This window comes from Mesoplodon mirus (assembly GCF_964341445.2).
Source record: "Mesoplodon mirus genome assembly, chromosome: 7".
In the NCBI taxonomy this organism is placed as follows: Eukaryota; Metazoa; Chordata; class Mammalia; order Artiodactyla; family Ziphiidae; genus Mesoplodon; species Mesoplodon mirus.
In genome coordinates this window covers 60,900,692-61,044,495 of record NC_138983.1, presented here as the reverse complement: position 1 = coordinate 61,044,495, position 143,804 = coordinate 60,900,692, and the positions used below count along the sequence as shown (strand labels likewise).

The 143,804-nt window shown below is 46.4% G+C and overlaps 2 protein-coding genes across 8 annotated transcripts; one reads left to right on the top strand and one right to left on the bottom strand.

Moving 5' to 3' along the window:
- The first annotated feature begins 33,594 nt into the window (after nt 1–33,594).
- On the top strand, nt 33,595–85,207 carry RIC3 (RIC3 acetylcholine receptor chaperone). Of its 6 annotated transcripts, XM_082629257.1 has the most exons (7): nt 33,600–33,994; nt 62,272–62,498; nt 64,186–64,261; nt 66,189–66,282; nt 75,603–75,751; nt 81,684–82,134; nt 82,415–83,914. In XM_082629257.1, coding segments are annotated over exons 1-7 (1,122 nt in total). In that variant the 5' UTR covers nt 33,600–33,870; the 3' UTR covers nt 82,416–83,914. The 6 variants fall into 6 exon arrangements, 5 of the variants coding, with proteins under 5 accessions (XP_082485382.1, XP_082485386.1, XP_082485385.1 ...); XM_082629256.1 differs by having other exon boundaries at nt 33,595–33,994; nt 81,684–84,170; XM_082629258.1 differs by having other exon boundaries at nt 33,603–33,994; nt 75,606–75,751; nt 81,684–83,914.
- Nucleotides 85,208–91,182: 5,975 nt separating this feature from the next.
- TUB (TUB bipartite transcription factor) lies at nt 91,183–111,554 on the bottom strand (the record flags this gene model as incomplete). Of its 2 annotated transcripts, XM_082629253.1 has the most annotated exons (12): nt 111,177–111,554; nt 102,043–102,094; nt 101,409–101,571; nt 98,256–98,399; nt 96,900–97,067; nt 95,808–95,935; nt 95,169–95,366; nt 94,786–94,898; nt 93,797–93,914; nt 92,193–92,291; nt 91,798–91,969; nt 91,183–91,316 (listed from the first exon to the last, which is right to left on the bottom strand). In XM_082629253.1, exons 1-12 carry the CDS (start codon nt 111,212–111,214, stop codon nt 91,183–91,185), a joined length of 1,527 nt encoding a protein of 508 aa, XP_082485379.1. In that variant the 5' UTR covers nt 111,215–111,554. The 2 variants fall into 2 exon arrangements, with proteins under 2 accessions (XP_082485379.1, XP_082485380.1); XM_082629254.1 differs by lacking the exon at nt 96,900–97,067 and having other exon boundaries at nt 111,177–111,550.
- Between the last annotated feature and the right edge of the window lie 32,250 nt (nt 111,555–143,804).

Here is a 143,804-nt window from a genome sequence, read left to right as displayed (position 1 = left end):
CACTGGTAGGTACAAGGTACTCTGGGAACACTAGGGCTGGCCAGCAAAGAGGCAGGGAAACAGGCTGCCATGGTCACGGCCCTCCAGGGGGCAGGGGTGGGGTTCTTGTCCAGTATGGAACAAGGCTGCATATGTCTAGTGTGGAACAAAGCTGCAACAGTGTAGGCTAGCTCTGGCTATGCAGGATTTGGGCTCCAGGAACCCACTTGGGAGCCATTAGGTATTCAGAATGCACTCTCTACAGAAATGATGTTCCACATGGGAGAATGGGCCCCCAGGCTAGTCCTCAGACACCATGAGACCCATAGCGAAGCTGTCTCAGCACATCTCCTTAATAGGAGGGACCGTGGGATGGGGAAAGGAAGAGAAGGAAGTAGAGAAAGAGAAGAAAAGGATGGAAAAGGAACTTGTCAATTCTCTTCCCAGGGTTCACAGCACAGAGTCAGGCCTCGGCTGCTCTCTGAGTGGGCAGTTGCCTCTGTGTCCTACATTCCCATCCTGCCCCATCTTCTCTCTTCACCCCATCCTCTATCACTGCACCCTTTCCAGCCTGCCTTCACATGTAGGGCTCAGAGTCCCAGCCTTCTGAGCCCTGCCTTCTCCCAGCCCAGACCCACGTGTCCAGAGTCACAATACTCAGGGGACAGCTTGCTCATGTCTCTATGTGTGAAAGAGTCTGAGTCACAGGGGTAGAAGGGCTTTAGGGGGACCTGGACTTGGAGCCCTCCTAGGATGAGGAGTTTGGGAGAGCCCCCCGCCCTGATCACACCCCATCTTCTCTCTGGGGCTGAGTGAGAATTAGTCAAGCAATAGGAACCAGGAGGCCACAGGGAGGGCCAGACACCAGGCATAACCCAGCTCTGGCTCAATGCCCTGATCCCACACAGTGCAGAAGCCATCTGCAGGGCTTCCCTGGTGGCGCAGTGGTTGAGAGTCCACCTGCCAATGCAGGGGACACAGGTTCGTGCCCCGGTCCGGAAGGATCCCACATGCCATGCCGCAGAGCGGCTGGGCCCGTGAGCCATGGCCACTGGGCCTGTGCATCCGGAGCCTGTGCTCTGCAACGGGAGAGGCCACAACAGTGAGAGGCCCGCATACCGGGGAAAAAAAAAAAAAAAAAAAGAAGTGATCTGCAGATCGCGGAGCTTGGTGATAAGTATTCACAACCAGGGCCAGGTGCAAGGAGGGCTGAGCATCAGCAGGCAACAGGGCGCCAGCCACAAGGGCCATGGGCAGGGCTGGTGGGGCGAAGCTGCTCTAAGCAATGAGCAGGTGACCTGGTGGGGCCTCGAGCCTCATAACAAGTTGGAGAGAAGGGATCAGCCCTGGGGCCTGAGGCAGGGACCAGGTGTGATGCGAAGTGAGGCCACAGGTGGGGTCGAATGGCTGATGAGAGAGGGAGGGAAGCAGCAGGCAGCCAATCCGAGCCGTTCCTTTGCCTTTAATGAGGCTCAGCAGCGAGGGCTCAACGTGCTGCTCCTCCCCGGTCGTTTCCAGCTTGAGAACCCGGGGCCTTCTGGGCCTTGACCTCTGTGTGGGAGGATCAACAGGCATTTCTAGAGCCACCCCAGGCCTTGGGGAGGCTCAGATGCGTTCTCCGTCTGTGTGGGAGTCACCGGCACGCAGCAAGGGAAGGAGCACAGCTGATACTCAAGTTTGCAACCAAACGATCCCTTCATCGGTGACTTCTCTGCAGCTCTTGGTGGCATCGAAAGGCTGTCGAAGACTATCAAAGGCAAGTACCCGTCATCCATCACTCTGATAGGTTAAATGACTGCCATTTTGATGTGTGAACAAACCCTAATAAGAAAAATAACTTTTTGTTAAGTAAGCAAACCACTAACTTGAGAACCCATGGATTAACCCAGGCCCTAACCTACCAAGTGAGCAGTTAGCTTCTGAAGCTGCCCCAAACACCAAAAACAGTCCCTTTCTTCTCTGAACATATGTGCACACACATGACTTTTGCCCTCACGGTGCCCCTTGATCCCTCACAGAGCAAGTCTGCTCTTTTGGGCAACTTAGGTTTGAGCCATGTCGTCAGATCTTGGGATTGGAGGCCAAAGGTGGTGTGGAGTCTTAGCCTCATCCCTTTTGGGGAGTGAACATGTGATCCCAGGTCGGGGGTGCTGCCCTGCACAAGCTGGTGCAAGAACAAGATACCCCAATCTTCCTTTCCCAGATCATATCTGCTCTGGTTGCAAGAGGTCACTGAATGCTGGCCCCCTTTGGAGAGCCCTCCATAGCCAGTTGTTGGTGGGAGAGAGAGAGTGAGAGACCCAGAGACAGACTTGGGAGGGGCAGAGAGGGCTGGTTGGTTTGTGTGAGAATTGGGGGGAGCGCTAATCATTGGTTAAGTTATCCGGACTCTCCTTTGGCTGCCACACAGACTTCCTATGTCTACGATGACAGTTGCCAGGATGTGAGTTATAGCAGGCTGGGACCATGCAGGTTTTTCTGACTCCAAATCCCTATTCTGATCTCGAATCTCTGGCTTCCTGCAAGCCCAAAGTGAGTTCTTCCTTGAGCAGGAAAAAGGCTGAGCTTACTCGCAATCCCCTTTGCCACTTTTCCTTGAAACACTAGGCTACTGGGAAACCTCAGATCAGCGTTCACCCCAAGTTACAGATGAAGAAACTGAGGCGACCCAAGTACACACTACACACATGAAGTCAGGTGCTGGGCTGGGATGGCACTCCCGGAACTCCCTTTCTCTTTCACCTTTACCCATGTACCTGCTGCCCACCCTCTCACACCCCTCACCAGTCTCCATGGCGGGGGAGTCCAGGCCCCACCTCCAGCGGAAAGAAAGTCCTGCTCACCTGAAAATGAGCCAGAGAAGCAGGAGCCCTGAGTGCCCCTACAGAGTTTGGAGCTCCCTCAACTTTGCAGACTAATTGCAGAGAGGCTTGGGCGGGCTCTTGGCAAGCGATTAGCTGTCCCACTGCATGAATAATTTGCATAGAAAATGCTTTATTTTGGCAATCTATTAAAGGGCCCACAGTGCTGTGGCTTATCTCGGTCTCACAGCAAGGAGAAGCCTTGGCTATCTCGTTAAGTTCTGTTGATGCATAACAATTTGAAATGGGCACATGCTAGTATGACATTTAAAGATGCCTTCACTTAATTATATTACACAAACATGGGGTTGTTTATCCTTGGGAATAAAGTCTTTTTGAAGTCAAAGTTGGCATGTGCATAAAGGAAGGCATTTTAACTGATTTTTCAAGAGGGGGCCTCCTCACTTCAAACTTGGGGGGTTGCGTTTCCCTAGGGCCTCGTAACACAGAGGGCTCTGTGGCTGAGATGCAGGCTTTGAGATTGGTTCTCTTGTTCTTCTTCTTCTCTGGGGGTGGCCTACAGTTTGGCACTTAATACAGAACTGTGGAAAGAAAAGCTTATTAGAGCAAGGGAAAGAGACTCACTGTGTGACCTTGGACGAGCCCCTCCCCTTCTCTGAGCCTCCATTGCCTCACGTGCAACATGTGGGGTGGGACTTTCCAGCTCGAAGGCAATGACTGGCAAACCGCAGTGTATTTTTGCTTTCTGTTTGCCACTCAGCTGTAAATAAAAATATAGCCTCTTTGGTAAAAGCCAAAGGGAATTCAGGGTCCCGGTCATACTCTAAGGACTGGAAACATGCTGGAGGAGGGAGGTGAGGAAAAATAGGAAGGGACCTGCAGCTGCAGCAAGTATCAGTATGTCTTTGCTCTTCCAAGCCGGAAAGCCCCAGGGGACTACAGAGCTCGCAGCCTTGCCTCGCTTCCGAGACAACTAGGAATTGGGCCCTGGTCGGAGGAAATGCAGGGAGAGCCCTAGGACGTCGAGGAAACCCAAGAAGCCCTGAGAAGGCTGCCTTGCAGACAAGGCGCTCTGCATCAGAGCGGAGACCAGCACTGCCGTGGGAGGAGGCCCGGGCACGAGGCTAGGCGGGCTGGTTTCTGGCACGGTAGGGTCTTTGATGTTTCCAGTGACACTGTTGCCTGAGTAGCTCACTCAAGACAAAAAGATGCAGAGAAAGGAGGGCTTTGTCCATGGCCATGGTGCTGGGCTCTGTGTTTCTCCTGGATTCAAGCTTTCTGGAAAGCTGACTCTCATTGCACCTCCCACTCCCCTTTTTGCCCCTCTAGGATTGAGACCTGCACTTTTCTCCGCCCAGAGTGAAGCTGCTCCTGCTTCTGCCTCTTCCTGGCTCTTGAAAAACTATACTTGTGATTAATGGACATGTTATCTGTGGTTAAGCATAGAGACAATTCCCATTCCATTATGATTTCCTAGAACGGCAACTCTGTTAAAATAATTGAGGGTATTAATTAGCATTAGCGGTTAACTTTATATTTAACTGATGTGTACCACTTTGAGTAAGACCTAAAGAAATGCCAACTTCTAGGCACAATTAGGCAGCTCCCTGGCTAGTTTTTAACTGTGGCAATCACTGCCTGCTCTAACATGATTGTCCCTAGTCTTAAGTAAAACTAACCCACTGAGCGTGTAAACCTTGAGTCAAACCCTTCCTGGTGGTGCTAGAAAGAGCTTCGTCTCCAAATATCAGCACTAGACAAATAGTCGAGGTAAGGGAACTCACCATTAGGCTTGTACTGTCTGGATGAGAAGAAGCAAAGGTACTACTTACTAAGCAGCTGCTCTGTACCAAGTCTTGTGCTAAGCACTTAGGTTAAAACCATATGACATTAGTGTTTTTGTAGTTCAGAAGCAGCCAGCTGGTGGCAATTTCATATTGTTCAACCTCAGATCTCATTTAACTCTTACCATGCCCTTACCATTGTTGTTACTCTTTCCATATTACACATTAGGAAAATGAGGCACAGAGAAATTAAATAATTTACCCAAATTACAGAGCAAGTAAGTGGGGCCAGGTGCCATCTTTGGAAGACCAAGAGCTCTGATTCCATAGGCATCCAACTCTGATACTGTGCCTTTTATCAAAATGTTCCCACAAGTAGTTCATGTTTCAATCAACAAAAATGGTCAAAATGGGGGGCTTGGGCTTCCCAGGTGGCACAGTGGTTGAGAGTCCGCCTGCCGATGCAGGGGACGTGGGTTCGTGCCCCGGTCCGGGAGGATCCCACGTGCCGCGGAGCGGCTGGGCCCGTGAGCCATGGCCGCTGAGCCTGCGCGTCCGGAGCCTGTGCTCCGCAGCGGGAGAGGCCACAACAGTGAGAGGCCTGCGTACAGAAAAAAAAAAAAAATGAGGGGCTTCCCTGGTGGCGCAGTGGTTGAGAGTCTGCCTGCTGATATAGGGGACACGGGTTTGTGCCCCGGTCCGGGAAGATCCCACATGCCGCGGAGCGGCTAGGCGCATGAGCCATGGCCGCTGAGCCTGCGCATCCGGAGCCTGTGCTCCACAACGGGAGAGGCCACAACAGTGAGAGGCCTGCAAAAAAAAAAAAAAAAAAGGTCAAAATGAACCTGGTACATATTGTGTGCTCAGGTAATCCTTATTAAATAAATGGATGAATACATCCAGAACTGATTGCAGGGGTGTCTGAGGCTCCAGTATCAGAAAGGTGTGCAGGAACAGGTTGGTTAGTTACTGCTAAGCCATTGAACACGTGGCCGAGGCTCCTCACATTCTCTTCTCCGAATCTGACCACCCACACCAGGTTCATTTCCAGAGTCAAATATGGGCCAGACATGGCTGGAGGGGTGGGATGGGGGGCAGATAGACCCAGAAGCTACATGCCTATCAAGGCAGAGCACTAGGGCTAGAGGGCATTTCGGAGGAGCAGAGAAAAGGAGAAGAGGGTGAGAAGAGCCATAATGCCATGAGACACGTGCTTCAGCTGGGAGAAGTAGAGCCTCCTGGATCTGGGTTCCCTCTCCGGACGATCTGCAAAAGGCTGTAAAGTGTCCATGAACACTAGAGAGTCCTTGTGCTGCATCCTTCAGTCTGTGGGGACTGGGAGTCCTTTCTCTCTGAGCCCCGTGTCTGTTCTCTGGGCTTGGGTTAAATCTGCCCTCTCACAGCCACCTACACCTCAGCTGCTTCTCTTAACATTGCCCTGTGACAGTGCCAGGGGACTGAGGCTGAGCATCCTCAGTGGTCAGCTGTGGAGGGAGGCAAAGCCATGTGGGCATTGATACAGCAGATCCAGAGGGTGCCCCATAGTCCCATGCATGGTATGAATCAGTGGGGTTGGACTGTGATTTATGTATTTATCAATTTTTGGTCAAACATAGCTAAGAAATTGCAAACTGTAAAATGACACATAATGATATGCAATTGAATAGCTTTGAATAACAAGAAATGCTGCTTTTGGCTCCGCATGAAGTAGTGTTTCAAAAGGGAGAGATTGATTAGCAGATGCTGGTGTTGCCCATCGCCTTCCCTTTGTGTTGCCAGGCACATTGCACACAGTGATGACAGGAGAAGTCCATGATGACAGGAGTCCAGAGGAGGCAGTTGGTGAAGAGGGAGGCTTCAGATTCTAGGCTGTTTCCTTGAGGCCCAGACGGATGAGTAGATGGGTGCCAAAGCAGGAACAGCTGATCCCTGGAGAATAACAGGGTGGAGAGCCTTGCCTTCTTTGGGTCTAAAACCTCTAGATCTAGGTCACTACTAGGGGTCTTCTGAAGAAAGAAATTCAGTTCCATTCAACGACTTACTCGGCATCCATGTACTGCTCTTACTGGGTCCTGGGAGATGCGAGAGGAGAACCACCCACATGCCCTGCCCTCAAAGAGCTTGTATATTTTGCCCGGCTAAGACCCTAACTTATCTTGGATGTCACACTCAGTATCATTACCATCACATTCCTGCCCCCATGCACCATGTTTTATGATCTGTAAAGCTCTTTAATTCATTAGCTTGTTTAATTTTGTAATGACCCTATAAAGGGAGAAATAATTATTCACAGGGGAAACTGAGGCCTCAAGAGTAGGTGACCTTTTCAAGCTTATTCAACAAGTCAGTGACAATGAAAGGACCACAACACCAGTGTGTAGTTCCGAGTCCAGAACTCCTCCCATAAAAGCACACGGCCTCCTGGGAAGGGGTGGTAGAGAGGAGGAGAACTCTGCTATGCCAGGATTGATCCAGTGTGGTATGAACAGGGTAGAAATCATCTGGCCTCTGGGACCCACACATAAAGCATGAGTCTTCATGAAACCAAGGTGCAAACGACCTTATATGGGTGGAAGAAAGCAACAAATGGACAAATCATCTTCCAGACGTTCTCACACATGTATGAGTGTCCTGAGTCATTTATCATTCATTTGACAAATATTAACTGAGAGCCTACTGTGTGCCACATGCTGTCCTGAAAGGCGTTTGGAGTATGGAAGACATCTGTCACAATCCCCAGACTCTGCCCTCTCCCTCCTTCCCACTTTCAGTCTGGCTGTCACAACCAGCAGACATTGGTACCATGACAGCTCAGTGAGAGGGATAGGCCAGGAAGGAAGGCAGAAGGCGCCACCCACCTCCTGTCTTTTCAGGAACATCCTCACTTCCTCTGGGAGAATCCAGGGAAAACCTGACCTCACCCTACATCTCCCGCACATTAAAGTCAATATATACCCCAACCCTTTGGCATATGGCACCCAAAGGCCAAGAAATATTATCTGGATGTTCCAAAGATTATCTGGATGTTCCAAGGCTGCTCAGACAAATCACCCAGATCTGTTCTTATTCCTTCCTCATCTGCTTTACTTTGTGACACGATTTTATGTGACTCTGAACTCTTGCTCCACAACCCAAACTCTGATCCTGCCACTATCCTTTTGGACTTCAAGTTTATTCTGGGTGTTTCTAGTGCATGAGCTTTGATTTTTCCTAAAATGGGATCTGATTTAGCTTTCCTCTGCCTTGCCTTGAATAGGAGCTCCCACATGGCACCCAGACCCACAGGTTAGCCATATTCTGTGTCCCCTCTAGACTAAACCTAAACAGACAGTCGGTGTGGGCATATCTTCAAAGTGGCTCACTAGGAGAGGAAGGAAAAGCTGGAGTTTAAAAATAGAGTGAAAGCCAATAGACAGGAGAAGTTTCAATTTGTTATTGATAGAGAAGGGCATGAAAGGAGTTTCCATATGAAGTTTTCTATTCTTTAGAGTTTTCTGATATGAGCGAAGGGAGGTTAAAGGAGAGGGAATAAATTCTGAAATAGTTTCTGCAGAAAGCCGGAGATAGACATACTGGGGACCAACAGAGGGATGGATGGGTAGTGTTGAGGGTCTGGCAGAAAAGAGCCTATAGTTTATAGGATTCTGGTCCTTGTGTTTGGTTGATTGTCCCCAGTAGCACTCAGCTCCTTGCATGCAGAGAAGGAATGATAAATGCTTGGATTGACCCAAGATTAGGACAGTGGGAAAACAGAGGTCAGTGGGGTTGAGTGTGTTGACAAGACAGTGGTTAAAGTGATGGATCGCTGGAAAGATCAAGAGGAACTAAAGCCAGGAGAAGGCTGAAAGACTTCTAGGAGAAGAAGGACTTGAAGAGCTGCCAGACACAATAAGGACCAAAAGAGGCGAAGCAGGGGCAAGCAAATGTGAATACCCCTAAAGTATCAGGTCGTGGTCACAGTGGAATACTAGAGAATAAGGCTTCAACAGATAAAGCAGTTTGGGTAAGGACAAGGTCAAGAGTGCGCCTATAGAGAAGGAGCATGGAGGTGAGGGATGGAGTGATGTGCAGATAAGAGAAGGAGGTGGAAACACTGAAAGGCCAGGGTATTGAGTGGGTCCCCATAGATATCAGAGCCTCTCACCCCACCCCCGTGATGGCTAAGAGTGTGTTCTAAGGGGCATAAGTTTCAGGGACCCATTGACAACTATGAGAATTTCATGTATAAGAATTGTGAGAGCCTACTAAACGTAAGGTAGATAGCTAGTGGGAAGCAGCCGCATAGCACAGGGAGATCAGATCGGTGCTTTGTGACCGCCTGGAGGGGTGGGATAGGGAGGGTGGGAGGGAGGGAGACGCAAGAGGGAAGGGATATGGGAACAGATGTATATGTATAACTGATTCACTTTGTTATAAAGCAGAAACTAACACACCATTGTAAAGCAATTATATTCCAATTAAAAAAAAAGAATTGTGAGAGCAAAGTTGAGGCACTTAGTGAAGAAAAACTCCATGGTTTCCTTCCCTGCCATCAACACCCAGTTAAGCCTACATCTAAAAACACTGGATCAATATACAAGACTTAGGAGGAGTCCCATTGTTATGTCTCTAATGCTCTGCCCATAAGAGCTCCCTTGAGCTATGCTTAGGTCCCATCTCTGGTCACCATTTCTCAGCCTGCAAAGGAACGTCATGGTCAGAGTTGGGGGTCTGTGGTAGGTTGCAAAAATGGCTGCAAATTATTCTTCCTCTATTTCCTCTATTTTGAAATGTGACTTGCAGCATCTCCCATCAAAAGTCTTTTTCCTAACCCTTGAATCTCAGACAGTTTTGTGACTTGTTGGCCAAAAGGATATGGCAGAAGAGACATTATACGAATTCTGAACCTAGAAAAAAAGAGGCCTTGCATGCTCTTTTCCAACTTGAGCATCCACGTGAACAAGTCCAGAGTACCTTGCTAGTTGATGAGAGACATACAGCCCAGTTTCCACTGTTCCCCCAACTGACAGTCAGCCAATGTCCAGAAGCAGAACTATCAGCCATATGAGTGATGCCATCCTGGGTCATCCAGCCCATAGCTAAGCCTCTAGCTGAAGGCAGACACATGAAGAAGCTTAGCCTATATCAGTGAAACCAGGTGCAAATCAGCAGAACCACCCAGCCAGTCCAGGGACTCATGAGCAATAATAAGTAGTTGCTATTTTAAGTCAATAATTTGGAGGAGTGTCTTAGTCAGCTTGAGCTGCTATAACAAAAGACCATAGACTGGGTGGCTCAAACAACAAACTCCTATTTCTCACAGTTCTGGAAGCTGGGAAGTCCAAAATCAAAGTGCTGGCTGATTTGCTTCCTGATGAGAAATCTCTTTCTGGTTTGTACATGGCTGCCTTCTTGTTGTAACCTCACATGTGGGAGAGATAGAGAGATCATCTCTTTTGTGACTCTTCTTATTAGGGCACTAATCTCTCATGAGGGCTCCACTCTCATGACCTCATTATCTCCCAAAGGTGTTACCTCCAAACGCCATTACATTGGGCACACTGGGCTTCAACATGTGAATTTGGAGGACACACAAACATTCAGTCCATTGCAGGGAGAGTTGGTTTGTTATGCAGCAAAGGCTAGCTGACACAGGGTGGCATGGAGAATAGATAAGAGATGCATTGTCCTAAGTAATAAATAGATTATGTGATAATCACAGTATCTGACTCATCACAGGGCTACTTCTCTTCAGCTAGAGGTACCCTCTTCTCCCTTCCTCCAGGTTGGTGCAGCCCCATACAAAGCTGTGTGGCTTGCTAAAGAGTGTGGATGGAACGTTAAACCCCACCTGCCCCCTCAGCCAGACACCCTTGTACAGGGCACCCCTTACCCAACTGTAAGCAGCCCCCTTGCACGCCATCCCAGTGTCTGATATCACCCCCTCTAGGCAGCAAGTGTTGTGCTGTGTAAATCCCCCAATACAGGCAACTGGACAAGACTTTGGTATCTTACCAGGAGCTGGCAAATCAGATTCTTGTGTTTGGAAATCTGGATTATAAAATATGGAGAAAATCACTTACTAGCAGGAGCAAGAAAGTAAAAAGATGCATCCAGAAAGGACTTTCAGTTGAGTGTGTGGTCAGGAGTCCTGAAGGGTCATTGAGGGTTAAGGCAAGTGGAAATTGACAAAGTATGAGTAAAAAGGAGCTGGAAACTCAACAGGCCTACAGAGGGTGTATGGGAGAAGAGGGGCAGACTCGCAGGGTTAGTGACGGAGCATGGCAGTGAGGAATATGAAGACCAGCCACAAAAGATCTGGAACCTTCCAGCCCAGGCTCATGACACCTTGCATTGTTAGGGTCCTGTCCTTGAGTTGCTGGAAAATGCAGATTCCCTGGTTTTTTGCCTCCCTTCCTTGGGATGCTCTGTTCCTTGCCCACCAAAGACCCCTGAGTAAGACGGAAGGTTATCCTCCACCACCTGAGGCCTCAGAGCCAAAGTCAAGTGGACCCCCCACCACCACTATTCATCTATTACCTTCTTTCTGGTCCTGGCTTGGGAGCCAGTGTGGGGTTCCAGGGGTGGGATGACAAGAGCCGGTTATCTGCTTCTCTGGGCCCCATCCTTCAGGGCACCATGGGGGACATATAGAGTTGTGCCTAGGGAAGGAGCCCCTGAGAACAGGCTCAGGGCCCACGACCCAATAGTGCTGCAGGGCTAGGAGATGGGATGGAATGGATGGACGGGGGAAAGCTGCCTAGAAGCAACTTTAACCTGAGAGCTGGGGCCGAGCTATGGCCTCAGAGCTAGCTACACAGGGGTGGGCTGCCCCCAAGTGGGGGTTTCCTGAGGGCCTGTGGTGAATCCTGACCCCACCCAGGCCCACAGTAGCCTAAGCGCCTGGCAGGGCAGGTAGGTCTGACCCCAGGAAAGAGAGAAGGGACATGCCATCATCGGGTCCAGCACCCCTGGACAAGCTTCCCCTTAGCAGCTCACCAGGGTGGTTGGTGACTCTTCAGCAAGAGAGAGGACCCCTTATCTGGTCATCCAGCTCTTTGACAAGAGGGACAGTGGTCCTCTTCCTGCTCTCTAGCCTGCAAAGTTGTCAGCTGGTGATCCTGGAAACTTGCTTTGGTTCCCATACTCACAGTGCCATCTGCTGGGAGGACGGAGGAGTGATCCGGGGGCTGCCCTGCATTTGGGCCCAAGCCAGAAGTCCCGTCCAAGGAAAGCCCCTCTCTCCTGCTAGTCCCAGCCAGAAGGTCCCAGTCTCCCTCTCTTCCTCTGACCTCCCAAACCCTCTCTCGTACCCGCTCTGGGTACCCATCCCTCTCTGTCTTGGGTTCCTCGCCTCCAACTCCCTACCTTATATAGTTGCTCCCTGAGGATGGATTCAGTCCCGAGCATGGAGGTACAGACACAGAGCAGGAGATTTGGGGCACGTGGCCCCTCCAGCAGAAGATGATGCCTGTCCCCTCTGTTATGCCAGATGAGGCCAGGCAAGGGAAGAGAGGGCCGCAGGGCTCAACCTGTCATAGGTCTGGAGGGGAGGCTACATGGATGTGCTGCTTCCAGTCAGCCCAAGAGCTGCCAGCCCACAGGTCCAGGCCCATTCCAGAGCTAGCTGCACCTGAAGCCGGGAGGGGAGGGGCAGGGTGGGGTGTGCCCCTGCTTGTGAACTCTGCAAGGAAGTCAGGGGAGTCAGAGCCACATAGAAGAGCAGCGAAGAGAGGGAAGAGACCTCTGAGACCTCCCACCACAACCCCACTTTATGGATGGGAAAACTGAGGCCCGGAAATAGGGTGCATCACACTGAGCTTTCAGATAAGAGGAACTATGAAAGCACATTCTTGAAGGCCTCAGAGGACATCTAGTCTAATCCTTTCGCTTATGGATGGGGAAAGCAAGGCCTGGAGGGTAGCAGGAGGGAGAGATGCTGACCCGCTCCAGGTCGTGATGCTACTTAGTATCTGTCCTGTGCTTTTTCTGTGTACCAGTCTGCCCCAGTTTGAAGAGGTCAGCTCCTAATGTAGGATCTGCTTGAAGGCAGGAGGGCTCTGGGAGAGGAGAAGGGCAGGGAGGCCGCCTAGCCTTCTGGTGAGGAAGAATGCTGAAGCAGCAGTCGCCGACTGCCCTGTCCTGCTGTGAGTTCTCACCATTTCCCTTGCTGCTCAGAGCAAGGCCAAGGTGGGAGGCTTATTTTTTCCTGCACTTTTATTTATTCATCTTTTATTCATTCCCATCCTGTCAGTGTATATTGTTTACATTGTAAATCATATGTATTCCCACACTCCCTCTTAACGAAAAGGCCCGAGAATACAGATTGTTGAAAAGCTGTAAAAAAGGTGGCCGCTGCAGCACATCTCCATCCCCCTTGGGGGCTCCCAGCGGGGCTGCAGAAAGTCCTCATTATACCAAGCTGAGGGCTGAGACCACCTAGACCTCCCCAAGCACCCACTCAGGGCAGCATGCTCCCAATAGAGAGAGCATGAGAAGGAGGAGGAAGGAGAGTGCATGGGGGTCTGCAGGGAAACCTGAGGATGGCATTTTCCCCACGCCTCCTTCCTGAGCTGACCAGGTAGGGCTGGACTGGGGTACTAGCTGCCTGAAGCCATCTGAAGGAGTGAGCCAAATCCAACATAGGCTACAGGAAAGCCTCAAGTCAACATAGAGATGGATTGGAAATGCCAAAACCAAAGGAGGAGAAGCAGATTTGTGAAGAAGAGATGGAGACAAGAATTGGTAACCTACCAGGGCATGGCATTTGAGCAGAAGCAAGTCAGGAACAGAAGCAGCAAGCCCAGGAGGGGCTTGGTGGGCAATCGCAGTTTGCATTTATAAACTGACTGAAGTGGAGTAGGAGGGCCTAGAGTTCTGACCAGACTGGGATTTGAAGAACTAGGCTGAGCAGATGTATCCTGCAGCTGTGAGACTGAGCTAGTGGAAACTGCTACATATATCTCTGAGCAGTAAAAAAAAAGAATCATTATTTTTTTTTCACATCTTTATTGGAGTATAATTGCTTTACAGTGTTGTGTTAGTCTCTGCTGTATAACAAAGTGAATCAGCTATATGCATACGTATATCCCCATCTCCCCTCCCTCTTGCGTCTCCCTCCCACCCTCTTTATCCTACCCCTCTAGGTGGTCACAAAGCACCGAGCTGATCTCCCTGTGCTATGCAGCTGCTTCCCACTAGCTATCTATTTTACATTTGGTAGTGTATATATGTCCATGCCACTCTCTCACTTCGTCCCAGCTTACCCTTCCCCCGCCCCGTGTCCTCAAGTCCATTCTCTATGTCTGTGTCTTTATTCTTGTCCTGCCCCTAGGTTCATCAGAACCTTTTTTTTTTATTCCATATATATGTGTTAGCATACGGCATTTGTTTTTCTCTTTCTGACTGACTTCACTCTGTATGACAGACTCTAGGTCTATCCACCTCATTACAAATAGCTCAGTTTTTTTCCTTTTATGGCTGAGTAATATTCCATTGTATATATGTGCCACATCTTCTTTATCCATTCATCTGTCGATGGACGCTTAGGTTGCTTCCATGTCCTGGCTATTGTAAATAGAGCTGCAGTGAACATTGTGGTACATGACTCTTTTTGAATTATGGTTTTCTCAGGGTATATGCCCAGTAGTGGGATTGCTGGGTCGTATGGTAGTTCTATTTGTAGTTTTTTAAGGAACCTCCATACTGTTCTCCATAGTGGCTGTACCAATTTACATTCCCACCAGCAGTGGAAGAGTGTTCTCTTTTCTCCACAGCCTCTCCAGCATTTACTGTTTGTAGATTTTTTGATGATGGCCACTCTGACTGGTGTGAGGTGATACCTCATTGTAGTTTTGATTTGCATTTCTCTAATGATTAGTGATGTTGAGCATCTTTTCATGTGTTTGTTGGCAATCTGCTTATCTTCTTTGGAGAAATGTCTATTTAAGTCTTCTGCCCGTTTTTGGATTGGGTTGTTTGTTTTTTGATATTGAGCTGTATGAGCTACTTGTATATTTTGGAGATTAATCCTTTGTCAGTTGCTTCATTTGCAAATATTTTCTCCCATTCTGAGGGTTGTCTTTTTGTCTTGTTTACAGTTTCCTTTGCTGTGCAAAAGCTTTTAAGTTTCATTAGGTCTCATTTGCTTATTTTTGTTTTTATTTCCATTTCTCTAGGAGGTGGGTCAAAAAGGATCTTGCTGTGATGTATGTCATAGTGTTCTGCCTATGTTTCCCTCTAAGAGTTTTATAGTGTCTGGCCTTACATTTAGGTCTTTAATCCATTTTGAGTTTATTTTTGTGTGTGGTGTTAGAGTGTGTTCTAATTTCATTCTTTTACATGTAGCGGTCCAGTTTTCCCAGCACCACTTATTGAAGAGGCTGTCTTTTCTCCATTGTATACTCTTGCCTCCTTTATCAAAGATGACCATATGTACCTGGGTTTATCTCTGGGCTTTCTATCCTGTTCCATTGATCTATCTTTCTGTTTTTGTGCCAGTGCAATACTGTCTTGATTAGTGTAGCTTTGTAGTATAGTCTGAAGTCAGGGAGCCTGATTCCTCCAGCTCTGTTTTTCTTTCTCAAGATTGCTTTGGCTATTCGGGGTCTTTTGTGTTTCCATACAAATTGTGAAATTTTTTGTTCTAGTGCTGTGAAAAATGCCATTGGTAGTTGATAGGGATTGCATTGAATCTGTAGATTGCTTTGGGTAGTAGAGTAATTTTCACAATGTTGATTCTTCCAATCCAAGAACATGGTATATCTCTCCATCTGTTTGTATCATCTTTAATTTCTTTCATCAGTGTCTTATAGTTTTCTGCATACAGGTCTTTTGTCTCCTTAGGTAGGTTTATTCCTAGGTATTTTATTCTTTTTATTGCAATGGTACATGGAAGTGTTCCTTAATATCTCTTTCAGATTTTTCATCATTAGTGTATAGGAATGCAAGAGATTTCTGTGCATTAATTTTGCATCCTGCTACTCTACCAAATTCATTGATTAGCTCTAGTAGTTTTCTGGTAGCATCTTTAGGATTCTCTATGTATAGTATCATGTCATCTGCAAACAGTGACAGTTCTGCTTTTTCTTTTCTGATTTGGATTCCTTTTATTTCTTTATCTTTTTTGATTGCTGTGGCTAAAACTTCCAAAACTATGTTGAATAATAGCACTGAGAGGGCGCAACCTTGTCTTGTTCCTGATCTTAGAGGAAATGCTTTCAGTTTTTCACCACTGAGAACGATGTTGGCTGTGGGTTTGTCATATATGGCCTTTATTATGTTGAGGTAGGTTCCCTCTTTGCCTACTTTCTAGAGAGTTTTTATCATAAATGGGTGTTGAATTTTGTCAAAAGCTTTTTCTGCATCTATTGAGATGGTCATATGGTTTTTATCCTTCAGTTTATTAATATGGTGTATCACATTGATTTATTTGCATATATTGAAGAATCCTTGCATTCCTGGAATAAAGCCCACTTGATCATGATGTATGATCCTTTTAATGTGCTGTTGGATTCTGTTTGCTAGTATTTTGTTGAGGATTTTTGCATCTATGTTCATCACAGATATTGGCCTGTAGTTTTCTTTTTTTGTGACATCTTTGTCTGGTTTTCGTATCAGGGTGATGGTGGCCTCGTAGAATGAGTTTGGGATTGTTCCTCCCTCTGCTATATTTTGGAAGAGTTTGAGAAGGATAGGTGTTAACTCTTCTCTAAATGTTTGATAGAATTCGCCTGTGAAGCCATCTGGTCCTGGGCTTTTGTTTGTTGGAAGATTTTAAATCACAGTCTCAATTTCAGTGCTTGTGATTGGTCTGTTTATATTTTCTATTTCTTCCTGGTTCAGTCTTAGAAGGTTGTGCTTTTCTAAGAATTTGTCCATTTCTTCCAGGTTGTCCATTTTATTGGCATAGAGTTGCTTGTAGTAATCTCTCATGATCCTTTGTATTTCTGCAGTGTCAGATGTTACTTCTCCTTTTTCATTTCTAGTTCTGTTGATTTGAGTCTTCTCCCTTTTTTTCTTGATGAGTCTGGCTAATGGTTTATCAATTTTGTTTATCTTCTCAGAGAAGCAGCTTTTAGTTTTATTGATCTTTGCTATTGTTTCCTTCATTTCTTTTTCATTTATTTCTGATCTGATCTTTATGATTTCTTTCCTTCTGCTAACTTTGATTTTTTTGTTGTTTTTCTTTCTCTAATTGCTTTAAGTGTAAGGTTAGGTTGTTTATTCGAGATGTTTCTTGTTTCTTGAGGTAGGGTTGTATTGCTATAAACTTCCCTCTTAGAACTGCTTTTGCTGCATCCCATAGGTTTTGGGTCGTTGGGTTTTCATTGTCATTTGTTTCTAGGTATTTTTTAATTTCCTCTTTGATCTCTTCAGTGATCTCTTGGTTATTTAGTAGCATATTGTTTAGCCTCCATGTGTTTGTACTTTTTACAGATTTTTTCCTGTAATTGATACCTAGTCTCATAGCATTGTGGTCAGAAAAGATACTTGATACAATTTCAATTTTCTTAAATTTACCAAGGCTTGATTGGTGACCCAAGATATGGTCTATCCTGGAGAATGTTCCATGAGCACTTGAGAAGTAAGTGTATTCTGTTGTCTTCGGTTGGAATGTCCTATAAATATCAATTAAGTCCATCTTGTTTAATGTGTCATTTAAAGCTTGTGTTTCCTTATTTATTTTCATTTTGGATGATCTGTCCATTGGTGAAAGTGGGGTGTTAAAATCCCCTACTCTGATTGTGTTACTGTCGACTTCCCGTTTTATGGCTGTTAGCATTTGCCTTATTATGTATTGAGGTGCTCCTATGTTGGGTGCCTAAATATTTACCATTGTTATGTCTTCTTCTTGGATTGATCCCTTGAGCATTATGTGGTGTCCATCTTTGTCTCTTGTATAGTCTTTATTTTAAAGTCTATTTTTTCTAATATGAGAATTGCTACTTCAGCTTTCTTCTGATTTCCATATGCATGGAATATCTTTTTCCATCCCCTCACTTTTAGTCTGTATGTGTCCCTAGGTCTGAAGTGGGTCTCTTGTTGACAGCATATGTACAGGTCTTGTTTTTGTATCCATTCAGCTAGTCTATGTCTTTTGGTTGGAGCATTTAATCCATTTACATTTATGGTAATTATCGATATGTATGTACCTATTACCATTTCTTAATTGTTTTGGGTCTGTTTTTGTAGATCTTTTCCTTATCTTGTGTCTTCTGCCTAGAGAAGTTCCTTTAGCATTTGTTGTAAAGCTGGTTTGCTGGTACTGAATTCTCTTTTGCTTATCTGTAAAAGTTTTAATTTCTCCATTGAATCTGAATGAGATCCTTGCTGGGTAGAGTAATCTTGGTTGTAGGTTTTTCCCTTTCATCACTTTAAATATGTCCTGCCACTCCCTTCTGGCTTGCAGAGTTTCTGCTGAAAGATCAGCTGTTAACCTTATGGGTTATGTATGTTATTTGTTGCTTTTCCCTTGCTGCTTTTAATATTTTTTCTTTGTATTTAATTCTTGATAGTTTGATTAATATGTGTCTCGGCCTGTTTCTCTTTGGGTTCATCCTGTATGGTACTCTCTGTGCTTCCTGGACTTGATTGACTATTTCCTTTCCCATGTTAGGGAAGTTTTCAACTATAACTCTTCAAATATTTTCTCAGACCCCTTCTTTTTCTATTCCTCTTCTGGGACCCCTATAATTCGAATGTTGGTGTGTTTAATGTTGTCCCTGAGGTCTCTGAGACTGTCCTCAGTTCTTTTCATTCTTTTTTCTTTATTCTGCTCCCTGGCAGTTACTTCCACCATTTTATCTTCCAGCTCACTTATCCATTCTTCTGCCTCAGTTATTCTGTTATTGATTCCTTCTAGAGTATTTTTAATTTCAGTAATTGTGTTGTCCATCACTGTTTGTTTACTCTTTAGTTCTTCTAGATCCTTGTTAAATGTTTCTTGTATTTTCTCTATCCTGTTTCCGAGATTTTGGATCATCTTTACTCTCATTGTTCTGAATTCTTTTTCAGGTAGGTTGCCTATTTCATCTTCATTTATTTGGTCTTGTAGGTTTCTACCTTACTCCTTCGTCTATAACATTGTTTTTGTCATTTTATTATCATTATTTTTTGATGGGTGGTGCTCTATTCCTGTCTTGCTGGCTGTTTGCCCTGAGACATCCAGCACTGGAATGTGCAGGCTGTTGGATAGATCTGGGTCTTGGTGCTGAGATGAGGACCTCCGGGAGGCCTCACTCCAATTGATATTCCCTGGGGTCTGAGGTTCTTTGTTAGTCCAGCGGTTTGGACTCAGAACTTCCACCACAGGAGCTCGGGCCCAACCTCCGGCCTGGGAACCAAGATCCTGCAAGCTTCGAGTTGTGGTGAAATTCATGCCAAAAATACAAGGATGATTTTAAATTAGGAAATATAATTTACCATATTAATACATCCAGATGTATGTTCTCAGACTAAAAGTTAGCATCATTTTTAATGTTGCTTACTGTCTCAACAATAGGATAATTTCTCTCACATTAAAAATAAGATCAGAATATACTCTAACACTACTATTTTTTTTCACATCAAATGATTTTATTCAACTGTGGAAAATAAAAAACAAACAAACAAAAATCCAAAATTAATGAACAAACCAAACCAAACCGAACTGAACCAAACGCACAGATACAGAGAACAAAGTAATGGTTACCAGAGAGAAAGAGGCAGGGAGAGAGCCAAATGGGTCAGGATGATCAACTGTATGAGAATGGATGGAAACTAAATTTTTGGTGGTGAGCATGCTGCAGTGTACAGAGAAGTAGAAACATAATGCTGTACACATGAAACATACAATGTTATAAACCAATGTTACCTCAATAAAAATATCTAAAAAAAGGAGTAAATAAATATTGATACAAGCTAAAAGGCACAAATCAGAATCACCTTTGGAACTTTCCTCTATTTTAAGATGGACCTACTCAGTCCTTCACATGTTCTATTATTTGAAGAAAATAGTAGGACAGATGTGAAAAAAATGTACATAGAATACAGTAGTGTCCATTATAGTATTATTTACAAGCTTGAAAGAGTTGATATAAAGCTTTTTTTAATTGAAGTGGAAAGGTATTTATGATGCATTATAAAAAAGAAAAAGAGTAGTGCTAAAATGGATATATAACAATTATATATACATATACACACACACACACACACACACACAAACAAACAAACTCATATAGAAAAGCTTAGGAGGATTTACTCTTAACAATATTTATCTCTGGGTAGTAGAATTTTAAAGTTTGTAACATTACTATTTTTTTAACACTGTTGTGCAGTTATTGACCAATATAAATAGATTACCTATCTCCATTTCACTTAGTTGTTCTTCTGGGGTTTTATCTTATTCCTTCGTCTGGAACATATTCCTCTTCCACCTCATTCTAAACTGCTATTTGTATTTTTATGTCTGTGGTAGGTTAGTTACGTTTCTCAACCTTGGAGAAGTGGCCCTCTGTAGGAGGCATCCTCTGCATCCCAGCAGCACACTCCCTTCTCATCACCCAAGCTATATGCTCTAGGGTTCCCCCTAAGAGGGCAGTGTGGGTCTTTCTGTTGTGGCAGGCTATGTGGGTGGTCTGGTGGGCTTGGTTGGCCCCTAGTCTGGTTGGTTGCCAGGCCCTGCCTTGTGCAGATGCCGCTGGCTGCTGTTTAGCAGGGACCTGGTCACAAGGTGGCTAGTCGCAGAACCCTAGGAGGCCCTGGGGCTAGTGCTTGCTGGCTCACTGGTGGGCAGAGTCAGGATCCCAAAGACTCTGGGGCTTTTGTTCACCCACTGGCAGGTGAAGACAGGTCCTGGGGTTAGCCCCGGTCTACTGGCAGGCAGAGCTGGTTCCTGGAGTCTGGCTGCAGGGCACAAGGATCCCAGGGTTCATTTCTGATTGTTGATGGGGGGTGGGGGGTGGTTCCTGACACTGTTGGGTATGGGGCCTGGGTTGTCCTAAAGGTTGCGTTGACCTGCTAGGGGGCAAAGGCCGGGGCCCAGCTGGTCCCAGGGTAGGGTCTGGCCTGCGTTGGGGAGCTGTAGTTTTCTTGCTTCTGGCGTCTGCCACCTGGTGGTTGAGGCTGGTTTAAAGGCTTGTGCAAGCTTCCTGGCAGGAGGGGCGTGTGCCTGTCCACTGGTGGGTGGAGCTGGGTCTTGGCCCTCTGGTGGGCAGGGCCGTGTCAAGGGGTGTGTCTAGAGATGGCTCAGGAAGTCTTTAGGCAGCCTGTCTGCTGATGGGTGGGCCTGTGTTCCCACCCTGTTGGTTGTTTGGCCTGAGGTGTCCCAGCACTGGAGCCTACAGGCTTTTGGGTGGGGCCAGGTCTTGGTGCTGATGACCCATGCCAGATGTCTGCCACCTTGAGAGTTCATGTAGCTGAACACTCCCAAAAATCTCCACCACCAGTGTCCACGCTCCCAGGGAGAGCCACAGCCACACTCCACCTCCCCAGGAGACCCTCCAAGACCAGCAGGTAGGTCCTGCTCAGGTGCCTATATATTCACTGAGTTTGCCCTGGGTCCCAGCATGTGAAAGACCCTGTGTGTGCCTTCCAAGAGTGGAGTCTCTGCTTCTCCCAGTCCCCTGGAGCTCCTGCAATCAAGCCCTGCTGACCTTCAAAGCCAAATGCCCTGGGGACTCCTCCCCACCCCCATGCCAGACCCCCCAGGCCAGGGAGCCTGACGTGGGGCTTAGAACTCTCACTCCTGTGAGAGAACTTCTGCAATATAATTATTCTCCAGCCTGTGGATTGCCCACCTGGGGGGTATGGGATTTCACCATACCTCAAGTGTCCCCGTGCTACCGTCCCACTGTAGTTTCTTCTTTATATCCTTGGATGCAGAACATCTTTTTTGGTAGGCTCCAGTCCTTTCCATCAATGGCTGTTCAGAAGTTAGTTGTGTCCCTGGTGTGCTTGTGAGAGGAGGTGATCCCAAGTTCCCTCTACTCCACCATATTTTGGGGCCAGAATCAACCAATACAGATAGCCAAGAGAAATAAATACAAGATGAAATTGGAAAGAAGAGGTAAAATTATGATTATTTTAAAATGATATGAAAAATCCAAACAATTCAATGAAAACAACAAATGGTAAATGAGAATTTAAAAATTGATATATAAAATCAGATTTTTCCTATATGAAAAATAACAAGTTAAAGAATAATATAAGAAAAAGATTCACACTCAAATAGCAACAAAAACAGAAATATATTTAAGAGAAATATATTCAGAAACTATAAACTTCACCTGAGGAATTAAAAGACTAGAATAAATGAAGGTACAACTGGTGTTTGGCTGGGAAAACTCAATTTTATAAAGATGGTAACATCAATAAATGGATTGATACATTAATTATGATACCAATCCTACCAATCAGTTTAGAAAATGATTCTAAAGTTAATCTGAAAAAATATATTTGTAAGAATAGCAGTAAAACTCTGGATAAGAAGAGAAATGATAATTAATCAGCTCTTCTAGATAATAAAATATATTATAAAGCTTTGGTGAATAAAACAGTATACTACTGGCATAATAGATAATCATTGGCACAGAATGGAGAGTCCAGACAGGAATCAAAACATATATAAATTTACTATAATGGTAGCATTTTGAATCAATGGTTAAAGTGTTGTGTTATTCAATAAATAGTGCTCATTCACAGCTAGTCTTTTTTGGGGGTTGGGGGGAGGAGGAGGAGGGGAGGAAGAAGCTGCATTCCTGCCTCACTCATTTAACAAAGTAAATTCCAGATGTATCTAATATAAATGTGGAGAACAGAACCATAGAAGTACCAAGAGAATATATGGATGGATGCTTTTCAAATTCTTAAAGTGAGGAAAGCTTTCTTAAGCATACAACCCCAAAGCCTTATAGGAAAGGCTAATAAATCAGGCTATAAACAAGGCAAAATTTCCTCTTTGACAAAATCTGGTTACTTCCAGGTAGCAGAGTGGATATTAACTTTCTTGTTTGTATCCTGTATTGTTTCTTATAATAGACATGTATTAGTTTTATAAAAACAAAATCACTATCTTTAAAAAAGGAAATCAAATAATTATAACAACCAATTATTTTGAAATGTCAAGAATTAAAAGCAACCATATAAAAAATTAACTCAAAATTGGTAATAGGGCTTCCCTGGTGGCGCAGTGGTTGAGAGTCCGCTTGCCGGTGCAGGGGACACAGGTTCATGCCCCGGTCCGGGAAGATCCCACATGCCACGGAGCGGCTGGGCCTGTGAGCCATGGCCGCTGAGCCTCCGCGTCCGGAGCCTGTGCTCCGCAACGGGAGAGGCCACAACAGTGAGAGGCCTGCGTACCGCAAAAAAAAAAAAAAAAATTGGTAATAGACCTAAATGTAAATATAAAACTCACAGAAGAAAATGTAGGAAAAACTCTTCTTGACCTTGGGTTAAGCAAAGTGTTCCTAGATATGACATCAAAAGCACAATCCAAAAGAAAATATTGATAAATTGGACCTTATCAAAATTAGAAACTTTTGCTCTTTGAAGGATACTGTTAAAAGAAGAAAAATATCAGCCACAGATTGGCAGAAAATATTTGCAAACCATATACCAGATAAATGGCTTGTACCCAGAATATGAAAAGAATTCTGAAACTCAGCAAAAAGAAAACAACCCAACTGTTTAAATGGCAAAAGTTTTAAATAGACACTTTACCAAATAAGCACATGAAAAATGCTCAACAACACTAGTCATTAGATAAATATAAATTAAAATATTGTGACATTCTGGTATACATAGATTAGAATGGATAAAATTAAAAAACAAAAACTGACAATATCAAGTGCTGATGAGGATGTGGAGCAACTGGAACTCTCATACAGTCCTGGTAGAAAAGCAAAATAATACAGCCTTCTGGAAAACATAGTGTGGCAGTTTCTTTAAAAGTGAAACACACAGTTACCTACGTCCCCGGAATCCCATTTCTTTGTATTTATCTTAGAGAAGTGAAAGCCATTTCTCTACGTACAAAACATTTGTGTACAAAAACCTGTACACAAATGTTTATAGCAACATTTCTTAATTGGTAAAAACTGAAAACAACTCAAATGTCCTTCAACAGATGAATAAACTCTGCTGTATCCACACAATAGAATACCACTCGGCAACAAAAAGCAATGAACTACTGATACACACACCAACTTGGATGAATCTCAAATGCATTTTGCTAAGTGAGAGAACTCGGTCTCAAAATATCACATACTATATTATTCCATTTATAAGACATTCTGAAAAAGGCAAAAACATAGAAACAGAAAACAGATAAGTAGTTGCCAGGAGAAGGTGTAAGGGGAGGATCTGAAGACAAAGATGCAGATGCAGCACATGGGAATTCTCTGGGATGTTGGAATTGTTCTGTATCCTGAGGTGGTGGTTATAAGAATCTACGTACCTATAAAACTCATAGGAAAAAAAGTAAATTTTACATTTGTCAGTTTTAAAACATAAAAAAAAAATCCCCAGTGATTCAACTTTCCACATTCAAAACGCTGATGTGAATGAACAGCTGTATCAACCCAGAAAGTGAGGGAGAGTGTAAAGATCTATAAGATGCCAAAACTTTATGAAAACATGTGACTGTATCCTTGTGGTGACACTATTTATTCACATAGCTGCATCAGTTTCGTAAGAAAAACAAAATTAAAAGAAGACCACCCAAATAATTACCATTTCAAAAAATATTGAAAACAAGGGCTATTGAGGAGAGTTTCTGCTACTTGCCAGTTTTGGCACCCAATTTATTTCTGCCTTTTGTTTTGATCACATAGTAGTGAGAATATTCTGATGCCAGAGGAATGTAGTGAAAACAGCAACATATTTTAAGTTTGCCTTTCAACCTCAGGATAATCTTCAATTAACCTGTTTCAGAAGCTTGAAAGTAAACAGTAGAAAACTTTTATTTTCCAATAGAGAATCACCAGAGTTATCTGTTTGCATTCCTTATTGAATAAAGTGTCACAAATGAAGAACTCCAAACTTATCACCTTTTATGAACACATTTATATGAAATCAAATATATTTATATAAATGGCAGAAGAATGAAGAATCTTTATCCTTAGGCTGTACTTTTTTTTAAATGAGTTAACCTGACAGTGCTCGTTAATACAACAGAAATTGTCAATATATTCAAATTTAATATATACTGCATTCGAGTACGTGTTCTATTCTCAAAATAGTTAAAAATATATTTGAAAATAAAATTAAGAACAAACATCAAAGAAGCCCTGCAGCACCTGAATTTCTACAGAACACCATTTAAAAACCACCCAGCCACAGCATGGTAAACACCATCTAAGCCAAACATAAGAATGTGGATGATCAATCATTCAATGTAAACCTGTTCCCACTTTATTTACCCAATTGTGGTTTTCAGCTGTTATATAATAGGCATGTAAACTGATTTCCAATCAGTTTAGTTTTTCCAAAGCACTTTGTCTGTAAAATCTAGACATTATCATCTTCATTCATTCATCCAAATATTATTGAAATTTACCATGTGCCAGACACTGCTCTAGGCACTGGGTATGCAAAAACAAGCAAACTCCTTGCCCTCATGCAGCTTATAGTCTAGAGGAGAGGGGCAGGAGAGAAATGAAAGTAATAAGCAGCAGAAGGCGATAAGTTGCTGCTGTAGACTTAATGTTTGTGTCCCCCTGAAACCTAACCCCCAATGTGATGGTACTTGGAGGTGGAGACTTTGGGAGGTGATTAAGTCATAATCTCATTAGTGAGATTAGTGCCTTTATAAAAGAGACCCCAAAGAGCTCTCTTGCCTCTTCTGCCCTGTGAGAACACAGAGAAGACGGTCATCCATGAACCAGGAAGCAGGCTCTCACTAGACACCAAATCTGCCAACACCCTGATCTCAGACTTATAGTCTCCAGAGCTCTGAGAAATAAAGATCTGCTGTTTCTAAGTCTGTGGAACTTTCTTACAGCAGCCCGAACAGACTAAGACAACTGCCATGGAAGAAAATAAAGCAGAACAGGAGGCTAAGGGGGTGTTCGTTGGCCAAGGAAGATCTCACTGAGAAAAGTGACATTTGAGCAAAGACTTGAAGGAGGTGAGGGGTCAAGTCATGCAGATGGTTGGGGTAAGACCATCCCAACAGAGAGCACAGTGCAAGGGCTCAGGGTGGCACTGCCCAGGCACGTGTGAGTGACAGCAAGGAGGCCAGTGTGGCTGGAGCTGGAAGAGACATCCCGGGAGATGTACTCAGAGAGGTGAGGATATTTATGAACCCTGGCTGCCTGGGACCCCCTAACTTCATAGCAGGATCCAGCCCCTCTCTCTGCCCCTTTCACTTGAAGGATCACTGGCTATTTGGGAGAAATAGCCTTTGCCTCAAGTGCATTCTTGACCGGATACACTGCAGCCTACTTCTCTGCATTCACCTGGCCGACCCACAGCCCTCCATTCACATTGTTTCAGGCCACCTTGGCTGTCGGGATTAGCATTCTCTACTGATTCAAAGCTGCTGCCTCCGCCCTGGCCTTACAAGATGACAGTTCCTTGCTCCAAGTGGAGAACAGTCCCCTCCCTTATTCCCTAGCACCAATGACACAGCACAAGTTGTGTCAGAAGTTTCTAAAGGTTTGAAGAAATCATAAGAGGAATCAGTGCAAGAGGAAAATCTGGATATCGCTGTATTAAATCCATAGGCCACCAGGCATTGCCCATCCCAGGGAGCTCTTTCCTGGCTGACTCTCTATTAGCCCAAGCTCCTCCACAAATCACCAGCCTTCAAACCCTGCCTTCTCTTCCCCAGACCCTAGGCTGTCAAATTCCTGTCTCTGGGTCACCAGAAGTAGTCCCAGATTTTGCAATATCACAATATCTCATTGAAGGAAAACATCACTTGAATTTATTGTGAGAAGCCCTTTTGTCTTGTCTCAACTCAGTCCAGATGACCCTCTGGACCTTGCCTTTGCCTAACCAGAAGATTCCTGGACACATTTTCCCTCTGCCAAGATCAAGTCTTTCATCATGCCTAGAATGCAAACACGCATGCTGGCAACTTTTCTAAAAATGGCAACATTTTACTTATATGATGCTTGATACAATTAAAAACTGTTATGTGTCATGGAAAACAGAAAGCAGCAGTCACATTACTAAAATGCTTTAATTTCTCTTAAAGTCAGAAGGAAAGAAGGATTTTTAGGTAGAAAGTGTCTTAATATATAATATAACATATATGTCTTTATAGCAGTGCAGTCATAAAATATAATTTTAAATACGTTTTTTGGAGGATGGGGCTCATAACATTCCTACTGTGACCCTGCAGCCAGTCAGAGCTGCCATGACTTGAACCTGACTGGGCATTCATGCTGAGCAGTTTATCTATGCAACTCAGATTTGGTAACAAAATTACAGCAAAACCAATGTGACCCTTAAACAAAATAGAATAATATTTAATTGCTTGTTGTTCGTGATCAATAAGAAGACAGTAAAGCTATAGTTACTGATTGCATAAATATGTCCCAGTGAGAGAGAAAGTGGGCATCAATCCAATCAAGTTATGAAAAAAGCCAAAAGGGAGGAAATTAGCTAGAATTAAACTGACTTCTTTTTTTTGCGGTACACGGGCCTCTCACTGTTGTGGCCTCTCCCGTTGCGGAGCACAGGCTCCGGACGCGCAGGCTCAGCGGCCATGGCTCACGGGCCCAGCCGCTCCGCGGCATGTGGGATCTTCCCGGACCAGGGCACGAACCCGTGTCCCCTGCATCGGCAGGCAGACTCTCAACCACTGCGCCACCAGGGAAGCCCCTAAACTGACTTCTTTATGACTCTTGTCTAGGCTCTAGGCCCTTGACCCATAGTCCTTTCTGGAAGCAGGTTAGACATTGAATAATAACTCTGTGCACCTAATAATAATAGTAGCAGTGGTGGTAGGAGCATTTAATCCGAGGCAAGCTCTATGCTAAGTGCTTTGTGTGCAAATTCATTTATTTGTCGCAAGAGTCATGATACTTTCAGTTGCAAGCGATAGAAGTCCAACTCAAGTAAGCTTAATGCACACCCCAAAAATGGGAGGAATGTATTGGCTCACGTAGCTGGGATAGATTCAGGGCAGCTCAAGGAATCAAGGGAGGGTCGGGAGCAAGGAGAGTCTTGGGGGTGGAACCAGGATTCAACACCACCAGGCTCGCTCTCCAACCGCCTCTTTTCTGCTCGTTTCTCCTGGCTTCGCTCTCCTCCTTCAGACAGGCCTCTTCCACATGGTGGAGAAAACAGTTATCTGGAATCCCCAACTGTGTATCTGTCTTAGTTTTGGGATCCCTGAAAGCAGACTCCAAGGCAAGAGTTTGGGGGCACTGCTCTATTTGGGAGATGATCCCAAGAAGCATGATGAGGGAGTGGGGAAGGGAGACAAGGGAGGAGAAGAAGCCCCCAGATGGGCGTGTGGATGAGCAGTCACAGCTGGAGCAGGCAGAGCCCAATTCCACTGGGATGCCTCAGAAGGAATGTGCAGAGAATCCCTCAGGTTGTCCACCTGGAGCAAGGAAGCTGAGGCATTTATCTACCAGCTCCCCTCTCTCATTGTTTGAGAGCTGCTCTGGGGATGGGAGCTCTCCAGCAGGCCTAGCTTGCTCCCCAAGCCAGAGAATGGCCTTATGCAGAGAGACACAGGACCCCAAATTCTGTGTAGGAACTGTCAGCAGGTGACCTCAAGGGTGGACCATTGGGATACACTGGAGCACCTATAACATCCACAACAACTCCTTCCAGCCCCATGGCCCCCAAAGCAGTGTGGAGCTGCTGCTTTTCCAGCTCCAGTTCCAGCAAGCCCTGTGAGGAACCCTGATCTAGCAGGCTTAGGTCACATGCCCAGTCATGAGTGGACCAATCATTAGTCCAGGGGAGCTGCTTCCTAGGAAGGGGAGTAGCTTCAACTGTTGGAATGGGAAAGATTCCCTTGGTCCTTTCCTCTACCCTCTTTAGTTACCAAAACCCATATTCACTACAGAAGGACTGAGTCATAAGGAGAAAGGCACTGACAGACACAAAACTGCCTGGTTCTCCAGTTTTCACCAACCTGATCTCCCTGCAGAAAGAAAACAGTCATTATCAAAAGGCCAATTGTCATTCAGCCTCTTTAGAAAAATTCCCATTAAAGATAAAGCAAATTTTAATTAGATTAAGTATCCAATTACTGTAATTACATTTTTTAAAAATTCACATCATGAAGATGACCCTTTTTAAAAGGGTTACAGGAATAATTAGTGTATTCATATTAACTAAAATGTATTGGATAATATTTATACCCAGAAGACAAAGTACATTACACACATTTCACCTTTGGGGAAAGCCTGCAAATGTTTTGGCAGTGGCATGAATATTTATAGGCGAGAGTGTGCTTTAGCAAGATTATGTGAGCAAGCATTTAAATGCTCACCAATTTTTACCCAGGGGTAAAGTATACAGAAAATGTAGTGCAGAGATTATGGATATGCAAAGTGTGACTTAAGCGGGGAATTTCTATCAGTTTGCTTAATTAATTGGAGCCAAAGACTATTTCTTCTCATTGAAGGCAGAAAGGCCCAAGGTATCCAACTGTGACTTCTCTCTGTTCTGTGTCACCAGGGGCCGGGGCCAGCGAGGAGTGTTGGTAGCAAAGCAGTAAGGGTATTCTCACCTCGACCACTCGCCACCAGGAAATCTGGGTCCTCATGCTGTTGACCTTTACCCACCAGTCCCAGTTGGGTAAAGCTTTAGGGTGAGGAATATGGGCCTTCTAGAGGCTTCCTCCCTATAGGTTTTCCTCTGAAACCATCTTCCCTTTTCTGATTCCAATTTCCTTTCATTGGACATGCTTTGAGCTGCAGCTCCTGCTGCTGTTTTGGTCTCACACACAATTGCCTTCCAAGCTCCATCACATTTGCTAGCTCACGGGAGGGAGGGAGGGGAAGGAGGTGGTATAGTCTCCATTTCACAGGTGAGAAAACTGGAGCTCTGGAGCTTGGAATAACCCCCAGAACTAGCTTGGGAAAACTCCACAGAACTAGCCTAGTAAGGGAGCTCTGCCGCCACTGACCCCAGACCTACGTGGCCTCTGCTCTACCTTTAGGAAGCTACTTGTGGCCGCCACCAACTGCGGGAGCTTCCACTTCTGCTACCACCTATGGCCGTCAAAAAAGGCAGCCCAGGCATTGATGTTTCCTCTCATAGATAACTTCCAAACCGAAATCAGGCATGGGTACATCTGACTGGGGAAACAGAGTTATGTATCTGCACCCGTGACCAGGGGAAATATAGTTTGTTGGATTCTACGTTGAGAAAGTGAGGTTCACAATGTGTATAACATCTGACAAAGAAAGGCTATTTAAAAGACTGTGGACAACCACAATTGGCAGATGTTTATCACATTCCCCTTATTCCCTGATAGAAATTCCATCCATCTCTCAAGGCCCTGGTCCAACATACCCTCTTGTGTGTATACTGTCCCATCTCCTGCTTGCCTCCTTTAGCTTTTTCATTCTGGGCTTTGAAGTTACAGGCCTTGCTCCCTTCTTCTCAGTGTTCTAGATATTTGGGTCTCACTTCCCTGCTCACCACCCTGATTCCTGCCTTTAATAAGGGTCCATGACTCTACAGTGGAGCTGCTATGGTTCCTTATAGGCTTTTAAAAATTGTTTTCAGAGGCCAAGGTACATCCCTGGAATCTCCTCTGGGATGGAGAAGCCTAAATAACAGGAGGAATTACATTTTCAGAAATAGCTAAAGTCACTCTATTAGAGTTCCCCAGAGAAACAGAAACAATCGGATACTGCTCAGTGCATATTTTACTCTGACTCCATCTCCTCCCCTTGACGTCCCAAACCTTCTGCTTACCGTGCTTTCTGGATTCAAGATCTGTCATCAGAAAAATATCAAGTTTGAAAATCACTAATACAAGTCATAGAAGTAAGTCAACGGCCTGTTTGACAGAGGGCTAAAGGTTAGACTATGATCAATGACTATGAATATGACAACTTTACACTGCGTGACTTTCCAATGTCTCTCATGGAGGAACAGTTCGGGGCCCCTAGGCAGTCTCAGTTGGAAGCAGCTGCAGTTAAGTTGCTCTAGCTGCAGTGCCTCGAGGGCCTCATATCAGGGAGCCCCGCTGGTCATCACAAGGCAGAATGGAAATAGATTCCAAGGAGAAGGAGGCAAACAGAGGTCCCCTCTCTTCGGGCCTAAGGCTGAGAGAGCCCCTCTCGACTGCTTACTGCACATCAGAGGAAGGTAGGTTCTCTTCCCTGGATCTTGTGGCCCATGAGCAGTTTGCTTCTGTGCTGAAACTGGGTGTTAAGAAAGCAGAAAGGAGCTAAATCAGGAGAATTGGGAAGGTGGTTATCACAGGGATAAGAATGCCAGCAACACAGGAGAAGCTGCTAGGGAGTAATTTACAAGTTCCATGACGGTGGGGCTGCAAGTGAAAGGAAAAGAGGTTTGTTCCGAGTGTAGAACCATACAAAATAGAATTAGACCAAATAGTTACTAGTAAGAGCTGGCATTTATTCAGGAAGTTTTGTATAATCATCAAAGGATTGATGTATGTAAAGCACTTAGAAGTACGCCTCCGAGTGACTGCTTCTGCCTTTGCTACAACTACTCTAAAAACAAACAAACTACAACTGTCAGAAGAGCCTGTCATCTGATTGCTTATTACACCCTCTGTTCCTGTCGCCTTTCATCCTTCCAGTAACTCCTCATTCATTCAAGGTTTTAGCACCTGGATCACTATCTTCTTTTCCACTGCATTTCTGTCCTCATACTTGGGAATTTCAACATAAGGGTGTAACCTAAGCTTCCACTGTGGCCTCTTATCATTTACATGAGCATTCTTGCTAATGTTATCTTCTCCCAGACTTCATTTACTATTGGTGGGCGATCACTTCCATATTTGTTTCCAGCCCAAACGTCTCTTCTGAGCTTCGGACCCATATACCCAACTGGACAGCTCTGCATGGACATTTCATGGAACCTCAAACTCAACTCGTCAAAATCTGAACTCATCTTTCTCACAGATCTGATTCTTCTGTTCTCAAAATCTTGTTATATGGAATCAATGTCTATCCAGTCACCCGAGTGAGAATTTGAGGGGTGATCTGGGATTCCTCTGCACCTCTTAGACTATTCCATCAGTCTTCACCTTCCTAAGCTGCACCTGCTGTCTGTGAATCCAGAGCATCTCTGGTTCCAGAAAGTAAAACTGGTGGTTAAGAGAGCAAGTCTTGGAGTAAGCATGCCTGGATTCAAACAATAACTTCCAACGTATACTGTGTAGTTGTTGTCAAGTTACTTAGGCTTTCTGTTCCTTAGTTTTCTCATTTGTAAAGTGGGGACATAATAATATTTCTTACTTCATAAAGTTGTTAGGAGAATCAATTGTTATGATATGGAAAATACCTGGAACATAGGAAGTGCTCAATAACTTTCAGTGCTATTGATGATATCAATGATGATGATGCCTGAGTGATGCCAGCAGGGGCAACCACCTGGCTGGTTGAGGAGCCAGATTTGGAGGATATCAACTGCTTCTTGACAGACTTTCAACCAATCCTTCTTTATTCAGTCCCACTCCACATTTCTGCCTTTAAAGGAACTCAGTGCTTCCAATTCCTAATACTTTATAGGTTCTGAAGGCCAAATTTGTTTGCTTCGTACAGTCTTTCTCTCTGTAGGCACTTCACTTTTTATGCTCTAAACCTGCACTGTCCGATATGGTAGCCACTAGGCACATGGTTATTAAGCCATTGAAATGTGACTGACTAGTGCTACACATGTGGAAATGATAATATTTGGGGTATTTGGGGTTAAATAAATATATTATTAACTTCACCTGTTTATTTTCACTTTTTAAATGAGGCTACTAGAAAATTTTAAATTCATATGTGACTGGCCTTGTATTTCTATTGGATAATGTTGCATCTTATAAAATTTTGACATTTGTTGTCTGCTGTCATGTTTTCTCCCATACTCTTTAGTCTTTTAGTTGATACACTCTATCTTTTTATTTTCATTATTGTGAGGTGTCTGGGGAAAGCAAAGATAAGTGGGTGTGCTCCGTCTGCCATGTTTAACTGGTAATTATATCCAAGTTTCTCATAACCTAGTTCCTGCTTATATTGCCTTATCACTTTATGTCCTGTCACCAATCCCATGGCCCAGCCAAAACGAATTACTAACAGTTTTCAGAACAGGTAAGGAAGCTTCAAGTTTGCGTCTTTGCTTTCTTTGCATCCTTTCCCTGGTATACCCTTCTAACTCCTCCCACCTGTCTGCCTAGTAACTTACTCATTCAAATACTCACTCAGATTTCACCTACTCTCAGGAGTTTTCTCCTCGTTCCTCCTCCTTCCGTTGAGCTGAGTGCTCCAGAGTCCATAATTTTTCCTGCATTTTCTTGTTTCTGTAACTATCTACCCCATACGGAAGCCATCTTATTCATCAGATTCTGTAGTGCCATTTCAGGGTCTGATACATCGTAAGAACCAAAAGAATGTGTGTTAAATAAACCCATAAAGACAGTAACGAAGAACTGTGGGGATACAGAGGAAGGAGAGGCTGACTAAAAAAGTTTCATGAGGGTAGTACTTTTCAGCTGTTCTTCAGAGAAGTTTTTAACAGGTGGAGATGCGTTAGTAATTTTCCAGGCAGAGGTAACACGATAAGCAAAGATTCCCTGAAGGCAAGAAATATGCTGGGGAAATAGCAAATGATCTAGTTTGGACGGAGCGTTGGTAAGACCGGACCACGCAGGGCCTTGAGGTCATAGAAAGCAGTTTGACCTTTCTATGAGGATAAAGAGGAGTTTTTGAAAGATTTGAAGCTATGGAGAGCTTAAAACGCATTACAGCTGCATTGTGGTATCATCACCTTGGTCCGGAGATGGACATGGGAGGTGCGGGGCCTGGGTGGGGCCTTAACGAGGAAATTAATGGGCGGTCTGGGGCGGGGAGAGAGCAGTGTGGTGAGCGGGATGGAGAGGAGGGACGACCATCAGCTGTTTCGGCGGTAGAACGCCCACGTGGGCGTGGGGCGTGGAAGGCGTGTCTAGTCGGTACAAATGAGAGGGCGCGGGTACCACTCATCGCACCAGGTGACCACGCGGGAGGAGCGGGTCAGCTCCCCGCCGCGGAGCCGGAGGCGCCTGGTCACTTGTCCCTCGCGCTGCGCCGTCCGCGCAGCCCTCGGTGGGGTCGAAGGAGGCCGCGGGCTTTGCGGGTCCAGTTCCGGTTCCGGTTGGAGCTCACCTGCGGCGAGGGCGGGTGGCCATGGCGTACTCCACCGTGCAGAGGGTGGCCCTGGCCTCGGGGCTCGTCCTGGCTGTGTCGCTGCTTTTGCCCAAGGCCTTTTTGTCCCGCGGAAAGCGGCAGGAGCCACCGCCGCTCACCGAAGGTAAGCGATGCTCCAGGGAGGGCGGCTCCGGGAATCTCCGTCCCCTCTAGAGCAGGCGGACCCGGCGGCGTGTGGCAGGTGCCAAGCCCCTGGGTTCTTTTGACACCAGCGGGCAGCTGCCCGAGCGGGTCCCTCCTGACCTTCCGCCGCAGGCAGGACCAGGAGCGCACGCAGACAAGCCTGGGCACACTCCCCGGTTGCTGGCAGCCCCTTCCCCTCACTGGCCTAACGCAGCTAGTCACCGTCTGCTCAGGTGCTCTGAGTCAGGAGGGCTCCCTCTTGGATTCCCCTCTTCAGGGCTTCCGTATGCTTTCTGTCGTGCATTTGAATGAAATAGTTGGGATTGGTACTGTTAACCTTAATGCATTGTGTACTTTGAGTTTGGTGTTGGGTGCTCACTGCTTCATGCTCTTTTTGTGCCTTTGTAAATATAACTTGAAGATTTTAATAATACGAATTTCAATTGCTGAGATGAACAAAGCTCTGCGTTCCCCTTGCCTGAACAAGTATTTGTTAATCTTTTGTTATTGGCATGATGAGTGTGGTGGTTAAAAATCCACTCTTTGGTTTGCATTCTGGGGCTTTATGGGTGAGTGTAACAAGACAGGGATGCCAAGGCTGGGAGAAGGAACTGGAACAGTTCTTTGTAGGTCCTGAAGTTACGGTAACTTGAGTCATGGTTTTACAGTCTCCACACTTTCACTAATATTCAACCTGTTGATTGTTGGACAGCTGCTTTTGAACTGAAACTCATTTCCCTCTAATTTGTATACACTGGCTGTAACTCCACCCTCTTCTACCTCACAGATAATAAATACTACAAATGCAAAGCACCAAGCTCTAGGGATGGAGAGCAGACCGAACCCAGAATTGTTTATAGAGTTTGATTGATAATCTTTGATAGAGTTTGCTTGATAATCTACCTGGGAGAGACTTCTTTAAAAAAAAAAAAGTACATGGTTTTTTTTCTTCTTTCTATTTTATTACAAAACCCCAAAGGTTTTACTCACTTTGTCTAATGATATTGTCTGCATTGAAGAAGAGTAAATTTGCGATGACCCTAAGCAGTAAAGATTTGTCTAGAATAGTCTCCTATCACAGTGAATTTTCGTTATGCTGAATTATCTTGAATAAGTTCTATTCATTGTGAGTGGGAGACACTCTTCTGAATGTATAGAGAGGCATTTAGACATGGCTTTTTCTCTTAAGAACGCAGGTGGTAATAATCAATGTTCTCATCTTAGAATCTTTGCACTTTCTGTTCTCTTCATTCTTGAAGTGTTCTTTCCTCAGCTTCCTTCTCATTGCTCACATTTCAGCTCAAATGTGATCTCCTCAGAGAGGCTTTCCTTGATGACCCTAGCTAAAATAACTCTTTACACTCCCCTCATTCCCTATTTCATCATGTTTTATTTTCTCTGTTGAAGGCATTACTATATGGTACGACATTTTCTTATTTATTTACTCTTTTTTTTGTCTCCACCTTCTAGAATGTAAGCTCCTGAGGGCAGGCACTTTGTCTTGTTTACTATTATTTCTTTAGCAGTTGGCATATAATGGACAGTCAATAAATACTTTTAAATGAATAAGATTATGAAGATACTAATATTGTGAGTTCTCTTTTTGCATTAATTACCAAAGTAGTATAATCTAGGCAAAAACCTACCTTGAATGATGTATTCCAGTAACTGAAATTTGCTAACTAAAATCCCTGCCCTGGTACACTGACATTTTAAAAACAGTGAATCCTAACCATTATTGGGTTATATACCCCTTTGAGAATCTGATGAAAGTTATGGATTTTTTTCCCAGGAAGAATGCACATGCTTTTTATACATACATTCAGAATTTGAGAACTCAAGAGAATCCACAGAACCCAGAAACCCCTGTTTTGAATAAAGGGACAGCCCTGATTATTTGAAAATGCCTAAAATTCATGCCATTTTATCAACAGCTTCCATTTCTGCCCATTGGCATATATGTGAAACAAGCACGGTCCCTTTTCCTCATAACAACTGTTAGGATAGTCTTTTAGCAAATATTTGTGATGTACACTTTTACATAGTTTACACACAACGTATAAATATTGTTAATTCCATGAAAAAATGAGCCAAATCCCTGCCTTGAGGAATCCACAGTTTAGTAGAGGGAAACAGACATTAAATAAGTGCAAAAAAGTGTTAATTACAGGTACTCAGATCCTTGCAGGGAAGTGGGGAGACACATGTTAGAATGGTCAGTTTCATTGGTGGCTCAAGAAAGGTGTCATGGAGAAGGAGAGCCGGTTTTTTTGTTTGTTTGTTTTGGTAATAGCTTTCCTGAGATATAAATCACATACTATGCAATTCATCCATTTAAAGTGTGTGGTTGAATGGTTTTTAGCATGGTCACAGAGTTGCGTAACCATTAGCACAATCAATTTTTAGAACATTTCATCATTTTCACCCCCCCAAAACCCATACTGTTTAGCCATCACCCTTCAACACTCCCCAACCCCTTCAGCCCTAGGCAACCATTAATCTACTGTCTATCTTTATAGATTTGCCTGTTATGAGCATTTCATATAAACGGAATCATACAGTATGTGATCTTTTGTGACTGGTTTCTTTCACATAGCATGTTTTCAGGGTTCATCCATGTTGTAGCATTTATCAGTACTTCATTACTTTTTATGGCTGAATAATTTTACATTGTGTGGAATATTCCATCCACATTTTATTCATTCATCAGTTGAGGGGCATCTTGGGTTTTGACTATTAAGAATAACACTGCTGTTAACATCTGTGTACACATTTCTGTATGGATACATGCTTTGGTTTCTCTTGGGTATATGCATTTGGGAAATGTAAGCATTTTAGTGTGGATGGAACTAAGAGTGAAATTTCTGGCTCATATGATTACTCTATGAGCAGTTTTGAGGAACTGCTAGATTGTTTTCCACAGCGGCTGCATCATTTTACATTCCCACCATTAGTGTGAGGGTTCCACTTTCTCCATATCCTCACCGATATTTGTTACTGCTTGCCTTTTTGATTATAGCCATCCTAATGGGTGTGAAGTGGTATCTTATTGTGATTTTTTTTTTTTGTATTTCCATGATGACTAACAACATTGACATCTTTTATAGGCTATTTGTGTATCTTCTTTGGAGAAATGTCTATTCAGACTTTTGCGCATCTTTAAATTGGGTTTCTTATTGTTGTCAGAGTTCTTTATGTATTTTAGGTACAAGTTCATTATCAGATATATGATTTGCAAATATTTTCTTCCACTTAGTAAGTTGTCTTCACTTTCTCGATGGTGTCCTTTTTTTTTTTTTTGCGGTACGCGGGCCTCTCACTGTTGTGGCCTCTCCCGTTACGGAGCACAGGCTCCGGACGTGCAGGCTCAGTGGCCGTGGCTCATGGGCCTAGCTGCTCCGCGGCATGTGGGATCCTTCCGGACCGGGGCACGAACCCGTGTCCCCTGCATCGGCAGGCGGACTCCCAACCACTGCGCCACCAGGGAAGCCCGAGTAAATTTTTATATATGGTGTGAGGTAGAAGTCCAACTTCATGTGGATATACATTTATCCCAGCATTAGTTTTGAAAACACTATTCTGTTTACATTGAATTGTTTTGACACCCTTGTTGAAATTCAGTTGACTGTAAGTGTGAGAGTTTATTTCTGGACTCTCAATTCTGGTCCATTGATATAAATATCATATGTACCCGTCCTTATGCCAGTACCACACTGTCTTGATTACTGAAGCTTTGTAGTTAAGTTTTGAGGTCATGAAGCTTTAAGTCTTCCAACTGTGTTCTTTTTTCAAGATTAATTTCTGAGTCCTGTGGCCCAGCATTTCCATGCACATTTTAGGATCAGCTTATCAATTTCTGCAGAAGCCAGCTGGGATTTTGATTGTGTGGAATCTGTAGACCAATTTGGAGAGTATTGCCATCTTAACAATATTAAGTCTTTCAATCTATGAACACAGGATTTCTTTTTATTTATTTAGGTCTTTAATTGATTTCAAAGAACTTTGTAGTTTTCAGTATACAAGTCTTATTTTGTTAAATATATTCCTAAGTATTTTATTCTTTTTGATGTTATTGTAAATTGAATTATTTTATTAATTTTATTTTCAAATTATTCACTACTATTTTTAGAAACACAGTTTTTGTGTATTAATATTGTATTCTGCAAACTTCCTGAATTGTTTATTAGCTCCAATACATGATCTTGTTCTCTGCGAACAGAGATTGTTTTACTTCTTTCTTTCCAATCTACATGCCTTTTCTTTTTCGTTCTTTTTTTTTTTTTTTTCCTAACTGCCTGGGCTAGAACCTCTAGTACAATGTTGAATAGAAGCAGTGAAGAGGGAACATCCTTGATTGTTCCTAATCTTAAGAAAGCTTTCATACCATTAAGGGTAATGCTAGCCGTGGATTTTTTTTAAAGATTCCTTTTGAGGGAATTCCCTTCTATTCCTAGTTTGTTGAGTATTTTTGTTATGAAGGGGTGTTGAATTTTGTCAAATGCTTTTTCTGTGTCTAGTGAAGCGATCATGGGGTTTTTGTCTTACATTCTGTGGATATGATGCATTACATAATTGATTTTGGGGTGGTAAACCAACCTTGCATTCCTTGGCTAAATTGAGGAGGTAATTCTAAAGTGTTTTTTTTTTTGTTGTTGGTTTGTTTTTTTTTTTAGTTTCTGCTTTATAACAAAGTGAATCAGTCATACATATACATCTGTTCCCACATCCCTTCCCTCTTGCGTCTCCCTCCCTCCCACCCTCCCTATCCCACCCCTCCAGGCGGTCACAAAGTACCGAGCTGATCTCCCTGTGCTATGCGGCTGCTTCCCACTATCTATCTACCTTACGTTTGGTACTGTATATATGTCCATGCCTCTCTTTCGCTTTGTCACAGCTTACCCTTCCCCCTCCCCATATCCTCAAGTCCATTCTCAAGTAGGTCTGTGTCTTTATTCCTGTTTTACCCCTAGGTTCTTCATGAGATTTTTTTTTCTTAAATTCCATATATATGTGTTAGCATACGGTATTTGTCTTTCTCTTTCTGACTTACTTCACTCTGTATGACAGACTCTGGGTCTATCCACCTCATTACAAATAGCTCAGTTTCGTTTCTTTTTATGGCTGCATAATATTCCATTGTATATATGTGCCACATCTTCTTTATCCATTCATCCGATGATGGACGCTTAGGTTTTTCCATCTCTGGGCTATTGTGAATAGAGCTTCAATGAACATTTTGGTACATGTTTCTTTTTAAATTATGGTTTTCTCAGGGTATATGCCTAGTAGTGGGATTGCTGGGTCATATGGTAATTCTATTTGTAGTTTTGTAAGGAACCTCCATACTGTTCTCCATAGTGGCTGTATCAATTCACATTCCCACCAGCAGTGCAAGAGTGTTCCCTTTTCTCCACACCCTCTCCAGCATTTATTAGCCAGATTAAGAAGAACACTCCAGGCAGAGGGAACACAGAGCAAAAACAACACCCAGAGCCTTGAAATAGCTTTAGAGTTGTAAGAGATGAGACTTGGGACCAAATTGTAAAGATTTTTTTTTCCTGCCCTACTTAAGGAGCTTGGATATTATTCTAAAGGTAGAGGAGGGCATTGTAAGTTTATGAGTAGAAGAGAAACATACGGTCTGAAAGGACACCTTGGCAACAGTATAAAGTCTGTATCATGAGGATTTTTTCAGGGAGAATATTGTTGCAGTAGTCCAGTTGAGACATGAGCATCATTAAGCCAGTGTCTTTGGGCTCACCAGTTAGGATTCTCATGATAAGTCACAGGAAATTCAGCTGAACTGTCTTAAGTCAAAAAGAGAATGTATTGACTAGTGCAAATGAAAAGACCCTGTGTTAGAATTGGCCTCCTGTGTGGTCTGATCTAGAGATTCACAATCTGATTTTCTGTGTCCCTTTCACTTCTGGGTTCCTTCTCAAGTTGACTCTGTCTGTTGACTTCTCTCTCAGGGTAGCAACAATAGTTGCAGCAGGTCCAGATATCACCTCCTCACACTTCATTGTCCAGAGAAAGATGTTTCTGTTCTTTTGAACTCTTCCTTCACTCCCACCTTACTCTTATCCCCTCCCCCTCCTCCCACACCTATTCTTTCCCAGCAGTTCCAGCTAACACATCCTCCCATCTTAATAGCTTGAGTTAAGCTATTTGCAGTGCTGTGGGTAGAAAGAATATGCTGATTGACCACTGTGGAGTTGAGAGTGATTCCCAGAGGGAAATAGGGGTACAGGAAGAAGGAGTAAATGGAGCAGGGGAGGCATCAACGTTGGATAGGAGGGAAGAGAACAGTTTTAAGAGACATTTTTAAATTAGACGTGGACTGTGAGAGAGAGGGAGGCATCTTGAATTATTCTCAGTTTATTGGCTTAGGTGAATACATAGATGGTAACACCCTTTACCAAAATAGTAATGAAGCAAAGTAGATTAAAGGGGAAAGATGATGAGTTCAGGAATTTGCAGACTAGTATCACGTCCCCTTCCTCCATCTTTTTTCCTAAGTTGACATCCCTAGCTGCCTCATCCATTCCTCATATGACATAGTTGCAAGTATCTAAACATAGCCCTCTTAGATGGCAAACAATAGCAAGTGTAAGCCAGTTAGCTCATGGAAGAGCAACCCTCCCACCCCCCTTTTAAAAATTCTTCTATTAATGCATCTTGGGGATTGCTTTAGATTTTTGGCATTTTACTTGCTGACCTTGCTGTATATTAGAATCTTAAACTTTTTTTTTTTTTTTAAATAGGAGCTACTCATCTAGGTTTTGTCCATTTTGTACATTCACTTGATGTTTTGGAACCAAATATAGCAGTTTCTAGCCTTCCCTGTTGCATTTTATCTATTGGTCCAGAATTCTAGCCTCTTGACATTTTTTCAGAATATTTATTGTTCCATTCAGTGTATTTGTTTTACCATCTCTCTCAGCTATATGCCATTCTTGATTTTTTTAAAAAACTTTTTTGTTAGACATTTTCAAACATAAGCAAAATTAGAGAGAGTAGTAAGATGAATCCACATCACCCTGCTTCAACAACCATCATCTTGTATCAGGTATATCCCCACTTACTTTTCCCCCCATACACTCAATTATTTTGAAGCAAATCCCAGACATTGGGTCAGTTTCATCCGTAAATAATTTTGTATACATCTCTAAAAAATAAGAATTCTGGGCCTCCCTGGTGGCGCAGTGGTTGAGAGTCCGCCTGCCGATGCAGGGGATACGGGTTCGTGCCCCGGTCTGGGAGGATCCCATATGCCGCGGAGCGGCTGGGCCCGTGAGCCATGGCCGCTGAGCCTGTGCGTCCAGAGCCTGTGCTCCGCAACGGGAGAGGCCACAACAGTGAGAGGCCCGCGTACAGCAAAAAAAAAAAAAAAAAAAAAAAAATAAGAATTCTTCTTAAAACATAGCCGCAATATCATCACACCTAAAAAATCAATAATTCCTTAATGTCATTAAATATCCAATCGGCATTCAGATGTCTCTGCCTCATAATTTTTTTTCACAATTTCACCCTTGCTTTTGATTAGCATGTCTTCTTAATAGATCATTCAAATTATTTTTTAAAATCTATCAGTCATTTGAAACTGCTCTTCGGGTCACCCCAGTCTATTCATTGAAACCTTTTGTGTAGAGTCATTAAACCAGTTGGTCATTTGATTGCTTTACTCCATCTAATTCTGTCTGTCTTAGGCTGTGGTCCACCTTCTTCCTCCCTTCTCCCTTCAGTCTATTCTCAACATAGCATCCATACTGATCCTTTTAAAGCATAAGTTTCTCCCTCCATAAAACCCTCCAGTGGCTTCCTGACTCACTCAGATGAAAAGACAAAGTCTGTACATGACCTACAAGGCCCTACTTAATCCTCTTCCCCATTTCCTTCTCCTTTTCCCTCTTTCTCATTTTGCTTTGACCACGCTGGCCTTCTTACTGTTGCTTGAACATGCCAGGTGTGCTCCCATCTCAGGGCCTTTGCATTTGTTGTTTGCCCTGCCTAAAATGCTCTTCCTTGGATAGCCATGTGCCTTTCCTTTATCTTCTTTAGGTCTTCATCTCCTGAGCCTTCTCTGGATACTCCAGCTAAAATCTTTATTTCCCCCCAACACATCCTATCCTCTTTGCCTGCTTCATTTTTTCTCTTTAGTATTTATCATTATCTTTTGTGTTATCTCTTTTCCCATTTAGAAAGGAGGTTCCATGAGGGTAAGGATTTTTGTTTGTTTTGTTCACTGCTGTATCTCCAACTTTAGACCAGGCCTGCACATTGTAGAAAATCAGTATTCATGAATAAAGGAATTAGTGAATTGAGTGAATTAATGAATGTTGGCTCCCAGGGATCATGGTTTCCTCTATTAGCATTTATAAGCCATTGCTTTATTATTATTAGTTATTTATGGTTACATAAATTATTGTGCATCCATATGATAGACTATTATGAATCTAGTAAATTATATTCATGAGGGGTTGGAGTTTTTTTGTTTTTTGTCTGTTTTGGTGGCCAGTTTTCTTTTTCTTTGAAATCAAAGGGGAAAAAATACCAGTTTGTCTGGGATCACTGTGGATTTATAAACAGGGTAGACAATACAAATACAGAATTAATCATACCTGAACTTGAAATCTGATACTGTGTACCATACCTATTTTTTTTTTTTTTTTTTTTGCGGTATACAGGCCTCTCACTGTTGTGGCCTCTCCCATTGCGGAGCACAGGCTCCAGACGCACAGGCTCAGCGGCCATGGCTCACAGGCCCAGCCACTCCGTGGCATGTGGGATCTTCCCAGACTGGGGCACAAACCCGTGTCCCCTGCATCAGCAGGTGGACTCTCAACCACTGCGCCACCAGGGGAGCCCCATACCTATTTTTTTTGAGGGACTTCTTTTCTTTAATTGTAGTTGATTTACAATGCTGTGTTAATTTCTGCTGTATAGCAAAGTGATTCAGTTATACATACATATACGTTCTTTTTCATATTCTTTTCCGTTACGGTGTATCACAGAAGATTGAATATAGTTCCCTATGCTATACAGTAGGACCTTGTTTATCCATTCTATATATACTAGTTTGCATCTGCTAACCCCACACTCCCAGTCCATCCCTCCCGCAACACGCCCCCCCAACAACCACAAGTCTGTTCTCTATATCTGTGAGTCTATTTCTGTTTTGTAGATAAGTTCATTTGTGTCCTATTTTTTAGATTCCACATATAAGTGATATCATATGATATTTGTCTTTCTTTCTGACTTACTTCACTTAGTATGGTAATCTCTAGTTGCATCCATGTTGTTGCAAATGGCATTATTTCGTTCTTTTTTATGGCTGAGTAGTATTCCATTGCTTAAATGTAGCACATCTTCTTTATCCATCCATCTGTTGATGGACATTTAGGTTGTTTCCATGTCTTGGCTATTGTGAATAGTGCTGCTATGAACATAGGGGTGCATGTATCTTTTTTGGATTATAGTTTTATCTGGATATGTGCCCAGGAGTGGGATTTCTGGATCATATGGTAATTCTATTTTTAGTTTTCTGAGGAACCTCCATACTGTTTTCCATAGTGGCTACACCAACTTACATTCCCACCAGCAATGTAGGAGGGTTCCCTTTTCTCCACATCCTCTCCAGCATTTGTTATTTGTATACTTTTTAATGATGGCCATTCTGACCAGTGTGAGGTGGTACCTCATCATAGTTTTGATTTGCATTTCTCTAATAATTAGCGATGTTAAGCATCTTTTCATGTGCCTGTTGGCCATCTGTATGTCTTCTTTGGAGAAATGTCTAGGTCTTTGCCCATTTTTCAATTGGGTTGTTTGCTTTTTTGTTTAAGTTGTATGAGCTGTTTGTATATTTTGGAAATTAAACCCTTGTCAGTAGCATCATTTGCAGATATTTTCTCCCATTCTGTAGGTTGTCTTTTTGTTTTGTTTATGGTTTCCTTTGATGTGCAAAAGCTTGTAAATTTGATTAGGTCCCATTTGTTTATTTTTGTTTTTATTTATATTGCCTTAGGAGACTGACCTAAGAAAACAATGGTACTATTTATGTCAGAGAATGTTTTGCCTGTGATCTCTTTTAGGAGCTTTATGGTGTCATGTCTTATGTTTAAGTCTTTAGCCATTTGGAGTTTACTTTTGTGTATGGTGAAAGCTGTCCAACTTTCCCAACACCACTTGCTGAAGAGACTGTCTTTTCCCCATTGTATATTCTTGCCTCCTTTATCGAAGATTAATTGACCATAGGTGTGCGGGTTTATTTCTGGGTTCTCTGTTCTGTTCCATTGATCCATGTGTCTGTTTTTGTGCCTGTATCATGCTGTTTTGATTACTTTAGCTTTGTAGTATTGTCTGAAGTCTGGGAGGCGTATGCCTCCTTCTTTGTTCTTTTTCTTTGAGATTGCTTTGGCAATTCTGGATCCTTTATGGACCCAGGATTTAGGATTATTTATAAATAAATAAATTTTAGGATTATTTATTCTAGTTCTGTGAAAAATGTCATGGATAATTTGATAGGGATAACATTAAATCTGTAGATTGCTTTGGGTGGTATGCTCATTTTAACAATATTAATTCTTCCAATCCAAGAGCATGGGATATCTTTCTATTTCTTTGAGTCTTCTTCAATTTCTTTTATTAATGTTTTATAATTTTTAGCATATAACTCTCTCACCTCATTGGTTAGGTTTATTCTTAAGTATTTTATTTTGGGGCATGTGATTTTTGAAAGGTATTGTTTTTTTACATTCCCTTTCTGATATTTCATTATTAGTGTAAAGAAATGCAACCAATTTCTGTATGTTAATCTTATATCCTGCTATCTTGATGAATTCACTTATCAGTTCTAGTAGTTTTTGTGTGGAGTCCTTAAGGTTTTCTGTGTATATAGTACCATGTCATCTGCATATAATGACAATTTTACCTCTTCCCTTCATTTGGATACCTTTTATTTCTTTTTCTTGTCTGATTGCTGTGGGTAGAACTTCCAATATCATGTTGAATAGAAGTGGTAAGAGTGGGCATCCTTGTCTTGTTCCAGAATTTAGTGGGAAGGCTTTCAGCTTTTCACCATTGAATATTACGTTGGCTGTGGGTTTGTCATAAATAGCTTTTATTATGTTGAGATATGTTCTCTCTATACCCACTTTGGTAAGAGTTTTTATCATGAATGGATGTTAAATTTTGTGAAATGCTTCTTTTGCATCTACTGAGATGACCGTGTGGTTTTTGTCTTTTTTTGTTTATGTAGTATATCACATTGATTGATTTGCATGTGTTGAACAATCCTTGTGAACTTGGGATGTATCCCACTTGGTTGTGGCATATGATTTTTTTATGTGTTGTTGAATTTGGTTTGCTAATATTTTGTTGAGAATTTTTGCATCTATATTTATCAAAGATATTGGCCTGTAATTTTCTTTTTTGGTGGTGTCTTTGTCTGGTTTGGGTATCAGGGTGATGGTGGCTTCATAGAATGTCTTTGGGAATGTTCCTTCCTCTTCAGTTTTTTGGAAGGGTTTGAGAAGGATCAGTATAAGTTCCTCTTTGTATGTTTGGTAAAATTAGCCTGTGAAGCCATCTGGTCCTATAATTTTGTTTGTAGGGGGTTTTAAGATTACAAATTCTATTTCACTTCTAGTGATTGGTCTGTTCAAATTAGCTATTTCTTCTTGATTCAATTTTGGTGGGCTATATGTTTCTAGAAATTTGTCCATTTCTTCTAGGTTATCAAATTTGTTGGCATATAATTGTTCATATTCCCTTATGGTTTCCTGTATTTCTGCAGGTATCGGTTGTTATGTCTCCTTTTTCAATTCTTATTTTGTTTATTTTGTTCTTGGTGAGCCTGGCCAGAGGTTTGTCAATCTTGTTTACCCTTTCAAAGAACCAGCTCTTGGTTTTATTGATTTTTCTTTCTATTTTTTTTTTTAATTTAGTTTATTTTTGGCTGCGTTGGGTCTTTGTGCTGCACGTGGGCTTTCTCTAGTTGCAGCGAATGGGGGCTCCTCTTTGTTGCAGTGCACGGGCTTCTCATTGTGGTGGCTTCTCTTGTTGCGGAGCATGGGCTCTAGGCACATGGACTTCAGTAGTTGTGGCTCATGAGCTCAGTAGTTGTGGCTTACGGGCTCTAGAGCGCAGGCTCAGTAGTTGTGGCACACAGGCTTAGTTGTTCTGCTGCATGGGGGATCTTCCCAGACCAGGGCTCGAACCCTGGTGTCCCCTGCATTGGCAGGCAGATTCTTAACCACCTTGCCACCAGGGAAGCCCTCTATTGTTTTTAAGTCTCTATTTTATTTATTTCCTCTCTGATCTTTATTGTTTTCTTTCTTCTGCTGACTCTATGCTTTGTTTGTTCTTTTTCTGATTCTCTTAAGTGGTAGGTTAGGTTGTTTATTTGAAGTTTTTCTTGCTTTTCAAGGAAGGCCTGTATCACTATGAACTTCCCTCTAAGAACTGCTTTTGCTGCATTGCATAAATTTTGTATGGTTGTGTTTTCATTGTCATTTGTCTCAAGGTATTTTTAAATTTCCTGTTTGATTTCATCATTGACCCATTGTTTGGTTTTTTAGTAGCGTATTTAGTCTCCATATAATTGCTTTTTTCTCATTTCTTTTTTCTGTGGTTGATTTCTAGTTTCATGCCATTGTGGTCAGAAAAGATGCTTTTGATAATTTCTATACTCTTAAATTTGTTGAGGCTGGTTTTGTGTCCTAGTATGTGGTCAGTCCTAAAGAATGTTCCATGTGCACTTGAAAAGAATGTGTATTCTGGTTCTTTGGATGTAATTTCCTGAAAATGTGAACTGTTCTATTGTATCATCTAGGATCTCTATTGCCTTACTGATTTTCTGTCTAGAAGATCTGTCCAGAGAAGATCTGTCCATTGATGTGAGTGGGACGTTAAAGTCTCATACTATTATTGTATTCCTGTCATTTTCTCCCTTTATGTCTGTTAGTATTTGTTTTATGTATTTGGATGCTCCTATATTAGGTGCATATATGTTGATGAGCGTAAAATCCTCTTCTTGTATTGATCCTTTTATCATTATATAGTGTCCTTTATCTTTCTTTATGGCCTTCGTTTTAAGTCTATTTTGTCTGATATGAGTATTGTGACCCCCACTTTCTTGTCATTTCCATTTACGTGAAATATCTTTTTCCATCCCCTCACTTTCAGTCTGTGTGTGTCCTTTGCCTAAAGTGGGTCTCTTGTAGGCAGCATCTTGTAGGCTTTTGTTTTTTAATCTAATCTGCCACTCCGTCTTTTTATTGGAGCATTTAGTCCATTGACGTTTAAGATAATTATTGATAGATATGTATTTATTGCCATTTTAAACATTATTTTCCTGTTGATTTTATACTTCTTCTTTGTCCCTTTTTCTTGTTGTTTTTCCTTTTGTGGTTTGATGATTTTCTTTTGTATTTTTCCTTTTGTGGTTTGATGATTTTCTTTTGTATTATGTTCTCTTCTTTTTGGTTTTTGTGAATCTATCTTATGTTTTTGATTTGTGGTAACCCTGTTTTTCAAGTATGTTAACCCCATTGTATATCTACTTGCCTTAGACTGGTAGTCATATAGGCTCAAACACATTCAAGGAAATTTTAAAAATCGACATTTTCTTACTCTCCTCTGTCACATTTTATGATTTTGATGTCCTCTTTTACATCTTCACATTCATTGTTTTGCTGTTCATTGTGGTTATCATCACTTTCACAGAAATTTTCTGATTTTTTTTTAATCTGTGTACTGGTTTATTTAGGTGATTTGCTTTCCAATTGTGATTTTCTCTTTTCTATACTTCTATTTAGAGAAGATCTTTCAATATTTCCTGTTAGGGGATAGTTTTAGTATTGCTGTATTCTTTTAGTTTTTGCTTGTCTGAAAAATTCTTTGTCTCTCCGTCTATTCTAAATGATAATCTTGCTTGGTAGAGTACCTTAGGTTGCAGATTTTTCCCTTTCAGGACTTTGACTATATCTTGCCACTCCCTTCTGGCCTGCAGCGTTTCTGTAGAGAAATCAGCTGATAGCCTTATGGGGGAACCTATGTAATTAACTCTTTGTTTTTCTCTTGCTGCCTTTAGAATCCTCTCTTTAACTTTTGCCATTTTTATTATGATATGTCTTGGTGTAGGTCTATTTGGGTTTACCTGTTTGGGACCCTCTGTGCTTTCTGTATCTAGATATCTGTTCCCTTCTTTAGGTTTGGGAATTTTTCAGCCATAATCTCTTTTAATACATTTTGGATCTCCTTTTCTCTTTCTTCTCCTCATGAAGAGTTCCAAATAATATGGGAAAATTGTATACTATAAATGAAAAGTAAAGATATATTCACTGTATGTATTCGCTAGGAAGAAGTAGGTCAACATCTTAACAGTGGTTATTTCTGGGTCATGGAAACATGGGTGGTTGTTATTTATACTTTTCTCTAGTTTCTCAATTTTCTATAGGTATGTGTTTTTTTTTTTCTTATATAACCAGAAAAAAAGTTTCTTCCCTTCCATGTCCACTCCATCAAAAAAAAAAGAAAAAAAAAAAAGGAAGAATCCTTTTTAGAATTGAGTCCAAGAAGTGTTCACATCTCTATAGTTGAAAAGTCCACTATCCCCCTTTTGCTTTTTTCATACTGGAACAATAATTATCTGTCTCCATTCGTTCAAGATTTCTCTTTTTATCAATATAATTTCTTAAAATTTTCTTTAGTTCAGTGACCTTATATGCAAGTTTTACCAGTTTTCCTGGTAGAAATTATTTAGTGAACAGACTTGATCTTATCCTCCTCACCCATCTGGGACTTTTTTTCCCTCTAGGATTGTTAATTCTCTCCCATTTAACCCCAAATTGATAGCCTTTGATAGAGAATATGGAAGCAAAATAGAGGTTGAGAAATTCTGCTTTCTCAGCATTACATTTTATCATCAAGCAAATTGCCCTTTCACTCTAAAAATACCCTTCTTGCTTTTGCTAGCCTTTTTGTAAACCTTAATTTGTTTTGGACCTTGGCATCCTCATGTGGTTCTTCCAAGTCTTGCTACTCTTTCATGCTGATTGCTGATGTGCTCTTCTGTTCATTTTTTGTCTGTTCTTTTAGAATAGCTACCAGTACATCTACTGTTTTCCTCTGCCTTCCCCACCTGCTTAAGAATTTTCTAAATGCCCAAGCAAAAATGCATTTTAAGAGCTTTCTTCTTAGAGTCTCATGCAGTGGAACCACGTGTCTCTGTTCTCAGGACTTCTTAATTCTGCCTTCCTGGAGCCTGTGCCACACAACCCCTACCTTTTTGCCACAAATTCTAAGATGGCATGATCTCTTTCTCCTATGGTTCTCCTTTCATTTCACCAACAGGTTTCTTCTTTGGCCAGAGTAACCATTCCCTGACTCACCTTATGTACCTGTGGAACACGAAGATGTCAGCATACTAGGTCAGGAACTTGTCAGTTGTTCCTGGTTAGCTGACTGGGACTTTGAACAGGTTCCAGAGTAGCTGAAGCCCTCCAAGGTGACAGTGTGCTGCTTCTATGCTAGAATTGGCTTCAAGAGAGTCCTACCTTCCACCTCCGTTGGCTGGGACCTGGGGGGCTCCTACCGTAATGTTACGTTTGACATCTCTCCTGCTGACACTGCCCACCTGTGTTTTCCATTGAGCGTCTCACTTTGAATGCCTGTAAACAGGGTTCCTTACCAGCCCCTCCCCAGTGACCCTGTTCCTCTGGAATAGTTCAGACTCTTTTTGTCACCATGTTCTCCTCAAGTGAGTCCTGCTCACTGAGTCTAAAGCTCTCCAAGATGTGAAAATACATACACATACATATATGTATATGTGTGTATACATATTTATACATACATAGATAACACACACATATACATAATTCTTTGTTATCTTAAATTAGCTCTTTATGTGTTGGTATGTAGGTGCCTGAGACAAATGGATTATTTTGGTCCTTTACCTTTTCTCTTAATGAAACATCAGACATCTACTCTGAAAGTGTGCAAAGAGGAGCAGAGACAATTTGAGAGTCTGTGAATGAATGTAAATTAGACACATGTTCAATTTCAGAAACTCAGAGGTGGGTGGGTGTGGAGCACCTCGATCAGTCTGACTGCCATTTTCTATTCTCAAAACTGAAATTGAGGGGCTTCCCCGGTGGCGCAGTAGTTGAGAGTCCGCCTGCCGATGCAGGGGACACGGGTTCACGCCCCGGTCTGGGAAGATCCCACATGCCGCGGAGCGGCTAGGCCCGTGAGCCATGGCCGCTGAGCCTGCGCGTCTGGAGCCTGTGCTCCGCAACGGGAGAGGCCACAGCAGTGAGAGGCCCGCGTACCGCAAAAAAAAAAAAAAAAAAAAAAAAAAAAAAAAAAAACTGAAATTGAAAACACTCAGGATAATGAAGTAAAAAACTATTTTTAGCTCTGAGAGTGACTGGGCTGGGTCTTGAGATTACAGCAAGGCCAACAGGCCTAGTGTAAGTCATTCAGATCAGTTTAACAAAGTGTATAGCATGCAAGACCCAGAGCATGCCCTGTAAGCATAAAGAAAATACTAGACTTCTATTAAAGAAGTTCATAGTTTGTCCTTCAGCCACAGAGCACCAGGAATGCACCTGCAGTTGAATAAATTGGGTTTATTGCTTGTTGCGGCAAAGCAGGATGCACACCATGAGGAAGCACGCAGCATCTCAGTAAGAGTGTTAGAAAAGTCTTACTATAGGATTTAGGCTTGTGTTAGGTGATTTTGAGGAAGGTTTAAGGACATCAGGCTTTGCTGTGGATCGGGTGCTGTCAGAAAGTGGGGCACATTCTATGACTGGGTATCTTAGTAGAGTTTATGTCAAGAGAGAGCAGTCTAAAGAAAAGCTATAGCTATAATTGGCAAAGAAGCAGCAGTCATTCATCATCCAGGAATAGGGGCTATTTGATATTTTTTTGGTTTGGGCAGTGTTCATGTTTTGTGTGTGCTCAGACAGATTACACAGTGTTCTTATTTTTTTTGTCTTGATCCATCATGGTCACAGAATGGTCTTGTCTGATGTTCATGTCTGAAATTGCTTATGTGTAAGAGGAGAACACCAGGACCTAACTGTGAGTGCCAGGCTAGCTCATAGCAACACCAGACCAGCTCCTGGGTATCAGAGGCTGCTTTTCTTATTCTCAGGTATGATTTGTAGGTTTTAATCAGCAGTAGCTAAAATTGGGTAGAAATGGCACTTAGTGGAAGATGTTACCCATTTCTGTTCCAATCCATTCAAATAGAGGATGTAAGACACATAAATAGAACTCTTGAATAAGGCCAGGTGTGATAAGTGCAACTAAAGAGGTTCAGACAGTGTATTCTAAGCAACCGGGATGATAAGAGAAAATGCTTCAGGGACAAGGGCAGTATTTGGCCTGGGCTTAGGATAGGCTGGATTTAGATATGTGGTGTTGGAGGGAAAAGCAAAACCATTGGAGTAAGCAAAGGCTGAGAGGTAAGAAATCACAAGGCAGGCTCAAAGCATGGTGAGAAGTCTAGTTTGGCTGAATCAGGAGTATGTAAATGGGAAAGCGTGAAGAGATACTTTTGGGCTAGATTATGGAATTCAGTTGTTAAGGAGTTCACTTTCTAGGGAGGGAAAAATCAGAATTTGCTAAATACCTACTGTGTGTGCTGGGAGCTTTGTATATGTTATCTTATTTAATCTGTAACCCTTGTAACAACCCTGAGAAGTAGGTCTCATGATAGCCATTTTATAGATGATGAAAATGAGCTCTAGTAAGGTTAATTTAACCTCCACTTAAATAGTTGGACACACAGCAAGGATCTTAATACCTCTGACTGAAAAGGTGGTACTCACTTTATTGATACTTCCCTCTGCTGTCTCCTGTGTGATGCAGTCTCTTGTCATTATGGGAACCGTTGAAAGCTTTTGATCAAAGGAATGGCAAGACCAGTTAGAATTATGCTTTAGGAAGATTACTCTGGTAACAAACAGTAATAGTTAACATGTGTTGAATATATGGACTAGGCCCTGTGCTAAGCAACTTAGACACACAAATATCTCTTTTAATAATATGTAGGGGCTTCCCTGGTGGCACAGTGGTTGAGAGCCCGCCTGCCGATGCAGGGGACACGGGTTCGTGCCCCGGTCCGGGAGGATCCCACATGCCGCGGAGTGGCTGGACACGTGAGCCATGGCCTCTGAGCCTGTGCGTCCGGAGCCTGTGCTCCGCAACGGGAGAGGCCACAACAGTGAGAGGCCCACGTATATTGCAAAAAAAAAAAAAATAATAAATAATAATAATAATATGTAGGGTGAATTGGGAGTGGGGAGGTTGGTAAAAGATGAAGAAAAAATCTGATTAGACAAGCAGAAAACATTAAAGCAGTGGTCAGCAAAGTAGCATTAGGTAGGAGGGGAATGCAATAAGATGGGCCCTTGGAGGAGACGGGTGAGGAAGAAACAGTCAGCTGTTGTTGAGCCTCCACTTTAAGTAATGCTGAATTAAATATGACCTCAAGAACTTCCTCAATATTTAGGAAGAAGCTTTTGTGTCTTAAAGGACTGGCTACATTAAGACCTTTCTTGCTCTGTGGTAATCCAGTTCTTTACTGATTTATTTGCCCTAAGAATGAAACGCTGCAAATGGTTTAATGTTGCTTTCAGAAAGCTCTTTTGTTAACAGTGCTAGAGTTTCTGTTTTTGTTTTTAGCAATAGGGATGGTTATTAACACGGGAAAGTAGAACTGCACTCTGTAAAATCCATTAAGTTTTTAGTCGAGCTTAAATGATTTGCTAAGTGAAATTTTAATAATTAAATAAACCTAAATATGGGGAAAGCTTTCAGTAAACAATTGGGATTTAGTCAAGTCCATTTAATAGAATACCTAAGTACATATAGAGATAGGGAACACAGCTGTTTTCTATTTTGGAAGGTCTGCAGTTTTAATGTTCTAATATCTTTAATGTTCTGATCTCTTTAGTTGTTTGTTTTAAAGCAATTAAAAAACAAAATCACAAATCCCAACCTCCTAATTTATCCCACCCCTCCCCGCTTTCCCCTTTGGTAACCATAAATTTTTCTATGTCTGTGAGTTTCTGTTCTGTAAATAAGTTCATTTGTATCTTTTTTTAAAATTCTACATATAAATGATATCCTATGATATTTGTCTTTCTCTGTCTAGCTTACTTCACTTAGTATGATAATCTCTAGGGCTGTCCATGTTGCTGCAGATGGCATTATTTTATTCTTTTTATGGCTGAGTAATATTTCATTGTGTATATATTACCATATGTATGGGATTAACATATACACACTACTATATAGAAAACAGATTAACCAACGAGGACCTACTGTGTAGCACAGAGATCTATACTCAATATTTTGTAATAACCTCTAAGGGCAAAGAATCTGAAAAAGTGTGTGTGTGTGTATATGTATGTGTGTATGTATGTATACATATAAAACTGAATCACTTGGGACTTCGCGTGGTGGTGCAGTGGTTAAGAATCCGCCTACCAGTGCAGGGGACACGGGTTTGAGCCCTGGTCCAGGAAGATCCCACATACTGCAGAGCAACTAAGCCTGTGTGCCACAACTACTGAGCCTGCGCTCTAGAGCCCACAAGCCACAACTACTGAGCTCATGAGCCACAACTACTGAAGCCCGTGTGCCTAGAGCCCATGCTCTGCTACAAGAGAAGCCACCGCAGTGAGAAGCCTGCGCACCACAACAAAGAGGAGCTGCTGTGCGCAGCAACAAAGACCCAACGCAGCCAAAAAAAAAAAAAAAAAAAACACTGAGTCACTGTGCTGTATACCTGAAACTAACATGACATTGTAAACCAACTATACTTCAATTAAAACCCCACAAATCCTTTTTGTAATGTAGCCATAAAGTAGAACATTTGTAATAGTGAAAAAGTGTGATATACATATACAAGGAGATGTTATATAGCAGTTTGAGTGAATGAACTAGAGTTGCATGCATTAACTGGATACATTTTGCCAGAAAAAGGCAAAAAGGAAGTTGCAGAAACATCAGTGCAGTGTGATACTGTAATATAAAGTTTTTTTAAAATTGTGGTTAAAATATACATAACATTTATCATTACAACCATTAGATATACAGTTCAGAGGCATTAAGTACGTTCACACTGGTATACAACCATCACCACCATCCATTCATAATATAAAGTTTTAAAATACTCAGTCAATATTGTATATTGTTCATGGATGTATACTTACATAGTAAAGTCTAAAAGCACATATTCTAATAATAACCAAATTCGGAGTTGTGGCTATTTCAGTGAGGGTGGGAGGAAGAGACATAAGGGGCTCCAGTTATATCTGTGTGGTAGGTAGGTATACAGGTATACAGGTATATTATCATCTGTAGTTTTTTGTACACTTGGAGTATTTTCTTTAAAATCTTTTTCTTAAAAAATCATTTCAGCTAGACATCTCCAAGTGTTTGCTAGCCATTGACTTTTTAGGCATTCTGGGCTGTTCAGTTCTAAGAAACATGGTGATACCAAGATCCAAGAGGTGAGGTTGCTCCCTATTGAGAACAGTTAACTTTATGAAGAGAAAAATCTGTTCCAAATTCAGCATTCTGACCCTAGCCTGCCATCTCAAGTGTACCCTTGGTTACAGGTGGCAGAGGTTATAGGTCTGAAGCCTAAAGGTCTAAGAGAGTGACTCTACAAAGAAAAGAAATACAGGAGGAGAGCAGGTTTTGGAAGGTGAAAATTAGTTTCACTTTTAGGTTTGAGTTGATAGACACACAAAAGGACATATATATTAATGGGATTTAGAGTGAAGAGATAAGAGCTTGGAGGAAAGGTCAGAACTAGAGCTATACATTTTGGACATTACAGTGTATGCCTTGCGAATGAATGAGTTTACCAAAGGAAGAAGAATGAGGAAAGAACAAAGGTTGAAACAAAACGTTGGGGAGAGAGGATTAAAGAAGAACCAGTAAAAGAGATGGGAAGAAATAGGTTGAAGGACTAGTCAGTGGGGAAGGAAGAAATCAGGAGAGTGATGTGCCACAGATATTAAGGCCGGAAAGTTTGACAAGAATGTGCTCAGACTAATCCAATATTTATTGAATGACTTGTGGTAATCACTTTCTTGTGTAGCAGAGGAGTCTTAAGAGTGAGAGCTGAGTAAAAGCCATTGGATTTGATGGTTACAGTACAGTTACCATGTTGTAACTATACTTCTTATTCATAACTCTTTAAATACAGGAATTGTTTTATTTATCATTTTAATCTCAGTGTCTGGCACAGTACCTGGCATGTTGTTAAGTGTTCAGTAGTAAATATGTGAACTATTACATTGAATATAAAATGCACAGATTTCTCCTAGGATATAAAACATATTTTTACCATCTAGCCTGTCTCTTCCGTTGCTCTCAGTTCCCCCTCCTACCTTTGAAAACAGTATTCTCTACTTTTTCAGTGCTTCTTTGATTCTAGTCTACAATCTCTTTATCAGTAATGTCTTTTAAAATCAGTTTTAATGTTTCTCTACTTCTTGCCACATCACCATTCATTTAGTATTGCTTTTTGAACCCCTATATCACACTTCCTTTCTCACTCCCATTGCTCACCCATTAACTCAGTATAAAGAAGACAGTTCTAACAATCAGAGCTGTACAGAGGTGGCATGGGCTTCCTGTGGGGGGAAATACTGAGTTTCCTGTTTGATGGTATTCAGCAGAGTCAAGACCACCACTAGATGACTCTTTTTAAAAATTTCCAATTTATTGAGAGATAAATAACATATCGTGCGATTTACCTGTTTAAAGTGCACAGTCAGTGGCTTTTAATATAGTCACGAAGTTGTACAACCATCATCAGAATCGTCACCCCTCAAGAAAAAAAACCCGTACCCCTTAGCAGTCACTCTCCTCTGCCCCCTCTCCACCCTCCCTACCTCCCCCCAGCAAGCAACCACAAATCTACTCTCTGTCTCTATGGATTTGCCTATTCTGAACATTTCATATTAATGGAATCATATAATATGTAGTCTTGCATGACTGTCTTTTCTTCACTTAGGATTATGATTTTGAAGTTCATCCATACTGTAGCATGTGTCTGCACTTCTTCCTCTTTTATGACCAAATACTGTTCCATTGTATGGATATAGCACATTTTTATTTGTCAGCTAATGAACATCTGGCCATCATGAATAATGCTGCTTTAAACATTTGTACAAAAGTTTTTGTTTTTTTAATTGGGGTATAGTTGCTTTACAATGTTGTGTTAGTTTCTGCTGTACAACGAAGTGAATCAGCTATAGGTATACATATATCCCCTCCCTCTTGGACCTCTCTCCCACCCCACCCCCCCATCGCACCCATCTAGATCACCACAGAGCACCAAGCTGAGCTCCCTGCGCTATACCGCAGGTTCCCACTAGCTATCTGTTTTACACATGGCAATGCACAGACGTCAATCCCAGTCTCCCAGTTCATCCCACCCTCCCTCCCCAACCCCCACCATGTCCACACATCTGTTCCCTATGTCTGCATCTCTATTCCTGCCCTGTAAATAGGTTCATCTGTACCATTTTTCTAGATTCCACATACGTGCGTGTGTGTGTATATGTGTATATGTGTATATATATATATATATATATATATATATATATATATGACACCATACACAAAAACAAACTTAAAATGGATTAAAGACCTAAATGTAAGGGACTTCCCTGGTGGCGCAGTGGTTGAGAGCCCGCCTGCCGATGCAGGGGACACAGGGTTCGTGCCCCGGTCTGGGAGTATCCCACATGCCACGGAGCGGCTGGGCCCGTGAGCCATGGCCGCTGAGCCTGCGCGTCTGGAGCCTGTGCTCCACAACGGGAGAGGCCACAACGGTGAGAGGCCTGCGTACAGCAAAAATAAATAGATAGATAGATAGATAGATAGATAGATAGATAGATAGATAAATAAAACCTAAATGTAAGACCGAACACTATAAAACTGTCACAGGAAAACATAGGAAGAACACTCTTTGACAAAAATCACAGCAAGATCTTTTTTGTACATAAGTTTTTGTGTGAGCATATTCTTCTTGGGTATATACCCAAGGGCAGAATTGCTGGGTCATATGGAAACTTTGTTTACCTTTTTGAGGAACTGCCAGACTGTTTTTCAAAGCAACTGCACTATTTTACATTCCCACCCAGCAGAGTACAGTAGTTCCATTTTCTCCACATCCTCACCAACACTTTTGATTATGTCTTTTTTTTTTATTAATTTATTTTTTGGCTGTGTTGGGTCTTCATTGCTGCACACGGGCTTTCTCTAGTTGTGGCAAGTGGGGGCTACTCTTTGATGCAGTGCGTGGGCTTCTCTTTTTGGTGACTTCTCTTGTTGCAGAGCATGGTCTCTAGGCTTCAGTAGTTGTGGCACGTGGGCTCAGTAGTTGTGGCTCGTGTGCTCTAGAGCTCGGGCTCTGGAGTGCAGGCTCAGTAGTTGTGGCATACGGGCTTAGTTGCTCCGTGGCATGTGGGTTCTTCCCGGGCAAGGGCTTGAACTCGTGTCCCCTGCATTGGCAGGCGGATTCTTAACCACTGCACCACCAGGGATGTCCCATTGATTATGTCTTTTTGATTATAGCATCCTATGGGTGTAAAATTCTATCTCATTGTGGGTTTAATTTACATTTCTTTGATCGCTAGCGATGTTGAACATCTTTTCATGTGCATGTTGGCCATTATATATCTTCTTTGGAAAAATGTCTATTAAGATATTTTGTTCATTTTTAATTGGATTGTCTTTTTGTTGAGTGGTAAGAGTTCTTTATATATTTTGAATACTCGACCTTTATCAGATATATGATGTTTTCTTTCATTCAGTGGGTTGTCTTCACTTTCTTGATGGTGTCTTTGCAACACAAAAGTTTTAAAATTTGATGAAGTCCACTTATTTTTCCTTTGGTTGCTTGTGCTTTTGGTGTCATATCTAAGAAAACAGTGCCTAATCTAAGGTCACAAGGATTTATGTTTATTTTTTTTCTAAGACTTTTATGGTTTTGGCTCTTATATTTAGGTCTCTAATCTATTTTCAGTTAATTTTTAGAAATTTAATATGGTGTGAGGTAGGGGTCTAACTTCATTCTTTTGCATGTGAATGTCTTGTCCCTATAGCATTTGTTGAGAGGCTGGATGACTTTTAAGGCTCCTTCTGACTCTGAAGATTCTATGATGCTTTGTGGTATATTGGTTTCTGTTATTGTCCAAATAGGTGGACAGTCAAGATTACATATGATGGCCATCCTTTTCCCAAGAATACATTGTGTCTAAAAACAGGGATAGCCATTAGTCTTTTATCAGTTTGTTCTAGATTTCTCAGTTGCTTTAAAGTCTGTCCTCCTTTGACTTTTATGATACTGGTTTGCTTCTGGTCTTCTTTGACCAGCGCAGTTTTCTTTTCTTCCTATTTTTGCACATAAGTACACATACCCCTCCAGTTTTTTTGGTATGGGAACTGTTCATGCAATTTTAATTAGCTTTGTCATTTAGGTAGCTCAGAGTTTCTTCTCAAGCCTAACTACAGTCTAATAAAAATTTCCTCTGAATATGCCAACAACACCTAGAATTTAACATGTGAAAAATAGGTGTTCAGTCTTCCCCTAACCATAAGCCCTCCCAGTTTTCCTCATTGTCTTCTCTTAGTATCTTAAACCAACCTTTGAGTTTTCCAACCCCCCACTCCCCATTCATTATTAAATGTTGCTGATCATTACATGGTAAAAACCCTTGGACCCATCCTTTCCTTTCTATAGCTATAGCTGTCTTCTGGCTGATTTCCCAGACCCTGGTTTCTCTCTTTTAGGTCCTTACTCAACTGCTGGAATAATCCTCCTCAGACACCCTTCTGATTAAATCATTTCCCTGATCCTAGATCCACAGTATTAAATTTATATGACACAAGTTAACATTTAACCCACCACTACTTTCCTCTCCTTAGCTCTTGTTATTTCCCTTAATGGATTTGGTAGTTAACCTTATTTATTCTTTGTTCTTATTTCTTTGTTCTCATCTTTTTCTCATTGCACACAGTCCTCTTTTCTCCTAGTGTGCCTTTGCTTCTCTTCTATTCTGAATCTCACTCCCTTCAATGATTGATCCCATCTGATTCCTCTCCCTTTTTTTTTTTTTGCATTCTTTCAATACTTAAACATTTAGTTTGTCTAGTAATAAGATCCACAGTACCCTCTTCCTTTTTTGCTGGATATGCTACTTTTTAAAAGCATTGTTTCATGTGGGAACCATTGTTTCCGTTTCATTTATGGTTCTCTTCCTTTCCTACCTACAGCACAGAGTCCTGAATATAATAGTGGTCCAATAAATCTTCTTGGCTGACAGATCTATAAAAGTTTGGGGGGCAGATGTGTGATGTTTAGCATCATCATTTTTCGATTTTAGAAATGCAAAATAATGCCTTTTGTGCCATTATTTGTTTTTAATTTTTCATATTTTGTTTTATGCCAAGTTTCGAGAACAGTCTTCTCAGTACAGTTAAATGAAGTTCAACAACGTATTACTACAGATATTAAATCTAGTTTATTGAGCAGTAACCACCCGATATATCAGATTCTCTCAAGGGAAAGGTTAGCTTCTTAGATGCTGGCTAGGCATTTGTTCAAAGTGCATTATAGCCTTAAAGCTAGGACCATTTAAGATATTAAGATCCTTGACAGTTTAGTAGCAAAATAGCCACCAGCACCCGGAATAAGGAGTAGTGACCTGCTTGCTTTCTTCTACTGTCTGAAGTTGTGCTTCTGTTGCTGGCCTCCTCTTAAAAAGAAGCTTTTCTTCTAACTTCCATGTCACCCAAAGTCAGTATCAAGAGGGAAAAAAGGATTGTTGGGGTGGAGCTCGGCTGAGAGAGGATGCAGGCAGAGGGCAGCTCCCAGGCCCAGTGGCTGGCTGTCTCACTCCTTGCCTGCCCACCCACCATCTCTCTCACCTCAGGAGCAGAGAGTTGACTTGAAGATAGTCCTTAGTTCATAGCCCCTGATTAACATCACCAGTGCAAGGTTGCTTTCTTATTTCGTTACTTTCTTTTTAACCCTTTACCTTCACTCCACATGCCCATTCCTTTCTCCGTTCATGTGCACCCACTCTAATGTGTTTGTTTTATGTCCTTATACCTACATATTTGCTTGAAAGATATGTAGTATAATTATAGTGTCTTTAGCTTACATATGGTATTTGCTTATTTTTCTCAATGCTGTGCTTTTTAAGATATGTTCATATTGCTGTAGGTATATCTAAAGTGTTTTCTAAAAGCTGCGTGGAATTTCATATTTGTATCTACTCCATTTTGATTCTACATTCTAACAGTTACAGAGATCAGAGTTACTTCAGGCTCCCTGTTGCAACGTCACCACAGTGAACGTTCTCGCACAGGTCTATAGAGTCTATAGTTTGAATTCGGATACAGACAGCCTTATTTGGGAATTTCTCTGGAATTTATCCACCAGTATAGGATCACTGGATAATAGGACGTAGTTTAATGTCACTAAGTGCAGCCAGATCACTTAGCAGAATGGCTGTATCCGTTTACACTCTTACCCATAATGCATGAGAGTTCTTGCCTCCCCACATCTTTGACAGTACCTACTATTACCCACCATTCTAATTTTTGCCCTTCTGATAGGTATAAGTCCTAGCTCATTGTTTTAATTAGTATTTTTCTCATTGGTTTTATTTTGATCATCTCTTTATGTACTTGTTAACCATTTGAACTTCTCTTTCTGTGAGTTTCCTACTCATATCTTTTGGCCATTTTTCTATTGGGTTTCCTCTGATGTTCATATCAAATTGTAGGAATTTCTTGTCTATGCTAGAGATTTAATCCGTTGTCAATTTTAGACGTTGCAGAAGCTTTTCCTTGCCTGTCATCTATCTTAACCCTGTTATGGCATTCTTTATTGAACAGAAATCCATAATTTTATTGAAGTCAAATCCAACAATTTTTACTGTGTAGTTTGTATTTTTAGAGCCTGAGTCGGGAAGTCTTTCTGCTCCTTAGTGTTTTCTGTCAGTGGATTATCCACACAAGCCTGTTTACATGGCCTTTTGAAGAGAAATCTTTCCTTTCTTTCTCACCTGTGACTTGGAGGAGGCTTGGCGCTGTTAATGTTTGGCTGCCCAAATGGAAAAAAAATGATGGAGGAAAAAAATGTGAGAAAACTGATGCACGCTCCTTTCTCTAAGCCCTGCACTTCCACTCACAGGACTGAGCCCCTGTGACCCTGTTTGTACTACATGAATCTTGTCTGCTCAGCTACAGCTGATTAGAAAGTGCTGCATACCTACCCAAGCTGAGTAGGTATGCAGGGAATTTGGAATTATGACCAGTCTCTGCTGGCCCCTTGAAGGACATGCAAATTGAGGGGTTTGGGGGTGAACACCTTCCTTTATGTTCACAGAGAAGCTAGAGAAATGCTGGTGGAGAAATGAGAATGAGGAAGATATGCACAGAGGAACAGAGAAAAAAGCCCTCTGGCCCCACAGAGAGGGAGAACGATTGAAGTAGAATGTGAGAGTAGCTGTCTTGTATCCTGATGGCTTTCCAGTTTCTGATTGTGTTCTCTTCTGAGATCAGATTGCATTTCCTTATGTGTATTAGTTAGGGATGGCTAACTACTCTAACAGATAAACTCCAAAGTGTACAATGGCCCTAACACAACAGAAGTTTATTTCTCACTCACATAAACAGGTCCAGATGGCTTTAAGTTGGTGAGGTGGTGGCAGTGGACGGCTCTGTGCCACACAGGTACTCAGGAACTCGGGTTGATGGAGGCTCTGCCATTTTCAACACATGACTTCCAATGTCTCCGTAGGTGTTAGCATCCAGCCTGCAGAAAGGAAATGAACATGGAGTTCAATACATGGGACGTTGTATAGGCCAGGCCTTGAACTAGCACCTGTCATTCACATTGCTTTGTCTGGAACTCAGTCACACGGCCACATTTAAGTGTATAGGAAGCTGAAAAATGTTATCCACCTGTGGACCCAAAAGGAAGAGAAAATGGGTTTGGTGAACAGCTAGAGATTGCCACATCATATTTATTATATGCGTGATACTCTTGTGATGCCTCTATATCCTTATAATCAACTTCCCATTTTTTCTTAAACTTGTTTGAGTTGACTTCTGTTATGTATCTCAGTGCGTGAGGTGTTTTCCTAATAGCCATATTTAAAATAGTAGAAGTAATAAAGACTGATTAATTTACTTTCTCAGGGAAGTTGCGTCGATTTCCACCTATGATGCATCATCACCAGGCACCCTCAGATGGCCAGACCTCTGGGGCTCGCTTCCAGAGGTCTCACCTTGCAGAGGCCTTTGCAAAGGCTAAAGGACCAGGTGGAGGCACTGGAGGAGGAGGGAGTGGAAGAGGCCTGATGGGGCAGATTATTCCAATCTACGGTTTTGGGATTTTTTTATATATACTATACATTTTATTTAAGGTAAGTGGAGTCATCCTGATCATATTACATCAATGAAAATCCAGTATCATCATAATAAAAATCATTGTCAGCATTAAAACCCTTTATAGTTCATAACCCTTTTTCAAATCTTTCATCTCTTTAAATCTTGCCTCCTCTTTATGAGGTACCTAGGATAGCTGTCACATATCTCAGTTTTACAGATGAGAAAATCTTCACTCAGAACCTAAACAATTTGCCCCAGAATTCACAACTAAAAATGCAGAACCAGGACTTGAACCTGAATCTTCTAGTTCCTAATCCACTGAGCAATAAAGTTCAAAGCCTATCCTCCCCCGACCCTGCCCCAATTTTTTCTTGATTGGGCATCTTTGCAAACTGTAAAGGCATAGAGGTGTTCTAAGAAGAACTTTATCATGAGGATTGGCATAATGATTTCGAGGTAGCCACTGTGAGGCCAAATAATGACTGTACCAACACCACTTTTTCCTCCTTTTACCCCCAGGAGTATGAGGTGCTGTTTTTAACATCAGTTTTATTAATACTCCTGAAACAGAACTGCCGCGTCCTGAAACTAAGCCTGATATTTCCCAGCTCTGGGGAGATATGATTTGGGTCTTTTTATTTTATTTTATTTTATTTTATTTTGCGGTACATGGGCCTCTCACTGTTGTGGCCTCTCCCGTTGCGGAGCACAGGCTCCGGACGCGCAGGCTCAGGGGCCATGGCTCACGGGCCCAGCCACTCCGCGGCATGTGGGATCCTCCCGGACCGGGGCACGAACCTGTGTCCCCTGCATCGGCAGGCGTACTCTCAACCACCGCGCCACCAGGGAAGCCCAATTTGGGTCCTTTTAAAAGTAGACTCCCAGGGCTTCCCTGGTGGCGCAGTGGTTGAGAGCCCGCCTGCCGATGCAGGGAACACGGGTTCGTGCCCCGGTCCGGGAGGATCCCACATGCCGTGGAGTGGCTGGGCCCGTGAGCCATGGCCGCTGAGCCTGCGTGTCCGGAGCCTGTGCTCCGCAACGGGAGAGGCCACAACAGTGAGAGGCCCGCGTACTGCAAAAAAAAAAAGAAAAAAAAAAAAGTAGACTCTCAGTTAAGTTCTACCTCCAGGCAGGCTTTGGGCAACCATGGGCCTGGGCCTGGGCACTGTAAGTAGAAGCAGGAGGCTGCCCTCCTAGGTAGAGTAAGAGCTGACTTCGTTCTTGCCTCGGAATTCTGCAGGCAGCCCAGGTTGAGTCTTGGATGAGCGTGGGCAAGGCAGGTGGCTTGTGAAGAGATTTTTTTTCTTGTGCCTTGACCTTGATAATTTTTTACTTGGAAACCTTCTGTTGGCTTTTTTTTTTTTTTTTGAGATGTTTTTCTAATGTTGCTTTTTTTTTTTTTTTTTTTTTTTTTTGCGGGCCTCTCACTGTTGTGGCCTCTCCCGTTGCGGAGCACAGGCTCCGGATGCGCAGGCCCAGCGGCCATGGCTCACGGGCCCAGCCGCTCCGCGGCATATGGGATCCTCCCAGACCGGGGCACGAACCCGTATCCCCTGCATCGGCAGGCGGACTCTCAACCACTGCGCCACCAGGGAGGCCCTAATGTTGCTATTTGATTTGATTTTCTCCCAACCTTTTTTTTTTTCCCATCTAATATGAGGGGTTCCATGACTTTGAGGTTCTGAGCTGCTGTTGATGTACTGTACCTCCTTCAATTCTCAGCTCTCAAAGGGGAAAAGTACTGCAGAGGATCGGAAGTGCTCTACTGCCACACCTGGAAGCACCCACAGGAAAATTAGTAAGTGCCCCTTTCAGTATATTTATAAGTTTCATTGAGTCAGACAGCTGTAATACAGCCAGAGGGACAATCTGTGGATATGTCTTAAAAGCATTTCTCCAAAGTTGTCCCAGATTAATCTGATGCCGATTTTTACCTTAGCTCTGGGAATTCTCAAGTTTCCATGTTGATGTTCGGCTTTTGAGGGAAAGATAGTTATAAAAAGTACACAACCACAAGTTCACTGTTTTATACATTTGCAGATTAATATTTTACACTCGGAATGGGTTACTACTTCTCGTTTCTAGACTTCAGAATATTGGTAGCAAATTTCTTTATTTCACATAGAGGAAAACTGAGGCAGTGAGATCAAGTCATTGTCAAAGTCAGTTATTAGATCTAGGGACAGAGTTTAACACTTCTGACTCTTGAAACATGATCATCAAATATTTACCGACCAATTAAAATATTCAGTGCTCTCTGGAAAAATGAAATATATATGGCATGGCTCTTCCCTCTGAGAATTTGTAGTCTAGGATAAATGTCAGGGAAAAATAACTTGTGAAAAGTTTACTACCTAGAAGGAAGGGACTTGGCGAAAGCCTTCTGGGAAATCGCACCTAGCTGTGTATGAAGGAGGGCCTATTAGATAGGGTGCTTGAGTAAGACGCAGTCTGACAGAGGGCAGCTGTGGCAAAGAAGTCATGAAGAGTAGGTAGGATAAGCTGTGTTGTTGAAGGCCAAACTATCCTGTGGATACTGAAGCCTCATTGGAGTTTTTTAAAAGAAAGACATTAGCAAAATAACTGTGATCCCTGCTCTATTCTTTTTTTTTTTTTTTTTGAATTTTTGTATTCTTAATTGAAATAGTGTCTTACCAAAAGTGATTGTAAATGCATCATGAAATTGTTTTTAAAGACTTGTGAACTAAAGAGTAGCAAATTCTGTATCCTGTCACATACTGCATTTAAAACAGAAAGAAGTAAATAAAATGAATTCCTAAGAGCAGCTGTTTTATAATGTAGTAGCAATTATATCAACTTCTTGTGCTTCAATTTTGAATCCTACAGAAAATAAAAATAACCTAAGCATTTATGTGGCACAGGTGTTAATTGCATGCATAAGAATGTGTTGTACAAGTACTAAACAGCCTTTGAAATATTACATTTTATAGTGACCCTCTAAATATATCTGTGTACAATGATACTCGGGTGTGAAACAGAATAACTAGATTATCTACATAATGAGCAACATTTTATTTTCCTATTACCTTATAGTTCATTTCATGTACTGATTGAGTGATTGATTTTTTATGTTCTACTTTTAGGGTCTTAACATTACTTTCAGTAGCTGTGGTCCTGTCTGACCCTTGTTGAGAAAGCTGCTTCTGGGAGATAGGGTTATACCACTCACCCCAGATGACTGAAGTAGAAAACCTTGGGCAGGAAGGTCTCAGCCCTAGTTCAAGACTTCTTCTATTGAAGAAGAGTAACTTTTATACTGTTATCTTCCATATAAGTTTTCAGATCCTAGGGACAGGTGAAATATTGTTCATTTCAGGGTCTTAACCCCTTTTCTGAAGTCCTTTACCAGATTTGGTACTTTATCCTCAAGTATCATTTGAATTAGAAAGGAGTTATCTTCATTCCTTCTTGGCTGACTGTGTAGGGCTATGTTTTTCACTCCTAGATATTTTCTTTGGCTGGTCCTGCTATATTTCTGTGTGTGAGAGAGTGATTTATTCATCACTCTCTAAACGTGTATCCTTTAGATCTTGGTGTCTAGACCTCAGTACCCTTTGGGTCCTGATTGGATTAGCTGAATCTCAGGACCAGCCTGACTCTCAGGACCAGCCTGGATTATTGTAGAACATCACAGCCAGCCATGTTTCAGAAAAGGGCTTAGGGAGTTGTACATGATGGTTCTTAGATTGATGCTTATTTTTCAGCCAATTTTGAGCTTGTTCAACTACAAGAAAAACTGAAGGAGACAGAGGAAGCCATGGAAAAACTAATCAACAGAGTGGGGCCTAATGGTGAGAGGTACGTTTTTGCATAATAGAGGTCAGACTGTTTCCCATTTAGAGAGTCAATTCAAAATTTTGTTTTTCTTTGATTTCTGGCCCACTTGCTTTCATTGTTATCCTATTTGTCACTTACATATTATTTTTCACTGAACGTTTCCATTTTCACACTTTCGAGCAGTTTCATTTTCAAGAGTATATGTTCCATGTTGTGCAACATTATTGTGAGAGTGAGTAAATTTGTGAGCAGATACTACAGGCTAAAATAACTGGGTTTTAAGGAAGACAATATGCTAGCTGTCTAAAAAAAAGGCAGAATTTTAAGTAAAACCAGATTATTAAATATTGTGGTTTCTGTTTGAGGCAAAATGAGAGAAGAGAGCAAGTACGATCAGAGTACGCATTTGTTTTCTGTTGACTATTCCAGAAGAGAACTAGACACGTAAAGTAGGTGTCAGGAGCCAAACTAGCCCTTTAGGATGCTCTGCAGCGAAAACACACTCCTCTTGCTACAGGGCTGGCTGAGGATCTGAAAAGGTGGCCTCAGGGGGTTGATGGAAGTGGGCATCAACTAAGAAAACATGGGTGTAGGAAGGCCAGGGAGGAGAAACCAGAATGTGAGATTTAGAACAAAGAGGGATTCGGTTCACGCTATGCCTTCTGGCAAGAATGGAGGAGGCACTGGGGGCGAGTGGCAAAATCCCATGCAGGAGGACGTATTGAAAGGTCCCTCCTGTAGCCCCGTGGGCTCAGTGTGGAGTCTTTGCCCCAGAAAACTGCTCTACCTTAGCCTCTTCTGTTTGCCTTCCTTGTGCTACTAGTACCCAATACTGTTTTCCCTGCTTCCTGGCTCCTGCCTTGACCATCTTTGGCCGGATAGGAGAAGAGTAAACATCCTCGAATTGAAGTCCCTTGGCTTGGCCTTCCCCTGCAAAGTCTACATTGCTGCTGAAATGACATTTATGAGGGTGAAACCTTGCCTATCTGGGCCCATGACCCTTGACCTTCTTTTGGTCCAAAAAGCAGAGTGACTCTCTGGACTTCTCCAGAGTGGTAGAGATAGGTGTACATATCTATACATGAGTATATCTCTGTGAGTGGATAATACTATTTGGCATTATTGAGCACTTACTAAGAACAAAGCTCTACGCTAATGCTTTATATACATTATCTAATGTTTGACTGTTCTGTATGAGTGTGACTAAACCAATTTGTGCAGCTATACTTTTCTGGCATTTTCTGCCCTTATCCTGTACCATTCACAGTCTGGGTGGGGAAGTACCAGACTTCTATAGACCCTTGTGCCTCAGAAAATATCTGTACCCTGGCCCTGGTCTGTTTGAAGCCCTAGGCCACACCTAAGTGTCAGGAAAACTATAGGTGAGTATCTGTGGGCAGGGCCTCCCACCTGGGAGATCCAACCCTGGGCTTTGGGCTCAGAAACCATGTGAAGATATCTTCTCACTATCTTTCACTGCTGTTCAGACTCCCTTAGCTCAAACCAGATAACCCCACCACGCATACCATTTGTCTGTTGCCGAAGCCAGGGGTGCAGTACTGTGGCCCCTAACTACTGTCTGTCCTCCTGTGCCAGCTAGGGTTGCTGCTCCACGTTTTATGTGCGAAGGCAGAGGAGCTGTGTGTCACCACCGCCACCGCCCCTGGAGCGGCGCCATCTCATTGTTTCTGGGACAGTGGGTCCTAGCTCAGGTTATACATTCCTAGTAAGCTGCTGGAGTGGGGGCTCTTAGAGAACATGCTGAGGCCACTGCCACATGGCAGTGATTGTGTACCTCTCAGGAGCCAGGGAGCAGCTCTCCTTCCACTTAAGAGAGCATAGCTTGGTCTCTCTTTCCCAGATGTCTCATTTTCCAGTCTATAAGGAGGTGACCGTCTCTCTGAAACTCCTTAATCTAAAACCTTGTATCCTTACAGGTAGGCCCTATGGGACTTCCACCTTCAAACCTGCAAGGGCTAGGTAGCTGCATGTTTTACATTCTTTTCCTTTTTATACTTAAAGCCTTTAACCTTAGTTTCCGTGGCATTTGTTCTTTTACAAGTCTGTGCTTCTCGGATTATTAGAAGAGCTCAAAATACCCCAGTATTTTTTTCTGTCAGATAAGATTTTATCACATTGCCAGGCTTCTGGAGGTCAAGGAGAGGACTTAAGACAAAGAAGATGTGTTCATTTGCAGCCTTCTAAGTCCTTTTATATAATATCACTCCATAACTGTAAGATTTTGCTTAAAATTCCCAAAATATGCTCTTTCTGATACTTCATCTTAATGCTTATGTAAGAATCAAAATATGGGAAAGGGGGCTTCCCTGGTGGCGCAGTGGTTTAGTGTCTGCCTGCTGATGCAGGGGACACGGGTTCGTGCCCCAGTCCTGGAAGATCCCACATGCCGCCAAGCAGCTGGGCCCGTGAGCCATGGCCACTGAGCCTGCACACCCAGAGCCTGTGCTCCACAACAGGAGAGGCCACAACAGTGAGAGGCCTGCGTACCGAAAAAAAAAAAAAAAAAAAAATATGGGAAAGGTTTTTAATACTATCTAACAAAACTTTTCAGACAGCTTTCACCTGTGAGCGATATAAGTCTGCACACATTTTTAAATAATTAAGCCTCCTGGAAGGTTGGTATTGTGCCATGTTATGTCTGATATTAAGCAGACTCTCTAGCCCAAGGACACAAAGACTAAGGAAAGGATCTAGGAATCAGAATCAAGGTGTCCTCATTTTTGTCCTTGTGATCAGTGAAATTTCCTTCCTGGAGCAGCATGTCCCACTGTAATTATTTACCTAGAAGCATGGAATGGCCCAAGAGGGGAAATGAGGGTGCAGCCTCTGGCAGCAAACACCTTGGCAGGCATGTTGAGCACGTGCGTGGGACCACAGATTTCTGGCAGGCGTTGTGGGGGTGTAAAGTCTGAGGACAGGCTTAGTCTCTTTTGTTCACTGTGTTCACATAGTAGGTACTAAGTAAATACCATTGAAAAAGAGTAGATATTCACTTTTGATGCACGCATCTGTACTTATTATCATGATAGAAGAGTAGATCATGGCCATTCCCTGTTGAGATCCTTCTCTTCATTTGCTGACCTCTATATTCAGGGTCCTACTGGACATGTCTCATAGATAGCTACTCTTATCCTCATCAAACAGTAAATGTCCCCTGAGTGAATGAACATCCAAAATGGAACTCATCATCTACCCCCAGATGAACCTATTCTACCTTTAATGTTCCCCATCTCAGCAAATGGCTCCTCCATCTACTTAGTTGCCCAAAGCAGAAATTAGATGTCATCTTTGATTCACCTTTTCCTTCACTTCCCATATCTCATTAATCACCATGTCTTGTCATTTCTTCCTAATTAATAAGTCTGTCTCCCTGTAAAACACTCTAAACTCTGCTAGGGCAGGGATTATCCTTATTCCCAGAGCCTAGCACAAGCCAGTAGGAGGCTTTAGAAAAGTATCAATTGAAATGGAAGAATGAGGAAGTGAGTGAGTAGAGAAGGCCTTTATTTTTGACATAGGTCAGAACTATCTCATGTGGTTTCTTTTCCTCTAATTTGCCTCCTTTCAATTCACTTTCTGCTTTCCACACCAGTGGATTACGTCTTCTGTTTCAACCCTTCAGTAGGTCCCTGTTGCTCTTGATAAAGAGTAGAATCTTTAACATGACTTACATGGTCCTAGGTGACGTGACTCTGCATACCTCAATTGCTTTATCTTTCTCCGTTTCTCTCTCTCTCTCTCTGTGTCTGTGGTCCAGCTACACTGACTGCTTGCTGTTCCTCTGAAGTACCTGGGCACTTTCGCTTCTAGGATTTTGCATATACTTTTTTCCTTTGCTTGGATGTTGTCCCCGACCGCCTCCCCACACACCCTTGTTTTAACTCTTGCTTGTCTTAGAGGTCTCAACTTAGACATCATTTCCTCTGAAAATCTTTCCCTGAACCCACAACTTGGTTAGGTGTTCCTCCCATATCCTCCCTTGGCCACCTCTGTTTGCTGGATAATGTAAGCATCGTATTACTTCCTTATCTTCTGTTAACTTTTCTGTCTTCCCTAATGCCCTGTAACCTTATTGAGGACAGGGAATTTTCATTGTTCAAACTTGCATTCCTAGAGCTGGCACATCGACAGTGTCTATACATGTTGAAAGAATGAATGAGATAGATGTAAAGAAAGTAGTTTAAAGCAGGCATTTTCAGCAATAATAAGAATATCTTTGGTACCTATTTTGATTCGTTCTGCACAGCCCTCTATGGTTGTCAGTAGCAATTATTTTCTCTTTAAGGAACTGCATCTCAGAGAGAAAAAGTGTGCTCTGGGAACATGTATTAGTTTTCTGTGGCTGCTATAACACATTATCCCGAACTTAATGTCTTAAAACAATACACGTTGTTATCTTATAGGTCTGTATGTTAGAAGGCCTACACTGGGCTAAAATCAAGGTGTTTGCCAGACTGCATTCCCTTCTGGAGGCTCTGGGGTAAAATCTGTTTCCTTGCCTTTTTCAGATTTTAGAAGCTGCCCACATTCCTTGGCTCATGGACCCTTTCCTCCACTTTCAAAGCCAGCAACAGTGGGTTGAGACTTTCGTACGTTACATTATTACTTTGGCCTCTTCTGCCTCCCCCTTCTACTTTTAAGGACCCTCGTAAATACATTGTGTCCTCCCAGATAATCCAGGATAATCTGTTTTAAGGCCAGCTGATTTGCAACCTTTATTCCATTTGCAACCTGAAGTCCCCTTATGTATAAGGTAACATCATTATAGGTTCCAGGGACTAAGATGTGGACATATTTGGGGGGTGGTGAGGAGACATTATTCTGCCTACCACAGAAGGTCTCAAGAAAAAGAGAGAATTTAAATAAGCCTTACAGGATGGAAGGATTCCCTCTGGCAGAGTTGGGGGAAAAATGTTCCAGAGGGAGAGGGTGGCACAAGCAGCAAACAAGGTGAGAGGTCAGGCATGTTTTTTGGAATAGCAAGTAGTTCAAAATAACAGGAGTAGGGTACACCAGGGCTGTGGTAAATGGTTAGGGAGGTAACTAATGGGAGAAAAAACTAGAAAAGTAAACTGGGGGCAGACTGGAAGGCCCTGAACTGGAAGGCCTTTGCTTGGATGTTGCCCCCGACCGCCTCCCCACACACCCTTGTTTTAACTCTTGCTTGTCTTAGAGGTCTCAACTTAGACATCATTTCCTCGGAGAGTCTTTCCCTGAACCCACAACTTGGTTAGGTGTTCCTCCCATATCCTCCCTTGGCCACCTCTGTTCGCTGGATAATGTAAGCATTGTATTACTTCCTTATCTTCTGTTAACTTTTCTGTCTTCCCTAATGCCCTGTAACCTTATTGAGGACAGGGAATTTTCATCGAGAAGTTGGAATTTATTGTCTTTACGGTGGAGTGCCTCTGAAGGCTTTTGAAAAGAAATGGCATAATCTGCCATGCTTTAGAAAAATAACTCATGTTTAGGGTGGCTATGTGCTAGGATATTGAAAAAATTCTAGCAAAAGTGATAAATAGGCCAGTGAGAGTAGAAAAGAGGTGGGGGCAAATTAAGGGGACTTCAAGGAGGGAAAAAGTATCACAAGCTGTATCAGGATTCCTTGGTTGCAAGCAGACAACTCTGGGTAGCAAAAAATTGTTTTTTGGGGGGTGCGGCCGAATTTATTGGAAGACTATGGGGTTTCTTACAGTATCAAAAGAATAGCTAAAGATCTAAGTTTCAGGAAGAGTGGGAACCAGAGCAGCTGTAGGGATTTAGGAGCAGGAGCAAATAGTCTCTTCAAGGACTGCTGCCGGGATGAATTAACATGAAAAATTTTCAGTTCAGGTTTCACTGTGTTCAAGATCCAGTTTTAGGAGAAGATATAGTTGGCCCAACTGTATATATCACTGAATCAATCACTGCAGCCAAGGGGATGGAGTGTGATGATAGGCCATGGGCCACGTGGCCACTCTAGAAGGGAGAAGTGAGGGGGTGGATGGCTTCAACCTCTGCACTGTGAGCAGAAGAGGGATTGGTTTTCCAAAGGAAAACTAACTAGATAAGAGAAATGAAGGAGAAGAGATGGATGATTTGGAGACTTACAGCCCAAACTGGGAGGAAGATTATGGCATCAACCAAAATAAAAACACAGAAGAATGAAGATAAGGCTTTGGAATAGGGATCATAAGTTCAGCTCTGAGTATGGTTGAAGTGCCATCAGAACATCCATGTATGATAGACAACAACAATAGGAAATTTGGGTATTGAGGTCAGAACAGAGGACACAAGTTCGGAAGTCACTTGGCTGGGAGTAAGAGGTAAGGGCCATGCGGGAAAGATGAGATCACCAAATCCTCGAGGCATATAATTACTGTGTGGCAGTCGCCAGCATTCTTTTGCTGGTCTGGTTTCCGTTCTCATCATGAATGGTGTTGGAAGAAACTGTTTCATTCTTCTCTCTGTGTTTAACTCTTGGACTCAGAACTTGATGATTCCTCTGGATTTACAGCAATAGCATTCAAAAGTCTGAGTTATCTCCCAACTTGACGTTTTATTTTTCTAACATCTTGGAATCGGCCATAGCCAACCTCACCTAGCTTACCTGTTCATGCAGCTGCTCATGATCCTGGGCCAACTAGGACATGGTTTTGAAGCGTGAATTTAAGTTTAACTTTATTATAGTGACAAGGCCTCCAAGTAGAAATGCCCAGGAGGTAACTGGAGTTATGAGACTGGCCTTTGTGTGAAAAGTCAAGATTAGAGGTAGAGATTGGGCATCGTCTGTGTAGAGGTGATGGTTTAATCTGTGTAATTGGGTCAGCTTCCTGAGGGCACGCCTGTAGGAGTGGAGAAACAAGAGTCCTAGGATTGAGCCTTCAGGAAAACCATGTTTTAGGATGTGGGAGTAGGAAAGTGAGCCAGGATCAAAGATACAAGGAATGGTTAAATAAGTGGGAGGAATACAAATGCCAAGGGAGGAGGACATTTCAAGGAGAGGATGGTCCCTAGTACAGAAAAGTCAAGAAGAATGAAATGTGAGAAAAAAGACTTGGACTTTAAAGTGGTCATTGGGGGAATTCCCGGGGCAGCCCAATGGTTACGACTCTGTGCTTCCACCGCAGGGGGTATGGGTTCGATCCCTGGTCGGGGAACTAAGATCCCACATGCTGCACAGCAAAAAAAAAAAAAAAAAAAAAAAGTAAAGTGGTCACTGATCATTGATTTTCACAAGTTTTGGTAAAATGATGGAGTGGAAGCCAGATTTCAGGGAGGTAGAAGAAATGGGGACCAATCAAACTAACACATTTATTGAGCGCTTAAAATGTTCATGGCACTGTACCTGTACACTGTGCCTGTTGTGAACTTATCACTGCCCTCCAGGAGTATCAAACCAAGTTGAAACAATGAGAAATCCATGAAAGTCTTCATTGCAATAAATTCAGAAGATGTAAGGTAGACCACGATTAATTGCCTAATGTATGATATGGACACTGAGTACACCTGAGGACACTTTAGTTTGGAATTTTCTAAGAAAGCTTCTCTTGTCTGTTTCTGCTTCTCTTAGCCTACCCATCCCCCTTTTATTTAAAGGTTCCGATTTTCCATGAGTTAGGAAACAAAGTTAAGACCGTTTCCTTCAGTAAAAATCAGAATGTACTGAGTACAGTCCAGAGAAGTAACGTGTGCAGCATGTTGTGATAATCACATAGGCTCTTTTAGCTAGGGGTGACCTAGCTGCCCCAGAAGCCTCCCACACGGTGAGTTGTTGTAACAGTAAGAATTAGGGATTATAGAATACATGAGTAGTTAGGGTGAGTCAGCACTCCTATACTGATGGGAAAGAGTAAAGCAGCTGTTCAGCTGCATGTAGAACAGACAGGCTTCTTCAGTTCATGGCTTTGAGGCCATTTATTGTAGAAAAAGTGGAGCTCATGGGGCTTTTGTTTTCCTCCCACTGAGGTCTGTAGAAATGTTGCATCTCCATTTTCCTCAGTTGCCATCTTAATGTTGGCGGGAGAAGCAGTTTTTTCTTCTTCCCTATTAGTCATTAAGGGTAATGTAATGTAGGTTAAATGTAAAAAGAAACGTAGGCTCGGGGTTGGACTATTAGAAAGATTGATGGCACCTCCGTGAGGCTGGTACAGAGTATATCATTTCTTCTTCGTGAGTGTTATACTGACTTCGGGTGCTTTGGGTTTTTAAGAGGAGCATAAGTAGCCTCTGTTAAATCCTGCCACTAGATAAAACTGGTCCCAAAGCAGACAGTTCTCAGTCTCTGAGTAGGGCCTTGCTTGCCTGCCAGTTCGATGCAGCGCTTCCCTCTCATAGAGTCACACCATTATCCTTGAGCCTCATCTTACTTGTGTAGACATTTCCCCAGAGCCACACAGCTAAGTTAGGGGTCACGCCCAGGTTTTCTGAACTGTGCAGCTTGAGCACTATGCTTCAAGAATTGCACCAGGGGCTTCCCTGGTGGCGCAGTGGTTGAGAGTCTGCCTGCCGATGCAGGGGACACGGGTTCGTGCCCCAGTCCGGGAAGATCCCACATGCCGCGGAGCGGCTGGGCCCATGAGCCATGGCCGCTGAGCCTGCGCGTCCGGAGCCTGGGCTCCACAACGGGAGAGGCCACAACAGTGAGAGGCCCGCGTACCACAAAAAAAAAAAAAGAATTGCACCAGAATGCTGTCAGAAGTCAGGAGACTTTAGTTTTAGAGCTGACATTAACTAACAGTGTGATAATGTATAGTTTCCCCTCCATGGGCCTCAGTTTCCCCAATTTCTCTGGTTTAGGTGATTTGTCAGAATGATCCAGCTCTGAAATTTTAGGATATATCTTTATTTCTGCACAAACAGATTCAGCCTGGTAATTCCAGGGTTGGCCTAGTAGCATATTTTTCCCTAGTTGAGGCAAATGGTCCAGCACATTTTCTTTTGATGACATTACTTCAGAGAAAAGTGGCTTGTTTGTAAATGGAATAATATAAATAATGGTGAAATTGCTTGAGATTAGAGAATCAGGGCAGTGAGGTGTACTGAAAGAACACTGAACTGAAGGCTCAGACATCTGGGGTCTTGTCCCAGTATTGACATTAAATCATTCTGGGACCTTGGACAATCACTTGATCTATTCTGGGCCTTAGTTTTCCCATTTATAAAATCAGAACATTGAACTGACATCTCTAGTTCCCAGCTATGCAGTTCCAGGATCAGTTCCCAGAGTATTTATCTGTTGCTGTTGAACTTTCTGGAGTCCAGACAGATCACAGTGATGTTTATGTTCCTTGCCTAGGAGTATTTACCACTAACTGGCCGGATTGTCTGCTGTTTCTAAGCAGAGCACAGGCCGTGACTTCTGACCAAGAAAAACGATTGCTGCATCAGCTCCGAGAAATCACCAGGGTCATGAAAGAAGGAAAATTCATTGACAGACCCACTCCAGAGAAAGAAGCTGAGGAGGCCCCTTACATGGAGGACTGGGAAGGTAAACAGTGTCTTCTTATCTCTTTGTTAACCATCAGCCCAGAAAAGAGATCTTACAAAATTTTTAAAAGTCAGCTTTATTACTGAGGTATAATGTAGATACAATACAGTTCACCAATTTTAAGTGCGTAGTTGGATAAGTTTTGACAAATGTGTAGAGTTACATAATCAAACTATAGCGATGATTTAGTCATGATATTTCCATCATCTCAGAAAGTTCCCCACCCACTTTGCTGCTAATCCCCTCCCGCTGTGGCAACAGCTGAACTGCTTTCTGTCTCTAGAGTTTTACCTTTTCTATATAAATGGATCGTACTGCACATGCTCTTTTGTTTCTGGCTTTGTTGATTTAGTATAATGCTTTTGAGCTTCATGTGTTGAGTGTATTAGTAGTTCTCGCTCTCTTTTAATTGCTGAGTAGTGTTCTGTTGTCTGGATATAGTTTGTTTCTCCATTCACCAGTTCAGGAACATTTGGGTGCCAGCTTTGATCTATTATGAAGCAATCTACTATGAACTTTTGCATACGTGTTTTTGTTGGAACATATATTTGTGTATATATCTAGGAATGAGGTTTTGGCGTTTTATACATGTATGTTCAACTTTGTTAGAAACTGTCAATCTGCTTTTCAAAGTGGCTCTGCCATTTTGCCTTCCCGCTTGAAATGTATGAGAATTGCAGTCCTCCACATCCTTGGTAACACTTGGTATCGTCAGTCTTTTTAATTTTAGCTATTCAAGTGAGTGTATAATGGTATCTAGCTTGTGACTTTAGTATGCATTTCCCCAATGACTAATGATGTTGAACATTTTTTCACATACTTATTTGCCATCTGTATATCTTTGGTGAAGTGTTTGTTCACATTGTTTGCCACTTTCTTTATTGAGTTGGTTGTGTTCTAGTTGCAAGGGTTCCTTCTATAGTCTGGATATAAGTTGTCAGTTATGAATTTTGCAAATATTTTCTCCTAATCTGTGGCTTGCCTTTTTATTTTCTTAGTGACATCTTTTCAAAGAACAGAAGTTTTTTTCATTTTGAAGTCCAGTTTATCATTTTCTCTTTAATGACTTTCTTTGTGTGCGTTTAAGAAATCTTTGCCTAACTCAAAGTTGGCCTAACTCCTTGGTTTTCTTCTAGAAATTGTATGGTTTTAGCTCTTACATTTAGGCCTGTGATCTATTTTTAGTTATTTATATATGGTGTGAGGTATCAGGACTGAGGTTAATATTTTTCCATATTGATATCCTATTGTTCCAGTTTATTTTGTTACATCTAATTACCTTGGTGTGTTGGTTGGAAATCAACCAACCCTTCCCCTTTTGGAAAATGGAAAATCATTTGACCATGTATGTGTGGGTATATTCTGGACTTACTATTTTTTTTTGTATATATATATATATATATATAAAAATTTAATTATTTGTTTATTTATTTTTGGCTGCGTTGGGTCTTCGTTGCTGCACGTGGGCTTTCTCTAGTTGCGGCAAGCAGGAGCCACTCTTCATTGCGGTGCGAGGGCTTCTCATTGCGGTGGCTTCCCCTGTTGCGGAGCATGGGCTCTAGGTGCGCGGGCCTAAGTAGTTGTGGCACACGGGCTCAGTAGTTGTGGCTCATGGGCTCTAGAGCGCAGGCTCAGCAGTTGTGGCGCACAGGCTTCGTTGCTCCGCAGCATGTGGGATCTTCCCAGACCAGGGCTCAAATCCATGTCCCCTGCATTGGCAAGCGTATTCTTAACCACTGTGCCACCAGGGAAGCCCCTGGACTTACTATTCTGTTTCACTGATCTATGTGTCTATACTTAACACCAGTGCCATAATGTCTTTATCACTGTGTCTTTATATGGTCTTGAAGTCAGGTAGCCTAAGCTCTTCAACTATGTTTTTTTCCAAAATTATTTTGGTAATTCTCGACACTTCACATTTTCATATAAATTTAGAATCAGTGTGTCACTTTCTACAAAAAAAAAAGCCTGATGGGATTTTAATTGGCATTATATTGAATCTTTAGATCAAGAAGTTGGATTCACTCTTATGTTGCTGGTGGGGATGCAAAATATACCCACACTGGAAGAAAGTTTGGCAGTTTCTTAAAAAACTAAATATGTAGCTACTACACAGCCTTGCAGTTGTACTTCTGGACATTTATCTCAGGGAAATGGAAAGTTTTGTGTTCAGATAAAATTTGTACATAAATATTTTTAGCAGCTTTATTTGTCATAGCCCCAAACTGGAAACAACCCAAACGTCCTTCAGTAGGTGAATGGTTAAACACTGTGTTGGTACGTATATACTGTGAAGTACTACTCAGCAGTAAAAAGGGATGGACTGTTGATACATGCAGCAACTTGCATGAATTTCCAGATGATTATGCTGAATGAAAAAAAGCTAATTCCAAAAGGTTATATAATGTGTTTCTATTTATATAACATTCTTGAAATGGCAAAATTATAGAAATGGAGAACAAACTAGTAGTTGCCAGAGGTTAAGGAGGGAGTGGGAGCAGGAGGGAATGGGTGTGGCCAGAAAAGGGCGACATAAGGGATCCTTGTGGTGATAGAAAACCTCTGTATATTGACTGTATCAGTATTAATATCCTTGTTGTGATATTGTAGCGTATAGTTTTGCAAGGTGTTACCATTAGAAGAAACTAGGTAAAGGGTACATGGGATTTCTGTATTATTTCTTATAACCAGATGTGACTCTACGATTAACACAAAATGGAAAATTAGTTTAGAAAAGCAATGCAAGAAATTATAAGGGAAAGGATAGTGTTTTACATAGTGTACATAAAACTTTTCTGTAGATCAGAGAATGTCAAAAAGTTTTCAAAGCCAGCACTAAACTGGAAAAAGATTTGTAACAAATATGACTGATATCAGCAAAGAAGCTGATATCTTTAATATATAAAAAGTTCTACAACTAATTTAGAAAACACTGATATCCGCCTAGATATGCAGTGCACAAAAGAAAACAGTGCAACTGCTACAAAACAGAAGAAAAATTATTCCATTCTCACTAGTAATCAATGAAATGAAAATTGGAATTCCTTTTTTTCTTCCAAATTGCAAATCTTCATTATATAACCTTGTTCCCAAATAAGGTAAAGTTTTTATCATATTTATTTTCTACCTACTGCTTAGGTTTTGTTGAAATTATTTAGAATTTTAGCTACAAGTGATGTTAGCTTTTACAGGTATTAGCCTTTTCTCTTTTAAGTATGTCTTAACAATGGCATTAAATTTCTAACCACATTATCAATGATTATTTTACATTGATAATTTTTATTGATTTCATTTTTTACCGCTTTCTTGTATACAGTATCTTCTTTCTGGAATTTAAATTTTTGATTAATTTTTGTATCTGTCAGAATACTTCCTTAAGTCCCTCCCCCATCTCTCCCCCCCCCACCAAATTTGAATTTGTACAGGTTCATCAGCATATGTCTCCGTATGGATTTTTCAAGGTATTTTTACCTAGCATTTATCCATCTGAAGACTTCAGTTATTTTTTCAACTAAAGAATATTTTCTTATAATTTTGATTATTGCTTCCATTTAACCTACTCTGCCCTCTCATTGTAGAATTCTAGTAATTCTGAGATTGGATCTTGGATGGGTCTTCTGTGCAGCTTATCTTTTTTCTCATGATTTCCATTTCTTTGCCATATTTATCTTTGTCCTGGGAGAATTCCTCACCTTGAACTTCTAATATATTAATTTGGTTCTCAGTCATGTTTATTTCAACCTACTCTTTTCTTCCTCTATTAAGTTTAAATTGTTTTTGTAATGATGAGTTGCTAACAGCTCTCTCTTACATTGTGTTTGCTCTCCCTTTTTTATATTGAAGCCTGGTTGGTTTTATATGTTCAATAACCTGTTGAATATTACTGGGAACATCAATTATAAGCTGATTGACATTAACTCGTTTCCTGCATTGACTTTTTTCAGGGCCTATTTACATAGTTTGCTTAGTTTTGTTCCTGTTGTGAGCTGCTGATTTCCTCGTAGGACCAGTGAGTTTTTGTTGCTTGCTCATGTTTCTCATGAAGTTTTGGGTAACCAGTGCCTTGGCTGATATGGGCTACCTAAGTAGTTATGTGAGTCACTATTTGATTCTCCTCAGCAGGCGTCCCCCTCATAAACCAAAGCAGATAGTCATGGAATTCCAATGGCAAGCTTTGTTCCTGGTGGGGACAAGGCAGGAACATGCCAGAGAATGGACTTCTCTTAGGCATGCAGTGACTAGGAGCTAACTAGCAAATGGACTTCCCAGCCTCTGCCCTTGAACAAGGAGACTGTGAGGGCCTTGGGTAGCGGGGCTCCAGTTTGCCTATAAGCTTGGAAACTAAGGCTGCATTGGCAAGATTCTTGACATACTACGGTTAGTGCTGGTGAGGATGTGATAAGATGGACAGTGTTTTACATCACTGGTAGGACTAAAGATTTATACCATTTTTCTGGAAAGTAATTTGGCAGAGTGTAAAAAAGGCTTTTAAAATGTCCATTCCCTTTGGCCGTTTTCATATTTCTAAAAGTCTATCTTAAAGAAATAGGGAAGTGGACATAGATTTATATTCACAGATCTTAACTAATATGAAACTTATAATGGAAAATTGGAAAGAATCTAAACGTCTTATAGAAGAGGCGTGGTAAATCACATCAGTTACGTAGCTGTATGATGGGATACTTTGCAGCCAACTTTAAAATGCCTAATAACATGGAGAAGGGCTCATGATACAATGTTGAATGAAAAAAATCTGGGTACAACATTTTATATACAGTATGATCCCTCTTTGTTAAAAAAGAGAAGGATATATGTTTATATGTGATAAAAAGGCCAGAGGTAACACAACACATTGTTATCAGTGGTGGGATTCTAGGTGATTTGTGTTTTCTTTTTAAAACTTGTCTGTGTTTTTCAAATTTTCTACAAATGAGTGTGTGTGACTGTTTTTTTCCCCTAATTATAAATGTTGTAAAAATGTCTCTCCACACTCTACATGGCACCAAAAAAGACCCCTGCTTTTCAGAATTTGTAGGCAAAAAAATGGTTTATGTTAGGGTTCAATTTGCCAATTATCATAATGTGCAAATGGATTCCAAATTCTCCAGCTTTCACATTGTGCGGTGAGCATGGCTGCTGTTGCCAGCACTGGCATATGAGCTCCAGCACGGCCCATCTGCTGCTCAGGCTCGGCTTGGCTGACACAGATGTATTTCATTTTGTTCTTCAATTTGGCAACATTTTCTCTTTTCTCATTATCATTGCTGGGATTCATTTTGTTTACCAGTTTGTTGTTTTCTTTTGTTCCCTTTTGTGAAGAGGAAGAAGCCAACAATGGAAATTCTGTCTTCTGAAAATGCAGTCCTTGTCCTTCGGGATCTTGGGCATGTATTGCTAAAATGCTCTCTCTTTCTGACACTTGCAAGCCATTTCAATTGTTTTGATTAGTAGAAGGCTTTGTCGTGTATTTTTCAAAGAGCTCAGCATTCCTTTCCTCCTCCCTCCTCCCTCCCCACCCCGGGAAGATTTGGAAATGGTTCCAAATAGAAATTATAAACATTAGCCTTGAGCTATGCTCTCTCCATCTGGTGTTTGGTACATTTTTTTTTTAACTGAGGCTCATGTTGTTTGTTTAATCTTCATCACTACTGCAGAAGCTTGAGGAGTGAGACTTACACTCTGCCCCAAGCACCCTGCACTTAAGAAGGGATTTTCAACTGAATTGATTTGTATTTCAAAGAGCTGGGTGACAGTCAGCCAGATCACCAAGAATTTGCTCAAGTGAAACTTGAGAACCGTTAGAATCATCTTAGAGATTTCTTGAATGGATTTGTTGGGATAGGATGGCTGCTGCTTGAGAAGCCTTTTTGAGCCTGACACTTTATTTGGAAGAGACATTCTTTGTAAGACTTTGTACTGCTTTTTTCTCTAGGTTACCCTGAAGAGACCTATCCAATTTATGACCTTTCAGATTGCATCAAGCGTAGGCAAGAAACAATCCTGGTGGATTACCCTGACCCAAAAGAGCCCTCTGCCGAGGAAATAGCTGAAAGAGTGGGAGTGATAGAAGAAGAAGGATCAGGCCATTTGGGGTGGGAAATGCCTACTGACCCCAGAGCTCAGGAAGATAATTCTGTTACCTCACGTGACCCAGAGGTAGAAACATGTTCCTGCTGTTTTCATGAAGAAGAGGATCCTGCTGTCTTGGCAGAGAATGCTGGATTTGGTGCAGACAGTTACCGTGAGCAAGAGGAGACCACCGAAGAAATGTGGCCCCGCGACTTGAGAGATGAAGGGCCAGGCATCAGTGCTGATAAAGCAGATCCAGGGGGCATGCTGAGGAAGCGGGACCCCCACCGTTTAGAGTACAGACAGCCAGTTTGGTGAGGTGCCCATTACTCTAGTCCCAGGGTGACCTTTCTCTCCTCTCTGATTTCATCCTTGGCCCTGTGCCCTGTATTTCATTCTCTGTGTTTAAATATCATAGCCAATCAGGCCACTGCCATGGATATCATGTGTCCTTCCTGGTGCTTACACACCTGTCACCTGTAAAACATCACAGTAATCAGTATGAACACAAGACAGCTTCCCTCTTTCTCTTCCTGCCTTTCCTCCATCAGAGAGTTGATCCACTGAGTAATTTTCCACCTATTGTAATTACAGATGGGACCACTCAGGGCAGAGGTCTGACTCTTCGTGTTAGGAGTAACAGATGGTTTACCTGTGAACGAACATCAGATTATACATGATGAGGACTTAAGGTTGTAAGAGTGAAGATTTCAGAGTCCAAAATACCTTATTCTGTGGGCCTTGAGCAGGTTCGTAGTCCGCTGAGCTCAAGAAGAAAACCTGTTAGTGGGGATGGTGGGGCCAGAGCAGGGTAAGACTTGGCTGTCTGAACTGAAGCCCCTTTCTCACAGCAAGGCCCTTTTTAGGAGCACCCAGGCTGCCTCAGATCTCCACTTTTCTCCAGAGTAGAAGACTCCCACTGACCTGAGAATGAACCTAGAGGCTTGTTGGGGGTGGTTTTGCTCTAATACTGCCTGGATCTCTAGCTTCCTTTATCCCTGTTCTGCTTAACAGAACTGCCACATGCATAAGCACCTTTGTACCTCTGGTCTTCAGTGGCCAGAGGAAACTTGAGTTAGAGACTTTAGTCTTTGCCCTGCAGAGCCAAGGTCTGAGGCTTCAGGAAAGCCTGCCGAAGGGTGGTGGTCCTGCCGTGAGGTGCTCAGAGGCCAGGGAGCCGGTGATGGGGAGAGAACCCATGTGCTTATAGGCAGTCCTTGCTTAGATGCTGTTTCTGAATGTTGTACCCTCTGGGAAATTTGTTCTTACAACAAATTCAATTGAAACAGAAACGAGGAGGACTGAGCTTATAGACCAAGTACCAGCCCGGCAGGGAGGTTGCAGGGACCCAATGTAGCAGTGCCGGGAAGAGACCATTTGTTCCCTATTTGGATATCTGAGTCTGTTGAGAAAGCTGGGCAAAGTGGGAGGTAGGTTAGGACTGGGAGGATTGTGACCAGACCAAAAGCCTCATCTCTGACTGCCATCTGTCATGTGTCTCCTTGAGGTAAGATGTATTCTGTCTAGTAAGGATGAGTGGATTCAGTTTACAGGTAAGACCTAAGAGCTTAAAGAGGACACATTCCTGAGGATACTCCCAGTCATGAAATGCAGAAGACTCGAAAATTAAGAAATCATGTAAACGCAGACTTGGCTTTTAGAGTTCCATTGTGCCTGGCATGAGCAAGAGGCCAGGAAAACAGTTTAATCACTATTAAACCACATAAGTGTACACACTCCCGTCACAGGTACAGAATCATATTAAGATAACGTATCAGCTACTGCTGTGCATTTCCTGTTAGTTAATGACTACGGAGAAAAGTCACTGAAGACTGAGTCTATAGAAAGCATATTGCCTGTATCTCTGTGTGGAACATTTGATTCACTTGTAAAGAATATAGTTTAAAATGTACTGAAAACAGTCTAGATGTAATGCTGAAGGTAAAAAATCATGTAGGTGCTCTTTACTGTTTCGATAAATTATTTTTCGTGTTGTTTCTCTTCATTCACAATGAGGGGCTGATTTATGAGAAGAGTTCTGGGACCCTGTTTCGAGTTTCTTTTTTGCCTTAGGATATGATTCCCTTATTAGAGGTATGTATTTGTTTCCTTCTAGCTTATTCACTCATTTATTCATTCAGCAGACACTGCTCAGAGCTAGGCAGTGGGAACAGAAGGCTCAATTCCTACCTTTAAAAAAACTCAGTTGAATGTGGGAGCCTTATCCAATTTATTTTTTAAAATGAACTGTGAACTATAAAAGGGCTCAAGATCGTGAATTCTGCAGGCAGAGAAATGTCGGTCACAATTCCACCCTTGTCTATTCTAGTTGTAGAATCTGGCCAGCTCCTTAACCCCAAGAACCTTGGCTTTCTCATTCTAAAGCTGGTGGGTCAAAGTCCAGGTCTCACAGGGTAGTTATGAGGATTAAATGAAATCATCAGTGCCTATAAAACAGCACTATCCTATCTCAGACAGGATAACCACTCAATAAGCGGTAGCTACTTTACTTTTATTGTACAAGGTTTTATGCTGTATTTGAGATATGGACCCAAATCTATAGGAGCACCAAAAAAGATCATTTTTGCTAAAGTACTTCAAGAAACTTCACAGAGGAGGTGGGTCTTGAGGGATGCTAGGAACTTCTCCAGCTGTGCAAGGAAGAGAAAGGACATTCTTGGCAGAAAGAGTGGTGTTAGAGCAGTGGGGTGTGAAAGTAAAAGGATGATGTTCAGGTATTTTGATGAGGCTGGTATGTAAGGTGTCACATAACCAACTCTTTTTTGGAATGTCAATCTTTGGGGGAAATTGGCTTATGGAAATACTTCCTGCTGGAAGTACTAAGACCTCATGATAGCTCTTGCTGCCCGGTTCTTGGTGGGTTTATATAGCAGGAATATATTTATATTTCAAAAATTTTAATGTACTTTTCAATAATTTCAGATAAGGCAGCCCTTTTTGGATTTTTCAGAATTATGTTATTCTTCAGGGATGACACTTGTATTTGTATATACAATCCAGGACGACCAAAATCATGGGACTGGTTTTTGTTGTCACGCCTGCTGTCTCTTTCCTCCTGGTCTTCATTTCTCCAGAACTGATCTGGGCTGAGTCCCCTGGCACTAGGTCTGCAGTGACTTTTAGGCACCGTGGCAGAGCACAGTCCTACCTCTGGGGGCAGATAGTTGGCCCAGGAAACAATTGCATCACCTGGCACCATGCTTGGTAAATCAGGTGGGTGATACGGCCAGGATATCCCCTTTCCTGGTCAGAATAAGAGCACAAGGAGAGAACCTCCTTTGTTCCAGGACTAGTGCTATGTGAGCTCAGGAGCCAGGCCCAGAGAGCTGCCTAGAGGAGTGCAGGCACGTTTGGCCTCTAGAAGAGGTGGCTTGTGAGGACCCCACTCTCTGCACCCTCTGTGGCCTGGATGATCCAGTGACTTACGGTCCAATCTGGGACACTTTGGGAAAAGGGAGCTTTAATTATGCCAGGATAATAGCTGTAAACTAGGACTTGGGAGAAGGGAGCTTTAATTATGCCAGGATAATAGCTGTAAACTAGGACTCTCCATGGACCCTGTCCAGGGCTATTTACGAGATTTGTCTTTAACCTGACCACTAAACAACGAAACTCTCTTTCCTTTTTAGTAGTGCCCTGCAAATGTTAGTTCCCAGAGGCAGAGCCAAGGAGAGAGGCCACAGTTCAGGTAGGAGATGCTGTTGACCACTTTAAGAACTCCAAATCTGGGGTAATAAATAAACCAGCCCTACTTCTTACCACACTCTTAGATTCCCTCAACCCAGACTATTTATATACCAAAGGAAAATCTAATGCTTCAGCTACCCAGCAATGAGAAAAACATGAAGTATCACAGACTTTGCCTTGACCATTTTCACACAAGTGTTTCTAAAATGCACCTAACCTTGTTTTTCCTTTCCCATTTTCTTATACAAAGTAAATAGGCCAAATTTCTCCTTTTTCTTGATGACTACTTAGCTTCTCTAAGCACCAACTTCCTCATTTATGCATTGGGACTAGTACCCGCCCCCCAATGCTGTGTGTAGTGTCTGTCCAGGGTGTAGCCTGTGCTGGGTGCTCTGGCCAGCGCCATCAACAGCGTCACACTCTGTCATCAAGTCCTGTGCTGTCGCCCTTGACACCCTCCAAGGCTACCCTGACTGCTGGGACTGGCCCAGAGCACAGGTCCTGCAATCTCTGGCTGACTTCAGTTTTGACCTCCTCCCTCAGGATCAGACCCATAGCCTTCATGTCTGCTTCCAGCCACAACTGCAGCCTCCCTTGCTGTTGGCTTCCGATCTGCCACAGGCCGAAAAGAAAATTCCCAAGTGGGTAGTATGTCCAAGTCCTGTTTAAACAGGTTAGGCTGCTCTGCATAGGGCCAGAGGAACCCAGTGGCTGGGTCTTCATGTTATTTCTACCACTTGGGCCTTTCTCACCTTTTTTCAGCTCTGTGGCCCTGTTTTTGTTCGTACGGGCCAGGCCCACAGGGGTTTACTTAGGAAGCAGCAGCCCATTCTTCCCGCTGGCACCGCTGACCCTGCAGAGGATGCTCTAACTTAAGTACCTTCTGTCCTTACCCTTCTTCTAGCCCATCCAGCCTCTGCGTGTGTCGTTCTGACCATCCTTAAACTTGACGAGCACGGCCAGAGGGAAGACAGTTTCCACCCACATGTGATGGTTTCTAAACAAGCTATGATCCCCTTGTTACCACCACCTCCTGCCCACCCCTGAGGCTCTTAGGACAGAAGGAATGAATGATGTAGAAAAAAACTTTTAGGTAAGAAACATGTTTTTTCTTTTATAGGGGGAAAAAAGTGCACATCAGTGTTGAAACAGTTCAAGTTTAATTTGTTGATATATGGTTTGTGGTCTGTACTTAGACAAACACTAAGTTCTACAACATACATAATGTCAACATGGGAAAATACCAACTTTGTCATTGCACGTACCAATAAATAAATACATTTGCTCCAGAATACCAAAGAGTTTATTCAAAAAGTCACTTAATAAAAGCACAGTTTTGCAAGTTTGTCTAAAACTTGCTGATTTTGAACAAAAATAAAATGTCTGACCACTCCAAAATAGGAAAAGACAATCTTGTGCAAATAGACATACATATTCTAGGCATTATGAAAACTGGCTAAATGTATGCTCCCAACAAGAGAAGTGTCACCATCCTAAGTCCCCTTAGTCACCAAATGCAGGATTAAAGAGGCCAGAGTCGGGCTTCCCTTTCTAAGCCACTCTGTTACCCTCTAGGAAATTCTGGATCTCGGCCTCATCTCCAGCTCTGCCTGGACCTTGATAGGGAAGGAGGGAGGGACAACAGAAGAGAAGAGGAAAGGGGTGTGACGTCTTTCTTAGGAAAGAAAAAAGGCACGGTGATGAGTTAGAAAGTGATGAAAGCAAGGATCAACTTTCATTCACCCTGAATCCTACTGCAAGCTGTTGATAGTCCAGCCTCCTTATTTTGTAGGTGAGAAAACAGACCTAGTTTGCTCAAAATCACATGGTTACTAAGTGCAGTGGTGCTTTCTGTAAGACCAACTTGCCTCTCAACTTGGTTGGAAAATTCAAAAGCCAAACCCATCCCAAATACTTCTGCTGTACCTTTCCCCCCATATCCTGAGATGACAGAAAATTACAAACAGGAGGTATGGAAGGACAGGTGACCACTAAACTCAAACAAGAGCCCGTCCTTTGGCCTGTTCCCGGGGCTGCTACAGTTCTACAAGCCAGGGCCCAGGGCAGTGTAGGGTCCCAACACTGGGCCCTGAGTGCAGGGGAGTCAGGCCCCACTCAGTGCTGGGCACCAGAAGAAAGCAAACTCATTCAGCTATCTGGAAAAATGTGCTCTGAGGGCCACCTGGCATCCTGAGGTCACAGGGGTATCTCAGCTGGGGTGAAGAATTGTAGAGAGGGACAGGCCGGTGTTACCGCAGGAAGGGAAAGCCAGGGACTCCATCTAGGAGATGGAATTTGTGCTTGCATAGCAAAGCCGTGGACACAGCCAGCCCAGCCTCTCCCCTCACTGTAAGGAAAGCACAAGCATCTTAGTTTGAAGTCATCACTGTGGCTTGTTAAATTCAGAACTGCCTCTAAATATATGGTAAATTCATTTAGAAGTAAATGCCCCACCATTTCCAGAGCAAAGAAAGATGTCTGCTTCTACAGTTTTGTTGCCCTTGTCACTGAAGGAGGTGGGCCCCAAATGTTGTCTTCTAGCCTGTGATTACACTCCCTGGCTTTTAACACCTGTCCTCAGCATGGGTCTGGACCTTACACGCTTGTTCTGAATTAGTGTCATGATTTTTAAGGCACATTCAACTAGAATAAGTTCAAATTCATCCAAAAGCACACATGTAACACACCAATTTCTTCAGGTAATGCAAAGTGGGAACTGAAGAGCTAAACTTTTTGGTATGGTGTCTTCCCAATCAGAACCTTGGGAGAAAGAGTTGGTACTTTCCCAAGTATACTTTCTGATCAAAGAGCATGAAATGAACAAAATCCACCCGTGATCGTAACCACATCCTTATTCCTTTCCTATTCATCTGTAGAAATATGATTGTAATAGGAAACCTCAATTGATTGTTCACAGATTGCCCTTTGCCCCAAATACACACAGAGACACACAGACACACAGACAGACACAGAGCACCTTGGAGCCAGAAGGAAAGAAAAGCCAGAATTGGGGAAGAGTTAGGGAAGTGAACTTCACTGCTCTGTAGAACTGTGTGGGGGCGGAGGGCATAGAGTTTGGGGGTGTGGCCCCAGGAGGAGTTAGTTAGAGCTAGGAGCAGTTACAGAGGAGCTGCCTAAGCTCCCAGCTTACCCAACACCCTTAGGGACTGCTCATTCCATCACCAAGTTCCCTGCCCAACCAAGGACCATCTGGTTAGAGGGTATGAAGGGCAAGAACTCATACTGTGGGAGAGGCTGAGCCCAAGTGGTCTCCAGGGGCCCTGGCAGCTTTATGAGTCTTTGGGCCCATGGCTGTGAGGCCAGTGGTCAAGGAAAACCAGCATCACCAAGAATGGGGTCTTAAGAACAGACCTCCTTGCGAGGCTGGGGTCTTAAGCAGGTGACTCGAGTGCTCTTGCTTGTCACTCCATGCCCAACAGAGGGTTTTGTTGCTGAGCTACCCATTTCCATGCCTAGGCTGGAACTCTCAGGCCACATTCCTGACCCTACCAAAACATGTCAACCCCCTCCCCTGTGTACTAGAGGAGAAAGCAGGGGACTAGTTTTCCATTGTGCTTCTGATGAATTTTCCACTCTGCCACCAGGATCCCCTCTCTCGTGAGGATCCAGAATCAACCTGTTCTACCTTAAAAATCACTGACCCAGAGAAACAGCTTGACTAGACTTTAGAGGTCATCTACTTTCCATCATTCTAAATGTCAGCAGGTCTCTCTATTCAAAGTCAAGAAAGGAAGAGCCAGACTGGGACTACGGAAAGGAGGACGGCACGACAGTATTTCATTGGCAAGTGGACCAGCTCCAGTATAGAAAGTTCTAGTGCCCTAAGGATGGGCCCAAGTCAAGAGCTGTCTAGAAACTAGACCATGTTAACAAAACCTGGGTCATTGGAGGGGCCTCTCACAGAGACATATGCCCCAGGTGGGGGCAGATCCCTGCTAGAACAAGAATGCCTTGCTTTAAGCACTCGACGTAGGAAAGCCCAGATTACCAGGAAATGAGAGCATACTACTCCCACTGAAGTCAAAACAACTTCACCTCAGAGCCTTGCTAACATGTTTAAAGTATGATTTTTACTTTTTAAAAAACCAACTTCTATGTAGTCTTTCCAAGCACATCTATCTACTCTGAAGTGGGGAACAACTCTTGCTTCCCACAGATTTCTGATCTCCATCTGGGCGAGTAGCCTCTGTCAGGGTAAATGACACATATGCAAGACTTTCCAAGTCTTCAGAGTAGATGGTGCCATCCAAGGAGGAGGGCAGTAGAGGGAGAGATCAGGCGCAGCCCTGAACACTCACAACCCACCTGTCACCCCTAGATAGCAAAATGGGCAGCAACCTTGCTAAGGCCTGCCCTCGGGGAGGAGCCAGGCACAGGCCAGTCCCTATCAGACGGACATGCAAAAATCCAGACAGCTTTCAGCAGGGAACTTCCCACTGAAATGGTTTCAGTTTCACCACCTCTTGACATTTCTAAGTCTCTGGAATCAGGTGCACGGGCATGCGGACTGTGCCCTAGGAAGGTCAGAGAGAGCAGTTCCTTGGGGGATGGTGGAAACAAGGAAATCAAGAGAGCTGAAACTCTGAACTCTGCCCCTAACCAGCCAGGTGACCCAGGGCAAGTCCTGTTTTCTAGATGATCTCTCAGGGTCCTGCCACCTCTGATCTTTTGTGGTTCTAAAACATTTCCCGCTCTCCTTACCCTGTCCCATTCCCAGCTAAGAAGAACCACACACAATCCCTCAGCAACCACAGCCCAGGCTGACTGCAGTGGGAGCTGAAGCACAGGCAGCAGCTCCAGGCACGCCTACCTGTGTGCAGTCTGGGGCTGGTGTCCTGGGTGGGGTTCATGGGGTTTGTGCAGGGACTGCTCAGCAGGGAGCTCCTGGGGCAGCCCTGTCCCGTGTGCGGCCTGTATGCTGAGCCTGCGTCCTGCAGGCCCCATCCTCTATAAGAGATCTGACCTTGGGGGCTGGCCTCCTGCCGCCTCTGTGCACAGAGAGAAATCAAATGAGCTCAAACCCTAGGCCACCAGCCAATTCCCACAGCCACAGCCGGGTCCCTGTAACCCTGGCAAGGTCCTGCCACTCACCTTTCCACATGCCTATAACTCTTCCCAGGCCCAGCTGAGGCCTTCTGAAGCTGGAGGACTTTCTGTAGTTGTAAGGGCCAGGCTCAGCTACCCAGCCCTCTGCTCTGGAAAGTAGGTGTGCCCCAACACACTAACACACACACACTCACTGTGCCCCTCACAGTAGGGCCGAGTGCATGGCTGGGCCCCAGCAGCCCTGCACTGTGCTTCCTCTCCCTCTACACCTCTTCCTGCCTCCCTGGCTGAAGAGGCTGCTCAGCTTGGCAAACATGACTGCAGCAGGATACTAACCCAAGGGTGGGGGGGGGGGTGTTGATCTTGGGGCACAGAAAGAATTCACGCTGGTCCCTTCATATCCCCCACTCCTCTGCCTCAGCAGTGGAGGCGCAGGAGCCAGTTCCTGGATGGCTGGGCCCAGGAGCCCACTGAGAGCCAAAGGGTCACCTGGCACGAGGCCTATGTACACGGGTTCGGCAGGGCTGTCTCCGCAGGCAGGCAGCTCCACTCCAGGCTGGGCAACCCCAGAGGGCACGAGGCGGCCTCTACTCGCAGGCCAGCTTGCTGTCGAAGCTGGACAGCGCAATGGCAAAGGCCTGCAGCGCACACAATGGGTAGTTGTAATCCATGGTGAACACGTCCTCTGCTACACGGCCAAACTGCATCACAATGTAGTCCGCTGGAGCCAGGCACGGCGTGGACAGAGACAGAAGGGCAGAGCAGGGATGGCAGAGGTGGGGAAGGACAGACACCCAAATCACAAGAGGGGAGAGAAAGCGAGAAGCAGAGAAGCCAAGAGAATCCCAAAGGAGGTGAAACAGACCAGTTGGGAGAAGTGGCAGGAGAGATGGAACAGGTGGCAAAGGAGAAAGATGCATACAAACACCAGGAGACGGGGAAGAAGAGAGGAAGTCCGTTCAAAGGGTGTCCCCACGCCTGAGACTCTGCTGCGTGCACAGAATCTAGGGTCAGGGCTCCAGAGAAGGTTCCTCCAGGGCCTCCCAGTCATTAGGGTTAGAAAGTTCTTTACATCTAATCTAAGCCGTATAATCCACGTCCTTAAACTCTGACCTCTACGGGCAGGGCTAGGTGAGCTGAACCCTGAGCTAAGGGCCCCGGGTATCATGTGGCCAGTAATAAGTCAGGGCAGAAACACTCACGGTCATTGCCATGGATGATCTGGAAGTTCTTCACGGAGGCCTGAGTGACGCGCCCGTGGAAGTTGAGTACGTAGGACTGCGTGTCGTCATTCCAGACAGGCGTCTTGTTCTGCAGCTCGATGATACTCTCCGTGTTCTTATTCTGCCAGCGTGCTAGCAGCGTCTCATGCTCCTGGGAGGGCAGCCTCAGCTGAGCCAGGCCCAGGCCTTGACACCATGACCACCCCAAAGAGGGATCTGCCCCAGGGGTGGGAGTCCTTAGATTTCCCTAGACCTCCAGGGCTTCTCACACTGTGTCTCCTCCACACATACACACAAGCTGGAGTTCTGCCCTTAGACGCTCATGCAGACGCTGGGATAATGGGGAAGGCGGGTGGGATGGGGTAGAGACTCACGTTGCGGGGCCGGATAGAGACTCTCTCGTGAACCATGGTCATGCCTGGGACAATGACACTCATCTTCCGCGGCCCCTTGAAACCTAAAACATTTGTTTCCTAGGAAATAGAGACAGAGAACTCAACACTGGCCATGTGAGGACTCAACTTACCTACTGGAGAGACTGGGGGGAGGGAATAAAGATGAGCTAGCTTTCACGACTCACATGTCTAATAGGCATCTCTAAACTTACCACGTCCAGAAGTGGGCTCCTGAATCTCCACTCCGCCCAAGTGAGCTGCTCTTACAGTCCTCCTCACCCCAGTTAAGAGCATCTCACTTCTTCCATCTGCTCAAACTACTTGGAGTCATATTTGACTCCCCCCTCTCGCTCACACCCCACTTCTAACCCATCAGCAAATGCTGTCAGCTCTTCCTTCAAGTTATATTCAGAATTCAACCACTGTTCACCACCACCATCTCTCACCAAGATCACAGTACTGGCCTTTAGCTGGAATCCTTGTCTCCTCACCCCCACCACCGCCCTCCTCCCTATCATCTGTTCTCCACACAGCGGTGAGTGGTCCTGGTAAGTCAGATCATTTTCATCTTCAGTTCACTCAGAGTAAAAGCTGACGGTCTTACCTTGACCTGCAAGGCCTCACGTAATACGGCCCCATTACCCCCTCTTCACCACTCCCCTGCATTCTCTGACCTCCTTGCTATTCCCCCTGCATGCCAGGCATCCAGGATTTTTGCACTCGCTGTGTTCTCCCCGACACCTGCACAGCTGGCTCTCACTTCCTTCTGGCCTTTACCTAAGCACTACCTCGGTGGGGCCCTCCCTGCCATCCTTCCTAAAAAGACATTCATAGGCCCTGCTTTATTTTTTTCTTACCATTTATCAGAACATATTTATTTTGCATATATGACTGTTTTATAGCTTATCTCCCCACTAGGGGTTCACATCCCATGAGGGTCTACATTTGTTTCTTTGTTGACTACTATCTCTTCAGGGCCTCCAATAGCACCTGGGGCTCAGTATCTGAAGAGAGTCAGACTGCCTCCCCAAAGCCGACCAGCAGGTGGCACCACTGGATCATACAAAACAGCTATGCTTGCATTCCCAGGCTGATGGTACCAGTCCCTCATTCTGAAATGAGATGGAGAAACCCTTTGTGTTTATATTCCAGTTTGGTCATCTGTGAGCTGTGTGACATTGGCAAGTGACTCAACCTCTGATCTTCGGTTTCCTCATCTATACAATCAAGAAGATAGGATTGAGCTCTTAGGTTGAATATTCAGTGAGATGATTATGCAAAGGGCCTTACAGTCCACTCAGGACCTGAACACCAGAGGGAGGATTGGAAGGTTGGACCAACAGGAACCCAGGCCTTCTGCCTCCTCCTTTCCAGGAGGCATCCAGGCTGGGCTTCAGAGAGCCAGGCCGAGTCCTCAGAACTCGCCGAGCAGATGGCCAGCTGTGTCCTGTCCCAGGCAGGGGCCACTCCACTGTGCCTCCCTGTCTGCCCATAAAGGTAGATGGGATAGGCCACAGACAGGTCGCAAGTCCTGAGTGTCACGTCTAACTTGGAGACCAGAGACCCGGGAGCCCATGACTCACGTAGCATACAGCAGCCAGCTCCTGACGTAAGGTTCCACTTTCCAAAGTAGAGGATGATGCCTTCTGAGGGTTGACTCCATTGTCATAAACGGTGAACTTTGTGCCCATGAGGTTGGACCTGAAGGACAGGCACGATCAGTATAGGGTCATGCACCCTGTGCCCCAAGGCATGGAGCAGTTCAGAGGCTGTCCTGTGACGAGCCTGCAAAGTATTCTGGGCTGGGCCAGGAGCGGACCTGGGGGCACACTGCTCACGGAATCCCCATCTTTGAAGGCGCTTCTTGGACAGAGGGCCTCGACTTGCTCTGAGTTTAATCAAAGAGCATCTCGGTTCAGTTCAGGAAAATCTGAGTTCCACAGAAAGTCTCCCTGGAGGAAGAGGAGCGGCCCCCCACACGGGAGGTGAGCCACCAGAGTGGCATCTGACAAGACCGCAGAGGGGACTCAGCACCCCGTGGAGGGTGGAGATGTTCTACTCTGTCCCATTCAGCCTGTGAGCTTTGGTCCAGCCCCATCTCCAGCTTTAGCTCCTGACTGCTAAGCTTGATTTATGCTCCCAATCGGGCACTCTTCCTCAGCACACCTTCCCTCACCTGAGGCCTAGCTCAGAGCCTTTCCCCCACCCTAAGGTTGCTTTCTCTTCCCTCAAGGGCTCACTCTCAGCCATGCCCCTTGGCACTGACCATGGGGCTAAGGCGGCTCTTCCACGGTGGCCTACGTCATCACTGACATCCTAGGGTTTGATCCAACCCTCTTAGTGGGCCTGCGTCCCCTCTGCCTGGGAGCAGCTTAGGGTAGGGCATGTGAGGCCCATCTTCAAATCGGCTCTAGGCTGGCACAGACCTGGGCCTATGGTTGATCTGATAGAGACGACTTTTGGAGAGGATCCGACCCCTGGCCTGGATCTCCCTCGGGGACAGGAGATGCCCTCTACAGAGCCTGCCCCTGCCTGCCCCGCCCCTGCCTGCCTCCTGGGGGAGTGCTCGTACCGCAGTTTCCCGATGTAGCTGTCCCCTCCTCGAGACAAGTCTGTTGGGTCCACAGAGATGAGGTAATTGGAAGTTTTACTCTTCTTTCTCTTCCTTCCCGCCAGGAGGAACACCTTGGGAGTGGAGCAGGGTCATGTTCCAGGCCCGGCCTCCGGTCCACACACAATCATGGGTGCCACTCACACACCTGCACTCGAGAGTGACTCCCTTGCTTCAGCTCTTGAACATATGTGTGTGCACACACATATACACTGACCAGGCATGGAGGCTTCTGTCTCTTTGGGGGAACTGGCAGGTCAGTGCTGGAGCTGAGGCTTCCAGTCCCATTCCAGCCCCCAGGACTTCAAGCCCACAGGGTGAAACTGTGTCCAAGCCAATCTCACCTTCTTCCCATCCTCGCGGTCCAGGTGCAGAAAGTAGGTGGGGTACATGCCCCGGTCCATGCCCTTCTTGTCCCGTGTGATGCGGCACTTGATGGTGATCCCCTGCGGGGCCGGCCTCAGGGCGAACTCCTCAAGATCCTGGACCTCAACATCCACCGATGGCTCTGGGGCTGGGGGACTGGGAGCTGAGGCTGCCTCCTATGGAGGAGAGAGGAGAAGCCTGAGCCCCAGGGACCCTGAACGGCTGAAACTGGTGGTCTGGGATCCAAAGCTACCCCCAACGTGGTAGTGGTGGGAGACAGGGCAGGCCCCCTGGGATGTGGACCCAGTTATCCTGGCCCTGGGACCAGCAGCTAGCTTCCTAGCCCTTCCCTCACCTCAGCAGCCCTGGGGGTGGGGGAGGAGGAAATGGGCAGGTTCTCAGGGGCCATCCTGTCCAACTCCAGCTCCCCCCACCCCCCAGCCTGGCTGAAGAGACTGGGAGGACAGAAGAGCCCAGGCCGGAGAAGCTCCTGATAGGCACCTGGGCCCAGCCCCTGGCCCAGAAAAGCCAACTCTCCATCACTTCACATTCATTCCCCTCCCACCTGGGTGACACTGCCATCTGCCCCTCTGCTGAGCAGGAACCTCCGCACTCACCCTGATGGACTTCCTGCTCGTCGCAGAGCTGGGGCGGGTGCTGCTGTTTAGCTGGGAGGAGCTGGAGCTGTTCTCGTCCTCATCCTCCTCTTCCTCTTCCTCTTCGAAGCTCATGCTGCTGGAGACGCCTGGGCCAGGCAGAGGAGCAGAAGGGACGAGTGGTCACACAGGCACACCCGGTCACCGGTTCCCAGGCTCTGAGTCACCCATACACACACGGACATACACATGCAGAGCTGCATGTACACATGTGCATCCACACACTCCCACACATACAACCAGATGCACACAAGGACACTTTCTTTCTGGTGCGTACGAGAGCTGGGGCTGGTCACTATCCCCGGGTGCAGCCCTCCTCCCAGCTTCAGCCATCAGACCCTCCCTCTAGTGGTCAGAGTGCCCTGTCTCTGTGTAGCAAGTCCTGAGTTGAGCTGACCCTGCACTGGGAGCCTCCACTTCTGGCCTCAGGCCTACTAGAGGCCTTGGCTAGCACAGGCTGTGGAATCTCGGGAAAGGCCTGACTCCTTACTCAGCCTGATGCATGGGGCCCACCAACTCCTCTCCAAAGCCTGCCTGGGCCCCCTGGCTACGTGCTTCTCCACACCTGGGATGCCATCTCCAGCCTCAAGGTGCCTCAACAGCCCTTTCTCCAGGAAGCTATCCCATGGTGGGGAAACGATGTGGGCAGGTTTCCTGGGAGGATCTGCCTTGCCTCTCAGCCTCCTGGCCCTGCTCCCCCTAGCTCAGCAGACAGAGAGGGGGCACGTTTCGCAAGCAGGGGCTTTTTCAAAGGAACCAAAGGGAAAGGAAACCTGTCCCCAAACCTGGGCCTCCCTGGGGGCAGATGGGGATAGGGAGAGACAGGGCTGGGCTGTGAGCTGATTGGTTACCTTAGTTCACACTTCTTCCCTTAACTCAGCCTTATCAGGGGCCCCTCCCTGCCCAAGTTTCTCATTGCTCTCCAAGTGTGCCCCACACCAGGGCCTGGGAGGGGCTGGAACAGACACAGGAGAGTCACGCTCCCCAAGAAGGGTGCATCTGAGAACCTGGGGCTGGGCTTGCGGGGCGTCACTGGACCCCCACGGGGCTCACCCTTCCTCTGCATCGTGGCACGGATGTCCTGCCCGCTGGGCCGTGAGCCCCCACCAGCAGCTGTCTCCCCCTCGTCCCGGGCGTGGTCTGACTGGCCCACAGTCAGGATCCGCATGGGGCCTCGGGCCTCGGACTTGTCTTCTGCCAGTGCTGCTGGCCTGCTGGTGCCTGCAGGCCACGGACACTCCTGAGTTCCCTCTAGGGGTGGGGAGGGCAGGGGGAGAGCCTGGATTCTCAAATGTCCAGGAAGAGGGTGAGGGAGGAATGGGGGGACCCTCTGAAAACTTCATTGGCAAAACCGATTTTTAAAAAATGAATGACAGCTAGCTGTCTGTCAGCCTCTTAATGATCAGTGAGCTAGGAAGGGGCATGGGCTCCGTTTCTGCCGTTCCCCCACACCTGTGGCCGAGGGTAGGACTGAAATGCCTCACATCCCAGGCAGAGAGCAGCCAGCTCCAAAACCAACTGCACGGTGAAAAGGACAAGAGGGAGAGCAAGGCTGGATCCGACACAGCAAGCCCACCACTCGGCACGGACGCGGCCACCTCCATGTCGTCAATGCTGATCTCTCTCCCTCACACACTCAGACTCACATACATTGTAAAAACACACAGGGCCCCTCAAAAGAGACAGGTCGGCATACACTTGCTTTCCCAAATGGAGGGGCTCCCATCCCCTGTCAACCTTCCTGCCCAAGTTGCCAAAGCTTCAGGACGAGAAGCAAGGCTCCACCCAGAATGCTGCAGTCAGCTCCACAAGCCCACGGACCCCGACACACCACTGTCCAACCATGACCCAGAGGCCTGGAAGCCACTCCGTGTACAAGGCTTGAGGAGACAGGGTGTCTAGCCAGCAGAGACAGGACTCGGGGCAGGGGTCCCTGTAACTGTCCTTGATCTCCAGGGATCTTCTCTGAAGAGGCATGAGCAGAGGAACAGAGGGTCTGGTCTGTGGGGCCCAGAGGGTGGAACTGGGAGTAGGGAAGAGTCGAGGAAGCCCATGAGATGCCTGAGCACTGCCCAAGGTGGGAACGGGCTGCCGGGAGACAGTGAGCCCCCCGGAGGGAGTGTCCTGGTCAGGGCGGAGGTAGAGGCGCTCAGGTCCCCCGGGTGGGGAGCTGGACTTCACTTCCTGGCCGCATGCGAGGCCTGCCCGCACCCATAGGCCAGCCCGGTGCCACAGGAGCGAGAGGAGGCCTGTGAGCCAGCTGGGAAGCAGGGCCCTGAGTGCCACGTAGGGCCCTCGCCAAGGCCTCCCACCCGGTCCCTCACCCTGAAGTCTGGAGGATAAGCCTCCCGCCAACCCCACAGAGGGGCCTGAGCTTCCTGAGGAGGCCGGTAGTGAGGGCAAGCCAACCTTTGTGCCTCCCCTTCTTCTCCTTCCCAGAGGCCGCGCCCTGGCCCCCTGCTGCGGTGGCTGCCTTGGTTCTCTTGGCTGAGGCTGGCACTGTGGGGCGGGCAGCTCCCAGTGGCACACTGGCAAGCGAGTCGGCTTCCTGAACTGCTCAGGAGAAGGAGGGGTGGGGGGGGGAGAGAGGGAGAGGGGGAGAGAGAGAGAGAGAGACGGGCGCAAGGTAAGACCAGAGCTCCAGCACAACACTTCCCAGTTCCCCCACCACTGAGCAAGCCGCGCCAGGGCCTCCACATGCCACCTCTGCCAGGCAGGCCAAGCGGGAAGGAGGCGGCACCACCCCAGCCCCTGCAGGGTGCTAAGTCAACAGCCTGGCCCGCACCACGGCCAACCCAGAAGCAGAGCAGTCTGGGAGGGAGTGGGAGAGCATCTGGGAGAATGTGGGCCATCGAAATGGTGGGTGAAAGACAGAAAAACTGCAGCCCCTGGGAGAGACCACAGCGAGGGCCAGCACCCCAGGGAGCTGCACTGGCCTCAAGGGATGAGCCCCTGAGGCAGGACAATAACAGACACCAGGAGCCGCACGCCAACAGAGGTCTCGGAGGGGCCACTGCTGGGTGTCTCCACGCTCTCCACACTTCAGAACCCCAATCTGTACCAGGTCCCTGGGTGGTTTCCTAGTGCTCTTAAGATGACCACCGACATCCTCCTGCAAGTCTGGCCTTCCCCTTGGCCTAACTGCGCACTCCTCAGCTCCAGGGCACCCCAAGTCCCAGGCACGCCAGGCTCTTCCGGTGCTTTGTACGTCCTGGACTCCCTCCTGCCACGGGGCCTTGCTCCTGCGGTCTCACCGCCTGAACCGCCCTCATTGCTCCCGCCCACGCTCCCACCAACTCCCATTCATCCCGCAGATTCCAGCTCAGACACCATCTTCTCAGGGAAGCCCTTCTCTGGCCGCTAGCCTGGGAGCAGGCTCTCTGCCATTCACTCACTGGGCCCGGCTTCTTTCTGCAGAGCACACCTATAACAATCTATTTCATTCTCTCTCTCCTCCTAGACCTTAAGGTCCGTAAGGGAACAGAGACCACATCCGTTTGTGCTCATCCTGGACCCCCAGCCTCTAATCCAGAGCCTGACACGAATAGACCCTCAATAAATATTTAAGCAGTGGGTAAATATACAACACGAATGAGCATGGCCAGTAGGTCAGAAACTCATTACTGGGATAAACTGTCAGTTCTGATTTATGTCAAACTTCCTCATCTTCCTCTGAGAATGATCCCCTTGTATCTAACACCAAGAGCCAGCAGAGGGCAGAGCAGGAAGCAGCGGAGGCTACAGGGGGCAGGGCGGGCGGGGCTCCTGGAAACCGGAATCCCAGGTCAGCCAGCTGGGTGAGCGGCCTCCTCAGAGCTGGGGAAGCCCGGTCCCGTGGAGAAGACCCAGCCCGGTCTGGAGTCTCAGCGGGGGACAGCATTCAGCTGAGTGGCTCTTGGAACACACCATGGCTGCTTCAACTTTCAAAGCCCTGAGACACAATTTTCCTCACTTTACAGGGCAGGAAACAGGCCCAGAGAAGGTAAGTGACTCGCTCACGGGGACCAGCGAGCAGACGACAAGTGAGCAAGCTGTCTTCTGACTTGGGCCGTTCGCTCTGCCTCAGAGGGGCTGCAGTCTTTCTGCGGGGCTGGCCCTACCTGGCACACAGTTGGTGATCAAGAAACACCTGCCAAAGTGACCGCACAGCTGTGACCTGCCAGACTCTCTCAAAGCCTCAAGACGTTGGCTCTGGCATAAACTGGCAGGGCCCGAAGTCCCAGGAGCAGGCTCCCCTCCCACAGGTAGCCTTGGATGGCCAGGTGCCAGGCTTGGCAGGGCCGGGGCAGTGATGCCAGGCTCCACGGGATGCAGAACAGCGGGGGCCTTCTCTGCAAGGCACTTCTGCCACCCTTGGGGAGGCACCCACAGACGAAGCATGCGGAGAAGGCTGCCAGGTTAGGGTGGGGCCTCTCAGGTGGAGCACAGACACACCAGCTGCGGCCCGAGCTGCTGAACTGAAGCACACGGGCGTTGCTGTGAAGGGGCCCCGAGACGAGGCAACGACCAGTAGACTGAAGTGGCTGGAGGCAGCACGCCGAGGAAGCCGCAGAAGGAGGGGAACACCGTGGCTCCTTCCAGCTGCAAGAGCCAGATGCCTGCAACCTTCTTAGAGTCACTGGCTGATGGAGAAGCCCCCGTGGTTGCCGGCGCCAGCAGGGGGCAGCGGGGACTGAGTCTGAGTCCGCCTTTCAGGCTCAGAGAGACCAACCCTCTGCTCAGCCCGGGGTCCTGAGCAGGAAGGAGGGTGCTGAGCACTGGGATGCAATGGAGCCACCCGGTCCCCGGATGAGCTGCCGAGAGTCCCCGCCGAGAACCAGAGTATACAAACACAGATGGAACCTGGAGGCTGCTGGCTAGCACGGCTCCGTGCAGGCACCTGCAGGCCAGAAGCCAGGACACTGAAGGTGTGGGGAGGCCAGGGCGGGGAGGCAACAGGTGTCTGTCATAAGAGGCACTGCGCAGGCAGGAAGCTGAGATGGATTCCCCTCAGGAGGCAGAATGCTGGCGGGGAGCAGACTGTTCTGCTCCTGGGAGCTGCCTCCTGCTCTCAGGGAAATGTTTCAGATCAGAAACCCGGACTTTTTTTTTTTTTTTGTGGTACGCGGGCCTCTCACCGCTGCGGCCTCTCCCGTTGTGGAGCACAGGCTCCAGACACTCAGGCTCAGGCTGAGCGTGGGCCCAGCCGCTCCACGGCATGTGGGATCCTCCCAGACCAGGGCACGAACCTGCGTCCCCTGCATCGGCAGGCGGGCCCTCAACCACTGTGCCACCAGGGAAGCCCAAACCTGGACTTTTGAACTCCAGGGTCCATAAAGCTGTACCTTCTGGCCCCAGCACCGGACTCAGGAGCCCAAGGCTCCAGGTCCCAGCCTCCCTCCGCCTGCCCCACTCAGCTGCCACCTGGGCCGGGAGCCATACTTGGCCTAGGCACCCCTGACAGGATGAGCCCCCCACCTACCCAGAGCAGCAGGAAGTCCCGGAGGGGCTCCCCAAAGCAGTGCTGGGGTCTAAAGCTGCAGCGCAGGGGCCTCCCCAGGCTGTCCCAAGGGTGGGGTGTACCTTGGTAGCTGGCACTGCCGCCGCTGCTGAGGTAGGACTCCACCAGGGGGGCCTGCTCCTCCGACTGCCGGGCCCGCCGGCTCCGGGGCCGCCCGTCGGCATTGGCCTGCACCATCAGGGGCTCCTGGCGCTTCTTCTTCTGCTTCTGCTCCAGCAGGGCCCGCTACAGAGGCAGTGGACAAGCACAGGGTTTGGCGGGCCCTGAGAGGGCCGACCGCCTCGCCCAAGGGAAGGCGCCCAGACTGGGACCGGAGAGGACCTGCTCGCTCGGCTAGGTTCCAGAGGTCACAGTGCAGTCCACAGCCCACCCTGGCCTCATTTCCTTGGTGCCCCAAGACGTGGGGTCCAGCGGAAGCCGGCAAGTGTCAGCCCAGGCAGCTGCCCTGGCAGGATCACAGCACAGACGTCCAACTGCGGTCACCCAAGCTGCCCGCCGGCAGAAGCCCCAGATGCCGGGGCAGTGCTAATGGCAAGCTGGCAAAAGGAGAGAGCTCGCCTCTCTTCTCCTGGGAGGGGCCCCTCTCCCCACCAGACAGGATCACCCCAGGAAGGAGGACAGCCCTCCCCCGGGCCCAGACTCTGGCCGGGATAGCCAGTGCTGACCACCCTTCCGCCCGGCTCCAGCCTCACTCACCTGCCGGTCAAGCTTCTGCTGCCTCAGGTTGCTGCCCTCATCATCTAAGACACTGCGGACGGAGAGACGAGTATTCAGGGCCTGCCCACAAGGAGCCAAGACAGCCCAGAGGCCACCCCCAGCAATGTCTGGTCTCTTTAAACCCCTCCCGTCATGGCTGCTGGGCATGGGAGGGGGAGGAAGGGTGAAGCTACTATCTGGGAATCAGCTTGAGACATGAAGCCATGAGCCATCTTCCTGCCACTTTGGGGACTTATCTCCTGCTGGGATGCCTTCTCCCCAGGACTTCCCAGTCCGCCCTGCCCCAGTAAATATAGAGGAGCAGCTGCAGCTTGGGCCCATGAGCAGGGCCAGGCCTGACTGAGATCCAGAGGCATCAGGCACAAGCCAGGCCCGAGGCTGGGCTTCAGACCCGAGGGCCTGTCCCTCCAGCTCCATCTTTCTGTCCTTTCTGGTGGAGGTTGGGTCTTCTGAAGCAGACTCTCTCCCCACCTGTTTAAGGCAAATCCTGGCTCTCCAGGTGGTAAAGTGGAAATGCTAACACTGGCCCCCCCAGCCCCACTTAAAGAGGACTGAAGGTCTCCTCATTTGGGAGAGTGAAACTATGACACCAACCAGTCCCTCGGGAAATGGCTAGGGCTGGGAGCAGATGTGCGCAGGGCAGACACAACACAACAACGCACAGCCCGTCCACCGGCCACAGACACAGTGTGGGCGGCTGCAGGGCATCGAACCCTTGAGTCCCTACCTACGGCGTTGGGACGGGCAGCACCATCTCACACAGACCAGCTCTGCTGCCAAGTGAGCCAGAGCACAAGTAGGGAACCCCAACCACTTAACTCTGTTTCTAGTCTAAGACACACGCATGAGACCGAGGCCCAAACCTATAAAGCCAAGGTCAGGACAGCTGCATGGGGTGGGGCTGGAGCCTGAGGATCTGAGCTCTGGGAACCCCAGGCTGCCCTGGCCCAGTTATTCCAGAGCCTGCCCCTGAATCAGACCTTGTGTGAATGCCTGCACAGGTATGTCCAAGGGTGTTGGGTTTGTGTGTGAGGCTGGAGGAATATCTCATGCGTGTGCACTGGGAGATGTCCAAATGTGTGAGGGCATCTACATGTGTAAGCACATACACCCGTTTAAGAGGTGGGTGTGCTTGTGTGTAGCTGAGTACAGTACACATGTAAGGGGGAAAGATGAGGTCACAACACCCTGAAGACAAGGTGAAGCATTTCCACCTACTTCTGACAGCAGTAGCCCTTTCCAACTGGGACAATCGACCTGAAACGTCATCTCAGCTCAGGCAAACTACTTGTGCTGCGGAAGCCAGCCAAAGGGTGGCAGCAAGTCCATGGATTGCAGACAGCCCACCACCCACCTCTGGCTTCACCTCCCTGGCCACAACCTGTGAAGACTGCATATTTTGAACCAGCAGCTGTCCTACCTACTTGACATCTGGGAAGGACTTTCCTGATGCCCATGGGCTGCTCTACACACAAGAGGAGCCCCAGCTGTGATCTGGGGCCCTGCACAGAGCAGCCTCATTCACCAAACCCTCAGCTGCCAGAGCACAGGAGAACACGCTACTCAACAGACATGCTTCTAGTCAAGGCCTCAGTCTACCTAAAGTAGCCCACCTGCCTAAGAGCGCACAGCTGCACATGGCCTCCCTGAGGGCAAGGCCAGGCCCAGAGGACAGGAACAGCTCTGAAAAATCCCAGCTGGCTGGGGTGGTGAGTATCCCATCACAGAAGGCCGCACCACAGGCTGGAGAGGGGCACCAGGGTGAGCAGGATGCCTGGGAGCCCTGTCGGGTCCGAGAGGCTACAACTCCTCCTCCTGTCTCTCCACCTCCAGTCGACGGCCTGACTGGAGAACGCAAGGGAAAAACATCTTCAAAGGGTGAGTGTGCAAACACCACTGTCCACTGTGGTCTGTGGCTTCCAGGATATGGGTGACAACTACAGTCCGGCTCTGTTGCCACCTGCCGAGAGGAGCAACGGGACCTGAAATCCAACCGCGCCCTGCCTGCCCAGCTCTGTGCCTGGCCCACACGGGGCAGCCTGCCACCTCAGGCATGTCCTGGTGGTTGGGCCACAGCAGCCCATGTCACCTCCACAAGGCAGTGCTGGCTCCTCCCCTTACTGCCAGCAGGAGAGGCCATTCCCTGGCTCACTGGGATGACGCAAGCCACTGCACTCTCGCAGGGCAGGACCGGGGGCAGTCATCTGGGTCGTCCCTAGCCCTGGGCTTGGCTGAGCAGGACACAGACGATTATTTCCATGGTGCTGACACCATGAAAGGCGCTGACCCCTAATATGAAGGGGCGACATCCCACTGAGAGGTAAGCTCGCATTAGCGATGCCACCTCCAAACTGCTGGTCACAGTGGTTGCTCGACTGACAAAAGGTGGTTCCAGCCAGTGCTCCCCTCATGTCCTCATCCATGAGGGGAGGACGTCTTCCTACCACAGGCCACTGTCCCACTGCCATGGACTTTCCACGCAGTTCCATGAAAGCATCACTTCCTCTTCCTCTGTCCCCACCCCATTCCCTGACGGGGGAGAATGACAAAGAGCCTCAGGCTTTAGTAACACTGGTCAGCAGGTACGATTATAGGTAGAATGAACTTAGTCACTGGCCTTCAAAGAAAGATGGATGAACACAAGGGTGAGGCTTCTGAAGAGATTCCAAAAACTGATACCCCAGAAGTGCCTGGAGAGCTGCCCACCTCTTCCCTCACCACCAGGCACGCTGCAGGAGTGGAGGATGCAAGGCTGGGAGAAGCAACACGTTGCTTGGTGAATAAGGACACGCCTGGCTGAGCAAGACCCATCCAGGAGGGCCGACAATCCAGCCAGATGAGGAGGCTCCGAGAGTGGGCAGCGCCACGTGCAGGACAGCAGGCTCCTGGTACAGCACGGCGTTTCCAGGAGAGCCGCAAAGGCACCAGGTGGACCACAGTCACCCAGCGTAGGCAAGCTTGTACCGGGTGGTGTTTCTGCCTGACAACAATGTATCCGGAGCACACAACATCTGTCCCTGGTGAATGACAAAGAATCCCCTGCACACAGCTGAACAATGACAACAATGATGGCCATCTCCAGGGACAGCAGAACCGAAGCTCCTCTCTCCTCCGCAGCAGGCCCAGGCCCCCTTCCCTCCCCGTCCACCAGATGTCCCGGCCTTCCCATCTCCTATGACGGAATCTCTCCTAGGCATCTTCCTTCCTCAGGACACACCCAGGCCTGCCTCTTTCTGACAGCACTGTTCCAGACAGCACTAAACGATAACCCGGAGAGCAGACAGTAATGGCTTTTTAATGACTTGGGCTCCTATTATGGAACCACTGCCAAGCCGAGGCTGCCAGCTGCAGCCCCGCCAGGAGACTCAGACAGGAGACAGGGCACTGATGGATGGGTCTTCCAGCTGACCCTGGTGGCTCCTTCACGACAGTCACCTCTTGCTGAGGGGCGGACCAGGCAGGCCCAGGGAAACACCGGTCACTGGCTCATGAAGGCCAGAGAAACCTGGTCTGCTGTGTCCACCCGTCCATTTGCTCTGCCCAAGGCCAACCAAGTGGCCCCCTCACCTCCCAGGAGACAGCCCCTCCACATCCCCTTGCTTCTTCTGAGGCGCCAGACAGGTATCCCAAGAGTGAACCATGTGTGACAACAAAAGAGTCAGGGACATTTCTCCCATGACTGGAACAGCCAGACTTGGTCAACATAGTTAGGAAGCAGGTGCCCCCTCTCTTAGACCCCACCTCCATGCTGCAGCTAATCCACCAGAGCTGACCAGAGGCCTGGCGGCCAGGCCAACCTCAGGGCAGACCCACTCTCCATGCCCACTCCCCGCCCTCTGCCCTCCTTCCTTCCCCTCGGTCACAGTGGAACCTGCCCCTGCTGGATCCAGGCACCCAGGGAAGTGGGCTGTCAGGGGAGGAAAGACCACCCAACGTGCCTGCTGCAAACTCTGTGGCGAATGCCAGACCCCACCCGCCCACCCAGCATGTCTAGATCTGTGGCTTCTGTTGCCGAGTGGCTAACTGGAACATCGCGGGAAAGACACACGGTGGAGGCTGGATGGGGGTGGGGCAGCTCCAGAAGGGAGAGGACCATGCTGCTCACAAGAGTTCCAGCCCCCCAAGATGAGGCGTCTCCATTCCAGCCACTGGCTCCCAAAGTTACCAGGTGAATCCAAACTGCTGGGGGCACTCCGCCTCACTTGATAATTCAGACCTGCTGGGGAAGATGCCCCAGAATGAATCCTCCACCTTACACTTCCTTTTTTAAAGCAAGTGACTTAGGTGATTCTAATGCTCAGCCATGCAAATAGAGACCAGGAGCCAGAGCTGGGCATCTCTAAAGAACAAAAAAGAAACTGAGGAGCTGCTCTAAGGCTGGAAGCATGCAAACACAGCCTTCTGTTCAGATGGGGGAAGAAATTATAGCGTGCAGATCAGTGTGGCCCCAGGTAAGACTGTGCAAGGGGTCGACTGAATAGGTAGAAGGGACGTGACCGTTAGGATTAGGAGCAAGGCCAAGTGTGCCAGCAAGTCAGGGCACACGTCCACAGACCTATCAGAAAAGACAGGAGGACAGTATAGCCAGGCTTCCACGTGGAGCTGCAGGGACTGGCAGCGATACCATGTGGGCGAGACAAAGCCACGTAAGCGGTGTGCCGGGCCAGTCAGACGGACAAAGGTTCTGGCAACATTGGGTCATGCCATCATCAAAGGAGGTTTCTAGCATCATGTTTCTCTCGGTTAGCAAGTTTATTGATGACCTGACACAAGGCAGCCCTCTCAGCAGACCTACAGGTGACACAAAGTAGAAGAGATACTAACTGTTCACTAAGAGAGTATGAATTCAGAAGACCCTGGAAACCTAACAGGAAGTGGTCAAGTCTTACAGGTGGGCCCCCAAACCTAGGTCTTCCCACGTAGGCAGAATGGAGGAGACAGGGCTTGACAGCAGCCTGATGAAAGACTTTGCCGTTTTGTTTACAGAGGCCTTGAGGGGAAGGATCAGTATCAAAGCCATCCCATAGGGGTGCTGAGGCCTGGAGGACAGCGACAGGAGCAGGGGTCCAGAGAGAGGGAACAAAAGCCTCACTCTGCTCGGTGCTGGACAGGCCACACCCAGGACCCTGCCTGCGACTCCAGGATCCGTGCTGGAGGAGGGCAGAGACCAATCTGAGGGCATCACAGGATCCCTGCTCCCTGAATCATCTGTCAACCTTGTGTGTCCTGCTCCTTCCACCCCAGGCAGCAGCAGGAAGACTTCCCAAAGACGCTCAGGGTGGGAGAGGAGACAGACTCCCTGTGGCACTGGGAGCGGAGATTCTGCTCTTCCTTCCTGTTGCCAGAAGGGAAGCCGTGGGCCAGAGTCTGGGCACCTCTGAGGCTCCGCCCAGAGGGAGAACTGAAAGAGTCAGAGTCTTGTTTAATGAGTAGTCATTCCACTCCCCGGTAAGCAGAGCGAGAGGAGGGGGATCCAGGAGGATCTTAACAAGGACCAAGAGGAGGGGAAACCCAGAGACGGGCGTAGGCTCACCACCGCAAGGGAGGATTTTCTTACGTTCTCGTCCACCTGAACGGAGGCTGTTTGCAGGGATGCTACAGGGAGCATTCACACAGAGGACTGGACAGCCTGTGAGGGCCGCTCCTGCCCGAGGTTCTCATTCTCTGACCTACAGCTGTGCTTTTCCAGCAGCACTCAGAAAGCCCCATTGTGGGGGGAGAGTACCGCAGCCCTTAGGTGTGCTGAGAACACAGGTGTGGTGCCAGGAAAGCCAGGAAGTCCTAAAATCTACCTGGGGATGCCACTTTGATTCAGAGGAGTGGGCATCATGTCCATGCTGGGTCATGCCAGGCAAACAGGTTGCTCTCCAGATGCAGTCCCTGGTCTCCAGGAGTTCACGGCCCGGTGAGGGAGACACCGGGCAACGGCCGCAGGACCGTGCAGACAGAGCACCGAGGACTTGGCTGGCCATCACGCCCCCCCTCCAACACACCTGTGGGCGGCAGGCTTTCCTGACTCAGCGCTCCACCTACAACCCATAAACAGGTGTAAAATCATGAACCAGAGACCGTTAATGCTCCTCAAGAACACAGGTGAAGACAGAACGGCAGAAATAGAAATCAGTGGTAGTAATAATAGAAAAAAAGGCAAAAAGCTATTCCAACTGTTACACTTTACAAACGAAATGGCTCGCTCCTAAGTCAGAATGTGAGATTAATCCGTGATCATTATAAACTGAGTCACAATTACCCTTAAGATGATTATCACCAGCTGTCAGTGCTTCAAAGAAAAGGAGCCGGGCCCAGGGCATGCAGGTGCAACCACCACAGAGAGAACAGCACCCTCACCAGGAGAGCTAAGGAGATATCGACCGACCTCTGGTCCCCAAGCCAAATGACACATTCCAGTGTGACATGAGGGAAACCCCACACGAAAACACGTGCACACGTCCCCATCCCCCTCATCTGCGAGTGCACGGCCTTGCCGCCTTCTGTCCCAGTTTTCTCTGTAATCAGGCAGGCATGTGGCTTTGACTGCAATCAGCAGCCCTGATAGTACAAAAGGCAATGTGCATCTCCTCTCAGCCAGATCTCCCCATTCTGGAAGTCTACACCCAAGTCCAGTGCTTTCCCAGGCACGGTACAGGCTCAGAAAGACCCCAGCAAGGCAGGAGAGAGTCTGGCAACTTCTGACTGCAGCCCGCCCCCAGCTAGACACCTACCCTCCCTGCCACAGAGCAAGAAGGCAGGGTGGCAGAGCGCTGGGACAGTGCACAGGGCAGGGCCACAAGGGTGCCAAGCTGCTCCCTGGGGCTGGGCTTCGGGGTGGCAGGATTCTGTGCTCCAGATGGAGTGTGTGGGCTCAAGAAATGAATGAGGGGATGGGATTGCTGGGCCTAGGCTGGGGCAAGTGCCAAATCACTCTCTGCAGGATGTCAGTGCCTGGGCACTCGCCGCCGGAGGACAGAGCCATTTTCCAGAGACGACCCGACCTCCCTAGGGCCCTCTTTCCCAGAGGCAGGCTTAAGCCTCCCCAGTTTGAGGCAGACTTTCTCTAAGACCTGTGTACTCACTCTACAAGTTGCTTTGGTCCTTGGCTCCTGGGAGAGGCTTCCTTGAACCCCGATCTGGCCTGGCCCCCAGCTTGCCGTATCCTAAACACGCCGTCGTATCCCAGCCCCATGTGCTGCCCCTGTCCTGCCTGCCTCCTGAGTTAGTCTGTGGCCACCACCCTGCCATCAGCACCCCCGCTCAGGTACTTCCCCAGCACTAGAGGCCTCTGAGCCCACAGGCACTGTCCAGGCATCTCTGCTGGGTGATTAGAAAAGGTTAATGATTCTCTGTGTGGCGGCACTGTCTTCTAGAAGGTCCTTAGCCCACATGTGTCAGGAAGGCCAGGATGCTCCAGAAAGGACTTGTTGTGCAGGGTGACAGCCCCCCTGAGTCAGCACAGCCCCAGTCCCCTGATGGGAGAATCTCCTGGTCTATGTGAGACTCTGAGGTGTGACTGTATACGTCTACCGGAAACCCTGGGTTGACCCGTGTGTGTGCACACATGTGTGTGTGTTGGTGGGAGGGGCACCCACAAATTGTAACTTGGGAAGCCCTGAAGCCCCCAAAGGTGCTGAGATTAGAGACAACAACAATTCTCAAGCGAAACTCTGAATCCCCAGGCCAGTGACAGGTGCTTGTTTGTAGAAGGATCTGCTTTTAACAAGCCTCAGGCGGTTTCAGCTGGTTTCCATTTTGGATGCTGTCTGGACAGACTCATAGAAGAGCTCTGTCAGAATTATTTTCTATCAGTGACTGGAATCAGTTCCCTTTGAGGGTAGGCTGTGTTACCAGGCAGGTCTGGAGAGTCTGTGCCTACCAGCCACAAGCATGTGCACCTGGGCCAGCAAGAACATAGTGGGCCTTAGCAGTGGGCACCCCTTTTACACACATGCCTCTCAGGGGAGGCCTGGAGATAGCCCCGTAGCCCATGGCAACCAAGGAGCCAATGGGTGGCCAAGGATCTGGTGCTGCCATGGCAATGAGCTCTTCTCCAGTGGTAATAAAGAGAATGGAGTAGAGTGGATGTAGAAAGGCCTGCACCTGTGCAAGCCCCAAGGGCCCCTCCCCCACCCCGACCTCCTAAGAGGCAGGAAAGCCCAGCTGTCCTTCGGACAGGCCACAGCATCAGGGAACACAGGGTGGCCATGCTTCCCTGAGTGTGCCTGGGTTCCTAGGTGCTCTTGTGCACGTGAAGGCAGTTCTCATGTATTGTGAGTTGGTGTGTGTCCAGGTATAAACCAGTTAGCAAGTGGATTTCTGACTCTCTGTAAGATATGAGTAGTCTTGTGTGTGGGTAGTGGGAGGCAGGTATTCCCCAATTATAGGATGTGTATGTGCACGGATAGGCAGGAGTACACCTGTGTGAGCCCGAGAGAGAGAGAGAGAGAGAGAGAGAGAGAGAGAGAGACAGAGACAGAGACAGAGAGACAGAGAGACAGAGAGAGAGAGTGTGTGTGTGTGTGTGTGTGTGTGTAGCAATACATGGTGCTTGTATATAAAAGCAGTCTGTGCTTTAGGTTCGGAATGACTGTCTCCAGGAATTCATGCCCTGAGTGTGTGAACCGACCAGCAGGAGAGTCTTTGGTCCTGTGAATGCATGCCTGCAGATGTATGGGTGTGTGTACGCTGCTATACTGGCGTTAAGACTGGTGTGCTAGGCCTAGGAGGGGGCTCAGCACCGTTCACTCCCTCCCCAGGCGGCCACATGGCACTGACTGCCCCAAGGCCCACACAGGCCCAGAGCACTGGCCTCTTCCAGCAACCCCGGCGGATAAGTGGGGGAGCGGAGCAGGCTAGCTCAGTCCACTGGGGCCCCCAAAGTTGGGGCAGGAAGGCCCAGAGCCTCCAACCAGCGCCCCCGAGACTGGGCCAGATGAGGAGGGTACAGCTGCCCTGCGCCCCAGTCCAGTGTCCCCAGCCAGCCCTGCGCTCCGAGTTCGGGGTGGTGGGCACCTTGGCCCGGCACCCTCGACCCTGCCCCAAGCCCTCACCGTTGGAGGGTGGTGGGCCAGGCCCGAGCCCCCGAGTCAAAGAGAAGGTGGGGGCCGGCGCCCGCGTACCTGTAGGGAATCCAGTCGGAATGCGGCTTGGAAGTCATGTCTCTCGGGGGCGGGGCGGCAGCTGCGGCTCCGGAGGCCGGGGCCCGCGGGGGCCGGCGCGAGGGCCCTGCTCAGCTCCCGGGCCGCCCAGGGCCGCATCCTCCCGGGCCGGAGCGCTGGGCCCCGCCGAGGCCCGCGCTGCACGCCAGGGCCCCGGCCGCGGGCTCGGCGAGCAAATGCCTGCGCGGCGCGTTGGGCGAAGCGGCGGAGTGCGCGGGGCCGCCGCCGCGGGCGGGAGGGCGTGCGTGCGCGCGCGTGGAGGCGGGAGAGGCCGTCCGCACCGCCCGGCGCCGCCAGAGGGGCTGGGTTCCGCGCCCCGAGCCCGAGCTCTGCGTGGTGGCAGCGGCGGCCCGCCCCCTCCTGCCTCGCCCCGCCCCCGGCGGAGACCCCACCCCCAGACCGGCTCCGGCGTCCCAAACGCCCCCATCGCCCTCACCGAAAGCCCGGGTCCCGAGGCTCCAAACACGTGACCGCGCCTGAGCCCACTTTGGGTGAACAGGCGCTGTCACTGGGCGGGTCTCCGACCTCAAGCCTCAGTTTCTCCTTATGTGAAACGGGGATAATTCTAACACCTGCCTACCTGGCCTACCTATCTCCACTAAGGGATGGGAAACCTATGCTCAAATGGAGGGGGAGGGGAGAAGTAGGGGGTGGGATCCAGTTGTATAGGAAGGAAATTATACCAAAAAAGACCGAAAGAGGTCCTGGGGAACGTTTAGGTCCGAAGCATGGAGGCTGAGCTTCCCCCCTCCATGCCGCCTCCAGTTCTCACATGCCCCCCGGGGAACCTTCTTTCTTTGGTTTTAGTAAAGGAGGTGTTTCCTCATTGCGGAGGCGTCCTTCCCCTCTAAGCTATAGCAGTCAAGACAAGGATACATTTACCATCTATTGCATCCCCAGCCCTTGTAAATTTATATTACTTAATCTCCACAGCAGCCTTGAGTTGTTGTTCCTGTTTCCCAGAGAATAAAGCCTCAGGAAGGCTAAGATGCCCAAGGACATAAAGCTTGGCAGCCGTGGAGCTGAAAAGGAACCAGGGTCTCTGCCCTCCAAAGCTCTTTCTAAGGGCCACACTTAAACGGAGGCAAAAACCTCTCAACAAAGATAATCTTAAAGTCTCTGAGCACTGAGGAGGTCCTGGCTGTGAGGAGCACCAACTTAAAAGCAAACTGTGGAATGTTGAGGTGAAGGATAGCAAGTCCACAGCAGGGCTGGCAGAAGCAGGGAGGAGAGACCAGGTGATCTTGGAGGGCTCTGCTGAGGGGCATCGTGTCCACACCGCAGGTGGGTGTCCTCCTGTGTACCCTGGATTCAGCAGTGCCATCCCCCAACCATGGCATAAGAGTGTCCATGTGGGATCCTTTGACTGCCTGACTGGTGGGGAGAGAGTGTAAGGACAGCCAGATGGGCTGAGGGAGGGCCCCATCCTGCTGCCCTGGATCCACAGCCGGGACTCCCCACCCCAGGACTTTGCCAGCCTTGCAGCCTGACACATTTGCTATAAAAACAATAAAAACAATAACCAATAAAAACAATAACCAGGACATTTGGAGCATTTGCTGAGCATCAGGTGCTAGCTATATACTGTATCCTCAGGTGTAACCCATGTAATCCTCAGAACCACCCTAGGAGGTAGGTGCTATTATCATACCCATTTTATAGCAGAAGAAACTAAGGCACAGAGAAGGCAAAGATCTTGCCCAAAGTCACACAGCTGGTCAATGGTGAAGCCAGGATTCACACACAGCCCCTGTCCTTAGCTTCCTCCTGTCTATCACAGTTCTTGCAGTGCACGTGCATGCACGCACACACACCCAGCCTCCCTCTTCAGGCTTCTGGAGTGGACAGGTCCTATCCATCTCTGTCTGGCACAGAATCGATGCTTGCCAAAGGCTGCGACCTCTGATTATTTATCAGTCTCCAAGAGCTTTCACTGTCAATGGGGACAGAGAGCAGACCAAAAAATTCACCCCAGAGTAGGGTGCAGAGGGCAAAAAGTAGGGCTGTTTCCTTGCCTGCTGGGACACTTGGCCTGGGCCTCCGTTTTCACCCCTGTCGGGCTCCCAGGAGGGGCAGCAGAAAGGGACTGGTCCCTGCCTTGGAGACCAAGGCAGCACAGCAAATCACTACCTGAGGGCCTTGTCTGTCAGGACCTATGGACAGAACCCTGCATGGAAGCAAGAAGTCAGCCCCACCCTCCAGACCATCAGCAGCTACCACTTCAGAGATGAGCTTAGACGACTTCCTCTTCAAGAACCTGAGGCTGCTTTCCCCCTTTATTCCCAAATTATCTGACACCTTAAAGCAATCAGAATCAAGTTGGAAGGTCTTGGGAGCCTGGAGTAATTAAATCTATTAAATAGACGCTTTAAGTTCTGTCCTAAGGGCGCACAATCTGGAGTCAGAGTGAGGTGCAGAAATAAGACGGCTCTCCATGTCTCTTCCTGCCAAGGCTGTGTGTGCACATGGGATATGGGGGAGCCAGTGGGGCTGTGTGCCATGTATGTGTGTGTGTGTGTGTGTGTGTGTGTGTGTGTGTGTAAGGTGTCCCTGCAGCCAGAATGGGTCTGCACAAGAACATTTGTTAGTTGGTATGTTGATGTGTGTGCATGGGGAGAATCTAAGCATGTGCTTCTGTGAGTTCTACAGGGATGTGTGAGTGTTCACACTCAACTCAGAACGGGTGGTGGGCTTTGCTGCTTTACATGACTTCCCCGGTTGACATTTTAAGCCTAGGCCCTTGGCTTCTACCAAAAAGCCACTCCAGAAAGCAATGTGAAGAATATTGTACTAAGCTTTCTACAGCTCTGCTGTACACTGACCCTTGAAGAAGTACCTAAGCTTTCTAAATTTAGCCCAGGAACAAGGTTATCTCTACTGAAACATAGCAACCCCACACGGCCTCCTCACCACCTGTCCAATTCCTCAAGGATGAGGTATTTGCTGTGAATTTAAATTCTCCTCGTTGCATCTTAGGCATTTTCAAACATAGTCATGGTTTGTGAGTGGAGTGAAAGAATGCATGGGAACAGAAACAACCCGAAGGAGACCCTCACATCTGCCATCCCAGCTGGAGAGGACCCCAGTGCAAGCTCCCCTCAGCAAGGCTAGTTCATCCAAGGAAGAAGGTTAGCATTTTGGCACCTTGCTACTTCCATGTGGAGTCTTAAAATTTCTATCTCTAATTTAACTGTTTTATTGAGTGTGGGCCACCTCTCATCAATTTTGGAAGCAAAAGGATAAAAATAATAAAAGAATATCTATTCAGGTTGGGTACCAAGTCCCAAGGTGTCCTGCCTCGTAGCTTGGCGTCGTACCCTTGCATTCTGAGGAAGGCAATGCAATCAACCAAACAGCAGCTCAACCCGACTGGGCTCAAGGGTCCATGCAGCACTTTGGCAGGCAGCAGGCTCAACCCTGCTCTCAGGGAGCTTTCAGTTTGGCAGGAGAGACAGAAAGCACCAAGGTTCTGGAGTCACAATCCAGGTGTACAAAGTGCTGGGAGCAGCCAATTGTACTGAAGGAAGGGGAGTCCGGTTAGGACAAGCGTTTCCTGAGAATAAGGAAGGATGACAGTTGAATTGGACCTTGAAGGATGAGGAGGGTTGTTTTTTTTTTTTTTTTTTTTTTTGACCTCACTGCAAGGCATGCGGGGTCTTAGTTCCCTGACCAGGGATCGAACCCACAACCCCCCCTGCAGTAGAAGCACAGAGTCTTAACTACTGGACCGCCAGGGAAGTCCCGAGGAGGGTTTTGATAGACAGATGAGAAAGGAAGTGGGGGGGAAGTTTAACAGTTCCTGAGATGCTCCGGCTGGCCAGGCGTGGTCCTGGGCTCTTTTACCAAAGGGCATTCTAGACAAAGAGGATGACATGAGCAAAGGCAGGGGATGTGAAAGTCTGTGACCAACGCACTTGAAAACCTAGGTGCAAATCTCCTAATGTGGTGGCAGGTAGGTGAGTGGTTCAGTGTGGCACAAGGGTCAGGTCACATGGTCCCCTGAGCACTCAGCTGGGGGGCTTGGATTTTATCCTGCAGCCAGTGGGGAACCACTAAAGGGTGTTAAGCCAAGGGTCACCTGTCCAGATGTACCTTTTAGAAAGAGAGAATTGGGAGCAAAATGGAGGATAAAGGGAGACAAGACCAGAGGTACTGAAAACTGTTAGATGGTAAATGGGAAAGGCCAGGGCAGAGATGAAACTCCCTACACCAGGGCCCAGTGCCTTGCAAAGCTGTTGGGCAGATGTCATGGCAAGATGGTGGCTCATGCGTGCACAGCCAGAGAGTGCCCTCTGAAATTCCCCTTCAAACTGCAGAATATACAAAGACCACTGCCCCATTACACATGATTAAAGTGAGATAAATAGGCTTACTGATGTCTGTGGAAAAATGTAGAGTAACCACTAGCAGAATTAAAAACAATATGTCTATCTTGTCTCACTGCCTAAGAGAATAGCAAATAAAAATCTCCACAGCAACAACAAAAGTGACCCTAGTCTAGGGACTTCCCTGACAGTCCAGTGGTTGAGACTCCGTGCTGCCAATGCAGGGGATGTAGGTTCAATCCCTGGTCGGGGAACTAGGATCTCACATGCCACAGTGCGCAGCCAGAAAAAAAAAAGGAAAAAAGAAAAAAAAATGATCATAGTCTAAAGGAAACATAAGACTCAGAAAGCATAAAACAAAGTAATAGGAAGAAAACCAAATGTAATGGTGATGAAGTCAATGTAAATGGAGAGCCTATGAGATTGAATCAGATGTGACCATCATTTGTGGAGCACATACTCTATGCTGGGCACCCTCTACATGTTTCATAAAAGCAATATGGGCGGGCTTCCCTGGTGGCGCAGTGGTTGAGAGTCCGCCTGCCGATGCAGGGGACACAGGTTCGTGTCCCAGTCCGGGAAGATCCCACATGCCACGGAGCGGCTGGGCCCGTGAGCCATGGCTGCTGAGCCTGCGCATCCGGAGCCTGTGCTCCACAATGGGAGAGGCCACAAAAGTGAGAGGCCCACGTACCGCAAAAAAAAAAAAAAAAAGCAATATGGGCAATAGGGTGTTGAAATGGAACTCTTCAGTGAGGCTCCGAGGCAACAGGTATCACATTCCAGAGTGAGGTGGGATACCACCAAATGTGACATGGAGAAGAGGCTGTACCATTAGCTGGCACATTTCTGGTACATACAAAATATAGGAGGCTGAGAAAAGGGTTGTTGGAGGTTGAAAAGGAGTTTTAGAGAAAGCCCCAGGGTCCAGTGAGCCCTGAGTGGGAGGGGTGGAGGGGTTATGGCTTTCACCTCCAATCGGAGAGAGGGCTTGAGGAGAGCTCAGTATGTGGCCACAGTAGTCTTGGGACCACAGTGCTGGGGCATCTGAGTCACGCCTGTCCTGATGGCTGAGAAGGTGCTGCTGCTTCAGGGTCAGCCTGTGCTCTCAGGTTTGTGGGGTGATGGATAGAGGAGTATTTCCTGTGGACCAGTGTGGGCCCCAGCATGAAGAACAGGTGTGACTGTCTTAGATCCCAGCCCAGAGGGCCCCCTTGTTGGGGGGAGGTCACAGTGCGGGAGGGGATGAATTCAGCTTTCCCAGGGCCTGAGAATGGGTCCATAGGATGAGCCATGGTGAGAAAGCGTTACCCGTATCAAGGGAGCTTCGCCTGGGGAGACATCCCCGTGATGGAATGGTTCCTAAGAACCCACAAAACACCCCAACGATAGAGACGGCCCAGAGAGTGTGACACCAGCTCATCAGAGTATCAGTCAGGGAAGAACTTCCTGCCCCTCTCCTCTCCTCTCCTGCTTTGTGCCTTCACTTTGGACCCTGGAGAGGGTCAGAACTGCAGGATGGACCCTCTCCCACAAGCAGCTGGCCTGCAGTAGACTGGGATGGGCAAGAGAAGCTGGTGTAACTCTGAAGTTTAAAGTTTGTTTGTTTGTTTTTTATCACAATAGACAGGACATATTAATTACTGACAGGACAACCTTTGGTTACCTGGAAACGGCCAGAAAAGTCATGGGACTTACCCTCACTTTCATCTAGGTTTAGGGGGAAAAAGCAGCCTCAAAGAATAAAATTAAAGAGACCACAGGACACAAAAATAAGGTGGACTTTATGATTCCATCTCATGAGTCATGCCTATTCAACCCAACAGCTACACATGGCTTCTCTCATCTAATCCTCACAACAACAGTATGAGGTAGGTACTGTTACTATCCCCATTTTGCAGATGAAGAAACAGGAGGTTACATAACCTGCTCAAAGTCCCCCAGAAAATAAGTGAAAGAGTTCAAATCAAACTCAGGCAGCCAAGAGTTCTAGAGCCTACAGCGTAATGGCTATCCTCTAGAGAAAACCTAACGATGATGGCCTTAGACCTTCGACTCATTAATTCCCATCCTAGAAATCTAGCCAAGGGAAACATGCACTGGAATCAAAAGTTTATGTACAGAGATAGTCATCCCAGCTTTATTTCTAATGGGGGAGATTGGCAGGAGCTGGGGTTTACAAAACGTCTATCAGTTGGGACTTGGTTAAGTAAATAATTCTACGTTCACGGGATGGACCACTGAGCATCCTTTACAAGGAATTTAATGACAGAGGAACAGGTTGATGAGATACAATACTGTAGAAAAGTCTAATGTCCTATAAAGAAGCTCCATACACTGGCACATGCACAAATGGTCTCAGGAAAAGTTGCCCAGGGTGAGAAAGACGCAGTCTAGTCCATAAGTGAGGCCACCCTAGGACCACATCCTCCTTTTCAGGTGGTCCCTCCTTCCAGGTGCTGGCTTCCTCTTAACTCCAGCTTTCGGCTCCTTAGACCTCCTGGGGACCCCTCCACAGCACAGACAACGCTCCGCCACCGTGGCCGTGGGGAGACAGACAGTAGACAAACACTCAGTGCACAAGGGGTTTGGTAAATTAATAAATAATATTTTAAAAGCTGTGCAATTGAAATATCCTTAGTCACCTCATGTAGTATGATATATTACCGAGGTGGCACCAAGGTGGCACCCAGGTGGCCACACTCCAACGCACGGAGGCATTAAAAACGTCAGCAATTTTGAGTTGGGAAATTTATCAATATCTTGGAGGGGGATGGGGAAGTGTGGGAAGTATACTTAATAAACTGGTCTTTGCCCAGTTTAGCAGCTCCACTTTGAGGATCTGCTGAGCTTCTTCTGCTCAGAGGACCCAGACGGGGTGGGGTGTGGCTGGGAGACCCAGAGCTGAAGCACAGCATCCCTGCCTGCTTCCCCACAGGGCATCTAAGCCCAGCTTTCCAAGGAGCAGGCGCTGAGGTTATAAATAGGAAAAGGTTTCTGAGGAGAAGTGCCCAGGCCCCTGTCCTCAGCCTGCAGGAGGGGTTTGTTTTACCAGCATTATTGGATTTGCAGATAAGCAACAACGAATTAAGCTGATCAGGAAGGGAGGGAGGGAGTTCTCATTTGTTCATAATCCACGATTTATCTAGCAGAGCCCTCTCCTTTGTCAAACAGAGAGCCACTGCCTTTATATCCTCCAGCAAAGAACATTTTATTTTGTAACCTTTCAGAAAAGCCTATGAGTTTGCGGTTTTGACCAGTTTTTTTCCCCTCATCTAAGAAAACCACGGTTATTTAAAATGTGAAATACATTTTAAAGAACCCTCCTCTGAATTTGCAAACCCATCTCTCTAGCAAGGGGAATAAGACCCTGAAATGCAATTTAAACTATTTGCAGAGTTTATTACCCCTAACACATCATCTTTTCGCTCCATGGCCCTTCCCTTTTGCCGCTAATGGTTCATAAATATAAGATTCTAATCAGATTCTAAAGCCACCAGCCATTCTAAGGTCACTGAAGAAGCGATGTCCTCTAAGGTAGAGCTAGGGGATTAGACTGGATTTTCTTATCTCTGAAATGGGGAGAAAAGTCGCTAAGACCTACAGAGGCAGCAGGTATAGATGAAAGAACACCAGACCCAGATTCCGGTCCCGGCTTTGTTGCTGATATGCTATATGACCTTGAGTATGTGGCCTCTCTGTAACTCATGAAATTCAGGGGGTGGGATGTTCTCCTCGAAGGCTACCTTCCAGCACTACATTTCTCTGGTATTTTAACTCTTTACAGCAGGGCTGTTAGGAGACAAAGGAAGGTGATTAGAGTCTGCTCAACTCTGAAATAAGGATGAAAGTCTTGCATTTTATAGAAGAAACACACAGCAGGGAAAACACACTAGACTTAGAACTGAATTCTTGTCCTCTCTGCGCCGCTAACTCATTGGGTGGCCAGGGAACCACTTGCCTGGGCTCGCCTCAGTTTCCTCATCTATTAAGTGGGGACAATGCACATCTTGCCTACTGCATAGGGTGTGTGAAGCTGAATGCAGAGAAAGAATGTGAACCTGTGATCGCTGTGTTCAAAGTCCAAAGCACCACGGAGATGTGACAACATGTAGTAATTAGAGCTTCCACTTATCGAGCCCTGGTGTGGAGCCAGCACTGTGCTGAGCGTTACCTGTATTATCTCACTGATTGCTCACAGCAGCCCTGAGGAGCTATTATACGAAAGGAAGCATAAGCGCTGTGGGTGGTCATGACAGCAAGCATTTACTCGCCTTGGCTAAAGCCTGTGCTTCAGGGCCTGGCCCATCTCAGAGGAGGATGAGAACAGGCAGTCCCTGCAGCTGCTGCCCTACCTGGGCTCTGGGGGCGAGGAGAGGGCCCCTCCGCCTCAGCATCTCTGAGCTCTGGGCAGCCCCTTCTAGACATCCTCAGGTGAGACAGTGCCCAGGGCTGGTGGGGCTGGGTGGGGAGGTACCCACCTCTGCCTTTCTCCAACTCCAGGCTGCTTCGGACCTCTTTCTGCATCTCTCTCCCTGATTCCTGGTCCTCATCACAGCCCACCCTCTCTCATGTTTCCTCTGCAGGCACCACCCTCCCTGCTGCTGCAGATCCTGCCCCTTCCTGACCCCACCACCCTGAGGCTGGCATGGGGCAGGTGGCAGGAGTGAGGGGCTCTGCTCAGTGGGATGAGGCCCTGGATTTTGGCTGGATCCTCTTAGGCCATTTGGCCCTGTCCGGGCCCTCACACTCGTCGAGACTTCTGCGGTCTCCCTGGAGGTGGGCAGGCTGGGCTGGCCCTCAGAAGGGATGTCAAAGGTCTCCCCTCCTCATCAGGCAGGGCCCTGGGAGGTGCTGTGTGTTCCTCTAGCTCATGCCACCCTCTGCTCTGCCCCAGCCTCCTAAACATCCGCTCCAAAATTGCCCACGTCCCTCTGCTAGGTCCCAGGTCCCCTACTCACACCTCAGCCCATCTGGCTTTCATGAGTGATTAGAACCCATTTCTCTGGCTCACCCCAACCTATTTGTTACTTTGCCTCATCCCACCTGTTGGCTCTGATACACTGTCCCTGGACCCCGACCAGGGCAGGTGACCAGACACTTGCTAATACTGTTGGCCAATGTCCTCACTTGATCCAAAGATGCCTTTAGTGTCTTGGGTGTTGGGAGACCTAAATTCCAGGTTTGACTAAGTCCCTGGCCTCCTACATGAGCATCGACAAATCTCTTCCCAGTTCTCTTGGCCTTGGTGTACCATCTATAAGATGATGGGGTTGGATTAGATAGTGTCTAAGGCCTCCAATATCACTAGAGTTCCAGTATCCAGGGCCCCATCTGACAATTTACATTAAAAGGACGCACATTTCCCACCTCCCACTCCAGAGGCCCTGGGAGAGCTGAGTAGGGAACCCTCAGACTAGGCTCACCTGGCTCTCATAGCCCTAAGCAAAAGTATGGTGAGCAGAGACCATCCCTCAACCAGCCATACACCCAGAAGACACATGGGAGATGCAGAATGCACCCTGGCAATGGGTCTGAATTCCTTCCTTCCCCAGGAACAAGAGTAGAGGTGATAAGCACACATGAACAACCCAATGGAAAAGTAAATAGACAAGTCCTAGAAAAACTCCAAATGGTATTTCCTCCCCCTACCACCCCATATCCAATCCATCACCAGGTCCTGCTTATATTAAACCCTAAGTATCTCTTCAGTTGGTCCCCTTCTTCAATCTTTTCACCATTTCCAATGCCACCACCCTCCTCCATACTACTTCATCTGTGGGATCACCTGTGTGCTTCAGGTGTCCACTCTGGAGCCAGACCTGCTGGCTTCAAGTAAGCTCTGCCACAAGCTCCCTGTGCACCTGGAGACTTAAGAGTTAATATATAGAAACCACCTCAAACAGCGCCTGACACATCGTAAGGAGATGTATGAACTGCTGTTACATAATAAGCTGCACCCGCTTTCCCTCCGGCTCCCCTGCAGTCTCTTCTCACATGGCAGTGAGAGTGATCTTTTCATAATGCAAATCTACCATTGCATCTGCTGCTTTTTTTTTTTTTTAATTTATTTATTTATTTATTTTTAGCTGTGTTGGGTCTTCGTTTCTGTGCGAGGGCTTTCTCTAGTTATGGCAAGTGGGGACCACTCTTCATCACGGTGCACAGGCCTCTCACTGTCGCGGCCTCTCTTGTTGTGGAGCACAGGCTCCAGACATGCAGGCTCAGCAGTTGTGGCTCACGGGCCCAGCTGCTCCACGGCATGTGGGATCTTCCCAGACCAGGGCTCGAACCCGTGTCCCCTGCATTGGCAGGCAGATTCTCAACCACTGCGCCACCAGGGAAGCCCGCATCTGCTGCTTTAAATCCTTCACTGACTTCCCTTGCTCACAGACCAAAAAAAATTTTAACTATCCACAAAACCGATCAAGTTTCCATTCTCCAGCCATACTGGTCTGCTTTCAGACAAGTCAGGCTCATGTTCTCCCAACCTCAGCAGAGGCTGTCTCCTTGGTCTGGAATTTACCTCCCACCCTCACCCCTTCCAGTCCCAGGCCCCACTGCTGAGCCCCAGGGTGGTGGTTCAGTGGGGATGGAGCCAAACAAACTACCCCAATTTTTTAAAAGTTCCTGAGGGTGACATTGATGCACACTCATTAAGTCTACCGTATTAGGAAGCGGAGTCATAATTTATATTATTTCAAAAGGCACACTGTACTGGGATCCTGAGAAAACCTAAGTGGATCAATGAGAAAACCTGTAGAATCAGAAAACTCAATAAAGTTACCAGATAAAAAGAGAAAAAGAAAATAGTCAATAACACTTCTATTATTATTATAAAATAATCGTTTACAGACTGAAAAAAAAAGATCTCATTTACAGTGGCAAGATCATGTGTGAAATGTTTTAAAATAATGTTAGTGAAACTTATTTGTGATCCACATGAAGAAAATTATAAAATATCATTGAGATTTATAAAAAGAACTTGAATGGAGATTCCTAATATATTCCTACATGATAAGAAGACTATTTTAAAGATAGTAATTTTTCCTAAATTAGACTTCACTTAGTTCAAAGAAAAATTTGAAGGGGATTCTGAAACTTGATAATGTACAGGGATTTCTTAAGGATCCCTTAGGTGATGACCTCAGGACAGGAGGGCACCAGCCAGGATGGTTTGTGGACACGGGTTCTATGACAAGAAAGGCAAAGTGTTCGTTTTGCCTTGCTGACTAGTGTCAATCAGCAGTGTTCCTAAAAACAGATAATCAACACGGACCTACAGTACAGCACAAGGAACTCTACTCAATACTCTGTAATAGGGCTTCCCTGGTGGCGCAGTGGTAGAGAGTCCGCCTGCCAATGAAGGGGACACGGGTTCGTGCCCTGGTCCAGGAGGATCCCACATGCCGCAGAGCTGCTGGGCCCATGAGCCATGGCCCCTGAGCCTGTGCGTCCGGAGCCTGTGCTCCGTAACGGGAGAGGTCACAACAGTGAGAGGCCCACGTACCGCAAACAAACAAACAAACAAAATACTCTGTAATAAGCTATATGGAAAGAGAATCTGAAAAAGAATAGATATATGTATATGTATAACTGAATCACTTTGCTGTACATCTAAAGTTAACACAACATTGTAAATCAACTATACTCCAACATAAAAAAAAAAGTGTTCCTAAATTTCGTCTCACAAAGTAGTTGGGTTACTGATATAATTAGGTGTCCATTCTGTACTTCAGGTGAGTGTTTTTAGAGGTAAATGGGCTAATAAGAGGTGAGGTGTTGTTTCTGAGGTAACAACTTTGGGAGAGTGGGCAGTGAGAAGCAAACTCTTGCACCAAAGCAAAAAGACCTAAGGGTGGAGACAGACTCTGCGGGAAGCTTGTGCCCTTGCCAGGGAGGCGGGAAGGCTGCAGGGCTGGTGATGCACGTCAGAGGATGCGTGGGCCAGGCCTGCTCCCCAGGCTCCCCACCCCACATAGGCAGCTGCCGAGAGGCTCCCAGTTTCAGGCAAACTCACAGTCACTGAGTGATCACCAGCATCAACTACATCCATCCCAAGGGAGCACGCCTACCACTGTGCAGGCATCCTGCCCTGCGTCCCAGGATGGCAGGTTAGGGGGCAGTGGCAAGGGAGGGGGTGGTCAGGGAGTTGGGGCCACCACTTCTTTTCCTGTTTCACCCAATCAATGGGCCTCTTTTCCATTTTCAGAACCACGAGTTAAGAGTACCCAATTCAGGGCTTCCCTGGTGGCGCAGTGGTTGAGAGTCCGCCTGCCGATGCAGGGGACACGGGCTCGTGCCCCGGTCCGGGAGGATCCCACATGCTGCGGAGCGGCTGGGCCCATGAGCCATGGCCACTGAGCCTGTGCGTCCAGAGCCTGTGCTCCGCAATGGGAGAGGCCACAGCAGTAAGAGGCCCGCGTACCACAAAAAAAAAAAAAAAAAGAGTACCCAATTCAATTGACCTGTATCGATGCCCAAGATTAGGGCAGCCTGGGGTAAACTATTTCCCTGCCCTTGATTCCTCTAGATAACCCAGGTAAAAATTATCTGGAGGAAAAGAAAACTAAGAAAAGCAAAGAAAATTCTGATAATGATGGCTAATGAGAGGAGGACTAGTCCCACTAGATATTAAAATGTAAAGCGACAACAACTAAAACAGTGTGTTGATGGATATGAATCTCACATGAAACTTCAATGGACAAAAATAAGCAACCCAGAAATATACCCCATTCTCTATAAGAACTTAATTTAAGTATTACAAAAAAGTACTAAATAAGAAAATGGGAATGCAAAATTGTGATGACAACAGTGTAAAATGAAGCGTGCGTGTGGTTATCTGGAAGGGGAGAGGGGAACGTTCCAGAGCCTTGAGATTTGGGCTGATTTTCAGTGGAAGTAATTGGGATTACTACAGTAGGCAGTTTATGTACAGAAAGAGCAAAGAAAAGATTGAACAGTTCAGCAAAGCAGAAAGTATGCTGGCGTCTGAATTCTAGTCACAACTTCTCCCTGCTGAGTGATCTTGGGCTAGGTCTTCCCCTTTCAGGCCTCAGTCCAACAATTCAAAGATAAAGGATTAACACAGATGACCTCTACTGGCCCATCCAGCTCAGCCATCCTTCTGGGATTTGACAATCGGGAAATCATCCCCCATTTCTGGTTTCTACAGCAGGACTTGATGGGAAAACAGAAAGACACTTGGACCTTTCCTGCCCTGAATCACCGAGTGACAGTGTAAGCCAGCTCTGTTCATCTCAGCATTGAGGTTTCCTCTGCACGTGGCCCTGTTAGTCCCTGAGACCCAGAGATGAGTAAGACATGGTGCTGGGCTGTGAGGATCACAGGGCAGTGGAGGACACGGGTGGACACAAACAACAAATGATAGTCCCAAGCAGAGTGGAGTCAGCCAGCGATGGTCTGGACCAGTGGGGTCCAGTGCTGTGAGGGCACAGGGGAGAGCAGTGGAGTCTGGCCGAGGGTCAGACAGGGCTTTGCAGTAGACACACCACTGGATGAACTCTGGATGAATATTTAATGAAGAGGGGGTGAGGGAGACACGGGAGACGGGAGAGCGTTGGGGTGGGTGGCGTGGAATACGGAATCAATGGGGAGGTTATTCAGGGCCAGGCTCCGAATGGTTTGCTGTTTGGTCTTGAATCTCTTAGCAACAACAGGAAATTGGGGAAATGCATGGTCCCGCCTTGTGAGGGAGAAGATCACAGGCAGCCCTTGGAACAGGGTCTGGGGTGAAGCGACAGGGAAGCAGAGATACAGACGAGTGGGCTCTTCAACGGCCCAGACCAGAGGGGCTTGGCCTGTGGGCGAGAAGGGGACCTGGGTGAGTGGCACGGCTGAGGTGAGGCCATGGGCCCGGGGCAGGGTGCACAGCCTTAGGAAAAGCACAGCCTTTGGAGACAGCTTCTGAGGCCAGGCTGCCTTGAGATTTTATGTTCTAGGTTGTTTTTTTTTTTTTGCTAATAATCCTGGCTCTGCCATTTATGAGTCATGGGACCTTGGTCTCTTCATTTAATCACTCTGGTCTCAGTCTTCTCATCTGCAAACAATCAGAACTATTTCTTAGGGATTTCAAGAGATTAAATGATTTGATAAATAAAAGCCTTTGGAATAGTGCCTGACATAGTCAGTGCACCATAAGGGGTGATGATGACGATGAAGATGATGATGATGGAGGAATAGCTAGAGGTGGGACAGGGACCCCCGTCAGGAAACACAGTGGAAGAAGAGGTTTGAGAGGGGAGTTGGATGTGTGAGTTCCAGTTTGGATATGCTAGGTTTGCATGTCTAGAGGACACATTCCAGGTAAGTGAGGCGCATATACAGAGCTTAGCGAGAGGACGGGCCAGGAGATGAGATTCAGGGAGTCTGGAGGAAGGAGGCTGAGGCTGAGGGAGAAAAGGTGGAGAGACTGCCTCAGGGGAAGATGCAGAGAGGAAAGGTGAGCTGACGGCAGAGGGTGAGTTCGTAGGGGTGGAAACGAACAGAATATAAACTCCCCAGGGCAGGGATTTTCTCTGCTTTGCTCCCTGCTGTATCCCCAGTACCTAGGGCAGTGCCTGGAACAAAGGAGATCAATATTTATTTGGTGGGTATATAAATGAAGATAATCCTTCCTGACTACTCCAAATATTTTCTTAGGCACGAAGAAACAGAAGCTAACATTTATTAAGCACCTACTACGTGCTAGGCTGTGCTAAGAGCTGCATCTACAGGGTCTCACTGGATCTTTACGACAGCCTTACACGGAAGGTACTATTAGCGCTTCCATTTTACAGACCAGGAAACAGGTTTCAAAGGTAAAGCGACTCGCCTGAGTTCACACAGCTAGGAAGGAGCAGAACCAGGGTCCAAACCCAGGGTTGTATGACTCCTTGACACTGGCTCGCCAGGACGGGAAACTGGGAGAACACAGCCCATCAACCAACCCATTGTGCTAGCTCCCAAGTGCCCAATACAGAGTGAGTGACATTTCCTAGATCTTGTTGTTGGAAGGGGAGGCAGAAGTATGATCTGGAGATGCAGGACCTAGTTAGTGTGAGACCGATGGGGAAAGGCCATTGACAAACCGGTATCTCTTGCAGCCACATGCTGGGGGGCAGTGGGGGATGGAGAGCAGATCAGGAAGCAGGAGTGGAGCCACTGGAGTGAGAGGTTCAGGATGGAGGGCAGAAACAGAGAGAGGGCGGGGGCCCATCTTTACACGGTGATGGCTGTGTGTGTGTGTGTGTGTGTGTGTGTTGTGTGCGTTGCAGAGAGGTGCTGGGCTATACACGTTGCCCAGAGGATTCTGGCAGGTCCAGACAGATCCAGGGGTGTCCCGGGGGAAGGGGACTGGGGGCCATTTGCCAAATACAGGGGCTGCACACCTGACAGGGGCGGAGCTTGTGCGGTGGCTTCACACCCCTTCAGAGCCCTTTTGTAACCACTGCCGAAGTCCCCAAACACCAGCAGTAATAAACAGTCTAGTTCCTAGACCAAGAGCACCAGGCCCAGGGACCAGGTCTGATTCTGCCCCCTGCTTCATGGGGCCTGACGCATGAGGACATTTTCCAGAAAGGGACACAAAGAGTCAAATAGGCTAGACTTGCCCCAGGTCTCTAGCTTGCAGGTGACAGATTGGGATTCAGAACCATGGAAACCTCTTGCCCCAGAGCTGTGGTACCCAGAGCAAGGTGGCCCTGGGGGGATCTGAAGCAGCTTCAGCCTGACTCTCTCCAGATGTCTGGATCCTCGGCATGGTACTCCTGTCTCCAGAGAAGAGTGCAGTCCATCACCTGGTCCCTTGTGCACAGTAATGGACCAGGCCTGGGATCAGGGCCAGGGAACAGGCAGCTGACCTGTCCAGGGACCGAACCCAGGGCCAGCTCCCTCTGGACTGCACAGAGCTGCTTGGCACCCCATCACCCCCAACTCCTGACCCATGCTGGGCCCCTCCTGACTCCCTGCACCTCTGTGCTGCCTGCCTCTGGCAATGCTCCTGCAGGGAAAAGGCCGCCCACCCCACGCCAAGCAAGACCTCAGCCCCGTCCTGAGCAAACCGGCTGGCCCCTGCCTGGGAACACCCTACATGTGGGAGAGAACTGCTGAGTGCCTGTTCTGCCCCTGGCAGTGTCCCGGGGCCTCCGGGCAGCTTCCCGCTGCACCCTCCCTCCTCAGCCGACCCTAGGACGCCGGAGCACTAACTACCATGCATATTCCCCGTTCTCTCTGTGACCCCGGGGTCACAGAGAGAAACCCCTTATGGTGATATGATTCTGAGGTCAGAAGAGGCGTCAGCGGCCACAGCAACCATTACTGTCGCATATGAATGGACCTACTACGTGCACGAGTGGTGCAATGCTCTCCACGCATGATCGCTACTCCTCACACGACTCCGGACGTCAGGTGTTAGTAAAGCCGTTTTTCAGACAAGGAAACAGAGGCTCAGAAACTTGCCAGGATTTAACCCTCCCACTTGCTACGTCTCACGTTGTGCATCCACTGGGCTAAATTCACCATGAAGTGCGAGTCAGATTAACCCAGAAGCTGAGGTTCTATTCCAGCTCTGCTCCTGGCCTTTACCAACACATATGCTACCCCTCCCCCACCTCTCCCCCCCAGGCCCCACCCCCCCACCTTCCCAGTCCCCAGAAACCCACCTGAGACACACGTGACCCTGCTCTAGGGGCTAAAAGAGGTAAAAGGAGGGAAACTGGCATCTGTTGAGCCACAACCTGTGCTGAGCACTTTCATATATTCTTTTCTAATTTAATCTCTTCAACCACCCTATAGTGAATATCCCCATTTTACAGAAGAGGAAGCGGAGGCTTGGAGATAGTAAACTGAGGTCACACAGTAATGTACAGTGCCAGGATTAGACCAGGTTATCTGAATCTAAATCCACGCTTCTGCTGCACCAAACCACTCCTCAGCTCTGTCTAGCTGTCATTTGAGGGTCCTGGCATACCTGCCACGTCTCCTCTGTCCATGACCACCTGCCCCTGCCCCACCCAAGCCCTGGGTCCATGAGCAGCAGGCCAGGGATGAGAGGGAAAGAGAATTCGCTTCCTGCTCAAAGGCTGGAGGACCTTGGAGCCCAGGAGAGCTCCTGGCTGCCTCCTCAGCCCCATGTCCATGATCTGGGCCTGCCCTCCACAGACCCAAATCCAGGTGCTGGGCTGGAATGCCGATCCCTGGCCAGCTTCTGTCAGTTCCCCTCCAAGAGGCTGGTCCCTGTTTTCTGTATCACACACTGGCCCTGTGTCCTCCCCTCCCCCAATGTCCTGCTTCATCATGGACAGGCCCTTGGTATGGGGACTCCCAGACCCCTTTGGCTCACATACAGCTCTATGGCTCCATCCTACCCAGAATATCCTTGAATGTCCATATCTGACTCTTGGTTTTCAAATTTTCTGACTGCTTTGAAACTGTGACTGTCAACCTCACACCTTAGCTCCCTCTACCCACCAGCCATGGCTGCCTGGACTTACTCTCCTCCTTCATACGGCTTGTCTGCTCTGAGATCCCAGGGTGCCCCGTGGCCCTGCCTGCAATGACCAAGGCACCCAGTTTCTATCACCGGGTTTCATGCCCCCGAACCTCACTGTCTCTGTCTTGAGTCCCTCATGTCACTGGTGAGCCCTCCCTTCATTATCTGCAGGCCACAGTCCTAGACCCTGATGTGGGTCAATGTTCCCTAAGGCCCTCCTTGTCCCAAGCTCTTCAAGCTTGGACCTCAGCCACAACATGAGAGCCCAGACCTTATAAATGTCCCTGGCCTTACCCAGAGGGCCTCTCTGGCCACCGTCCAAGCCCTGGCTTGACAGGCAGTGGACAGACTCTTGGTATAGCTCCCCAGTGGTGGTCAGGGTCAAACAACAGTCAAGTAGACTACAAAGCCCAAACACGGTTTATCCCCATGACAACAGCCACAAGCACAGCATGGTAATATATGCACCCAGGAGGCCACAGCTGGTACAGGCGGCTGTGAGTCACTCATGGCTCAGCCTCAGAGCAAGTAGAACTGCGGTTCTGATGTGCACGCTGCCCTACTGCTGGGGGCAGAAGGACTAAGCCTAGAAAACCAACATTTTCCACTTCTCAGCCCTGGTCTAGCTCTTTGACTCAGGACTGGTCCCATCATAATCCCTGACCATCAGGTTCTCTGGGTCCTTCAGAGAATGCCCAACTCCACCAGTCATTATGGGAATACATATTGAAACAGCTTCACAGCACCGCTCCTGACCACTATGGCAAGACAGGAAAAAAATCAAAACAAAAAAACGGACTTGTGGTTGCTAAGGGGAAGGGGGAGGGGGGAGGGATGGTTTGGGAGTTTGGGATTAGCAGATGCAAGCTATTATATATAGGATGGATAAACAACAAGGTCCTACTGTAGAGCACAGGGAACCATATTCAATATCCTGCAGTCAACCATAATGGAAAAGAATATGAAAAAGGATATATATATATATATATATATATATATATATATATATAAAACTGAATCACTTTGCTGTATAGCGGAAATTAACACAACATTGTAAATCAACTATACTTCAATAAAATAATTTTTTTAAAAATAAAATAAAATAGGGCCTCCCTGGTGGCGCAGTGGTTGAGAGTCCGCCTGCCGATGCAGGGGATACGGGTTCGTGCCCCGGTCTGGGAGGATCCCATATGCCGCGGAGCGGCTGGGCCCGTGAGCCATGGCCGCTGGGCCTGCGCGTCCGGAGCCTGTGCTCCGCAACGGGAGAGGCCACAACAGTGAGAGGCCCGCATACAGCAAAAAGAAAAAAAAAATAAATAAATAAAATAAAATAAAATAAAATAAAATAAAATAAAATAAAACAGCTCCAAACAAATAAAAACGATGAACCTTACTATTGGAGGGCTGTGTGGACTGGCCATACATAATTGGTGCCATGGTAAATGGGTTCAATATTGCCAGAGAACTATCTAGTAATATGTGACAATATAAAACTGTGCACATCCTTTGACCTAGTGATCCCGCTCGGGGATTGCTTCCCAGTGAAATGTTAAGAAAGTAATTTGTACAGAGATATTCATAGCAGTGATATTTATAACAGCAAGAAATTGGAAAGGGCCCAAAGGTTCAGCACTTGGGGACTGACTCAGCAAACTGGGTCGAGTGAGCACCTCAGATGCTCTGCAGCCAGGAGGTGTGGATGCGCGCAGGGTCGGGGGAATGGACATGCATCCCTGGGCAGGCCAGATAGGAAGTGACCCAGCTCAGAGCCCCACAGACTCTAGCTCCACCATGTAAATGTTCAGTCAGTTCACGTTACCTTCATGTTGATTCAGTTAAGTCAGTAAACTTCGTGTGAATTAGGAGAGCTTTAAAGGTCGTTTTTCAAAAGACATTAAAAATGTTTTTAAAAAAAGGAACTCCATTGACAAAATTCCGTCATGATCCTTGGGCACGCTTGCCTTCCAAGATGTCCTCTCTTGAACCTCTGTTCTCTTGTGTCTGTGCAGAAGGAGCCAGGCTCACCCACGGGACCAGATGGGGGCAGTGCAGGGGCTGGTGTGGACCTGGGGGCCCTGGGCCCTGAGATGGCTGTGAGGACCACAGGCCTGTGCGTGAGGCCCCAGACACTGTGGTGGTGCAAGAACCCCATCCTTTCAGGCTTCATTCTTCTCTTCCTGAGTCTTTCTCCCTCAAGGGACCAACCTGGGCACCATTCTTTCTCCTCTGTGTCTCAGGAAGAGGTTATTAAAGAGGGCTTCCCCTCACATGAGATTCTGGGGGACTAGAACATCTCCAAGAGTCAAAGCATGAGCGTCTATTTGTGGCACTGCAGGCAGAGGCCTGGGCTTCCACATGCCTACAGTAGGACTAGCCCGGGGTATGAGTCCTCACCCAGCTACAGCGCTCCATCAGAATCACCTGAGCGGCTTGCAAAATAGAGATTATTGGGCCCCATCCTAAACTCTTTGGGGGTAGGGGCTGGGAACATGTGTTTTTCAAATCTCCGGAGGTTTACACAAGGCAAATCACTGTCCTAGAGCCTCTCTTGCCTAAGAAAGGAGCCATGGGTCTGTCTTCCTGGGTTCCTGGGTTCAGAGGGCTCTTATTTGGACCAAAGGCCAGCTTGCAGTCAGCAGTCATGGCAGAGACCATAGCCCCTCACACACACACACACACACACGCAGATACACACATAACCCTCAAGGGAAGGCCCCAGCCCAGTAGCCTAGAACATCGGGGAAGGTCTTCTACAGGCCCCTGAAATGGGAACCAGCCTCCTTAGGTCCCCAGAGACCTAGCTTCCCAGCCCCTGCCTTGGCCCCAGCATTGTATGTCCCTGACACAGGCCGTCTCCCAGATGTCTGGTCCCCCCACTGCCTGCTGCAGGGTCACCAGCTGCAGCTGCACCTAGTCCACGCCCACGTCCCAGGGGAGGGCATCGGGGCCTGCGGCCCCTCCCGCCCAGGCCATACTTACGGAGTCATTTTATAAAGCTGCGTCCTCCTCTCAAACAGCGACCCTCCCCAGGCCCAGGGCCACACCCCGGCCACGGGCGTGGCCTGGGCAGACTCGGTCTCACCGCCCCCTGTCTCCAGGACTCTCTTCAGCTTCACATTGGTGCTTGAGTCCCCCAGCCTGTTGTCAGGAAACACCGAGATTCGTCACCCCTGCCCCCATCCAACCATCCTGCCACGTGACAACCGCTGCAGTGGCCTCTGTGGTCCTGGGGAACTGAGAGAGCAAGGGGAAGGATGGGGAGGGACTCTGGATTGGGGGGCTCGTCCCAGGGGTGCCGGAGCAAGTTTCTGAGCCCTATCTAGGATGTTGAGGAGTGACAGGGCGGAGGCCACTTCTGCTGAGATCTTCCTCCAAACTGTTCCCGAGGTAGCAAGAGACCTGGGGACCCCGGAGCTCCCCAAAGGCACAGTCTTCAAGCCTGTGTGGCCTGACTTGGGGGATCTGGATGCCTTTGGGGGTAGGGGCAGGGGCAGCACCACCTTCCCAGCAATGGCAGGGCTGTACACGCTGGGAATGAGCTTGGGCTGAAGGCACGCGGGACAAACAGGTATGATGGCTGGCCCCACTGAGCTGACCGCCTCACGGCAGGATCCCGGAGCAAGGGTGTGGGCAGCACCCCTCCCTAGCTCGGGGGCCATGCCCTGAGGGAGGGAAGCCAGGCCTGGGCTTCTCGGGGACGTGAGGTCACACAGACTTGAAGGGGCCAAGTTTTCCCTGGGGGCACTGGAAGGACATTTCCGCTCGCATCTTGGGCCCCCCTCTCATCACCCTCCCGCACCCTGGTCTACGCCCAGCCTCCCTCCGGTTTGCTGAGAGTGTCCAACTAGGAGGGGTGTTTGGGGGCAGCTCGGTGGGGCTGGAGGAAGCCAGGGTTACCGACTGAGGCCTCAGCACTCGGTGGGCGTCGTCATGGAGGTCAGACTTTAGGAAGAACTCAAGTGTTTTGCATCCTGTTCAGAGAATCTTTGTTCTGCTTTTATAGCAACAATGGACAGAGAACATCAAGGGACAAGGAGGCCTCTTGCTGCTTCACAGCAAACCTCACACTGTGTTGTCCCTGGGAGCCGTGGGGAAGGTTCGGTGTCACACAGACCCCCATGAGGGTGCACTGATGGCTGAGGCTGGTGACCCACCAGCCAGGAGGAGACAGCAAGTTGAGCTGCATCAACTGCTGAGATTGCCCGCAACTAGGCAGAGCCAAATCCTGGGTAACCAAGGGCATGACCGTGACTGTGCTACATGGGAAATGGGCATCAAGGCTCACACAGTATCTGTCTGAGGATATTCAGTTTTCTCATCGTGGTTTATTACCCTTCAGTCTCCATAGTGCCTTTGTGGACAAGGCTTCACAGACTTGGGATTCTCTGGCCCAGTGGTTGGCAACCAACATAGAAAACATAAAAGCAAGTGGCTCTGGACGAAGCTGGGGGAGGGCGGGGACTGGAGCACCACACCCTCAGCTTCTCCCTCCACCTCCAATGATTCCCTGGAGTTAGTTCTGGGTGACCCTGGGGCTCCAAATGTCATTTGAAAGTCACTGGTCTGGTCCAACCTTCCCATTTTCAAAAAAAGAAGCTGAGGCCCAGAGTGGGTAGTGATTTGCCAAAGGTCACACAGCAAGTTGGTAGCAAAGCCAGGACTGGAGCTAGAACTGAGGCCCCAAGACTCCTAAGCACTGTGACCTCCAGCTCCTACCGAAGGCAGCCAGCCACCCGGCCCATGGTTCTGAACTCCTCCAGCCTTCTCCCGCCCACCATCTGGCTCTCACAAATGCAGGGACCTGGCGTCTGGGCCACTTCTCTAGAAATGAGGCCAAGTCAGGCACCTGAGTACCTGGCCCTTCAGGACCGGATCTGGACACCTGTTCTGAAAACCTTCTCATTCTTTTCTCCCGGGGAGCCTCTCCACTCCCACACCCCAACCCCCTGCCAACCTGCTGGGACTCCCAACTCTACTTCCTGATGGCTCCCCTGAGCTCCAAATGCCTCAGAGTCCCTCCAGAAGAACCCCGACTCCCCAGGTCCAAAACTGAACTCATCTCACTCCAGACCTGCCCCTCCTCCTATGTTTTCTGGCAACATCTACCCAATCACCCCAGAAACCCAGATGCCACCCGAACTCCTCTGTCCTTCACCTAGCCCTGCGGGTTCGACCTTCAGCGCCCTCCTATCAGTCCCTCTCCTCTGTCCCCCATGGCTCTCTCTGGGTTTAGGCCTCACGTGTCTCCAGCCTCCTTCCAGTCTCCTGACCTCCAGTTCTGCCCGCTCCAAGAGCATCACACTTTCCAAAGTCAATCTGAGCACATCACCTTTCTGCTAACAAGGATTTTTCGACAGCCACTCATTCCACAGGGCAGAATCCAACCCCCTCATGAGGCTGTGTGAGCTGCCGCCCTCTGTCTCCTGCTTCTCCCTGCCCTCCCCTCCAGGCTGGCCCACCTCTGCTTTGCTCCAGTCCCCCTTCAAGTCTCCTTCCAGATCTCCCCAAGCGACTTCATCTTTCTCATCTCTCTGCCTCTGCACACACCCTCATCTCTCCCCAGATCACGATTCCTCCAAGGGTGGCCTGAGGGTCGCCCGCTTCACTATCCCCAAGCACACTGCAGACTCCTGGGCAATGCACCGCCCAGACTGACCGAAAGAGAGTCTCTGCCTGTTTAACAGAGAGCCCATGGGTGCTGCGCACCCAGTGCTGAGGAACAATTGTATCAGGCCAACTGCCCTTGTCCTGGCCTCCCTCCTTCTCCAGCTGGGCGAGGGGTCTCCTTTCTGCCCCATGCTCTTAAGGGAGTGGCTGGCTGGGACTGGGTGTTTCTTCCTCTGGGCTGTGAGCTCCATGCAGGCAGGGACCATGTCTTCCTCCTACTTGGGGATCCCCAGCACCTGGCACAGAGAAGGGGCTTAGGTAGCTAGTGCTGAATGAATGGGGCCTCCAGGTGAGCCCCAAAGCCCAGGACCAGGAGGAGGTCCCAGCTGAGCTGGTGACCCACTGCAGCTTGTCTGGAAATCTGAGAAGCGGCTCCCAGTGTCTCTGAGGTTGCACCTGCCCCCTTCCCCTCACCCCATGCACAATAAAGGAGACGTGTGGTGGGGAGTAGGTAACTAGGACCTCCTGAGAGCTTCACACAGTGATGCTTAATACCCAGGTCTCCAAACAATGTTTGCATGCATATATACATAAGTTTATTATAAATTTTGCTGATGTAAAGGTTGTATAGCACATAATTTACAAATAAAAATTCCACATAGCCAGTTGATTGTCCCCCAAATCAATGTATTCATTGATTTTTGCTTTATGCTCTAGTTGGAGCCAACCTATGGCTGCAGTGGCGAATGGGCGTAGTTCCAACTTGCGTGTTGGTTGATATTTTCGTTTAACAAGTAAGATGAAGGTGAAACAACAAAGATGTGTCAAAACATCACTCATTCATCAGTGATTTGAGTGACTTCTTTGCTGAATCAGTTAACAGTTTTTGAACACTGGAAAAATAATTCTTCAATAGTTTCTGCTGTTCACAAAAAAGCAGCCACAGACATGACAAGCTTGAAAGTTTAATCTGCACTCCTAAAATTGTTTTCCATCCCTGTCTTAAGTCTACACCATCAACAAAAGAATAAATCAAGTCTTAACTTGTAGCATCTGCTGACTTCCATGGAAGAAATACTTCGATTTTGAGACGTGACTGAATGCGGAGTCGGGAACAGATGCACAGCAGTGCCTCACAACAGACCAGCCGCCACACATACAAGGGACACACATCACCTCAAGAGCACAGATGCGGTCCAATGTAGTAAAACAATTAACAGGTGGGGAGTCTGAGTATTTATCACCTTTGTTTTTAACATTATTTAATTTTACATTTGTATAGTTTAAGTATTAATGACAGCTATATTTAGCAACTGGCTTACAAAACTCTTCCTTTATTGTGCAACTGATTCTCGCGGGGCGATGGGAGCCGGCTGCAGGACAGGAATCCTAAAGGACTGAACATGACCGGCTGTAACCCACCAGGCCACCAGAGGGGCCGGTCCTCTCCCCAACCCTCGAGAGTCTAGGTTGTGAGCTGCCGGGGATGGGATCACGCTCGTTTCCCCACATGAGCCTCAGGTTCCTCAACTTGGAGAGGAAAGACTACGGCCACCAATGCCTGTCCCTTCTCCAAACACACTCTGCACGCTCATGTGCTAGTTCATTTCCATCCCTCCCCCAACACACACACACACACATGCGCGCACGCACACATGACCTTGGACACACCTTGGACGCATGTAACTTCATGTAGCCCTCCCCCTCCCAAGCCACACCACATACAGTAATGTGCCAGCCCCTCCTCCAGGTGCCGACGAGCAAGCACATGTACAGCCTCCCAGACATCACCTCAGACGCGCCACATATATATTCTTCCTGCAGCTATATCTTATACTCACCACTATCCGCATACCCTACACCACATACACACAAGCACGTGTACCCGAAACGCCTTCACATACTTCATATGCACATCTCCCCCACCAAATACCTGTTACCCCCGACTCAAGGCATCCCACACATCAGTGGGTGCCGTACCCTGCCCACCACGCACCTGCCCCACTCCAGACGTACCACACACACCTCCAGCACGTATGCACATACACCGTGCACGCATGTATCCCATCACCCGCCTCATCTCTCCACGCTCACCTAGCACAGGCATTCACACGTGTCACCCCGCACGTGAGCTCACGCTCCAGGTATCTTCGTATCACGCCCCCTTTCCAAGGCAGGAGACTCCGCCCACACCCCTACCAGAACTCTAAGCCCACCTCCTGGATCAAGGAATGTGAGGGGATCCTGGCAGCAAGAGCTGAGAAAGCTGGAGTGAGCTTCCCTGGGGTCACAGCTCAATTCCTGGAGGTCAGGCCCCGGCTTGAGGCCCAGGGAGGATGGCACAGGATGGGACAAGGGATGGGACAAACACTGCTGGCTGATACTTTTGTGTCCTTCAGACCCAGCCTCAGGCACCTTGGGTGGCTCCAGCAGCCCACCTCCTTCCTGCTCTCCCCAGCGCCCCACCCCCCAAACAAAGATGCCCCACCTGCTTCCAGAAGGTCCTCCCACGCCTGGCCAGAGCAGGTCTCCCTGGGGTCTGCAGGCCTCGCTCAGGCACAGTGAGTGCTGAGCTCAGGCTCTCCTGGGCTGGTGGGAAGGTGAGCAGGGAAGTCAGGGCCCCCAGCTACAAGCTCCACAGATGCTCGCAGGACGCAGGGGGCATCCCCTTCCTGTCTTGCCAGACTGAGGCTGTGGCAGAGGCACACCCTGTCCTTGGCGGTCCCAACCCTCAGACCCACCTAAAGGCCAGGCCCTGCCCAGTCCCCCCGACCACCACCCTGTACTCCTTTACTGTCCTGGCCACCCGGCCCATTATGGGTGGAGGTGGGTCCTGGGGTGAGGGGACCATCTCTGCTTCCATCACCCCAGCATTTGTGTGGCCTGGGTGAGGGCCTCCCTCCTGGGCCTTGAGGGAGGAGGAACCAGTGTCCAGCAGATACCAGCTGGGCTCCAGGTCCCATGATGGGCAGATGCCAGCACTTCTGCCTAGAGCACCTCCAGCTCACTCTAAGAGCAGCCTCGGACTGGGTCTGATGGACACAGGAAAGTCATCTCAATGGCACATCACCCCTCCTTACAGCCATCGCCCAGCATCAATACAGAATATTGCACCAGGCCTTAGTGGATGATGGTGAGGTACCCACCTCTCTCTTTAGAAACTGTTTCTCTCTCTCTCTCTCCCTCCCTCCCCCGCCCCCATCTCTCTCTCTCACACACACACACCCTAGACTGGCCCTACCCTAGTGCAGCCTGTTCCCTCTGGACTCCACATCCTGGTCTTCCCAGAAGATGCTGCCTACAGGTTTCCATGGAAACAGTAGTTGGGCTCCCTGACTACTGAGTTACAACAAGCCCTTCTCTCTGCCTAACTTAGGAGGCTTCCAGGGGACCCAGGCTGGGCATCTAGGCCTGGGCTCCAGACTCACCTTGTGGCCAGAGGCAAGTCCCTAACCCTCAGGCCTCAGTGTCCCAGGGGCTCAGTGAGGATGAGCTGGTGACACTACAATTAATAATTTTCTTACATATCAGAAATATCTAGTTAAAAATATAAAACAAGAGATCCTATCTTTTTCACAAAAGCAATAGAAGAGATAACATATCCCGAAAAACTTCACAAGAAATGTCTCAGACATACATGAAAACGTACTAAAATTCTAAAAAAAAAACTCAAGAAATCTTACCTATACAAACACCCCTGATTTAAGGAGATGCATACTCTGTTCCTGTCTGGTATTATAATTTTGGTATGCATTTCTACAAATGAATTTATAGATTTGATGCCATTCTAATCAAAAGTGCAGTAGGATTTTTTTAACTGGATAAATTTATTCCAAAATTCATCTGGAAAAATAAGCCAATTTTCCAAGACAGCCAAGAAAATTTTATAAAAGAGAAAGAATAAGGAGGCACTTGCCACATCAGCTCTCAAACTGTACTAAGACTGAAATAACCAAAACAGTGGAACTGGCTCGAGAATGCCCAAACAGACCAATGTAGTGTGGAAAGGGACTCATGTCTGTAGAGGAAATTGGCTTATGATAAAGATGGCCTTTCAAAAGACTGAAGAAATGTACTATTTACCAAATGGTTTACAGATCAACTTGCTATCCATTTGGGGAAAAAAAGTTATATCCCTACTTCATATCAGACACAAAAACAAATAACAGACGGATTAAGATTTATTGTAAAAAAGAAAACATTTCTACAAGGAGAAAATATTAGACAATACTGTTCTAATCACTCATAGGGAGTAGGGGAGGTTTTCTAAGCATGTTCCTGAATCCAGAAGTCTACAGATTTTATTAGGTTCAAAACGACAGTCTTCTATATGGCAACAGACACTGTAATTGAAGTGAGTGCAAAGTTGGCAAACGTGCAATGGGATGGCACGTCATATATTGCTGGGGAGAGTGCTGAATGATGGTCTTTCTGCAAGGAATGTCTAATACTAATGTATCAAAGACCTTTAAAGGCATTCACTCTTTTTGAGCCATTAATTTCACTTCTGTGAAGCTATTCTAAGAAAGTAATCAGGTGAGCATGGAAATTTATGCACAAAGATGTTCATCACTGAGAATTTAGAAATTATTGAAATAACCAAAATAGGAGAGTGATTAAATAAATTTCAGTAAGTCCATAAAAAGAGCTATTATAGAGCCACAAAAAGTTTTAAATATTAAATGATATGGGAAAACATGTTACATGAAAAACTTAGATGACAGGGCTTCCCTGGTGGCGCACTGGTTGAGAGTCTGCCTGTCAATGCAGGGGACACGAGTTCGTGCCCCGGTCTGGGAAGATCCCACATGCCGCGGAGCGGCTGGGCCTGTGAGCCATGGCCGCTGAGTCTGCACGTCTGGAGCCTGTGCTCCGCCACAACAGTGAGAGGCCCGCGTACCCAAAAAAAAAAAAAAAAAAAAAACTTAGATGACAGTCTACACAACTTTGCAAAAAGGATATATGCACACACAAACATATATAATTGCTTTATGAATGAACTTAAACTGCATATTTTTTTGGATAATGCCTAAGAAGATTTTTTTTTCCAAAATAGTACCTAAAGAGAATTAAATCCATTTTCTTGATTAACAAACAATTTTCGGCAATAGCAGCACAAAACAAAACAAACTTATTTTTAGAATTCACTCTGCAATGTCCACAACTTGACTCCACTCCACTCTGCAAAGCTTTACTGTTCCCAGGGGCATGACAGTAACTAGTTCTGGGCATTGGCTATACAAGGCTTCTTCTCTCACCCTGAGTTTAAGCTTTTCCTATGTCACAACAGCCTTTCTTTGAAGAATATTGTGCAAAGTTTATAAAAATGCATCCCCCAAAAGGTCCAAATGCTGTTGGTAGGGTAAGTGAAAATTAAGTGGTTGAGAAAAGCACAGGAAGAAAGAGCTAAGAGGCAGAAAAACAGCAGACCATGTATTTTCTTTAAGGTCTTATAGTCAGACAGTTTATTTTTAAGATGACAGACTTCACTGAAGGGAAAAAGAACATAGGGCTTTACCTTGATTTTTTTTTCTTATTTTATCAGATGTTTTTTGCTTTATGGTTTGGCCGGCCTTCTTTCCTTCCTTCCTCCCTCCCTCCCTCTCTCTCTTTCTTTTTTTCTTTTTGTATGAACTAAGGGTTGCCAGGAGTGGGCACATAGTAAAAGATTAAAAAGAAATACATGGGGCTTCCCTGGTGGTGCAGTGGTTAAGAATACACCTGCCAATGCAGGGGACACGGGTTCAAGCCCTGGTCCGGGAAGATCCGACATGCCTCGGAGCAACTAAGCCCCCGTGCCACAACTACTGAAGCCCGTGCACCTAGAGTCCATGCTCTGCAACGAGAGAAGCCACCACGATGAAAAGCCTGTGCACCACAACAAAGAGTAGCCCCCGCTCACCACAACTAGAGAAAAGCCCACGCACAGCAACAAAGACCCAACGCAGCCAAAAATAAATAAATAAAATAAATACATTTATTAAAAAATATATAATAATACATGAAGGGTGGGAATTCCCTGATGGTCCAGTGGTTAGGACTCAGTGCTTTCATTGCTGTGGGCCCAGGTTCAATCCCTGGTCAGGGAATTAAGATCCCGTAATCCGTGAGGTGGAACCATAAAAACAAAACAAAACAAAACATGAAGGAAAAGGTGCTCAACTTCACTATTCATCAGGGAAATGCAAAGCAAAACAACAATACCACACACTCACCAGGATGGCTAAAATAAAAACACTTTTGGTGAGGATGTGGAACAACCAGGACTCATATACTGCTGGCAAAAGTGCATTTGTAGAACCATTTTGGAGAACTTTGGCAACACCTGCTGGAGCTGAACATAAAACTCAGCAATTCCACTCCTAGATACGTAGCTCGCAGATATGCATACACACATGCAGCAAGAGACAGGTACAAGAATGTTCATAACGGCACTAGTCACAGTTGCCAAACACTTTAAACTCCCCAAATGCCATCAACAGTAAAATGGACATATAAACTATGCTATAGTCACACAAATACTATACAGTGACAGTAAATGAACTACTGTACTTGCCTAATCTCACAGATATAATATTGGCAAAATAAACCAGACCCCAAGAGGAGATAACAAATTATTCCATTTATATAAATGTCAAACACAGGCAAAATTAATCCATAATGTTAGAAGTCGGTTTAACTGCTTTGGAGGGAGAAGTTACCAGAAAGGAGTTCAAAGGGTTTCTAGGGTGCTGGCAATGTTTTGTTTCTTGGTCTGAGTTTTGTTAAGATAACTGTGCTCAGCTGTGAAAATTCATTATAATCTGTGTACTCGATATCTGTGCATTTTATGGGGCTTCCCTGGTGGCGCAGTGGTTGAGAATCCGCCTGCCAATGCAGGGGACACGGGTTCTAGCCCTGGTCTGGGAAGATCCCACATGCCCGCGGAGCAACTAAGCCCATGCGCCACAACTACTGAGCCTGCGCGTCTGGAGCCTATGCTCCGCAACAAGAGAGGCCGCGACAGTGAGAGGCCCGCGCACCGCGATGTAGAGTGGCCCCTGCTTGCCACAACTAGAGAAAGCCCACGCACAGAAACGAAGACCCAACACAGCCAAAAATAAATAAATAAATTTATTTTTAAAAAAATATATATATATATTTGTGCATTTTTATGTGTACTATACTATAAAGAAAAGTTAAAAAAATAGAAATAAATCAAAATGTTAACAGGAGTTGCCTCTGGGTGTTAGGATTATAGGTAATCTTACGTTTCTTCCTTATATTGTTTTATGTATCCCAAATTTACCACAATGAACATATGTTCTTTTAAAAATTTTAATATTATTTTACAATATATGTTCATACCACATGATGCCACCATGTTTCTAAAAGGTGTAGTGAAGTTGGCCTGGGCAAGAGCCCCTACTTTTTTTCCTGAGGAGTATCCATTTCCTCTTTCCTGAGCCTGGGCCAGTGGTTCCCAAATCTTTCTAGACAACAGAGTCTCCTGGGGAGCTATTTAAAAATTCAGATTCTTGGGCTTACTCCCAGAGATTCTGATTTAGTTGGTCTAGGATGGGCTCCAATATGGCATCCCTCAAGTTCTAAGGTACTAGGATTACACAACACAATGTCTGAACTGTTGAAGCTTCATCTCTCCCTGCTGGACAGGGGCTGGGAAAACCTGCCTGGGGCACTGATCATCCCCCTTGGGTAGGGCTGTGAAGTGGGGACCAGGCCCTAGAATTTGGGAGCTTTCTGGGAGAGTGAGAGCTTGGAAGACCCAAGGCAGCCCCTGCTTCAGCCAGACTACAGGAGAGGGAGTATAGCAAAGCCCTTAAGAGCACAGATATGGAGTCAAATAGGCATGGGCTCAAATCTGGCTTTGTGATAAGCTCTGTGACCTCTCAGGGCTTAGCCTCTCTGAGCCTTAGTTATATCACAGAAATGCACAGGCATTCTAACACCTATTTCACAGAATTATGAATGTTAAATAAGACAATTTATGTAAAACACTTAACACAAAGCCTGGCATGCAGTAAGATCACAATGTTAATAGTGATGATATATACTATATGTGAGCATTACTTAATACTTAATACTTATAGAATTACTACATTTAATTGAATGTTGTATTTAACATTATATATATTATAAAGAGAGACATTAATTGATATTGAGTATGGACAGTCCAAATAATGGAAAGTCTGATGTTCTGATGATTGTTTTAAGAAATATATCTTTATCTATTATGGTATGGTCCCCTTTGTAGACACTATATATCAAAATACTCATATGTACGAATTCATTCATTCATTCATTCATTCAATAAAGGTTAAGTGCACAAGCCTTTGAAAGCTTGCCTCACCACTTATGTGACAATGTGACTTTGACTAATCTACTTAACCACTATGTGTCCCAGTTTCTTCATCTCATATTGAGAATGAATATGGTGGTTGTGACTGTTACATGAGTTAATACGTGTAAATGGCTTAGCACTGTGTGGTACACTGTAAGTCCTCAGGAAATTTTGGCTATTATTGTCCATTCAACATTTATTCTGTGCTTACTGTTTACATGCACTGTAGGCTGAGGACCCAACAATGAAAAAGACAGACATGGCTCCTGCCTTCATGGAGCTTGTAATCGAATGACAGTAATATATATAAACCACTTTTAAAATGGATGAGCAAATGGGAACTTTCCTAGCAGAGTTCCATTGCATGGTGGCATGTCCCAATCATCAAAGCCCTTCACCACATCCTATTCTAGAATCTCTTTTCAATAAGAATTTCCTGTGACACATCAGGCTCCTTGTGGCACAGTTTCTGACTTTCGTGTAGGAGATAGCTCTGCCGAGAAGCCTAAAACCCAGCTACCCCAAGACCCTCCCTGGGGCTCAGGCCCATGCAGGCCAGGATGATGATACAGCAGGGCTCCCTCTGAAGCAGGTATAAACACAGCCACATGAAGGCTCATGCAAGTCTAGCCCCTGTGCAGTAGAGCACAAACCCTCAAGCCCAGTGTTGCCCAGCTCTGGAAGGAAGGCTCTGCTGCACTGAGCTCTTCTGCTCTGAGACAACCAGGCCAGTGAAGGGCAGCTGGTCTTGGGTCTCCTTGTTTCCACCAGCCATGCCTCCATACCCAGCTTTCATTCATTCAGTGCACTCACACTGAGCACCT

Coding starts and splice junctions, on each gene's coding strand:
- RIC3 (XM_082629256.1), top strand. CDS start 33,871: ATGGCGTACTCCACCGTGCAGAGGGTGGCCCTGGCCTCGGGGCTCGTC. Junction 62,499..64,185: donor TACTATACATTTTATTTAAG/GTAAGTGGAGTC, acceptor TTCAATTCTCAG/CTCTCAAAGGGGAAAAGTAC. Junction 66,283..75,602: donor GTGGGGCCTAATGGTGAGAG/GTACGTTTTTGC, acceptor GCTGTTTCTAAG/CAGAGCACAGGCCGTGACTT.